The sequence below is a fragment of the Hemibagrus wyckioides genome, linkage group LG23 (assembly GCF_019097595.1).
Source record: "Hemibagrus wyckioides isolate EC202008001 linkage group LG23, SWU_Hwy_1.0, whole genome shotgun sequence".
In the NCBI taxonomy this organism is placed as follows: Eukaryota; Metazoa; Chordata; class Actinopteri; order Siluriformes; family Bagridae; genus Hemibagrus; species Hemibagrus wyckioides.
Window position 1 is genome coordinate 10,530,900 of NC_080732.1, and position 144,179 is coordinate 10,675,078.

At 39.1% G+C, this 144,179-nt stretch overlaps 3 protein-coding genes, 4 non-coding genes and 3 pseudogenes across 13 annotated transcripts in view; 5 read left to right on the top strand and 5 right to left on the bottom strand.

Moving 5' to 3' along the window:
* Nucleotides 1-24,617: 24,617 nt before the first annotated feature.
* Nucleotides 24,618-24,731, bottom strand: LOC131344675 (U5 spliceosomal RNA). The gene has a single exon (XR_009203360.1). It is a non-coding gene; the product is annotated as a U5 spliceosomal RNA (small nuclear RNA).
* Nucleotides 24,732-25,211: 480 nt separating this feature from the next.
* Nucleotides 25,212-25,326, bottom strand: LOC131344673 (U5 spliceosomal RNA). Its single transcript, XR_009203358.1, has one exon. It is a non-coding gene; the product is annotated as a U5 spliceosomal RNA (small nuclear RNA).
* Nucleotides 25,327-26,332: 1,006 nt separating this feature from the next.
* LOC131344680 (U2 spliceosomal RNA) lies at nt 26,333-26,544 on the top strand (annotated as a pseudogene).
* A 222-nt stretch (nt 26,545-26,766) lies between these two features.
* Nucleotides 26,767-26,881, top strand: LOC131344674 (U5 spliceosomal RNA). Its single transcript, XR_009203359.1, has one exon. It is a non-coding gene; the product is annotated as a U5 spliceosomal RNA (small nuclear RNA).
* Nucleotides 26,882-28,430: 1,549 nt separating this feature from the next.
* LOC131344676 (U5 spliceosomal RNA) lies at nt 28,431-28,550 on the bottom strand. Its single transcript, XR_009203361.1, has one exon. It is a non-coding gene; the product is annotated as a U5 spliceosomal RNA (small nuclear RNA).
* Nucleotides 28,551-28,823: 273 nt separating this feature from the next.
* LOC131344672 (U2 spliceosomal RNA) lies at nt 28,824-28,988 on the bottom strand (annotated as a pseudogene).
* A 1,958-nt stretch (nt 28,989-30,946) lies between these two features.
* LOC131343948 (uncharacterized) lies at nt 30,947-32,575 on the top strand (annotated as a pseudogene).
* Nucleotides 32,576-41,125: 8,550 nt separating this feature from the next.
* cdh19 (cadherin 19, type 2) lies at nt 41,126-86,166 on the bottom strand. Of its 4 annotated transcripts, XM_058376822.1 has the most exons (13): nt 85,963-86,164; nt 83,927-83,975; nt 67,232-67,581; nt 54,494-54,788; nt 53,374-53,493; nt 53,038-53,205; nt 49,489-49,676; nt 47,847-48,100; nt 45,547-45,683; nt 45,217-45,335; nt 44,606-44,723; nt 44,198-44,437; nt 41,128-43,124 (listed from the first exon to the last, which is right to left on the bottom strand). In XM_058376822.1, exons 3-13 carry the CDS (start codon nt 67,433-67,435, stop codon nt 42,625-42,627), a joined length of 2,343 nt encoding a protein of 780 aa, XP_058232805.1. In that variant the 5' UTR covers nt 67,436-67,581; nt 83,927-83,975; nt 85,963-86,164; the 3' UTR covers nt 41,128-42,624. The 4 variants fall into 4 exon arrangements, with proteins under 4 accessions (XP_058232806.1, XP_058232807.1, XP_058232805.1 ...); XM_058376823.1 differs by lacking the exon at nt 83,927-83,975 and having other exon boundaries at nt 41,126-43,124; nt 53,038-53,137; nt 53,354-53,493; nt 85,963-86,166; XM_058376821.1 differs by lacking the exon at nt 83,927-83,975.
* Nucleotides 86,167-101,459: 15,293 nt separating this feature from the next.
* On the top strand, nt 101,460-113,159 carry LOC131344089 (ADP-ribosyl cyclase/cyclic ADP-ribose hydrolase 1). Of its 2 annotated transcripts, XM_058376049.1 has the most exons (10): nt 101,460-101,556; nt 102,284-102,340; nt 103,161-103,284; nt 103,385-103,511; nt 104,023-104,161; nt 104,292-104,374; nt 104,725-104,798; nt 106,348-106,440; nt 106,808-106,890; nt 111,675-113,159. In XM_058376049.1, exons 2-10 carry the CDS (start codon nt 102,331-102,333, stop codon nt 111,704-111,706), a joined length of 765 nt encoding a protein of 254 aa, XP_058232032.1. In that variant the 5' UTR covers nt 101,460-101,556; nt 102,284-102,330; the 3' UTR covers nt 111,707-113,159. The 2 variants fall into 2 exon arrangements, with proteins under 2 accessions (XP_058232032.1, XP_058232034.1); XM_058376051.1 differs by lacking the exon at nt 101,460-101,556 and having other exon boundaries at nt 102,196-102,340.
* A 27,489-nt stretch (nt 113,160-140,648) lies between these two features.
* The window catches only part of mppe1 (metallophosphoesterase 1), a 40,485-nt gene continuing 36,954 nt past the window's right edge, over nt 140,649-144,179 (top strand). For 2 of the 3 annotated variants that reach the window (XM_058377059.1, XM_058377061.1), the window contains exon 1: nt 140,649-141,087. In XM_058377059.1, the coding sequence (XP_058233042.1) occupies nt 140,864-141,087 (224 nt within the window). In that variant the 5' untranslated portion in view covers nt 140,649-140,863. The remainder of the gene's footprint in view (nt 141,088-144,179) is intronic. The other variant, XM_058377060.1, reaches the window with a different exon arrangement.

Consider the following 144,179-nt stretch of genomic DNA (forward strand, 5'->3'; position numbering starts at 1 on the left):
CTTTTCAAGAAATATCACTGTTTTCATGTATCTCATGAATTTTTGTACGTTGATGAAAAAAGTCATATTTCATATCAGAGTTCATATTATTTATGACTTTCCTATGTTTCTTATGAATTTTGTCATTTTATAGTAAACAATCACATTTCATATCATAGTCGACCCCAAACATGTGAAAAAAGTCAAAGAAAACTTCCCCATTCAGCTGCACACATACGATTGTCTGAAAAACCGCTTTCCCTTGCTCGTAGAGCGCTGAGAGTTGCGGAATCGCATTATCAGCGCCAGAGAAGCACAATGCAGAGAGCACACTGCACCGAGGCAGGAAACGAGCCAGTTCGATGAAAAATGATGACAGTTGATTTTGTTATGTGAATTTTCAAGAAATATCACCGTTTTCATGTTTCTAATCAATTTTTGCACTCTGATGAAAAAAATCATATTTCATATCAAAAATCATATTTTTCATGACTTTCCTACGTTTCTTATGAATTTTGTAATTTTATAGTAAACAATCACATTTCATATCATAGTCGACCCCAAACGTGAAAAAAGTCAAAGAAAACTGCGCCTATCAGCTGCATACATACGTTTGTCTGAAAAACCGCTTTCCCTTGCTCGTAGAGCGCTGAGACTTGCGGAATCGCATTTTAATCGCCAGAGAAGCACAATGGAGAGAGTACACTGCGCCGAGGCAGGAAACGAGCCAGTTCGATGAAAAATGATGAAAGTTGATTTTGTTAAGTGAATTTTCAAGAAATATCACTGTTTTCATGTTTCTAATCAATTTTTGCACTTTGATGAAAAAAATCATATTTCATATCAAAGTTCATATTTTTTATGACTTTCCTATGTTTCTTATGAATTTTGTCATTTTATAGTAAACAATCACATTTCATATCATAGTCGACCCCAAACATGTGAAAAAAGTCAAAGAAAACTGCCCCATTCAGCTGCACACATACTTTTCGCTGAAAAACCGCTTTCCCTTGCTCGTAGAGCGCTGAGACTTGCGGAATCGCATTTTCAGCGCCAGAGAAGCACAATGCAGAGAGCACACTGCACCGAGGCAGGAAACGAGCCAGTTCGATGAAAAATGATGAAAGTTGATTTTGTTATGTGAATTTTCAAGAAATATCACTGTTTTCATGTTTCTAATCAATTTTTGCACTCTGATGAAAAAAATCATATTTCATATCAAAAATCATATTTTTTATGACTTTCCTATGTTTCTTATGAATTTTGTCATTTTATAGTAAACAATCACATTTCATATCATAGTCGAACCCAAACATGTGAAAAAAGTCAAATAAAACTTCCCCATTCAGCTGCACACCCACGATTGTCTGAAAAACCGCTTTCCCTTGCTCGTAGAGCGCTGAGAGTTGCGGAATCGCATTTTCAGCGCCAGAGAAGCACAATGCAGAGAGCACACTGCACCGAGGCAGGAAACGAGCCAGTTCGATGAAAAATGATGAAAGTTGATTTTGTTATGTGAATTTTCAAGAAATATCACTGTTTTCATGTTTCTAATCAATTTTTGCACTCTGATGAAAAAAATCATATTTCATATCATTCATATTTTTTATGACTTTCCTATGTTTCTTATGAATTTTGTCATTTTATAGTAAACAATCACATTTCATATCATAGTCGACCCCAAACGTGAAAAAAGTCAAAGAAAACTTCCCCATTCAGCTGCACACATACGATTGTCTGAAAAACCGCTTTCCCTTGCTCGTAGAGCGCTGAGAGTTGCGGAATCGCATTTTCAGCGCCAGAGAAGCACAATGCAGAGAGCACACTGCACCGAGGCAGGAAACGAGCCAGTTCGATGAAAAATGATGACAGTTGATTTTGTTATGTGAATTTTCAAGAAATATCACTGTTTTCATGTTTCTAATCAATTTTTGCACTCTGATGAAAAAAATCATATTTCATATCAAAGTTCATATTTTTTATGACTTTCCTATGTTTCTTATGAATTTTGTCATTTTATAGTAAACAATCACATTTCATATCATAGTCGACCCCAAACATGTGAAAAAAGTCAAAGAAAACTTCCCCATTCAGCTGCACACATACGATTGTCTGAAAAACCGCTTTCCCTTGCTCGTAGAGCGCTGAGACTTGCGGAATCGCATTTTAATCGCCAGAGAAGCACAATGGAGAGAGTACACTGCGCCGAGGCAGGAAACGAGCCAGTTCGATGAAAAATGATGAAAGTTGATTTTGTTAAGTGAATTTTCAAGAAATATCACTGTTTTCATGTTTCTAATCAATTTTTGCACTTTGATGAAAAAAATCATATTTCATATCAAAGTTCATATTTTTTATGACTTTCCTATGTTTCTTATGAATTTTGTCATTTTATAGTAAACAATCACATTTCATATCATAGTCGACCCCAAACATGTGAAAAAAGTCAAAGAAAACTGCCCCATTCAGCTGCACACATACTTTTCGCTGAAAAACCGCTTTCCCTTGCTCGTAGAGCGCTGAGAGTTGCGGAATCGCATTTTCAGCGCCAGAGAAGCACAATGCAGAGAGCACACTGCACAGAGGCAGGAAACGAGCCAGTTCGATGAAAAATGATGAAAGTTGATTTTGTTATGTGAATTTTCAAGAAATATCACTGTTTTCATGTTTCTAATCAATTTTTGCACTCTGATGAAAAAAATCATATTTCATATCAAAAATCATATTTTTTATGACTTTCCTATGTTTCTTATGAATTTTGTCATTTTATAGTAAACAATCACATTTCATATCATAGTCGAACCCAAACATGTGAAAAAAGTCAAATAAAACTTCCCCATTCAGGTGCACACATACGATTGTCTGAAAAACCGCTTTCCCTTGCTCGTAGAGCGCTGAGACTTGCGGAATCGCATTTTCAGCGCCAGAGAAGCACAATGCAGAGAGCACACTGCGCGAAGGCAGGAAACGAGCCAGTTCGATGAAAAATAATGAAAGTTGATTTTGTTAAGTGAATTTTCAAGAAATATCACTGTTTTCATGTTTCTAATCAATTTTTGCACTTTGATGAAAAAAAACATATTTCATATCAAAGTTCATATTTTTTATGACTTTCCTATGTTTCTTATGAATTTTGTCATTTTATAGTAAACAATCACATTTCATATCATAGTCGACCCCAAACATGTGAAAAAAGTCAAAGAAAACTTCCCCATTCAGCTGCACACATACGATTGTCTGAAAAACCGCTTTCCCTTGCTCGTAGAGCGCTGAGAGTTGCGGAATCGCATTTTCAGCGCCAGAGAAGCACAATGCAGAGAGCACACTGCGCGAAGGCAGGAAACGAGCCAGTTCGATGAAAAATAATGAAAGTTGATTTTGTTAAGTGAATTTTCAAGAAATATCACTGTTTTCATGTTTCTAATCAATTTTTGCACTTTGATGAAAAAAATCATATTTCATATCAAAGTTCATATTTTTTATGACTTTCCTATGTTTCTTATGAATTTTGTCATTTTATAGTAAACAATCACATTTCATATCATAGTCGAACCCAAACATGTGAAAAAAGTCAAATAAAACTTCCCCATTCAGCTGCACACCCACGATTGTCTGAAAAACCGCTTTCCCTTGCTCGTAGAGCGCTGAGAGTTGCGGAATCGCATTTTCAGCGCCAGAGAAGCACAATGCAGAGAGCACACTGCACCGAGGCAGGAAACGAGCCACTTCGATGAAAAATGATGAAAGTTGATTTTGTTAAGTGACTTTTCAAGAAATATCACTGTTTTCATGTATCTCATGAATTTTTGTACGTTGATGAAAAAAGTCATATTTCATATCTGAGTTCATATTATTTATGACTTTCCTATGTTTCTTATGAATTTTGTCATTTTATAGTAAACAATCACATTTCATATCATAGTCGACCCCATACATGTGAAAAAAGTCAAAGAAAACTTCCCCATTCAGCTGCACACATACGATTGTCTGAAAAACCGCTTTCCCTTGCTCGTAGAGCGCTGAGACTTGCGGAATCGCATTTTCAGCGCCAGAGAAGCACAATGCAGAGAGCACACTGCTCCGAGACAGGAAACGAGCCAGTTCGATGAAAAAATGATGAAAGTTGATTTTGTTATGTGAATTTTCAAGAAATATCACTGTTTTCATGTTTCTAATCAATTTTTGCACTCTGACGAAAGAAATCATATTTCATATCAAAAATCATATTATTTATGATTTTCCTATGTTTCTTATGAATTTTGTCATTTTATAGTAAACAATCACATTTCATATCATAGTCGACCCCAAACATGTGACAAAAGTCAAAGAAAACTTCCCCATTCAGCTGCACACCCACGATTGTCTGAAAAACCGCTTTCCCTTGCTCGTAGAGCGCTGAGAGTTGCGGAATCGCATTTTCAGCGGCAGAGAAGCACAATGCAGAGAGCACACTGCGCCGAGGCAGGAAACGAGCCAGTTCGATGAAAAATGATGAAAGTTGATTTTGTTATGTGAATTTTCAAGAAATATCACTGTTTTCATGTTTCTAATCAATTTTTGCACTCTGATGAAAAAAATCATATTTCATATCAAAAATCATATTTTTTATGACTTTCCTATGTTTCTTATGAATTTTGTCATTTTATAGTAAACAATCACATTTCATATCATAGTCGACCCCAAACATGTGAAAAAAGTCAAATAAAACTTCCCCATTCAGCTGCACACCCACGATTGTCTGAAAAACCGCTTTCCCTTGCTCGTAGAGCGCTGAGACTTGCGGAATCGCATTTTCAGCGCCAGAGAAGCACAATGCAGAGAGCACACTGCGCCGAGGCAGGAAACGAGCCAGTTCGATGAAAAATGATGAAAGTTGATTTTGTTAAGTGAATTTTCAAGAAATATCACTGTTTTCATGTTTCTAATCAATTTTTGCACTCTGATGAAAAAAATCATATTTCATATCAAAAATCATATTTTTTATGACTTTCCTATGTTTCTTATGAATTTTGTCATTTTATAGTAAACAATCACATTTCATATCATAGTCGACCCCAAACATGTGAAAAAAGTCAAAGAAAACTGCCCCATTCAGCTGCACACATACTTTTCGCTGAAAAACCGCTTTCCCTTGCTCGTAGAGCGCTGAGAGTTGCGGAATCGCATTTTCAGCGCCAGAGAAGCACAATGCAGAGAGCACACTGCACCGAGGCAGGAAACGAGCCAGTTCGATGAAAAATGATGAAAGTTGATTTTGTTATGTGAATTTTCAAGAAATATCACTGTTTTCATGTTTCTAATCAATTTTTGCACTCTGATGAAAAAAATCATATTTCATATCAAAAATCATATTTTTTATGACTTTCCTATGTTTCTTATGAATTTTGTCATTTTATAGTAAACAATCACATTTCATATCATAGTCGACCCCAAACATGTGAAAAAAGTCAAAGAAAACTTCCCCATTCAGCTGCACACATACGATTGTCTGAAAAACCGCTTTCCCTTGCTCGTAGAGCGCTGAGACTTGCGGAATCGCATTTTCAGCGCCAGAGAAGCACAATGCAGAGAGCACACTGCACCGAGGCAGGAAACGAGCCAGTTCGATGAAAAATGATGAAAGTTGATTTTGTTATGTGAATTTTCAAGAAATATCACTGTTTTCATGTTTCTAATCAATTTTTGCACTTTGATGAAAAAAATCATATTTCATATCAAAGTTCATATTTTTTATGACTTTCCTATGTTTCTTATGAATTTTGTCATTTTATAGTAAACAATCACATTTCATATCATAGTCGACCCCAAACATGTGAAAAAAGTCAAAGAAAACTGCCCCATTCAGCTGCACACATACTTTTCGCTGAAAAACCGCTTTCCCTTGCTCGTAGAGCGCTGAGAGTTGCGGAATCGCATTTTCAGCGCCAGAGAAGCACAATGCAGAGAGCACACTGCACCGAGGCAGGAAACGAGCCAGTTCGATGAAAAATGATGAAAGTTGATTTTGTTATGTGAATTTTCAAGAAATATCACTGTTTTCATGTTTCTAATCAATTTTTGCACTCTGATGAAAAAAATCATATTTCATATCAAAAATCATATTATTTATGACTTTCCTATGTTTCTTATGAATTTTGTCATTTTATAGTAAACAATCACATTTCATATCATAGTCGAACCCAAACATGTGAAAAAAGTCAAATAAAACTTCCCCATTCAGCTGCACACCCACGATTGTCTGAAAAACCGCTTTCCCTTGCTCGTAGAGCGCTGAGAGTTGCGGAATCGCATTTTCAGCGCCAGAGAAGCACAATGCAGAGAGCACACTGCACCGAGGCAGGAAACGAGCCAGTTCGATGAAAAATGATGAAAGTTGATTTTGTTATGTGAATTTTCAAGAAATATCACTGTTTTCATGTTTCTAATCAATTTTTGCACTCTGATGAAAAAAATCATATTTCATATCAAAAATCATATTTTTTATGACTTTCCTATGTTTCTTATGAATTTTGTCATTTTATAGTAAACAATCACATTTCATATCATAGTCGACCCCAAACGTGAAAAAAGTCAAAGAAAACTTCCCCATTCAGCTGCACACATACGATTGTCTGAAAAACCGCTTTCCCTTGCTCGTAGAGCGCTGAGACTTGCGGAATCGCATTTTCAGCGCCAGAGAAGCACAATGCAGAGAGCACACTGCACCGAGGCAGGAAACGAGCCAGTTCGATGAAAAATGATGAAAGTTGATTTTGTTATGTGAATTTTCAAGAAATATCACTGTTTTCATGTTTCTAATCAATTTTTGCACTCTGATGAAAAAAATCATATTTCATATCAAAAATCATATTTTTTATGACTTTCCTATGTTTCTTATGAATTTTGTCATTTTATAGTAAACAATCACATTTCATATCATAGTCGACCCCAAACGTGAAAAAAGTCAAAGAAAACTTCCCCATTCAGCTGCACACATACGATTGTCTGAAAAACCGCTTTCCCTTGCTCGTAGAGCGCTGAGACTTGCGGAATCGCATTTTCAGCGCCAGAGAAGCACAATGCAGAGAGCACACTGCACCGAGGCAGGAAACGAGCCAGTTCGATGAAAAATAATGAAAGTTGATTTTGTTAAGTGAATTTTCAAGAAATATCACTGTTTTCATGTTTCTAATCAATTTTTGCACTTTGATGAAAAAAATCATATTTCATATCAAAGTTCATATTTTTTATGACTTTCCTATGTTTCTTATGAATTTTGTCATTTTATAGTAAACAATCACATTTCATATCATAGTCGACCCCAAACATGTGAAAAAAGTCAAAGAAAACTTCCCCATTCAGCTGCACACATACGATTGTCTGAAAAACCGCTTTCCCTTGCTCGTAGAGCGCTGAGACTTGCGGAATCGCATTTTCAGCGCCAGAGAAGCACAATGCAGAGAGCACACTGCACCGAGGCAGGAAACGAGCCAGTTCGATGAAAAATGATGAAAGTTGATTTTGTTATGTGAATTTTCAAGAAATATCACTGTTTTCATGTTTCTAATCAATTTTTGCACTCTGATGAAAAAAATCATATTTCATATCAAAGTTCATATTTTTTATGACTTTCCTATGTTTCTTATGAATTTTGTCATTTTATAGTAAACAATCACATTTCATATCATAGTCGACCCCAAACATGTGAAAAAAGTCAAAGAAAACTTCCCCATTCAGCTGCACACATACGATTGTCTGAAAAACCGCTTTCCCTTGCTCGTAGAGCGCTGAGAGTTGCGGAATCGCATTTTCAGCGCCAGAGAAGCACAATGCAGAGAGCACACTGCACCGAGGCAGGAAACGAGCCAGTTCGATGAAAAATGATGAAAGTTGATTTTGTTAAGTGAATTTTCAAGAAATATCACTGTTTTCATGTTTCTAATCAATTTTTGCACTTTGATGAAAAAAATCATATTTCATATCAAAGTTCATATTTTTTATGACTTTCCTATGTTTCTTATGAATTTTGTCATTTTATAGTAAACAATCACATTTCATATCATAGTCGACCCCAAACATGTGAAAAAAGTCAAAGAAAACTTCCCCATTCAGCTGCACACATACGATTGTCTGAAAAACCGCTTTCCCTTGCTCGTAGAGCGCTGAGAGTTGCGGAATCGCATTTTCAGCGCCAGAGAAGCACAATGCAGAGAGCACACTGCACCGAGGCAGGAAACGAGCCAGTTCGATGAAAAATGATGAAAGTTGATTTTGTTATGTGAATTTTCAAGAAATATCACTGTTTTCATGTTTCTAATCAATTTTTGCACTCTGATGAAAAAAATCATATTTCATATCAAAAATCATATTTTTTATGACTTTCCTATGTTTCTTATGAATTTTGTCATTTTATAGTAAACAATCACATTTCATATCATAGTCGACCCCAAACGTGAAAAAAGTCAAAGAAAACTGCCCCATTCAGCTGCACACATACGATTGTCTGAAAAACCGCTTTCCCTTGCTCGTAGAGCGCTGAGAGTTGCGGAATCGCATTTTCAGCGCCAGAGAAGCACAATGCAGAGAGCACACTGCACCGAGGCAGGAAACGAGCCACTTCGATGAAAAATGATGAAAGTTGATTTTGTTAAGTGAATTTTCAAGAAATATCACTGTTTTCATGTTTCTAATCAATTTTTGCACTTTGATGAAAAAAGTCATATTTCATATCAAAGTTCATATTTTTTATGACTTTCCTATGTTTCTTATGAATTTTGTCATTTTATAGTAAACAATCACATTTCATATCATAGTCGACCCCAAACATGTGAAAAAAGTCAAAGAAAACTGCCCCATTCAGCTGCACACATACTTTTCGCTGAAAAACCGCTTTCCCTTGCTCGTAGAGCGCTGAGAGTTGCGGAATCGCATTTTCAGCGCCAGAGAAGCACAATGCAGAGAGCACACTGCACCGAGGCAGGAAACGAGCCAGTTCGATGAAAAATGATGAAAGTTGATTTTGTTATGTGAATTTTCAAGAAATATCACTGTTTTCATGTTTCTAATCAATTTTTGCACTCTGATGAAAAAAATCATATTTCATATCAAAAATCATATTTTTTATGACTTTCCTATGTTTCTTATGAATTTTGTCATTTTATAGTAAACAATCACATTTCATATCATAGTCGAACCCAAACATGTGAAAAAAGTCAAATAAAACTTCCCCATTCAGCTGCACACCCACGATTGTCTGAAAAACCGCTTTCCCTTGCTCGTAGAGCGCTGAGAGTTGCGGAATCGCATTTTCAGCGGCAGAGAAGCACAATGCAGAGAGCACACTGCGCCGAGGCAGGAAACGAGCCAGTTCGATGAAAAATGATGAAAGTTGATTTTGTTATGTGAATTTTCAAGAAATATCACTGTTTTCATGTTTCTAATCAATTTTTGCACTCTGATGAAAAAAATCATATTTCATATCAAAAATCATATTTTTTATGACTTTCCTATGTTTCTTATGAATTTTGTCATTTTATAGTAAACAATCACATTTCATATCATAGTCGACCCCATACATGTGAAAAAAGTCAAAGAAAACTGCCCCATTCAGCTGCACACCCACGATTGTCTGAAAAACCGCTTTCCCTTGCTCGTAGAGCGCTGAGAGTTGCGGAATCGCATTTTCAGCGCCAGAGAAGCACAATGCAGAGAGCACACTGCACCGAGGCAGGAAACGTGCCAGTTCGATGAAAAATGATGAAAGTTGATTTTGTTATGTGAATTTTCAAGAAATATCACTGTTTTCATGTTTCTAATTAATTTTTGCACTCTGATGAAAAAAATCATATTTCATATCAAAGTTCATATTTTTTATGACTTTCCTATGTTTCTTATGAATTTTGTCATTTTATAGTAAACAATCACATTTCATATCATAGTCGACCCCAAACGTGAAAAAAGTCAAAGAAAACTTCCCCATTCAGCTGCACACATACGATTGTCTGAAAAACCGCTTTCCCTTGCTCGTAGAGCGCTGAGAGTTGCGGAATCGCATTTTCAGCGCCAGAGAAGCACAATGCAGAGAGCACACTGCACCGAGGCAGGAAACGAGCCACTTCGATGAAAAATGATGAAAGTTGATTTTGTTAAGTGAATTTTCAAGAAATATCACTGTTTTCATGTTTCTAATCAATTTTTGCACTTTGATGAAAAAAGTCATATTTCATATCAAAGTTCATATTTTTTATGACTTTCCTATGTTTCTTATGAATTTTGTCATTTTATAGTAAACAATCACATTTCATATCATAGTCGACCCCAAACGTGAAAAAAGTCAAAGAAAACTGCGCCTATCAGCTGCATACATACGTTTGTCTGAAAAACCGCTTTCCCTTGCTCGTAGAGCGCTGAGACTTGCGGAATCGCATTTTCAGCGCCAGAGAAGCACAATGGAAAGAGTACACTGCGCCGAGGCAGGAAACGAGCCAGTTCGATGAAAAATGATGAAAGTTGATTTTGTTAAGTGAATTTTCAAGAAATATCACTGTTTTCATGTTTCTAATCAATTTTTGCACTCTGATGAAAAAAATCATATTTCATATCAAAGTTCATATTTTTATGACTTTCCTATGTTTCTTATGAATTTTGTCATTTTATAGTAAACAATCACATTTCATATCATAGTCGACCCCATACATGTGAAAAAAGTCAAAGAAAACTTCCCCATTCAGCTGCACACATACGATTGTCTGAAAAACCGCTTTCCCTTGCTCGTAGAGCGCTGAGAGTTGCGGAATCGCATTTTCAGCGCCAGAGAAGCACAATGCAGAGAGCACACTGCACCGAGGCAGGAAACGAGCCACTTCGATGAAAAATGATGAAAGTTGATTTTGTTAAGTGAATTTTCAAGAAATATCACTGTTTTCATGTTTCTAATCAATTTTTGCACTTTGATGAAAAAAGTCATATTTCATATCAAAGTTCATATTTTTTATGACTTTCCTATGTTTCTTATGAATTTTGTCATTTTATAGTAAACAATCACATTTCATATCATAGTCGACCCCAAACGTGAAAAAAGTCAAAGAAAACTGCGCCTATCAGCTGCATACATACGTTTGTCTGAAAAACCGCTTTCCCTTGCTCGTAGAGCGCTGAGACTTGCGGAATCGCATTTTCAGCGCCAGAGAAGCACAATGGAGAGAGTACACTGCGCCGAGGCAGGAAACGAGCCAGTTCGATGAAAAATGATGAAAGTTGATTTTGTTATGTGAATTTTCAAGAAATATCACTGTTTTCATGTTTCTAATCAATTTTTGCACTCTGATGAAAAAAATCATATTTCATATCAAAGTTCATATTTTTTATGACTTTCCTATGTTTCTTATGAATTTTGTCATTTTATAGTAAACAATCACATTTCATATCATAGTCGACCCCATACATGTGAAAAAAGTCAAAGAAAACTTCCCCATTCAGCTGCACACATACGATTGTCTGAAAAACCGCTTTCCCTTGCTCGTAGAGCGCTGAGACTTGCGGAATCGCATTTTCAGCGCCAGAGAAGCACAATGCAGAGAGCACACTGCACCGAGGCAGGAAACGAGCCAGTTCGATGAAAAATGATGAAAGTTGATTTTGTTATGTGAATTTTCAAGAAATATCACTGTTTTCATGTTTCTAATCAATTTTTGCACTCTGATGAAAAAAATCATATTTCATATCAAAAATCATATTTTTTATGACTTTCCTATGTTTCTTATGAATTTTGTCATTTTATAGTAAACAATCACATTTCATATCATAGTCGAACCCAAACATGTGAAAAAAGTCAAATAAAACTTCCCCATTCAGCTGCACACCCACGATTGTCTGAAAAACCGCTTTCCCTTGCTCGTAGAGCGCTGAGAGTTGCGGAATCGCATTTTCAGCGCCAGAGAAGCACAATGCAGAGAGCACACTGCACCGAGGCAGGAAACGAGCCACTTCGATGAAAAATGATGAAAGTTGATTTTGTTAAGTGACTTTTCAAGAAATATCACTGTTTTCATGTATCTCATGAATTTTTGTACGTTGATGAAAAAAGTCATATTTCATATCTGAGTTCATATTATTTATGACTTTCCTATGTTTCTTATGAATTTTGTCATTTTATAGTAAACAATCACATTTCATATCATAGTCGACCCCATACATGTGAAAAAAGTCAAAGAAAACTTCCCCATTCAGCTGCACACATACGATTGTCTGAAAAACCGCTTTCCCTTGCTCGTAGAGCGCTGAGACTTGCGGAATCGCATTTTCAGCGCCAGAGAAGCACAATGCAGAGAGCACACTGCGCGAAGGCAGGAAACGAGCCAGTTCGATGAAAAATAATGAAAGTTGATTTTGTTAAGTGAATTTTCAAGAAATATCACTGTTTTCATGTTTCTAATCAATTTTTGCACTTTGATGAAAAAAATCATATTTCATATCAAAGTTCATATTTTTTTATGACTTTCCTATGTTTCTTATGAATTTTGTCATTTTATAGTAAACAATCACATTTCATATCATAGTCGAACCCAAACATGTGAAAAAAGTCAAATAAAACTTCCCCATTCAGCTGCACACCCACGATTGTCTGAAAAACCGCTTTCCCTTGCTCGTAGAGCGCTGAGAGTTGCGGAATCGCATTTTCAGCGCCAGAGAAGCACAATGCAGAGAGCACACTGCACCGAGGCAGGAAACGTGCAAGTTCGATGAAAAATGATGAAAGTTGATTTTGTTATGTGAATTTTCAAGAAATATCACTGTTTTCATGTTTCTAATCAATTTTTGCACTCTGATGAAAAAAATCATATTTCATATCAAAGTTCATATTTTTTATGACTTTCCTATGTTTCTTATGAATTTTGTCATTTTATAGTAAACAATCACATTTCATATCATAGTCGACCCCAAACGTGAAAAAAGTCAAAGAAAACTGCCCCATTCAGCTGCACACATACTTTTCGCTGAAAAACCGCTTTCCCTTGCTCGTAGAGCGCTGAGAGTTGCGGAATCGCATTTTCAGCGCCAGAGAAGCACAATGCAGAGAGCACACTGCACCGAGGCAGGAAACGTGCCAGTTCGATGAAAAATGATGAAAGTTGATTTTGTTATGTGAATTTTCAAGAAATATCACTGTTTTCATGTTTCTAATCAATTTTTGCACTCTGATGAAAAAAATCATATTTCATATCAAAGTTCATATTTTTTATGACTTTCCTATGTTTCTTATGAATTTTGTCATTTTATAGTAAACAATCACATTTCATATCATAGTCGACCCCAAACGTGAAAAAAGTCAAAGAAAACTTCCCCATTCAGCTGCACACATACGATTGTCTGAAAAACCGCTTTCCCTTGCTCGTAGAGCGCTGAGAGTTGCGGAATCGCATTTTCAGCGCCAGAGAAGCACAATGCAGAGAGCACACTGCACCGAGACAGGAAACGAGCCAGTTCGATGAAAAATGATGACAGTTGATTTTGTTAAGTGAATTTTCAAGAAATATCACTGTTTTCATGTTTCTAATCAATTTTTGCACTTTGATGAAAAATCTTATTTCATATGAAAATACATTATTTTTATGATTTCCAGTGTTTAATATGAATTTTGTCATTATAAGGTAAACAATCACATTTCATATCATAGTCGACTCGAAACATGTGAAAAAAGTCAAAGAATATTGCCCCATTCAGCTGCAAACATGCGATTGCCTGAAAAACCGCTTTCCCTTGCTCGTAGAGCGCTGAGGCTTGCGGAATCGCATTTTCAGCGCCAGAGAAGCACAATGCAGAAAGCACATTGCGCCGAAGCAGGAAACGAGCCAGTTCGATGAAAAATGATGAAAGTTGACTTTGTTAAGTGAATTTTCATGGAGTATCACTTTTTCCATGTTTCTAACAAATTTTTGCACTTTGATGAAAAAAATCATATTTCATATCAAAATTCATATTTTTTATGACTTTCCTGTGTTTAATATGAATTTTGTCATTTTAAGGTAAACAATCACATTTCATATCATAGCAGAATCGAAACATGTGAAAAAAGTCAAAGAAAACTGCCCCATTCAGCCGCAAACATGCGATTGCCTGAAAAGCCGCTTTCCCTTGCTCGTAGAGCGCTGAGGCTTGCGGAATCGCATTTTCAGCGCCAGAGAAGCACAATGCAGAAAGCACACTGCGCCGAAGCAGGAAACGAGGCAGTTCGATGAAAAATGATGAAAGTTGACTTTGTTAAGTGAATTTTCATGGAGTATCACTTTCTCCATGTTTCTAACAAATTTTTGCACTTTGATGAAAAAAATCATATTTCATATCAAAATTCATATTTTTTATGACTTTCCTGTGTTTAATATGAATTTTGTCATTTTAAGGTAAACAATCACATTTCATATCATAGCAGAATCGAAACATGTGAAAAAAGTCAAAGAAAACTGCCCCATTCAGCCGCAAACATGCGATTGCCTGAAAAACCGCTTTCCCTTGCTCGTAGAGCGCTGAGACTTGCGGAATCGCGTTTTCAGCGCCAGAGAAGCACAATGCAGAGAGCACACTGCGCCGAAGCAGGAAACGAGGCAGTTCGATGAAAAATGATGAAAGTTGACTTTGTTAAGTGAATTTTCATGGAGTATCACTTTTTCCAAGTTTCTAACAAATTGTTGCACTTTGATGAAAAAATCATATTTCATATCAAAATTCATATTTTTTATGACTTTCCTGTGTTTAATATGAATTTTGTCATTTTAAGGTAAACATTCACATTTCATATCATAGTCGACTCGAAACATGTGAAAAAAGTCAAAGAATATTGCCCCATTAAGCTGCAAACATGCGATTGCCTGAAAAACCGCTTTCCCTTGCTCGTAGAGCGCTGAGACTTGCGGAATCGCGTTTTCAGCGCCAGAGAAGCACAATGCAGAGAGCACACTGCGCCGAAGCAGGAAATGAGCCAGTTCGATGAAAAATGATGAAAGTTGACTTTGTTAAGTGAATTTTCATGGAGTATCACTTTTTCCATGTTTCTAACAAATGTTTGCACTTTGATGAAAAAAATCATATTTCATATCAAAATTCATATTTTTTATGACTTTCCTGTGTTTAATATGAATTTTGTCATTTTAAGGTAAACATTCACATTTCATATCATAGTCGACCTGAAACATGTGAAAAAAGTCAAAGAATATTGCCCCATTCAGCCGCAAACATGCGATTGCCTGAAAAACCGCTTTCCCTTGCGTGTAGAGCGCTGAGGCTTGGCGGAATCGCATTTTCAGCGCCAGAGAAGCACAATGCAGAGAGCACACTGCGCCGAAGCAGGAAACGAGGCAGTTCGATGAAAAATGATGAAAGTTGACTTTGTTAAGTGAATTTTCATGGAGTATCACTTTTTCCATGTTTCTAACAAATTTTTGCACTTTGATGAAAAAAATCATATTTCATATCAAAATTCATATTTTTTATGACTTTCCTGTGTTTAATATGAATTTTGTCATTTTAAGGTAAACAATCACATTTCATATCATAGCAGAATCGAAACATGTGAAAAAAGTCAAAGAAAACTGCCCCATTCAGCCGCAAACATGCGATTGCCTGAAAAACCGCTTTCCCTTGCTCGTAGAGCGCTGAGGCTTACGGAATCGCATTTTCAGCGCCAGAGAAGCACTATGCAGAAAGCACACTGCGCCGAAGCAGGAAACGAGGCAGTTCGATGAAAAATGATGAAAGTTGACTTTGTTAAGTGAATTTTCATGGAGTATCACTTTCTCCATGTTTCTAACAAATTTTTGCACTTTGATGAAAAAAATCATATTTCATATCAAAATTCATATTTTTTATGACTTTCCTGTGTTTAATATGAATTTTGTCATTTTAAGGTAAACAATCACATTTCATATCATAGCAGAATCGAAACATGTGAAAAAAGTCAACGAAAACTGCCCCATTCAGCTGCAAACATGCGATTGCCTGAAAAACCGCTTTCCCTTGCTCGTAGAGCGCTGAGACTTGCGGAATCGCGTTTTCAGCGCCAGAGAAGCACAATGCAGAGAGCACACTGCGCCGAGGCAGGAAACGAGCCAGTTCGATGAAAAATGATGAAAGTTGACTTTGTTAAGTGAATTTTCATGGAGTATCACTTTTTCCAAGTTTCTAACAAATTTTTGCACTTTGATGAAAAAAATCATATTTCATATGAAAATACATTATTTTTATGATTTCCAGTGTTTAATATGAATTTTGTCATTATAAGGTAAACAATCACATTTCATATCATAGTCGACCTGAAACATGTGAAAAAAGTCAAAGAATATTGCCCCATTCAGCCGCAAACATGCCATTGCCTGAAAAACCGCTTTCCCTTGCGCGTAGAGCGCTGAGACTTGCGGAATCGCGTTTTCAGCGCCAGAGAAGCACAATGCAGAGAGCACACTGCGCCGAAGCAGGAAACGAGGCAGTTCGATGAAAAATGATGAAAGTTGACTTTGTTAAGTGAATTTTCATGGAGTATCACTTTTTCCATGTTTCAAACAAATTTTTGCACTTTGATGAAAATAATCATTTCATATCAAAATTCATATTTTTTATCACTTTCCTGTGTTTAATATGAATTTTGTCATTTTAAGGTAAACAATCACATTTCATATCATAGTCGACTCGAAACATGTGAAAAAAGTCAAAGAATATTGCCCCATTCAGCTGCAAACATGCGATTGCCTGAAAAACCGCTTTCCCTTGCTCGTAGAGCGCTGAGACTTGCGGAATCGCATTTTCAGCGCCAGAGAAGCACAATGCAGAGAGCACACTGCGCCGAAAGCAGGAAACGAGGCAGTTCGATGAAAAATGTTGAAAGTTGACTTTGTTAAGTGAATTTTCATGGAGTATCACTTTTTCCATGTTTCTAACAAATTTTTGCACTTTGATGAAAAAAATCATATTTCATATCAAAATTCATATTTTTTATGACTTTCCTGTGTTTAATATGAATTTTGTCATTTTAAGGTAAACAATCACATTTCATATCATAGCAGAATCGAAACGTGAAAAAAGTCAAAGAATATTGCCCCATTCAGCTGCAAACATGCGATTGCCTGAAAAACCGCTTTCCCTTGCTCGTAGAGCGCTGAGACTTGCGGAATCGCATTTTCAGCGCCAGAGAAGCACAATGCAGAGAGCACACTGCGCCGAGGCAGGAAACGAGCCAGTTCGATGAAAAATGATGAAAGTTGACTTTGTTAAGTGAATTTTCATGGAGTATCACTTTTTCCATGTTTCTTTTGAATTTGTGCACTTTGATGAAAAAAATCATATTTCATATCAAAATTCATATTTTTTATGACTTTCCAGTGTTTAATATGAATTTTGTCAATTTAAGGTAAACAATCACATTTCATATCATAGTCGACTCGAAACGTGAAAAAAGTCAAAGAATATTGCCCCATTCAGCTGCAAACATGCGATTGCCTGAAAAACCGCTTTCCCTTGCTCGTAGAGCGCTGAGACTTGCGGAATCGCATTTTCAGCGCCAGAGAAGCACAATGCAGAGAGCACACTGCGCCGAGGCAGGAAACAAGCCAGTTCGATGAAAAATGATGAAAGTTGACTTTGTTAAGGGAATTTTCATGGAGTATCACTTTTTCCAAGTTTCTAACAAATTTTTGCACTTTGATGAAAAAAATCTTATTTCATATGAAAATACATTATTTTTATGATTTCCAGTGTTTAATATGAATTTTGTCATTATAAGGTAAACAATCACATTTCATATCATAGTCGACTCGAAACATGTGAAAAAAGTCAAAGAATATTGCCCCATTCAGCTGCAAACATGCGATTGCCTGAAAAACCGCTTTCCCTTGCTCGTAGAGCGCTGAGGCTTGCGGAATCGCATTTTCAGCGCCAGAGAAGCACAATGCAGAGAGCACACTGCGCCGAAGCAGGAAACGAGCCAGTTCGATGAAAAATGATGAAAGTTGACTTTGTTAAGTGAATTTTCATGGAGTATCACTTTTTCCAGGTTTCTAACAAATTTTTGCACTTTGATGAAAAAAATCTTATTTCATATGAAAATACATTATTTTTATGATTTCCAGTGTTTAATATGAATTTTGTCATTATAAGGTAAACAATCACATTTTATATCATAGTCGACTCGAAACATGTGAAAAAAGTCAAAGAATATTGCCCCATTCAGCTGCAAACATGCGATTGCCTGAAAAACCGCTTTCCCTTGCTCGTAGAGCGCTGAGGCTTGCGGAATCGCATTTTCAGCGCCAGAGAAGCACAATGCAGAAAGCACATTGCGCCGAAGCAGGAAACGAGCCAGTTCGATGAAAAATGATGAAAGTTGACTTTGTTAAGTGAATTTTCATGGAGTATCACTTTTTCCATGTTTCTAACAAATTTTTGCACTTTGATGAAAAAAATCATATTTCATATCAAAATTCATATTTTTTATGACTTTCCTGTGTTTAATATGAATTTTGTCATTTTAAGGTAAACAATCACATTTCATATCATAGCAGAATCGAAACATGTGAAAAAAGTCAAAGAAAACTGCCCCATTCAGCCGCAAACATGCGATTGCCTGAAAAGCCGCTTTCCCTTGCTCGTAGAGCGCTGAGGCTTGCGGAATCGCATTTTCAGCGCCAGAGAAGCACAATGCAGAAAGCACACTGCGCCGAAGCAGGAAACGAGGCAGTTCGATGAAAAATGATGAAAGTTGACTTTGTTAAGTGAATTTTCATGGAGTATCACTTTCTCCATGTTTCTAACAAATTTTTGCACTTTGATGAAAAAAATCATATTTCATATCAAAATTCATATTTTTTATGACTTTCCTGTGTTTAATATGAATTTTGTCATTTTAAGGTAAACAATCACATTTCATATCATAGCAGAATCGAAACATGTGAAAAAAGTCAAAGAAAACTGCCCCATTCAGCCGCAAACATGCGATTGCCTGAAAAACCGCTTTCCCTTGCTCGTAGAGCGCTGAGACTTGCGGAATCGCGTTTTCAGCGCCAGAGAAGCACAATGCAGAGAGCACACTGCGCCGAAGCAGGAAACGAGGCAGTTCGATGAAAAATGATGAAAGTTGACTTTGTTAAGTGAATTTTCATGGAGTATCACTTTTTCCAAGTTTCTAACAAATTGTTGCACTTTGATGAAAAAATCATATTTCATATCAAAATTCATATTTTTTATGACTTTCCTGTGTTTAATATGAATTTTGTCATTTTAAGGTAAACATTCACATTTCATATCATAGTCGACTCGAAACATGTGAAAAAAGTCAAAGAATATTGCCCCATTAAGCTGCAAACATGCGATTGCCTGAAAAACCGCTTTCCCTTGCTCGTAGAGCGCTGAGACTTGCGGAATCGCGTTTTCAGCGCCAGAGAAGCACAATGCAGAGAGCACACTGCGCCGAAGCAGGAAATGAGCCAGTTCGATGAAAAATGATGAAAGTTGACTTTGTTAAGTGAATTTTCATGGAGTATCACTTTTTCCATGTTTCTAACAAATGTTTGCACTTTGATGAAAAAAATCATATTTCATATCAAAATTCATATTTTTTATGACTTTCCTGTGTTTAATATGAATTTTGTCATTTTAAGGTAAACATTCACATTTCATATCATAGTCGACCTGAAACATGTGAAAAAAGTCAAAGAATATTGCCCCATTCAGCCGCAAACATGCGATTGCCTGAAAAACCGCTTTCCCTTGCGTGTAGAGCGCTGAGGCTTGCGGAATCGCATTTTCAGCGCCAGAGAAGCACAATGCAGAGAGCACACTGCGCCGAAGCAGGAAACGAGGCAGTTCGATGAAAAATGATGAAAGTTGACTTTGTTAAGTGAATTTTCATGGAGTATCACTTTTTCCATGTTTCTAACAAATTTTTGCACTTTGATGAAAAAAATCATATTTCATATCAAAATTCATATTTTTTATGACTTTCCTGTGTTTAATATGAATTTTGTCATTTTAAGGTAAACAATCACATTTCATATCATAGCAGAATCGAAACATGTGAAAAAAGTCAAAGAAAACTGCCCCATTCAGCCGCAAACATGCGATTGCCTGAAAAACCGCTTTCCCTTGCTCGTAGAGCGCTGAGGCTTGCGGAATCGCATTTTCAGCGCCAGAGAAGCACAATGCAGAAAGCACACTGCGCCGAAGCAGGAAACGAGGCAGTTCGATGAAAAATGATGAAAGTTGACTTTGTTAAGTGAATTTTCATGGAGTATCACTTTCTCCATGTTTCTAACAAATTTTTGCACTTTGATGAAAAAAATCATATTTCATATCAAAATTCATATTTTTTATGACTTTCCTGTGTTTAATATGAATTTTGTCATTTTAAGGTAAACAATCACATTTCATATCATAGCAGAATCGAAACATGTGAAAAAAGTCAACGAAAACTGCCCCATTCAGCTGCAAACATGCGATTGCCTGAAAAACCGCTTTCCCTTGCTCGTAGAGCGCTGAGACTTGCGGAATCGCGTTTTCAGCGCCAGAGAAGCACAATGCAGAGAGCACACTGCGCCGAGGCAGGAAACGAGCCAGTTCGATGAAAAATGATGAAAGTTGACTTTGTTAAGTGAATTTTCATGGAGTATCACTTTTTCCAAGTTTCTAACAAATTTTTGCACTTTGATGAAAAAAATCATATTTCATATGAAAATACATTATTTTTATGATTTCCAGTGTTTAATATGAATTTTGTCATTATAAGGTAAACAATCACATTTCATATCATAGTCGACCTGAAACATGTGAAAAAAGTCAAAGAATATTGCCCCATTCAGCCGCAAACATGCCATTGCCTGAAAAACCGCTTTCCCTTGCGCGTAGAGCGCTGAGACTTGCGGAATCGCGTTTTCAGCGCCAGAGAAGCACAATGCAGAGAGCACACTGCGCCGAAGCAGGAAACGAGGCAGTTCGATGAAAAATGATGAAAGTTGACTTTGTTAAGTGAATTTTCATGGAGTATCACTTTTTCCATGTTTCAAACAAATTTTTGCACTTTGATGAAAATAATCATTTCATATCAAAATTCATATTTTTTATCACTTTCCTGTGTTTAATATGAATTTTGTCAATTTAAGGTAAACAATCACATTTCATATCATAGTCGACTCGAAACGTGAAAAAAGTCAAAGAATATTGCCCCATTCAGCTGCAAACATGCGATTGCCTGAAAAACCGCTTTCCCTTGCTCGTAGAGCGCTGAGACTTGCGGAATCGCATTTTCAGCGCCAGAGAAGCACAATGCAGAGAGCACACTGCGCCGAAAGCAGGAAACGAGGCAGTTCGATGAAAAATGTTGAAAGTTGACTTTGTTAAGTGAATTTTCATGGAGTATCACTTTTTCCATGTTTCTAACAAATTTTTGCACTTTGATGAAAAAAATCATATTTCATATCAAAATTCATATTTTTTATGACTTTCCTGTGTTTAATATGAATTTTGTCATTTTAAGGTAAACAATCACATTTCATATCATAGCAGAATCGAAACGTGAAAAAAGTCAAAGAATATTGCCCCATTCAGCTGCAAACATGCGATTGCCTGAAAAACCGCTTTCCCTTGCTCGTAGAGCGCTGAGACTTGCGGAATCGCATTTTCAGCGCCAGAGAAGCACAATGCAGAGAGCACACTGCGCCGAGGCAGGAAACGAGCCAGTTCGATGAAAAATGATGAAAGTTGACTTTGTTAAGTGAATTTTCATGGAGTATCACTTTTTCCATGTTTCTAACAAATTTTTGCACTTTGATGAAAAAAATCATATTTCATATCAAAATTCATATTTTTTATGACTTTCCAGTGTTTAATATGAATTTTGTCAATTTAAGGTAAACAATCACATTTCATATCATAGTCGACTCGAAACGTGAAAAAAGTCAAAGAATATTGCCCCATTCAGCTGCAAACATGCGATTGCCTGAAAAACCGCTTTCCCTTGCTCGTAGAGCGCTGAGACTTGCGGAATCGCATTTTCAGCGCCAGAGAAGCACAATGCAGAGAGCACACTGCGCCGAGGCAGGAAACAAGCCAGTTCGATGAAAAATGATGAAAGTTGACTTTGTTAAGTGAATTTTCATGGAGTATCACTTTTTCCATGTTTCTAACAAATTTTTGTACTTTGATTAAAAACATCATATTTCATATCAAAATTCATATTTTTTATGACTTTCCTGTGTTTAATATGAATTTTGTCATTTTAAGGTAAACAATCACATTTCATATCATAGCAGAATCGAAACATGTGAAAAAAGTCAAAGAAAACTGCCCCATTCAGCCGCAAACATGCGATTGCCTGAAAAACCGCTTTCCCTTGCTCGTAGAGCGCTGAGGCTTGCGGAATCGCATTTTCAGCGCCAGAGAAGCACAATGCAGAAAGCACACTGCGCCGAAGCAGGAAACGAGGCAGTTCGATGAAAAATGATGAAAGTTGACTTTGTTAAGTGAATTTTCATGGAGTATCACTTTTTCCATGTTTCTAACAAATTTTTGCACTTTGATGAAAAAAATCATATTTCATATCAAAATTCATATTTTTTATGACTTTCCTGTGTTTAATATGAATTTTGTCATTTTAAGGTAAACAATCACATTTCATATCATAGTCGACCGAAACATGTGAAAAAAGTCTAAGAAAACTGCCCCATTCAGCTGCAAACATGCGATTGCCTGAAAAACCGCTTTCCCTTGCTCGTAGAGCGCTGAGACTTGCGGAATCGCGTTTTCAGCGCCAGAGAAGCAAAATGCAGAGAGCACACTGCGCCGAGGCAGGAAACGAGCCAGTTCGATGAAAAATGATGAAAGTTGACTTTGTTAAGTGAATTTTCATGGAGTATCACTTTTTCCAAGTTTCTAACAAATTTTTGCACTTTGATGAAAAAAATCATATTTCATATGAAAATACATTATTTTTATGACTTTCCTGTGTTTAATATGAATTTTGTCATTTTAAGGTAAACAATCACATTTCATATCATAGTCGACCTGAAACATGTGAAAAAAGTCAAAGAATATTGCCCCATTCAGCCGCAAACATGCGATTGCCTGAACAACCGCTTTCCCTTGCGCGTAGAGCGCTGAGACTTGCGGAATCGCATTTTCAGCGCCAGAGAAGCACAATGCAGAGAGCACACTGCGCCGAAGCAGGAAACGAGCCAGTTCGATGAAAAATGATGAAAGTTGACTTTGTTAAGTGAATTTTCATGGAGTATCACTTTCTCCATGTTTCTAACAAATTTTTGCACTTTGATGAAAAAAATCATATTTCATATCAAAATTCATATTTTTTATGACTTTCCTGTGTTTAATATGAATTTTGTCATTTTAAGGTAAACAATCACATTTCATATCATAGTCGACTCGAAACATGTGAAAAAAGTCAAAGAATATTGCCCCATTCAGCTGCAAACATGCGATTGCCTGAAAAACCGCTTTCCCTTGCTCGTAGAGCGCTGAGACTTGCGGAATCGCGTTTTCAGCGCCAGAGAAGCACAATGCAGAGAGCACACTGCGCCGAGGCAGGAAACGAGCCAGTTCGATGAAAAATGATAAAAGTTGACTTTGTTAAGTGAATTTTCATGGAATATCACTGTTTCCATGTTTCTCATGGATTTTTGCACTTTGATGTAAAAAATCATATTTTATATCAAAATTCATGTTTTTTATGACATTCTAATTTTTTTTTTTATAAATTTTGGCATTTTAAAGTAAACAATCACATTTCATATCATAGTCGACCCCAACATGTGAAAAAAGTCAAAGAAAACTGCCCCATTCAGCTGCACACATGCGTTTGTTTGAAAAACTGCTTTCTCTTCCTCGTAGAGCGCTGACTCTTGCCGAATCGCATTTTCAGCGCCAGAGAAGCACAAACTAGAGAGCAAGCTGCATGTTGGCAGGAAACAAGCCATTTCAAGGAAAACTGCTGAAAGTAGACTTTGTTAAGTGAATTTTGAAGGAATATCACTGTTTCCATGTTTCTTATGAATATTTGCACTTTGATGAAAAAATTTATATTTCATATCAAAGTTCATATTTTTTATGAGTTTCCTGTTTCTTATGAATTTTGGGATTTTAAAGTAAACAATCACATTTCATATCATAGTCTTTCTTGTTTTTTTCATATCCTTTCCGTCACACTCGGCTTCTCAGTCAGGCTTAAAAGTTCAAAGTGAATACAGTCACAGCCCAAAGCCATACCAGAGATCACTTGATCTTAGCCAAAAGGTCGAGAAGCAGTAAACTTTTATCTCTTCTGCTTAACGGACAGCCTCACGCCAGAGAAACCAGAGCGAAAAAGGAAAAAAAGCACGTGAACCCAGACCAAGGCCAAAAAGCCAGACCAGTGAACATAACAGATCCTAGCTAAAAAGCCAGAGAAGCGATCCTATACAAACACCATTCGATCTATTCTCCTTCTCAAACCCAGTCAAAGCCCAAAACCAGACCAGAGAACACTTGATCTTGATCTTGAAGCCGAGAAGCAATAAACCTTTATCTCCTCTGCTTAACGGACAGCCTCAGGCCACACCTATACAGGCATGCATAAAGTCACATAAGCAAATAAGAGCCAACTCCTGGAAACTGCCCATTTAACAATGAAGCATACACAGCTTTGCCAGAGCTCATAAAAATACATCAAACTCATTGATGTTCCTTCCCACGGAATTCTTTAGTAAAAGGCTAAAGATTTATGCATGGCTTAAGAGAAAACATAGCTACAAAAAAAAAAAAAAAAAGGGCAAGCAGCACCAGGAAACCAGTGTCAGAGAAACACAATGCTCGATGAGGGTAAGGCCGGCCCCTTGTTTTTTTTTCTTTTATATCCTTTCCGTCACACTCGGCTTCTCAGTCAGGCTTAAAAGTTCAAAGTGAATACAGTCACAGCCCAAAGCCATACCAGAGAACACTTGATCTTAGCCAAAAGGCCAAAAAGCAATAAACTTGTTTTTCATTCTTTTTTTTTATATCCTTTCCGTCACACACACCTTCTCAAAGCCAGACTAAGAAGTGCAACGTGAATACAGTCACAGCCCAAAGGCAGACCAGAGATCACTTGATCTTAGCCAAAAGGTTGAGAAGCAATAAACTTTTATCTCTTCGGCTTAAGGGACAGCCTCAGGCCTCAGGCATGCATAAAGTCACATAAGCAAATAAGACCCAACTCCTGGAAAGTACCCATTTAACATTGAAGCATACACAGCTTTGCCAGAGCAAAGCTCATAAAAATACATCAAACTCATTGATGTTCCCCGACACGGAATTCTTTAGTAAAAGGCGAAAGATTTACGCGTGACTTAAGAGAAACCACAGCCAAAAAGGAAAAAAAGCACATGAACCCAGACCAAGGCCAAAAAGCCAGACCAGTGAACATAACAGATCCTAGCTAAAAAGCCAGAGACACGATCCTATACAAACACCATTCGATCTATTCTCCTTCTCAAACCCATTCAAAGCCCAAAACCAGACCAGAGAACACTTGATCTTAGCCAAAAAGCCAAAAAGTAATAAACTTTTATCTCCTCGGCTTAACAGACAGCCTCAGGCCACACCTATACAGGCATGCATAAAGTCACATAAGCAAATAAGAGCCAACTCCTGGAAACTACCCATTTAACAATGAAGCATACACAGCTTTGCCAGAGCTCATAAAAATACATCAAACTCATTGATGCTCCTTTCCACAAAACTCTTCAGTAAAAGGCGAAAGATTTATACACAGCTTAACAGAAACCAGCGCTATAAATAAAAAATGGCAAGCAACACCAGGACACCCTTGTCGGAGAAACACAATGCTCGATGAGGGTAAGGCCGGCCCCCTTTTTTTTTTTTTTCTTTCATATCCTTTCCGTCACACTCACCTTCTCAAAGACAGACTAAGAAGTTCAATGTGAATACAGTCACAGTCAAAGCCAGACCAGTGAACATAACAGATCCAAGCTAAAAAGCCTGAGAAGCGATCCTATACAAACACCATTCGATCTATTCTCCTTTTCAAACCCAGTCAAAGCCCAGAACCAGACCAGAGAACACTTGATCTTAGCCAAAAGGCCAAGAAGCAATAAACGTTTATCTCTTCTGCTTAACGGACAGCCTCAGGTCACAACTATACGGGCATGCATAAAGTCACATATCCAAATAAGACCCAAGTACTGGAAACTACCCATTTATCATTGAAGAATACACAGCTTTGACAGAGCAAAGCTCACAAAAATACATCAAACTCATTGATGTTGTGTCGGATCGCTTCTCCGGGTTTTTAGCTAGGATCTATTGTGTTCACTGGTCTGGCTTTTTGGCCTTGGTCTGGGATCACGTTACAATCCTTAGTCTGGCCTTGAGAAGGTGAATGGTTAGGTGTGGATATGGGTAGGATTTGGATTGGAAAAAAAAATCTGTTCTTATCAGTTTAATATCTCATACGATCTCTATATTAAACAGATTTTTTGAGCTGGGAGCCGTAAAAGGGGCTTGCTACGTCCGCTCCGCAGATCGGCCTGGTATTGCAGTACTTCCAGGCTTGGTGCACCGTTTTCTGATTTAAAATGAAGGAGAATCAATTACTGAATTACTGATTTACTTACTTACTTACTTCACTTACATCTTTACCTCCTTCTGCTCACCACTGTCAGTTGCTGCTCGTCAACCTTTCCCCACCCTTTCTCCACTTAACCAACCCAAGGGGCTGGCCTTACCCTCATCGAGCATTGTGTTCCTCCGACAAGGGTTTCCTGGTGCTAGTCAGCTATTTCTCCATAGCTCTAGTTTTTCTTAAATCAAGCATAAGTCTTTTGCTTTTTATTAAAGATTTCTATGGAGGGGAATATCAATGAGCTTGATATATTTTTATGAGCTTTGCTCTAGCAAAGCTGTGTATGCTTCAATGTTAAATGGGTAGTTTCCAGGAATTGGGTCTTATTTTTTTATGTGGCTATATCCATGCCTGTGTAGGTGTGGCTTGGGGCTGTCTGTTAAACAGAAGAGATAAAAGGTTATTGCTTCTTGGCCTTTTGGCTAAGATCAAGTAATCTCTCGTCTGGCTTTGGGCTGTGACTGTATTCACAGTGCACTTCTTAGTCTGCCTTTGAGAAGCCGAGTGTGACGGAAAGGATATGAAAAAAAAGAAAGACCCCAAAATTCATAGGAAACAGGAAAGTCATGAAAAATATGAATTTTGAAATGAAATGTAATTTTTTTCATCAAAATGCAAATATTCATAAGAAACATGGAAACAGTGATATTCCTTGAAAATTCACTTAACAAAGTCTACTTTCATCATTTTTCGTTGAAATGGCTTGTTTCCTGCAACCGTGCAGCTTGCTCTCTACTTTGTGTTTCTCTGGCGCTGAAAATGCGATTCCGCAAGTCTCAGCGCTCTACGAGGAAGGGAAAGCGGTTTTTCAAACAAACGCATGTGTGCAGTTGAATGGGGCAGTTTTCTTTGACTTTTTTCACACGTTTGGGGTCAACTATGATATGAAATGTGATTGTTTACATTAAAATGCCAAAATTCATAAACATCATGGGAAAGTCATGAAAAATATGAATTTTGATATGAAATATGATTTTTTACATGAAAGGTCAAAGATTCATAAAAAACATGGAAACAGTGACATTCCATGAAAATTCACTTAATAAAGTCAACTTTCATCATTTTACGTTGAAATGGCTCGTTTCCTGCTTCGGCGCAGTGTGCTCTCTGCATTGTGCTTCTCTGGCGCTGAAAATGCGATTCCGCAAGTCTCAGCGCTCTACGAGCAAGGGAAAGCGGTTTTTCAGACAAACGCATGTGTGCAGCTGAATGGGGCAGTTATCTTTGACTTTTTTCACGTTTGGGGTCGACTATGATATGAAATGTGATTGTTTACTTTAAAATGCCAAAATTTATAAGAAAAATAGGACTGTCATAAAAAACATGAATTTTGATACTAAATATGATTTTTTACATGAAAGTGCAAAAATTCATAAGAAACATGGAAAAAGTGATATTCCATGAAAATTCACTTTATATGAATATGAATTTTGGTATTTTTAGTCTTCTCAAGGCCAGACTAAGGATTGTACGTGAACCCAGACCAAGGCCAAAAAGCCAGACCAGTGAACATAACAGATCCTAGCTAAAAAGCCTGAGAAGCGATCCTATACAAACACCATTCGATCTATTCTCCTTCTCAAACCCAGTCAACGCCCAAAAGCAGACCAGAGAACACTTGACCTTAGCCAAAAGGCCAAGAAGCAATAAACTTGTTTTTCTTTCTTTTTTTTTATATCCTTTCCGTCACACTCACCTTCTCAAAGCCAGACTAAGAAGTGCAGTGTGAATACAGTCACAGCCCAAAGCCAGACCAGAGACCAGAAAGTCACATAAGCAAATAAGACCCAACTCCTGGAAACTACCCATTTAACATTGAAGCATACACAGCTTTGCCAGAGCAAAGCTCATAAAAATACATCAAACTCATTGAGCATCAAACTCTCTCCACGGAATGCTTTAGTAAAAGGCGAAAGATTTACGCGTGACTTAAGAGAAACCACAGCCAAAAAGGAAAAAAGGTACGCAGCACCAGGAAACCCTTGTCGGAGAATCACAATGCTCGATGAGGGTAAGGCCGACCCCTTGGGTTGGTTGAGTAGAGAAAGCATGGGGAAAGGTTGACAAGCAACAACTGACAGTGGTGAGCAGAAGGAGGTGAAGATAGGCTAGGGAACAGGGCGGGTTGAACAGGGCGGGTTGAATGCAGACATAATTTGGTAAGTCCGTAAGTAAGTAAGTCAATAATTCATTAATTGATTCTCCTTCATTTTACATCAGAAAACGGTCCACCAAGCCTGGAAGTACTGCATTACCAGGCTGATCCGTGGGGCGGACGTAGCAAGCCCCTTGTCCGGCTCCCAGCTCTAAAAATCTGTTTAATATAGAGAACGTATGAGATATTAAACTGATAAGAAGAGATTTTTATTTCCAATCCAAATCCTACCCATATCCATACCTAACCATTCACCTTCTCAAGGCCAGACTAAGGATTGTAACGTGAACCCAGACCAAGGCCAAAAAGCCAGACCAGTGAACACAGGAGCAGTGATCCTAGCTAAAAACCCTGAGAAGCAATCCGACACAACATCAATGAGTTTGATGTATTTTTGTGAGCTTTGCTCTGGCAAAGCTGTGTATTCTTCAGTGATAAATGGGTAGTTTCCAGTACTTGGGTGTTATTTGAATATGTTACTTTATGCATGCCCGTATAGGTGTGGCCTGAGGCTATCCGTTAAGCAGAGGCGATAAAAGTTTATTACTTCTTGGCCTTTTGGCTAAGATCAAGTGTTCTCTGGTCTGGTTTTTGGCTTTGTTTGGGTTTGAGAAGGAGAATAGATGGAATGGGGTTTGTGTAGGATCGCTACTCAGGCATTTTAACTAGGATCTATTGTGTTCTCTGGTCTGGCTTTGGGCTGTGACTGTATTCACATTGCACATCTTAGTCTGGCTTTGAGAAGGCGAGTGTGATGGAATGGATTTAAAAAAAAAAGAAAGAAAAACAAGTTTATTGCTTCTTGGCCTTTTGGCTAAGATCAAGTGTTCTCTGGTCTGGTTTTGGGCTTTGACTGGGTTTGAGAAGGAGAATAGATCGAATGGTGTTTGTATAGGATTGCTTCTCAGGCTTATTAGCTAGGATCTGTTATGTTCACTGGTCTGGCTTTTTGGCCTTGGTCTGGGTTCACGTTACAATCCTTAGTCTGGCCTTGAGAATACTAAAAATACCAAAATTCGTGTTTTTTTATTATTTTACTATGTTTCTTATTAATTTTGCCATTTTAAAGTAAACAATCACATTTCATATCATAGTTGACCCCAAACGTGTGAAAAAAGTCAAAAATGTACATTCTTTTACCTTTCAGGTTCTAATCTCAAGGAATACTGAATAAATATGATGACATTCTTACTGTATGATGTTATTGATATTTAATGTCATTCTAAAGGTTATGGTGCAATCGGTGAACAGGTCTAATTTCCAAATCAGTGTATACTATATTATTGGCAGTGTAGATAAGGATAGTAGATAATGTATTCCCTTACATTAGAATTCAAACCGCTTTTTTCAGTTGTACTTAATAGAAGTAGAATTACCATGGATTAATGACCAACTTTTGGTCTAGTACTTTACAGAGGGCCGTTAACTAGAGACTAAAAGGCCCATTTCAGCCCTACTGGGATAAGGTAATGCTGCAAGCATCAGTGTATAATCTGGAGCTTAGGGATATGTACTCAGATTTTCACGCATTTTCTTAACCATCACAAATGAGCTAAAATCCAAAATGCGTGAAAATCTGAGATCTGGAGAACTTATAATTAAGAAAGAAGGATAGAGAGATATAGAAATGTATGAACGATTGAAAGCAACGTTGTTGGAGTTAAGAGGACTAACACATGCAGAGTCAAACAAAATATTGGACATAAGCAAGTAGGGAAAGAGCCATTTGAAGTGTATGCAGACCAAATGTGGTTGTCTTACAAAGAACACTCAGATGTAGAAGATGTAGAGAGGGACCAGGAAGTTTTACTACAGCGTTTAAAAAATAGTGCAGGATACCACATTCAACAAGCATTGATTCATAGGGCAGAGGCACCTGAAAATGTTGGGCACTATGGGCCTCTAAAATAGAATCCAGACTAAAGCAAAACAAAAATTCCATAATGCATACAGACCACAGAGTTCTGTAATAGTTCTGTAAAGCGTGCTAATCGCACCATCAAAGAAAACATTGCTAAACAGATAATTCAGCACCAAAACAAGTGGATTGATGCATTGCCCACAGTTTGACTGTATTGTGAGCAACCCCATCTAAAGCTACAGGTGTTAACCCATACAAGCTTATAACTGGAAGGGTACTGAAACTGCTCATTGATCCAGAAATTTCTCCAGCAGGCTTGGGGCCTCTGATGCTTGCAACACAGCAGACTGTGCTGAAACAGCTTCACAAAAGGCTAAAAGTGTTGCAGGCTCAGGCTGTGCTGAGACAGCAACAGTCTGACCTGACTAATGATGCTCATTTCAATCCAACTTCTGAAACAAAATTTACAGAAGGAGACATGATAATGATACGTGTCTTTGTAAAGCAAAGTGGGTGGCACGGGCCCTAATGAGATTAAAGCTATCTGTAATAGCTGTGTGGCCGTGTCTATCAAGGGAAAATGAAGATGGTACCACATGTCCCAATGCAAACTATTCAAAGGTCCAGCAAATAATTAACTAATGTTTCTCTGTGCTCTTTCTCAGGCTGATCACAGCAATCCCATGGAGACCAGATGAAAGGAAGGTGTCCGGACACACTTGCATCAAACTAGGCCAAAGGGTGTCTCTTACACACACCCTGAAATGTGGGAGATGGGAGTAGAAATATTCAAGCAGGTTCCACACATCCCACAATAGTAAATATTTCTGGAGACACAACGGCATACCCGTCCTTTCACAATATAACAGTCTGGCCACTCGTTTTCAACACATCACCAATAGCAATGAAAATATCATCAAATCGGTTAGATCTGAAGCACAGGCACTTCTATTGGTCAGCCATACATTATTCAATCAAAGTCGTACCATCAAACGTGACTTAGCCTGCAGATCATATGCACAGGATTTATTTACTGCTGCAAGACAAGAAATTTTAGGCCTTCATCTTCTCAAGATACCTAGGCATGCTTTAAATGATCTTATAGAAATTTTAGATTTTCATAGATGGTATGCATCAGAAAAGATGTAAGATATTAAATACTCTGAATTACTGTCTACATTCATGTTATACACTGGGAATGAGTGCACCAGCTGCATTGGGTTTTTTGCCAATTTTCCTTTTATACACCCAGAGCAAGTATTTTTGAACTCCTCGACTATACGTTCTATAGGTGTAGTAGTGAAGGATCAGATCATTAAATGGGACCACCTAACAGGATATATGACTTTAAAAGGGGATTAGACCTTGTTGATCACTCTTCTCTTCCCTTCTCTTCCAATGATACTAAGCTTATCAGTGTTCATTCATTGCATGGTCATGCTGATGCAATTCAAGTATCACACACAGTGGTGTTTTGTCAGTGAAATGAATTCCTTCACCTATGTCGGTCTGACCTGCCCTGCAAATCATACCTTCTGCTTGGAGGTTACAGAATGGGTCAGTTAAATATCTTGGGGAGGATACCACTGGACACAGACGTTTCCCCATGGTGGGAAGACACTTTCTTTGAACATAGCACAAAAGCTCTAACGGACACAATATATTTGGTAGAACAAACTATACTACAGACTGAGTATCGTCTGAACCAGGCTCAGGTGGAAGCAAACCTGGCCATGGGAACTTGTCAAGTTCATCTACCCGCTCAGCCCAGTACATATACACCTGGTGAGACTGGGTGTTCCGTGGCTGTGTGATTTCCAGTGGACTTGTTATCATATTGTCTACACTTCTATGCTATAATTTCAGATTTATGCTTCACTCCTTACGAACATCTGCCAACACTGTTTTCATGCTTAGCCCCTTACAGGTGCCAGCCATTCAGAGACTGCTACAGTAAGATGTGTAAGTTTACACATAGTCTGTACTCCTGTTGGAGATATGTCCTTATGACCTTATTCGACCCCCTCGCAGGTCACAAGACAACAATCTGAACTATGTCCTTTACAACCCATTTGGTGTGAACCAAAACTAAAAGCCAGATGTGTCCTTACGACCTGTCCAAAACCAGGCCTTCTGTGGACTCATCGATTGTATGACCCTTCTTGGGTATATAAGGTGTATTGGCAAAAGACTCAGGGAAGCATCTGCATTCAGAACTTATTCAGCACACTATTATTATGTGACTCTATTGCCAGGTATGACTTTAACTCTGTAACTTGTATTTTTCATGCTATGCTGATCCTTTTAATTGTTACTATGCTTGGTATTTTTCTAATTGAATAGACTGACTTAAGTGGAACCTGCCTGGCAAAATAAAATTGTTAATTGTGACTTATTCTGAGCCTATGGAAAATCATTATCTTTAATCTTAGAATGTGAACTTAAATCAGAATGGAGAAATCTAGGTTTATGTTGAAATGGAGTAGCCTCGACTTAAACTTGAATGGAGAATACCTCGGTTTAAAGTTGAATTAGAACAAACTTTATGTTCAATCATTTCAATTTTCTATCTATGTAATAAATTAAGAATAGTCAACCCTCTAAATTTGTGATCAGCATCAGATTATACTTATATTAATTATTAAATGGAGTCAGATTATCAATATCACTGTTTCCATGTTTCTTATGAATTTTTGCACTTTAATGTAAAAAAAATCATATTTCATATCAAAATTCATATATTTTTTATTCACTGTTCCCATGTTTCTTGCATTTTTGCCTTTTAATGTAAATGTGGTGGCAAGTCTGCACTCTCACTCGAAATAATTAACAAACTACACACGGACACAAGGGTGCGAGTCAAAGCAAAGAGATAAGAAAGGAATTTTTATTTTGCCCCGGCCAAAGGCATCTTAAACACGGTGCAATGAGATTACACATCGGAGAGGCAAGGTCCGCTTTCACGGGTCCCCCTTACATTGGAATTTTAGGTGCATTCTAAACCAAATGTATACGTGACCAGCTGCACGAAACTCTTGTAGAATGGTACATCTTACTTCCATAAAAGGAGTGTAACGAAATCAGGGACCTCGAAATTGTGAGCAAAGCACAGAGACAGTCACTCGTGAATAAAATGCATTTAATGACACAAAAACACACAATACATACTAACTACGACACACATACATAAAAGACAGAATAAGGCCTATAGAGAGAGGATAAGGAGGCAAAGAGAGATAGAGAGTAAGGAAGGGAATACAGAGGAAATCGTTCGGAGAGAGTGAGAGAGAGAGAGAGAGAGAGAGAGAGAAGGAAATAGAGAAGAGATCAAATATGGCAAGTTTCAAATCGAGTTTTGATTACAACCGTGTGAGAATCTTCAAGGTAATTAGGATTCGCCTTAATAAAGGGGCTTCAGCTTAAAATTGCGGATCTAAAATAATTAGTAACTTTTACTTGCATTGGTTCGTTGATAAGAGTCCTGATGTAGTGGATCAAGGAGGTTCGGAGATTCGAAGTCCTCGGAGCAAGCACGAGATTCCGCTGGAGACGAAAAAGGTTTCGGTGGTGCAAACAAAAGTTCTTCGATTGAAGCTGCCGGCAAAGTCTCAGAAGAAAGTGGAAGTATTGTCCCGGAGAAAGATCGGAGTCGAGTCGGGCGACGATAGAAGAGATCGTGCCGGGAAGAAAAGGCGCACGGGCCCCCCCCCACCGCAGAGAGGAGAGGGGGTTGGCCTCCGCAGGGCCAAGCCAAGCAGAGCCGAGCCGAGCCGAGCCGAACTGAGCTGAGCTGAGCAGAGCAAAAAGCTGAGCAAAAATAGATGGGTGCTTAGGGTTTTTATTGATCCCTTGGTCGCGCCCAGTTTTTCAGAGTGACCAATCCAACACCTGAAACTTTTGGAGGGAAAGAGTTTCTTTGTCTCCGCTCGGTCATTCATTTGCATACTTTATGGTGAAGTCGGGGAATGGATAAAGTTTCAATTAAAGTATAGTAGGCTCATGTAATCGAATGACCACATGGCCTACACTATTGCTTATAAAAGTAAAAGCGGATCATTTTGATAATAGACACGAAAGAGACAGTATGAGAGGTGAGGAAACTGGGTATAGGCAATTAAACATATAATCTTATCTTATAAAACATGTTCTGTTTCATGAAAACACAGAACAACAGGTCATGAGTGGTAATACAACCATAAAAATATAAAGGCAAAAAGGGGAATACATATACACAGGTGTGTTAGGCATGGGTCAGGTGGGGGGGGGGGGGGGTCATCCCCCGGTCCAGGCACTGATTCGGTTTAGATTAGGGAATTCTTGTTGACTTTTAACGGCAGTAAATCTGCTAGGTGCAGAGTGATTTGCATGTTAAGGTCACAAGTTGATGGGGAGTTCCAGGGGTGTGAGGCTGGGCTATCAGTACTGATGGTCTGCAGAACTCCAACATTCATGGAGGCAGGATTCCTCCTTTGTCTCCAGTCTCGTTGGGGGGTCATTGGTTATCCAGAGCCATCAGACATCCCGGAGCCTGGCTCCCATGAGTTACAGCATGTCGGTTGAGTCAAAATGAAATAACTATAAGTGAAATAGGTCAGTTGTGAGCTACCTAATGGTTAATTGAGTTTTTGAGAAGGATGCAACTGACCCCATGAGCAAGTGAGCCGACCTGGAGACGCTACAGGAGCTATAGCATACACAAGATATACGATGTTCTTGCATTCCACAAGTAGAGTCACTCCTGGTACTGACAGCCACCTTGTTAACATCTTCCTCTCCACACACAGACACACACCAGAGTTCCTAAAGGGTTACTTGTTCATCTATGTTACTTGTTAAAATTTCCATAACATTTCCCTCCTTTTTGTCCTTAAGGACAAACTAAATATACAAAATATTAACATATTTACTTTAAGCATTTCACAGACAGTTTTAGACCAACATCAGACATCATCTTTTCTCTTGGCTTTCCAATGATGTCTTCATCAACTAAAACTTAAAAAATAGCTACTCTGCTTTTTCTTTAGAGAGGAGAAACCCCTCTAATTTTTTCTTCTTCTTTGAGTCAGGGAATCAGAATCAGAGAAAAGAAAAGCATAACATGGTCCCATCCAACGCTTAGCCTTCCAATTCTTCCTCCTGAAGTCTTTCACCACGATCCACTTGCCAGGCTGCAGGTCATGAAGGATGTCTGCATGTGGTTTAGGAAGGGCTTCCTTCACCTGCCTGTGAATATCAGATAACACAAGACAAATTTATGCAATAGTTCAACATTTGATCTTCACATTTGCCGATACTGTGTCTCTGGCTTCCTAGAAAACCCACTCCTGTGGTTAATGGCCTGCCAAAACCACCTTGGTTTTGGACACATCCCAATTGCCTCCAGCATTGTTTCACCTCACGATCACCCATACCCTGTAATTGAGTGAGATTTAGAGTAGGAGCAGACAATATAGTCATGATATTTGTATTTCAATTCTGTTCAGGTTGTTTTGCTGCTGCTTTTGCCGCTGCATCAGATTTGGTGTTACCTGTGGAAATAGAATCATTACAATGCATATGCGCTTCATATTTACACTACCAGTCAAAAGTTTGGACACATCTAATTCCATGGTCTTTCCTGATGTTTATTTCTTTCTACATTATAAAACAATGCTGAAATGCCAAAATACACAATAATGTCCTTTGAACAGTTGATATTGAGATATGTCTGCTACTGATGCTCTGTAAAGCCTTCATAACGGCTCTAATCTGAGGTGCTGTTAATTGGTGATTTCTGAGGCTGGTAACTCTAAATGAACTTCTCCTCTGCAGCAGAGGTAAGTTTTGGTCTTGTTTTACTGGGATGGTCTCCATGTGAGCCAGTTTCATCATGGTGCTTGATGGGTTTTGCAAATGCACTTGACAATACTGTTCTTGCAAGAACTATTCCAGAACACCTGACCTTCGTGTCTTAAAATAACAACTGACTGTTTTTTGTTGTCATTACATATGGATTACATAAATCCATGTGTGTTATTTCATATTTTTTAAATCTCCAGTATTGTTCTAGAATGTAGAAAATAAACCCCTAAACAAAAAAACATTGAATTAAAAGGTGTGTCTAAACTTTTGACTGGTAGTGTACATACTGCAATAGCTTTTGGAAGTAGGATTGCGTCCAGGAGGTGAGCTATCAGCTATCAGTAATGAGATGGAAGTTTTCCTGAAAGTAGTATTTCATTCTGAGTCACTACTGCTAACCCTACGCATTTTTGACCTGTTTCTGAGCCCCTGGATGCTGATCCATCCACAAATAGTTCCAGATCAGGGTTTCTTAGTGGAATCTCCTGTAAATCAAGTCTTGGACTACAAACTTCATTAATCACACTCACACAATCATGAGGCTCTCCATCCTGCTCTGTGGGAAGAAGAGTGGCAGGGTTAAGAGTTGTGCACCGTTTAACTGTGACATTTGGCATTTCTAAGAATACAGTGTTATACCTCAAGCATCGAGCGGCCATCATGTGTGCAGTTTCGACACTGCATGTGGTACCAACAAAGTTAACTCACGATATCTCGTGAGGCATTGACAGCTTTCTCTGCTGCAGCCACTACTCTAAGCCACATAGGAAGTAGTCCTGCTGCTACCGGATCTAGCTTTGCTGAGAAGTAAGCCACTGGTTGCAGCTATACCCCCATGCTCTTGAAGTAAAGCAGATGTCATGCACCCCCCCTTTTCATCCACAGTCTGTGTAAATGGTCCCATTGGGTCAGGAATGCCCTTTGTGGGTGTCGTCTGTAATGTCTCTTTCAGTCGTTCAAATGCAGCGTTTGCAGTCTCAGTCCATGTCACTTTGCTGTGTGCTTGCAGGCCTTGTCAGTGAGCAATAGCGCTCAGCGGTGCCTCTAATGCAGTATAATCAAGTATGAACATTCTACAGTATGAACACATACCCAAGTATGACATTAACTGTTTTTTAGTAACTGGTTTGGGAATTTTCCGTATAGCTTCCACTCTACTCGACTGGAGTCTTTTACCTTTTGCAGAAATTTAATGTCCTTGGAACTTCACTTCTTGTTGTACAAATTGCTGTTTTGAAAGGCTTGCTTTATGTCTTTCTTTAGCGAGGTGACAGAGCAATTTAATGGTGTCACACTACTCTTTAGTCGGTGCGGCCAAAAGGATGTCATCTACATACTGAAGCAACACAGATTTCTCAGTTAGCTGCAGTGTATCTAAACTGTTCTTTAATGCTTCATTATAGATTGTAGGTGACTCACAATAGCACTGACATAAGCGTGTGAAAGTTTAGGCTTTTCCATTAAAGGAAAATTCAAACCAAAATTGACAATCTGGATCTACAGGTAGCTAAAGAATGCGTTAGCTATATCGATAACAGAGAACCATGCACTGTCAACTGGAATTTGGGACAAGATAATTTATGGGATGGGAACATTAGGTGCTTGTTGGATCACAGCATCATTAACCACTTTCAGATCTTGTACAAATCTCCACTCCTCCGGCTCCCCTAGAGCTCTTATTTTCCTTTCTGGGAAGAGTGGTGTTTGCACAGGAGACGTCTCACATGGCACTATAACTCCAGATTTTAATGGAGAATTAAACACCAGTGTTATTCCTGCTATAGCTTCTGGTTTTAGGGGATATTGAGCCCTCTTAGGCCTAGAATCTGATTTTGGTGTAATGATCACTGGAGGGCAATTTTTAATCAGACCTACATCGTATTTTCCACTCGCCTACAATTCCTCGGGGACTTTTCGTAGTTGTACATCTGAAAGTTCCAATTTAGGTAGGGCCAAGTTGGTTTTGTACCATGGGTTGGGATCTATCCCGTCATCAGGAAGTATCACCACGCCTCTCTCAGCTCTAGCCAGCCAATTTAGTGCTGTGCTATATGCAGAGTTCCTAGAGGGTTACTTGTTCATCTATGTTACTTGATAAAAATTCCACTACAGTAAACAATCACATTTCATATCATAGTTGACCCCAAACATGTGAAAAAAGTCAAAGAAAACTGCCCCTTTTCAGCTGCACACATGCGTTTGTCTGAAAAACCGCTTTCCCTTGCTCATAGAGCACTGAGACTTGCGGAATCTCATTTTCAGCACCAGAGAAGCACAATGCAGAGAGCACACAGTGCTGTGGCAGGAAACGAGCCAGTTCGATGAAAAATGATGAAAGTTGACTTTGTTAACTGAATTTTGATGGAATATCACTGTTTCCATGTTCCTTATGAATTTTTGCACTTTAATGTAAAAAAATCATATTTATCAAAAATCATATTTTTCATTACTGTTCCCATGTTTTTTTTTTTATGAATTTTTGCACTTTATTGTAAAAAATCATATTTCATATCAAAGTTCATATTTATTATCACTGTTTCCATGTTTGTCATGATTGTTTGCATTTTAATGTAAATAATCATTTCTCATATCCTACTCCACCTCAAATATGTGAAAAATGTCAAAGAAATCTGCCCCATTCAGCTGCACACATGCGTTTGTCAGATAAACAAACGTAGAGCCCTGAGACTTGCGGAATCGCATTTTCAGAGCCAGAGAAGCACAATGCAAAGAGCACACTGCTGTGGCAGGAAACAAGCCTGTTCGATTAAAAATGTTGAAAACTGACTTTGTTAAGTGAATTTTGATGGAATGACAGGTTTTTGCATTTTAATGTAAACAATCACATTTTCTATCATTCACCCCAAAAGGTGAAAAAGTCAATGAAAATCTCCTTCAGCTTCACATAAGGCTTTTCTGTGTATGCTTTGAAATTTTGCATTATAAGATAAACAAACATGTTAAGTATCATAGTTGACATCAAACGTGAAAAAAGTATAGTAAATGAAAACAATCCCTTTCAGATGCACATATGCGTTTTTCTCTTTTTTCATGGTGTAGCAATTGAGAAAAATGCATATGCGTTTTTCTCAATTGCTACACCATGAAACCTGCGGAATCGCATTTTCAGCACCTGAACAGCATTACACTCTCATAGGAAACAAACCTCTTCAATGAAAAATTATAAAATATTTTTCGATCGAATTTCATGTCTTCCTGATTGGTTTTGAAATGTTACATTTTAATTTGAACAATCTTAGATTTTAAAATGAATAAATAATAATTGTATATATATATATATATATATATATATATATATATATATATATACATACACTATATTGCCAAAAGTATTCGCTCACCCATTCAAATAATCAGAATCAGGTGTTCCAATCACTTCCATGGCCACAGGTGTATAAAATCAAGCACCTAGGCATGCAGACTGTTTTTACAAACATTTGTGAAAGAATGGGTCGCTCTCAGGAGCTCAGTGAATTCCAGCGTGGAACTGTGATAGGATGCCACCTGTGCAACAAATCCAGTCGTGAAATTTCCTCGCTCCTAAATATTCCACAGTCAACTGTCAGCTGTATTATAAGAACGTGGAAGTGTTTGGGAATGACAGCAACTCAGCCACGAAGTGGTAGGCCACGTAAACTGACGGAGCGGGGTCAGCGGATGCTGAGGCGCATAGTGCGAAGAGGTCGCCAACTTTCTGCAGAGTCAATCGCTACAGACCTCCAAACTTCATGTGGCCTTCAGATTAGCTCAAGAACAGTGCACAGAGAGCTTCATGGAATGGGTTTCCATGGCCGAGCAGCTGCATCCAAGCCATACATCACCAAGTGCAATGCAAAGCGTCGGATGCAGTGGTGTAAAGCACGCCGCCACTGGACTCTAGAGCAGTGGAGACGCGTTCTCTGGAGTGACGAATCGCGCTTCTCCATCTGGCAATCTGATGGACGAGTCTGGGTTTGGCGGTTGCCAGGAGAACGGTACTTGTCTGACTGCATTGTGCCAAGTGTAAAGTTTGGTGGAGGGGGGATTATGGTGTGGGGTTGTTTTTCAGGAGCTGGGCTTGGCCCCTTAGTTCCAGTGAAAGGAACTCTGAATGCTTCAGCATACCAAGACATTTTGGACAATTCCATGCTCCCAACTTTGTGGGAACAGTTTGGAGCTGGCCCCTTCCTCTTCCAACATGACTGTGCACCAGTGCACAAAGCAAGGTCCATAAAGACATGGATGACAGAGTCTGGTGTGGAGGAACTTGACTGGCCTGCACAGAGTCCTGACCTCAACCCGATAGAACACCTTTGGGATGAATTAGAGCGGAGACTGAGAGCCAGGCCTTCTCGTCCAACATCAGTGTGTGATCTCACAAATGTGCTTCTGGAAGAATGGTCAAAAATTCCCATAAACACACTCCTAAACCTTGTGGACAGCCTTCCCAGAAGAGTTGAAGCTGTTATAGCTGCAAAGGGTGGACCGACGTCATACTGAACCCTATTGATTAGGAATGGGATGTCACTTAATTTCATATGCGAGTCAAGGCAGGTGAGCGAATACTTTTGGCAATATAGTGTATATATATATATATATATATATATATATATATATATATATATATATATATATAAATCTTTAGCTTGATACAATCACAATCTCAATAAACATGTTCAACATCTTTCCATATTCCTGATTTCACTAAACTGAGGGGGCTTACTGGATTTCTGTTCATGCCTATAGAGCATTAGTAATTTTATGACATATGCCGAACTTTTGCTTCAGAAGACATTTGATCATCAACTGGGGTTGTATGGATTAGTTACTCTTCACTTTGAAGGATTTTTAAAGCAATAGCTTTTTTGGATTTTTGTTCATCTGAAGATAGTAAATCATATACATCTTGGACAATTGCAATCAATGTTACCCAATTAGATTGAAATGACACAACAGAATGTAACATTTATTTTATTTATTAAATATCTCATTTTCTGTTATTTAAATGCACTATATTTTTCCCCACTATAAACCGATTGGAAACATGCCAAATAATATTTGTAAAGTAATTTTGTAAGGACACTTATGTGGACCTGGATGAACTGGTACAGCACACACTGAGGATTCTCATGAAAGGTGGTTTCATGGATGAACCTTCAGATCAGAGACTGGGACAATGCTGGAAGGCATAGAGGTTTGCCTAAAGGCTTGTGCTTTGCTATATGGCCTATTATACATAAATAATTTGAGTTTCCTTAAAGAACTCAGATATACATTTGAATTTTTTCTTTTTTTTTTCCTTATTTTTTTAAGTTTTTTTTTTTGAGCAGTGCAATGGCAAACTTTCTCTAAAGATTAATTCTCTGAAGAACAGGATTCTTTATTGAAATAAAAGATTTCATTGTTATTGTACTGACTATTACTTTCCAACAACTTCATTGGTTCACAGGTTCTTCATTGTTAGCCTGCACTCTCTTTTGTGAAAATTGTGAAATTTGTTCCATGTTCCAGAAGTAAATGTTGGAGAAATGTTAGTCTTTGATGAAGGATTGCAAAGGTTAAAAATAAAGAAATGGACTTGTTGTGCACTTCCTTTTATCAACTTTGCCACATACTTTTCAGACGTATTATTTTATATAATTTGATATGATTTTTGGTTTTCGGTCTATTTTACTTTGTGGAGAAGTATTGTAATCAAAACCAAACCAAACAAAACAAAACACAATTTTCTTATTAAGCTGTACTCAGTTTATTTGTATACCATAGTATTGCAAGCTTCATTCAAAAATAAAATGTTTATTTACTAATTAATATACTAATTGTATAGTTTGTTTAAGACACTGAATGTTTTGATGTAATGCAGACCAGTTTGCCTATATATTTATTCAATAGCTCTAGATCTAAATGTATAAAAGCTTAATTATTTAATTTACACAACTTGAATTTTACTGGTAAATCCATTTTTTTGATTAAAGGATGTTTGTACATTTATGTACACTTAACTCAAATATTTATGTACCTTAACAAACCTTTTCTTCTCAATTTTACATTAAATTGCTTTAAGTTGAATTTACCTAAAAAGTGTGATGCAAAAAATAGTGCATGTATATTTTTAAGTAAATCCAACACATAATTTTTACTGTTATACCTTTATTTTTCTTCAGTTCAGAATGATGTATCATAATCATTAGCACCTTGCCAGCGAGACAGTCTTAAAAACCCTGGGCCAGGGTCATATGGCCGATTTAAATAAGGGTCAAAGTTTGAGGACTCCAATGAACTAAGGGAGCCTGCGAGTGATCCAGTACCCTCAAAAACATAATAGTGCAAGCAGTCATAGGGAGGGACACAGGGGTCCTGGTCAGCCTCAGCCAGCCGATCTATCATAAATTGGTGGAAGACTTCATCCTCCGGACCAATAAGGTGAGAGTGACATAGAGATAGACGTACACTTGCTGCCATTTCCTCTCTACAAAATGTGCTCTTGCGGCAGTGTGGGTGTGGCCTTAGTGGCACTATCTGGTTGGGTGCATCCGGAATACCTTCACTCTCATCAAAATGTATGATTTTCTTTGAGTACTCCTCTGTGTCAAGCTCCTCCATGACAGGTTTCTGCTGTTGTACTATCTTGTGTTTCCACACAGCTACCATTAGTAATGCAAGCACTGCAAGTAAGAGAAAGAGACATTATGTCTACAATGTTGATGTTCTGTAAATGCTAATGCCATTTATTTGTATATTATAAATTAGATTTTGCATAGTAAAATGCAACATATGTCTTAGCCTTACAAATGTACACATTCTAGCAGCATTGACTATATTTAAGGCCTGGATATAGAGATATACATGGAAATTTATTACTGAATGACTATTTGATGCGGTGATGTTTTTAAGCATTAAAAATTATTTTAATGATAATCAGGAATAGTATTATAAAGCAAAACAAATGGAAACTTAGTAATTACTTAATTGCTTAGTTGCTTATAAACAATTTACAACACTTCTGATACTTAGTTAATAAAGAATATTTATTACTCAATTGCTACATTGTAACCTTGCAGTTTTGTAGGTTACTGTTGTCCAAACTAGGGATCATGAGGAAAACACATGTCTCACAGATAGTCTCATAGATTAACAGAGGAAATGTGCATGTTTAATTAGTTGAGTATTACTGTCCAAAACATTTAGTTCTTATTTTAAGAAGGGGTTTTTAACTATCTGACCTGCAGAGATTTGAAACTATATAAGAAAATTATTGTGTTATTATTGTGTTTATGTAAAATTAAATAATTTTAAAGGGTGAATAAGGTCACCAGCACCATACACATACCAATACTACTACTACTACTACTTATAATAATAATAATAATAATAATAATAATAATAATAATAATAATAATAATAATAATAATAATAATAATAATTATTATTATTATTATTATTATTATTCCTCTTCTTATTCTTCATATTATCTGTGTTAAATCCACACTAGTAATCCAGGACAAGGGAATGGATTAGCTTGTCAGACACAGATAATACTGTGTACATACCTGCTTGATGTAAAGCAGAGCTGAGTTATATCTTATGGTAACAGGCTCTCTGTCAAAAAAGGGTTCTGTGATTTATTTATTTATTTTTTTGTGTCTAATTCTGTTCTTTTATTCTATAGGGAAATAAAGTTACACATAAATTTTGTTTTTAGTCATATCTAATTCACATTGAAAATAATATATCTTACCTATTACTGTGATGAAGCAAATCGAGAGGCCTAGAAGGGCCTGCATAGATAGGGCCAGTGCTTCCATTCCACTAGATTCGCAGTGCCCTCTAGACTGGCATACACACACACTGATGGTGAAAGTGGCCGTGCTGGATAGAGGAGGAGAGCCACTGTCTGTTATGACCACAGGAAGTTGATAAAGTATACGATCATGACGTGTAAATGTGCTACGACGGGTCAAAATGCCTGCTGTGTTGTCTATAAAAAAAAGGGAGATTCATTTATAAAGAACATCAGACATCTCACTAATAAGCCTTAATTTATTTTATTTACAAGAAATACAATTCAAAATAAAACAATATTCACATTAGACATTACTTTACAAAAAGCATGAGCTGTATTTTGTTACTGTATGGTGTACTGCACCTTGGTTGTCCCTGATGGTGAAGTTGGGGTTAAGGATTTTATCTGGCATCATGGAAAAATAAAAATGATGACCTTCTGCTGGATCATCTGCATCCATAGCACTTATAACCTGGATGACCTTAATTAAAAAAACGAAACAAACATAACTTATTTAAAGAATTTTCAACAATTTTTCACATGGCCTGAAGCTGAATAGATGAACACTTCCCCTGTCTGCTACTGGGCACTTCTTTTTGCTGATAAACATTAATCCAATGTTATTCTGAAACAGTACTTCAGAAGTTCTGTGCTGGTGTATACTGTATGTGCCATATTGGACTTGCTGTTATGTATTCTTGCATATAAAAGTAGATTTGTGGAATGCTGGAGGATGGTAACAGTAAATTGGGAACTGCTTATTATATTCAGCTGACATAACACATAGGTAGGAGGGACAAGTTACAAGTTGGACATCAGTGGTGAAACAAAAAGAACAAAGGTGGTTCTAAAAAGGCAACAATAAAAGTCTAAAATCATAGTCAAAGCATTATAAAAATGCTGACATAGGGAGTTTGGAATTTCGAAAAAATTAGTTTATTTGTGTATATGTGCAGTGTGTATGCTAAGCATACTTCCCCTGCCTGTGTGCCCTCACACACATAAGGCTGGTAGTCCCTAGACAGAGTGGGTATGTTGTCATTGACATCTAGGACTTGAATGACCACAGAAACTGAGGAGAGTTGATTTTTATCTGAATAGAAAGAAAGAAAGAAAGAAAGAAAGAAAGAAAGAAAGAAAGAAAGAAAGAAAGAAAGAAAGAAAGAAAATTTAAATTTGTGTAATATATTTATAGCTTATTGTAAAATGTGGTGACTCACCCCAAATTAAGGAGAACCAAACAACAAGTACACAGCAAATGATCAGAAGAAAAGAACATATAGCAACATATATCACACACTCACTTGTTTCTTTAGCAATAATAGTAAGATTTTGCCATGCTGCAGTCTCTCTGTCCAGAGGTTTGACCAGAAACACTGTTCCATTATTGTTATCAATCCTAAAGACATTCTTCAGCTTAATGTTATTGGATATGGAAAACCTGACAGGAAAAATAACAGTGTTTTTCAGAGAAAGGATCTATACCCAACCCCCCCCCCCCCAATACTATTATGAGATCATAATAGTAAAATGAAATCATGGTGCAAAATTATAGATTTTGTGTCCTGATACAAGTGTTAAAGAACTTGGCATAATCTGTGAATCCCTATAAGATCTTTTTTAGATATTGTGCATCATGACCTAAACATTCCTGTACAGAAAACAGATATAAATACACTATATTGCCAAAAGTATTCGCTCACCCATCCAAATAATCAGAATCAGGTGTTCCAATCACTTCCATGGCCACAGGTGTATAAAATCAAGCATCTAGGCATGCAGACTGTTTTTACAAACATTTGTGAAAGAATGGGTCGCTCTCAGGAGCTCAGTGAATTCCAGCGTGGAACTGTGATAGGATGCCACCTGTGCAACAAATCCAGTCGTGAAATTTCCTCGCTCCTAAATATTCCACAGTCAACTGTCAGCTGTATTATAAGAACGTGGAAGTGTTTGGGAATGACAGCAACTCAGCCACGAAGTGGTAGGCCACGTAAACTGACGGAGCGGGGTCAGCGGATGCTGAGGCGCATAGTGCGAAGAGGTCGCCAACTTTCTGCAGAGTCAATCGCTACAGACCTCCAAACTTCATGTGGCCTTCAGATTAGCTCAAGAACAGTGCGCAGAGAGCTTCATGGAATGGGTTTCCATGGCCGAGCAGCTGCATCCAAGCCATACATCACCAAGTGCAATGCAAAGCGTCGGATGCAGTGGTGTAAAGCACGCCGCCACTGGACTCTAGAGCAGTGGAGACGCGTTCTCTGGAGTGACGAATCGCGCTTCTCCATCTGGCAATCTGATGGACGAGTCTGGGTTTGGCGGTTGCCAGGAGAACGGTACTTGTCTGACTGCATTGTGCCAAGTGTAAAGTTTGGTGGAGGGGGGATTATGGTGTGGGGTTGTTTTTCAGGAGCTGGGCTTGGCCCCTTAGTTCCAGTGAAAGGAACTCTGAATGCTTCAGCATACCAAGACATTTTGGACAATTCCATGCTCCCAACTTTGTGGGAACAGTTTGGAGCTGGCCCCTTCCTCTTCCAACATGACTGTGCACCAGTACACAAAGCAAGGTCCATAAAGACATGGATGACAGAGTCTGGTGTGGATGAACTTGACTGGCCTGCACAGAGTCCTGACCTCAACCCGATAGAACACCTTTGGGATGAATTAGAGCGGAGACTGAGAGCCAGGCCTTCTTGTCCAACATCAGTGTGTAACCTCACAAATGCGCTTCTGGAAGAATGGTCAAAAATTCCCATAAACACACTCCTAAACCTTGTGGACAGCCTTCCCAGAAGAGTTGAAGCTGTTATAGCTGCAAAGGGTGGACCGACGTCATATTGAACCCTATGGATTAGGAATGGGATGTCACTTAAGTTCATATGCGAGTCAAGGCAGGTGAGCGAATACTTTTGGCAACATAGTGTACATACAAAGTACAAAGTGTTTGAGTCATGATGTAAAGAAAAGTTTCTTAAAGAAATAGGATTAGGTTCTAATGACTGTCTCTTAGGCAGTCCTTAAAAAATATATAATTAAAAACTATTATATAATTTGGAAAATAAGGGGCACAGTAAAATATCCTGTTAGTGCAACTTCCCTGGCCCAACCAATAAAAATTTATTTAAATCATTTAACACAGCCAATTCCAATTTATATTAATTTGCAGAATATTCAAAAACTACTTGTGAGAATTTGTCTTAGGATTTCTGTCATATCATCACAACTGTAGTGTCTGATATTCAATATTTATCAAAAGTATGGAGAGATTTATGAACAATATACTGTAGATGCCAAATGATGATGGCGGAGCTTATTGTACTCAAGAATAACAGAGTGGTCTTATAACTCGGTATAACTAGCTATAACTTGGTATAACTTAGGTTAGGTCCCACATCCCACCCCCAAATAAAATAGCACTTATATCACCTGAAGGGGGCATTATAATCAATAAATTTAACTTTCATTATCTCAGCAACTGAAGTTAATTAATAATGCAATAAATTAATATATCTAAATAATCTATATATCTAAATAATAATCTAATATATCTAAAACAAAGACCCCAATCATGTGAAAAATCAAAAATAAATAATGGTTGGTTTACCTGATAGGGTTATTTGCAGCATCTGCATCTCTGGCACATACTGTGCCAACTAATGTACCAACAGGTGCATTCTCTAGAATTTTCCACTCATAGAATGGTGCAGAAAAGACAGGTGGTTCATCAACATCCATCACCAAGATTTTGAGCATTGTCCTGTCCCGAAATTCATTGATGCTTAGGAATCGTGTGTCCACAAAAGAATTTATGGCCTCTATGGCAATCACAAAGCGCCTCTTGCTCTCATAATCTAAAGGCTGATGAAAAATTATAGTGTTTAACTGTAAGACAAAATACCTAATGCAAGAACCTATGGTTAAATACATACTTTGTTAAGACCTTGTAATACAAAATTAGAAGCCTAAGTTAATCTCAATAAATTACCATACAACTATTAGTCTACAATTGGCAACACATTTTTCTTTTCTCAGTAGTGTTAAGTGACTTCTGCTGTTTCACTTTTAGAGGAAAACATTTTTCCAAATGGCAAAGTTAAGTTTGTAAAAGCTAAAAAGCACTGAAGTTGTTTTCAACTACTTCAACTTAAAATTTTATTAGTGGTATTATTCAACAAATCATATTCATGGCATTTTGTTTGGCAAAAATAATTGTCATCAGGCTACTGAGGTGGAAAGCAATGGATGCTCAAAGATGGGATAACTGAGGAGTCTACCAACCCCTGGTCCACCACTGTCATGGTGCCATAGTCCGATGTAAGTTTACGACTTTGCAACAACTTTGGGAAGCTCAACCAAGTATCAGAATTCGATAGCTACTCCCTTCCCTGGTGAAGCAGTCATGAAGAGCTGAGATCATGTCGACTCTCTATGTGACTATAGATATTGGCAAGTGGCCCTACCTGCTTCACAGCCAGGCTCTTTCTCCCTAACTTCTTAAGACCCCACCAAGAAGGGCCAGCTGGTCTGAGTGCATTTGAGCAGTCATTCCAAGGTCTCAAGAAGGCATTCATCAGTTTCCCTGTTCTTCAGAACCCCAACCTGAGCCTCCCCTTCATCATCAACTTTATCCTAGTGACTGACATGCCTTTTTGCAGTGGATAGCCAAGGCAAAGGACACCAACAGGTAACTCCCCATATTTTTTTGAAGGACTGCTCATTTCAGGTGGAGCACAGAGCAGGGCCCCAACAGCAATGCAGAGGGGGGTGTATGGTGGGTTGCTGGGCTGGTACTGTGACAGATGAGCCCACACTGCAGCCTGCATGACAGAGCAGTGGCAGAGACTCCTCACCAACAGTGAGAAGTAGAGAGAGTATTATAGGGTGTAGCATACACTCTTAGTAAGCAGTTATGTTGGCAGTATTAACTGACACATGTTACTCTCTTGTTGTTTAGATTAGGATGATGCATGATGGCATGCAGCAAACTATGTAATATAAAATATATAAAATATTCCACAGTTTGCTGCACGCCATGATCAGGTGTGTTCCTAAACTCAATAATCAGGTGTGTTTCTAAACTCAGTATATGGATTCTTAATATTGGCTTACTAAAATATTATATTATTATTAAAATATGTAGTGTTTTTGTTGATTTTTTCACCTGAGGTTAGTTAATGTGAACCGCCTAATAGTTATTAAGAAAAATAAAAATTTTTTTAAAAAATGATAAGGTAAATCGTACTTACTCTGGCCAGTATCACTATACCCTCCTCTGTGGTAGGGTCTGTCTGGATCCTGAAAGTGGCGCTTTCCTCCAGGTCATCTAGAGTGTAGTTCATCCTGGCATTTATGCCAAAATCAGCATCCTCTGCCATGACCCTACCAACTGTTGTGCCAACAGGTGCTGATTCCAGAATGGCAAATGTGTACAGGTCTGCCAGATTAAGAGGAGAATATGTGGTGATTGATTGCAAAAACATCTCTACAAGTAAAACCAATCGCCAACCAAGAATTGTAGAGAATAACAGTTTTGTTTGACTTCATAAAAATGTTGTTAAGCCACATATGAAGAAATGTTAACAGTCATTTATCTCTGCATATAAAATTAAAGTTTCATGTTCCACAAGGCTGCCCTTGGGCCAGTTATTTATTATTTTTAAACTGCATGCTGTCAAATATAATCAATCTTAAACGTATTAACAGCAGGGTGGCCCAGCTTATTTCAAGGGTCCTCAGTTCAGAAATCAACTCATATATACTGTCTGTACCAAGTTTGCATGTTCTCTTCATATCCACATGGGTTTTCTCCAATTTCTTTGGTTTCCTCTCACCTCCCAAATATACTGTGTGCCAGTATAATTATGGTACTATTAATTGCACCAACAGCTACCAAATGCTTCTGATAATTGGATATCTGTCTTTCATTTTGGTGTGTGTGAATTTTTGCACACTTTGCAGAATCCAGACACATTGGAGGGTTGATTAGCTTTAACTTTAGCTTTAAGTTTTGAATATAGGCCACATGATTTGGTGGTGCATGCACAACGCAAGGCTCAGCGTCTCCCCAGATTTCGTGATTTAGTAGTTATTTCTCTACTAGTTGCAAGTATATACACTATATTGCCCAAAGTTTTGGGACATCCCTCCAAATCATTGAATTCAGGTGTTGTTTTTCAGGGGTTGGGCTTGACCCATTAGGAACTTGACTGGTCTGCACAAAGTCCTGATTTCAACCCGATAGAACACCTTTGGGATGAATTAGAGTGGAGCCCTTTGCAGCTATAACAGCTTCAACTCTTGTTGGAAGGCTTTCCACAAGGTTTAGAAGTGTGTTTATGGGAATTTTTGACAATTCCTCTAGAAGTGTATTTGTAAAGTCAGGCACTGATGTTGGATGAGAAGGCCTGGCTCATAATCTACACTCTAACTAATCCCAAAGGTGTTCTATCGGGTTGAGGTCAGGACTCTCTGAAGTTCCTCCACACCTAACTCGCTCATCCATGACTTTATGGACCTTGCTTTGTGCACTGGTGCGCAGTCATGTTGGAACAGGAAGGGGCCATCCCCAAACTGTTCCCACAAAGTTGGGAGCATGAAATTGTCCAAAATTACTTGGTACGCTGAAGCATTAAGAGTTACTTTCACTGGAACTAAGAGGCCAAGCCCAACCCCTGAAAAATAACACCTGAATTCAGTGATTTTGAGGGGTGTCCTAAAACTTTTTGCAATATAGTGTATATCTCATACAGCCGACAAGCAGATGATAATTTCCCTCCGGATACTAATGCTAAGGCTGCTATGGAAAAACTGCATGCAGCTATCAGCAAACAACAGGCTGCACACCCCAGTGGAGCATTTATTGTTGCTGGGGACCACAACCACTCTAACTTATCTGTACTTCCCAATTTTTATCAGCATGTTTCCTGTGGTACTAGAGGGGACCACACACTGAACCATGTTTGCTGAGATACATTGTTGAACCTGTAACATTGCTGAGGTGTACAGGGACATTCCCCACCCAGACTTGGGGTCAGTCTGATCACCTCTCTTTGTTCATGCTACCCAAATACACACCACTCATCAAACATGTGAAACCATCATTGAAGATAGTGAAGGTATGGCCAGAGAGGGGCATTTCCTCACTACAGCAACAGCTAGAAGACACTGACTGGAGCATGTTTACCTCACATGCCACCTCAGGTGCACAGACAGACATCAACATTTATATCTGTATTGGACCATATCAACATGTGTATTGACAATGTCACCACTGTCAAACATGTGAAACACTTCCCTAAGGCATCCGGACCATTGGGTATCCATATCCTCTACCCTCATCCTAAACACCGGCTGAGCCCACTGCTCTACTCCCTTTTCACCCTTGACTGTGTTCTGTGGCATAACTCCAACATCTTCATCAAGTATGTAGATGATACCACAGTGGTTGGTTGGATCAGCAACAACGATGAGGGAGGAGATCCAAAGCCTGTCAGCAGGGTGTTCCATGAACAACCTCACCCTCAGTGCCACAAAGACCAAAGAGCTCTACATCAACTGGTCTGAAGTAGAGTGTGTCTCCAGCTTAAAATTCTGGGCATCCACATCTCCAAGGATCTGTCTTGGCATTAGAACAGCTGAACTCTGGTTAGGAAGGTGCAACAGCGTCTTTACTTCCTGAAAAGAATAATAAAATTTACCTATCCCCCAAGATCCTGACCAATTTTTACTGCTGCATTATTGAGAGCTCCATCACAGTGTGGAATGGCAGTTCCATAGTATGTGAAAGAAAATCTCTGCAAAGAGCTGTGAAAACTGCCCAATGCATCACTGGCACCCAACAACCTACTATTGAGTCTCTTCACCACAGCAGATGCACAGAGCACTCCTCCCACCCTAGTCACAAACTGTTCAACTTCCTTCCATCCAGGAGGAGATACAGGACCATCTGCACCAGAACCAGCAGTTTCAGGGCCAGTTTTATCCCCACAACCATAATTTGGTACCAATACACTACCACCACTAGGACACTCATGTCTCACTAACACTTCACCACCTTGTAGTTCTGCTCCACCCTGTACATTCTGCTACATTTTCTCTGTATAATATAATTATAATGTACATTTTGTAATTTTGTTAACCCCTAGTTTATCTATCTGTATATACGTTGTACATTGTATGTACAACAGTAACAGAGATAATATACAGTGTTATGTGATACATATATAGGTGGAGTTGAGAGATGCTGTTGGCTAATAACCAGACTAACATTGTTATTCTGTGCTCTTTTCCCTTCTAGAAAACCTGTGCCCTTTAAGGACAACGCTATTCACACTGACTATGCCTGATAACGCTGTTTCTCTTGGGTCCTGCCTCGTCTCTGGTCTGAGTTCCATCTTGGGCTGCACTGCCACAAAACACCCAGTGCTGCTCTTATACCTCTGCACTGCTCCTCCACAATCTGTCCTTTTAAGTTACATAGTTTTTTTAGTTACATAGTTCTCTCTTCCTTTTGTGTGAATAAACTCGCACAGTTTTCACTTAGTCCATTGTTCCGCATGTTTGTGCTTGCCCCTGCAGCTACATCATACTACAGGCTATTATTAGATTAATAATAATAACCTAAAAAATCTTACCTAATAATTAGGCCCTGGTGTTTTGCCAGTGCCAGTCTTTAACTAACCCAAATAAAAAAAATGTGCATCCTGACTCCAATGTTACAGGTACATGTCCAGTGTTTTATAAGCTGTGATCATAGTAAGCTGTCAGTTGGTAATAATGTATTGCTTTTTACTTACTATGTTGAAAGGTAGGCCCATTGTCATTCACATCAGTTAGGGTGATGGTCACTGTTGTTGTAGCACTGTAGCCTCCAGTATTTCCAAGCATGTCTTTCACCTGAATTACAACAAAGTACTTCTCACTTGCTTCTCTGTCAATGTTTGGCCAGGATGTCACTATTGTGCCTTGAAATTAGATAATCAGTTGAGAAAGTCTTTCAAGTCAAATGTAAAATTTTATAATTCAGTCTTTTAATTCAGGTAGTTTAAACAATTATAATCTGGACAAATATATTATGGATAAATACAGTATACGCTATGTAAAAAGTGTTACCTTATCTTTGCAGTAACTACCTGTCTTTGGCTCCACTGAGAAGTAGGGCTCTCCTTGCTGAATGGAATAGATGAGTTTAGCATTATTCCCAAACATGGGGTCATCTGCATCTATGGCTGTCACTTGAAGCACTGTAGTCCCTAATGAGAGAAAGAGATTGTATACACTCTCTCAGCAATTATGCTGAGGAGTATGACAGGTCATGGTTTTTTTTTAGTGACATACCTGACATAACTGTAAGATTAATATCCATGGACTGCCTTGGTACAGGTTTGTTTTATGAACATAATCCAAATAAACAAGTATTACACACAATTAAAATGTTTTGAGGTCTATCTGTTTTTTAGATATAATTAAGTTTGTATTAAATTCAAGTTACCAAACAGACTATAAGAACTCAATAACAAATATTATTTTGATCATCATAGATGTAATCATTTAAAAGGCCTCTTAAAAACTTTAATAGGGGGTAGAAGACAAATTGAAATGGAAACTGAATTATAAAGCAATAAAAAGAATATTAATGATAACAATATGCTGGTATAAATAAAGCATATTACATGAATTCAGAGGTAGCATATCTCACCAAAACATAAGCTCTCACCAAAATTGTTCAGAGCTGAGATCTGAAGGCAGTTGAAGCACTATTTTGGTTCTTAATGCATGTGATAAGGATAAGATATAGCTTTTTGTCTTACACAGTTGCAATGCAAAGCTTCCTAAAATTCCAGTTTGGAAAAATTGCATTTTTCTCTGTTGGTTCATACGGTGCCTCCAATAGCATTCTGTACCTTATAATTCTGTACTATGGCCCACAGACTAATTATAAGATATTTTGATCCTAATTTTTTTTAAATATTTGTATTACTTGTTAGTTTTTATATTTCTATTTTTCTTTAAATCTTATTTATCTTTCTCTTGGAGCAAGGACAGTCGAAAAAAGCATTAGCACTACATGTCGTACTGTGTATGATTTTGTACGTAACAAATAAAATTTGAATTTGAAAATTTGATACTAACTTGCTCATAGTTTTCATACTCCTTATTAGTAAATTGATAATTAGTTTGAGAAAGAATCTATATACAGTAAATGGTCAATTGGTTAATGAATTTTCAAAAATAAATAACATTATACTTTACCCATTGGACTCATTTCAGGGATACTGGAAGTGTAAGGTTCATTTATGAAATGAGGAGCATTGTCATTGACATCCTGGACTTTGATGATGAACTCTGACTCAGGCTCCACTGGCTGGCCAGTTCTACGGTCAATAGCTTCAGCGTGGAGCACATAGAATGCCTTCTTTTCCCTGTCCAAGCTCTTATGAACATGAATTTCACCAGTGAACTCATCAATGTAAAAGATCTCTCCTGCTCCCTCTCCAGAAAGGATATAGTGGATGGCAAAGTCTCCTGTGTCGTAGGTTGATTTTAGCTGAGTGAAAAAAACATTTTGTTTAAAAATATTTAAACAGTAACAAAATAACAGTAATTATAGTCAATGATATATAGATGTTATATTAGTAATAAAAGAAACAAATCAATACACACATGATTACTATTTAATCATACACTCTATACAACAGTTCCAAAGTCCAAAGTTCCAGTCTACTAACTAGCTTTGACAAACAGAGTTCTAAAAGAGGTATCAGTCACTTTGTGTGTCGGCAACACACAATACTCTTTCCAGCTGTGGTTTCTTTCTTTCTTATTTAGCCAAGTTGTGTATAAAATGCCAAATACTATGTTACAAATTTCTTGTTCAGAGCTGCTCTGTAAAAGCCATAACCCACTACAAATCATATTGTTGTACTTAATATCATCTTGGATGTGAATATCTTTCAGGCAATTATCTATTCCAATAATGTTGCAACAGAGCAATGCAAAAAATAACACATATATGGGCCAACAGCTTAAGATAATGTTGACATCAACCATTAGAAAAATGTGAGCCCAGTACAGAAAAAATACCCAGTGACTGTCAGTTCTGTGGATGGAAACACCTTGTTTATGAGAGAGGTCAGTGGAGATCAGCCAGATTGGTTTGAGAGAAATAGGTTTGTGTGGATGTAGAGGCATGGTCAAGCGCTGGTTTGTCAATGGAGATAAAAGCTAAGCAAAATGAGTGGTGAACTTAAGGTAGAAAATTCAGATGCATGCGGAATGAGTGGAACCTGCCAATAATCCTTCAGAAGATCCTGTTTTGTTATGAATTTAGCACTGCCTATCCAATCAACACAATCTTCCATCCTAGGCAGGGGGAAAGAATCTGCTTTAATTTAATTCACTTTTAATTCAATTTATTTATATAGTGCTTTTAACAATAGACATTGTCTCAAAGCAGCTTTACAGAATTTTAAAATTTAGTTACTATTATCTCTAACATTCATCCTGATTAAGCAAGCCTGAGGCAATAGTGGCAAGGAAAAACTCAGTGAGATGATATGAGGAAAAAACCTTGAGGGGAATCAGGCTCATCCTTAATTGGGTGACACTGGACAGTAAATTATGTAAATGTAAATGTATGTTCTACAACAGTTTATAGTCACATGGAATTGTGCAACCAAATTCTGACAAAACTAATTCCTTACTGCTGAAGCTTTCAAATGTTCACTGATGAAGACAGAGCAGAAAGCTGACCAATGCAACAACAGTCCACAGACAGCTGTTCCAGCTCCAAGTGGTTCTAACCACAGCAGTCCCCTCAGTCATGAGCTGTCCATGCAAACCATTAACCATTTGATCATTTGTGCAGAAATGATTTTATCAGTCTTAGAAACTAGTAGGCAGGGTGAATACCAGGGACTACAGCTAGGCACAGATAATCTCTTTTCGCTTTCATAGGCACATTTTGTGTTATTAATCCTGTAAGCATTTTGTTGAACAGGTGCATTATCACCAACATCAGTGTCAGGCTTAAGGACTGTACATGAAGGGATATCAGAAAAAATGTGATGAGAATTTTTGAATAAGACTTGTCACATCCTCTTGGGCCAGCTGTGAAAAATAAGCATGTTTGGCTTGAATATTTAACAACCATTCTGAAATTAGTAGACGAGCACAGGAAAAACAAACACTGCCTAGGTCGAGTCCATCCATCTCTGCAGAATACTCAGTATTCAGAATGTGGTACACCAGCAGATTTTGACTGCTTCAAAAGCAGCAGCTATGGTATAGGTAATGGTAATTCAACCAAAACTTCATCATCTGTTTGGAATTCACGCACCACTAATTTCTTATCAAACCATATCTTTATACGGGACTGTGAGGAAGCCAGAGAGCATTTGGCTAAGTCATTACCTTATGTGGGCACTCACAAAAGGCACTAACATAATTTAGGACACTCCTAGCTGCAGGTCTGTTAAGAGTGGTCCTTTAAAGGCCCATAAACAGAGTGGTAAAAAACTAATTCAGCTGGGCTGAATCCAAGTGTCTCTTGCACTATATCACGGATAGCAAATAATAGCAAGGGAGTCCCTTCATCCCAATTTGTTCCCTGATTTAAACAATAGATCTGGAGCATCTTTAACATCTTTAACATCTGATGGAAGCTTTCTAATGCACCTTGGGACTTGATGGTGAATTGTCTGTTACTTCATAACCTTTTGAAACAGCATAGACTTTGAACCTTGGTGTAACTGGGTGTATTTTGGCAAACCAAATGTGGTACAAACTTTAACAACATTTCTGATGATAGCACAAGACTTTATGCTATGCAGGGGTATGGCTTCAGGGTACATAGTAGCAGCACACATCAAGGTTAGTAAGTATGAATAACCATATTTGGTTTGAAGAAGGGGACCCACACAATATATCAAAATGGTTCACCCATTTTGTTGGTTGAAGAGGTACAGGGGGAATAACCTGATTATGCTTTCCTGCTACTTGGTATTTGTTAAAGATGTGGGGTAATATTCCTGTGACTGAGGTTGCACCCAGAGTGTGGGGGTGGGGGCTGAGAGAGGAAAAAAGTGTAATCTGATGGAGACAGGAAAAGGCGAGAATAAAGCAAAAAGGTTTGTGAGTTAGAGAGGGTGTTGTATGGGTTTTTATTATTCCCTAAGAAACAAAGCAGTACTGATGAAGGGCCAAATGAAAAATCAACTGAATAGTGCCTTCCCCATGACTCAGGTGCACTAATCAATTTTTATTCAGATATATGGTGCAAAAGTTAGAGCATGTAGAACAACATTTGAGACTCATAGTGGCAGATTCAAGCAACTGTACTGACTTTTGTTTGTGCTCGAAAAATATCCAGGAAAGATATTTTGAAAATATTCTTCACCTGTGCAGCTCTTATTCTATGAAATTACATTCTGATTTGCAGATGTACAAAATTTGTCTATGATATTTGTTATGTGAGTTTCTTAAATTGTGATTTTTAGAACAGGATTTGTGCACCTGCAACAAAGAATTTGGGAAGCTGTAACTGTTGTTATATTTGTGTGTGTGTGTGTGTGTTTGTGTGTGCATCATAGAGAGAAAGAGAGAGAGAGAGAGAGAGAGAGAGATCTACAAGTACGAATTCCGTTGTCATAGTTACTCAGTTGTTTTGCTTCAGTAATACCTCCATAGTTAGACACCAATAAGTTTGAGCACTTGAAAAATGTGTGGCTTTCAAATAAAAGGTGCCATAAGTTGATTAACATTTTAAGAGGAGACTGTATGACCCTGGTTAGGTGTATTCTGGGAGCCAGGGCACTGGACTTAGCAGGTAATCTTAGGGTCCTAGCAAATCAAACCCTACATTCTCAAAGGTAGTTTTCCATGAAGGAGCTAATGATATATGCCTTGGTCAGTCAGAGGTTACTAAGAGTAATACTGAAGAGGTGTATAAATTACTGAAGGCGATGTCCGATGCTGTAGTATGCTCTGGCCCCATCCCATTGTGCCGTGGTGATGTAGCAACCATAACCTGCTGTAAGCTACATCACCACGGCACAATGGGACTGGAGCTCTTTTGAGGGCAAGGCTGGCCAGGATGATGTCTATCCCACTTGGGAAAGTGCTGCTCTCATTTCTTGCAGCATAGCACAGTCTTAGAACAGGTCTAGTTAATCTTTGACAGGGCCACGGAGCAGACAAGCAGGCTACTGCAACCACCTGCTAGCTGCAATGAGTCGTCACCCAGGATTCACAACATAGATTCTGTGTCTGTTCTCTATGCTAAACAAAAATGTTTTTATCAGAAAATTTATTTCAGTAAATATTTCAGAGAATATTTCAGAGCCAGGGCCAGGGAGAAGACAAGCAATCTACTGCAACCACCTGCTAGCTGCAATGAGTCGTCACCCAGGATTCACAACATAGATTCTGTGTCTGTTCTCTATGCTAAACAAAAATGTTTTTATCAGAAAATTTATTTCAGTAACCTGATTGGCATAAAATTATATAATAGTGAATACACAGCAAGCAGTCCAACTGGTTATAGTTATATACCTTCAGGTCCATATTCTGAAATCTATCAGATATCTTAAACATAGGTTTTTGATGTAACCAAGCTATCACAAGCAAATTTCTGAAGTCACGCAACGTACCAGGGGAGATCACCGGAGGACACCGAGCTCTCCATGGATTATTATTGGCTCAAACGATTGACAATGTCACTGTTGGCAAACACATCTGAATTTACCCCAACCAAGACTTTAACCAACCCTTTTAAAAGCCTGCAACACTATTCTTCAGGTCCAAAGACATAGCCCTCTACAGTACAGCCAGAAGCAACCTTAAGAGCCATCAAGAGTGTGAAAGCTGAGTACAAAAGAGAGATAGAGGACCACTGCACATCAATGGAATCTATGTGGAAAGGGTTCCAGCCTTCAGATTCCTGGGCATGAACATTGCTGAGGATATTTCCTGGACTACAAACATCTCAACAGCAGTTAAAAGAGCATAGCAGAGACTCTACTTTTTAAGGTTCCTTAAAAAATAAACACCTGCAGCTGCTAGTGTCCATCTATCGCTGCTCCATCTCTGAGTGTAGTAATGTACTGCATCTACAGATGGTACACCAGCAGCACAGAGGTGGACGAGAAAGCCCTCCAGAGGGTGATCAACTTAGCACATAAAATCATCGCCTGCTGCCTCAAAAGGGCAGCAAACATCCTAAAGGTCCCTTGTCACCCTGGACATCACGTAATTCAACTGCTGCCCTCTAGCAAATGGTTCAGGTCCATCACTTGAGACTTGATTTAAGAACAGCTTCAACCCCAGCACCATATGGGAGCTGAATGCTGCATTTTTATATTCACAAAACTTATTAATTTGCACTCTCTGTATACCTCAGTATGTGTCCATTCACATATACTCAGTTTGTTTACATTCTGCTTCACTTGACTGCAGTTTTTTTTATTTCATTATTTCATTTGTAAATGGATGTATAGTTTGCACCACTGCAAGCACTGCTGTAATTTTGCTATACTCAGTATAGTGACAATAAAAGAATCTTGAATCTTGAACTTAGAAACTACACTGACCTAATAGTTCCTCAAAAACTGTTGGTTGCGCAATTTTTCATGATCGGACAAAAGACATTATCAACATTTACATTATTTACCATCTAGTGTCACCCAAATGATAATGGTTTTATTCCTCAATTTTAGGGCGTTTTTCCTCGCCACTGTCACCTCAGGCTTGCTCATTAGGGATAAATGTTAGGAATAAATAGTAACTTAACTTTAAACTTTTTTCTATATTTCTGTACTTCTGTAAAGCTGCTTTGAGACAATGTCCAATGTTAAAAATGCTATACAAACAAATTGAATTTAATTAATAGGAGCTACCTGTAGAGCTTTCTATTACAAAGTCACACAGTTATAGAACAGACTTCCAGTGTTTGGGACACATTTATAGTCTCACTGTTTATGTATAGGCTGAAAACATATTTGTTTAGTTAAACCTTTTGGTAATGTTTTAATTTTAGGTAGAAGTTCAGATCTGGAGGGTTCATGGACATAGATTAGAGTGTTTTAGAAAACCCCAAACTGCCAATATTCCCTCACCCCTTTTTTGTACATGGGATACTGCCACTACTATCAAATATTTACATGCAAGTATGTAAAGCCTGGTTTAAAGCCAACAACCTGAATCGACAAAACTAAAGAGATGGTTGTTGACTTTAGGAGAGCACATAGTGGCCATTCTCCGCTGTACATGGGCGGATCCTCTGTGGAGATCAAATTCTTTTGTGTTTGGCGGAGAACTTCACCTGGTCACTTAACACCATCACCAAGAAAGCCCAGCTGTCTCTACTTCCATCTCCCTCCCCCCATCCTGACCATGTTCTACAGAGGGACCATCGAGAGCATCATGAGCAGCTGCATCACTGCCTGGTTTTGGAATTGCACTCGGATCGTAAGACCCTACAGCGGATAGTGAGGACAGCTGAGAAGATCATTGGAGTCTCTCTCCCCTCTATCACGGACATTTACGCCACACATTGCATCCACAAAGCCAACAGCATTGTGAATGACCACACACACCCCTCACACACACTCTTCACCCTCCTGCAATCGACTGTGTAACAGTTTCTTTCCTCAAGCCATCAGGGTCCTCATCACCCAGAACTGATCTGTATCAACTCTCTCTCTCTCTCTTTCTCACACACACACCTATGTGAACTGACTCATACTATAAATGTTTACATTTTATTTGCACTAATTCAACCGCTGATACTGCCATTTTTGCACACCTCATACTGTCATGTTGCTATATATATATATATATATATATATATATATATATATATATACTGTATATATATATATATATATATATATATATACACTATATTGCCAAAAGTATTCATATATATATATAATGTATAAAATATATATATTATATATATATACATATATAATGCTGCAGAAACCAGAAGTGCAAATAGTAGATATTGTGCAAATGAACAAGTGCAGATAAATATGTAAATATTTACATCAATAAATAAGGCTGTCAGAGCCTTATTTAGAGAGGTATGTGCAAGTTGTATTTATAGCAGATAAAGTGTAAAGTATAATTATAAATTGTACAAAAATGTGTGCATTATGTACATTGTATGTACAACAGTAACAGATAATATACAGTGTTTATACAGATAGTATATAATATATATAAATATAGTATATATACATGTATATTAATAGATAGACAGATAGATAAACTAGGTGTAATCTATGAAGTGGACAATATGTACATTAATTATGTTACACAGAGAAAATATTACATTATAACAGAATGTACAGGGTGGAGCAGAACTGCAAGGTGGTAAGTGCAGTAAGACATGAGTGTCCAAGTGGTGTAGTGTAGAGTTCAGTAGATTCATGATTGAAGGAAAAAAACTGGCCCTAAACCTGCTGGTTCTGGTGCGGATGGACCTGTATCTCCTCCTGGATGGAAGGAGGTTGAACAGTTTGTGACTCTGGTATTCTACCAGGAATGTAATTGCATTTGCATTTCCTTTAGATGGTATGAATGCCTTGTTGTGTCATGTCTTATTCACTGGAGGTCTGGTCAAACTTGGAATAACCTCTTGGTAGACAAATTGGGATGGTATACCAGGCAGTGTCTTGTAGGCGGGTTACGAAAAAAAAGCGAAAAAAAGAAGAAAAAAAAATTAATTCCAAATTCTAAGTGAATTCCAAACAACTGGATTTGATGTAATTTTGCTGATTACCAAAAAAAGCTGAGAAGTGATAACAGAATATAAATCATATTTAGTTAGAGAGGTTTCGACATGGACACAGAGGGTAATCTTTGGGTAAGTGGAGGTTATTCCAGTATAAAATCTTACTAATATTACACGCCCAGAAATAATGCTGAAAATTAGGAAGAGAAAGGCCATCTTTTGACTTTTGACCTTTTGGAGTTTTACTTATGGAACAATTGAAGAATAGTTTTCTTAAGATGTGTTGGTTGTTGGTCAGAAATACCCAAAGAAAAAGGTATCCAAGTTTTTAAAGATCTAGTGATCAAAATTTAAATTTGTTGAAAAAATAAAGTAGTTTAGGCAAAGTTACCATTTTAAAAAGGCTAACACGTCCCACTAGGGACAAAGGGAGTGTGGAACATCTTGTCTTGTCTTACTTAATATAAAGAAAAATTTTAATCCTAAGTGGGAAATACCTTCAAAAGCCTCTAGAGCATGAAACCATATTGCCAGTGATTCTATAGCTAATAGAAATATAAGATATTACCTGGTCATGAATAAAGTCTTTAAAGGCCACCCACAATGCTTTCAAACCCATATCAGGAGTTTGATTAAGTTCAAAGTACAAATCAATTTGAGATGTCCTGTAGTAATTTATTATGAAGCAAGAGAAAAAGTGGATCCTAGAAAAATTATTATGGACATGGGAAAAGTAGGAAAAGGCTTTATTTTGATGATTCTTAAATCTGCAGGGATTTTAAAGACCCAGTGATGAATAATTAAGTACTACACTGGCTGATTTAGTCAATTTGGACATTTTTAGTAGAGGATCAGGATGGTCCCTTTAGCATTCCAATAAATAAATCTTAGCCTCCTGTCTTTAGACAGTATTGTTAAGTCACAATATGTATTAATCCCTCCAATAAATAAAAAAGACATCCTGAGAACACCATATTCCATATGGTATTCTGTAGCGAACAGTGCACTTACTACATCTAAACTCCAAATTCTATATGTTAAACTCCCCAGAACAACAGATGACCAAAACAAAACATATAAAATCTCTATACCTGTAGAGATTGACTTCTTTCAAGGATAGAAAATAATCAGTCTAATGAACTGTGACTGACTGTTTGTATGGAGACCTCAACATGATGGCACTTATAGTAAAATAAATAAAGTCCTTCTTGTTGCCTCATCTTGTAAACTCAGTATTGTTGCCTTATGAAACAAAAGCATACAAGATTTCCTGTTTACATCCTGCATTCTGACGAAAGATCTTGCTGGAAAGAGTAATGATGGCCCCATTCCCAATTTGTAGATCTCTGCCATGACATGTTGAAATTGGGCTCTTTGTTCTGCAACCTTTGGTGCATAATCTTCAAATACTGGAGCCGAGTTGCCCTAGTATTTTAGGTTCCCTCTCCTAATCCTTCTGTTGGTATCGATAAAGCCAAATAATGACCTCTCTTGGTTTTTCTCCTGTCGGTGGCTTGGCTCTGTGGGCTCTGTCAATTTTTGGTGGATTTGGAAAAATATCCTCACCAAAAACATCCAAAATCATTTAAGGACAAGGACCTTCAATCAGCTCTGGTAAGCGGACTATTCTGATGTTGTTTCGGTGACTGTGCATGTTGACTTATGTTGTTTCGACTGTTTAGAAGCCTTGACAGAGACAAAAACAACTCTAGTATGTTCCTTACCAAATCTGAATAAAATAAAAGCAAGAGTACCAAGTAGAAGGGGAATACAGAAATAGATAAAAATATTACACTGTAGTGGGAGAAAAAGACACATGTCTAACGCTGATGACCGTCTGACATTTTTTTTTGATTGTACATCATTTTAAGAGTTAGTGTCATTTTAATAGTGATGAAGTAACCAGATGCTTTTCTTCAACATTGGGTTCTGTGGAATCTATGAAATGTGGTAAGATCACAGGGGAACCTTTCTGTGCCTACGGGAAAGAACAATGGTCCACCTGGGTTAGTCACTCCCATCTCTTGGACTGAACTTATTAGAATTTTGGGTGAGGAGCCTACTCTTGAGTCTGGCCAGAGGCAAAAATCAAGAAGTTTGTCACATATTTTGTTGGACTACGAGTGCATTCTTTTGTCAGATTTACTCTAACACTAATTGACATTTGGCAGGTGCAAACCAGCAGTAATTAACTGGCTTCTCAGTGTCTGTGAGTGAGGGTATATGCCTTTTTTATGGACCTGGTGGTCAAACAATGAGAATATTTTCTCATCTCTGCTTATGCTCCTACAGCCAATACATGCTTTCCCCTGTAGCAGTGCTTGTTGCATTTATAATTTTTGAAATCTAGGTGTAATAATAGCTCTATACGAGCTGTGTAATACCTGTAGTATAGCAACATTTTTGTTGGTCACTCAAACGGATAATTAGTTCCCTTTTAACGAAACTCAACTTATGGCTTAACACTCCGGAAATGTCTATGCGAGTCTGATGCTTATGTGAAAAAAGGCCAATTTTATTGGCCAATGTGAGACCATAAATGTTACTGAATCCCCAGCTTTTTTGTTTTTAGTAAGTCATTTGTCTGAGTGAATTGTCTGTCTGTTGTAAAAAAAAAATACAATGTATCACTAGTGCTATGGCAAGCAAGATGTATGCCACCATGCCCCTGCTTATTTATGGGGACAACTTGCATGATATTTTGCTTTGCTTGTAGTCAATCACTTAGGGTTTGATTGCCTGGAATCCAGCAATGCAGACATAGGTCAGGCTGGCTGGTTCAGGCTGGTTCAATCCAGAGGGGACCTCAAGGTGGTACAGGAACTCCACAGAGCCACCCATTTAGCCCTCTGTGCAACTAAGCACTAGCCTGCAATATTGGCAATTCCTTGGTGGCTACGGTCATCATGAAGAGGCATCTGTGGATCAATTTCACAGCCAGCACTTCTTAGTACCCAAGAAGGACAGGGGGATGCAACCAATTTTAGATCAACACAGCTTGAACTGTACTTCGTGGACATACAAGTTCAAGATGCTAACACGCAAACATATCATCTCCCAAATTTGATCCAATGAATGTTTTGTCACAATAGATCTAAACTTCCACATCGATATTTCACCAGAACACAGGAAGTCTAGCTCTATCACCATGCATTTTCACAAAGTGAGAACGGACTCCTCTGTAACTCCAGGACATCCATATACTGATTTACATTGATGATTGGTTTATCCTACCTCATTTGGAAGAGTTGGAGCATGACACAAAGATGTCATGCTTGCCCACATCAAGTGTCTGGGGCTGAGGATGAACCTCAAGAAGAGTTTGCTATTTCCCTCTCAGAGAACAGCTTTTTTAGGGGTAGTATGAGATCCGACCACAATGTTGTCTCTTCCACATGTAGATTTTGTTCTTCCTGCTATGAGCAGTGTCAGGCTAGGCTCAGAGGCTGTTGGGTCTCATGGCAGCAGCAGCCAACATTGTTCCGTTGGGTGTACTGCATTTGAGACCAGTTCATGCTCAGCAGAGGTTTTCACCCTCTGAATCACCAGTCCAGGGTCATGAAGGTTATGCTCTGAAGGCTTGTACCTTTTATTTGTGGAAAATTATAGTTGGTCCACTTTGGTCCAACTCTTGAGCCATGCTGCCATCGCAAAACACTTTCAACAGACACCTCTCTCATCGGCTGGGGTGCAGTTCTTAATCGCTGCCAGGCCCGCCAAGACCCATGGACCCTCATCTTTAATGACCCATAAACTGCCTGGAAATGAGGCTGGTGTTTCTGGCTTTGAAGCAATTTCTCCAACAGCTGAAGGACTACCATATGTTGCAGAGCTCCTGATGCATCAATCTGGAACCATGCCTGAAAGTCAGAGAGGGTGATATTTCTGGCGAGGAACAGGAAGGAGTAAAGAACATAGCAAGGTCCAAGGGAGAGCAAGACCATGGAGAGGCCCAAAGGGGGGGAGCAAGGAACATGGAAAGACATATGAGGGAGTAAGGGACATGGCAGTGAAGCTAGAGGGCTCTGAGTTATGTCTGCAGTTGAACTGAAAAGCCAAGTGTGCTTCAGCCAAGCACAAGGCTGTGTGACAGCCAAGCACAAAGCTGTGCAACAACACCAGCCAAGCAGATTCCCCCATAGGAACAGATGTGGAGTGATGTCATGAGGCACCAAAGAAGCAAAGGAACTTGAACTCTCTTGCTGGGTCTGTGACTGGCTAAGTCTTCCTGATAGCTTTTATAGCTTTGCTCCCTGGATTTCTAGGAGTTTGTCTGGACCAAGTCTGACTATTATTAGTGGCTCCATGCTGGCCAGCCTGAGTATAGTTCTTGGACATAGTGTCCCTCCTGGATAGCACTCCTTTGGAGATTCCTATCCAGAGATCTGTCCTAGATAGTCATATCTCTCATAGATACTAGTCTCCCAGCTGAGGTTGTTAAGCCAAGTCTGACTACCAGAGTTCACTCCACAAGGAAACTGTATGACCTAAAATAGAAGCTATTTCATTTCTGGTGCGAACAATGCCACTTGAACCCAGTCAACTGCCAAATCCTCCTCCAAGAATGCATTTCAGCAGGGTTAGTCCCTGCTACCCTAAATGTGTATGTGGGCACTATTTCCATTAGCCACATACATATTATTGGAGCATCTGTGGGGAGGCATCCCCTGATTTCTCGGTTTTTGCACAGGGGTGGACAGCTGAGGCCTATCTGCAGGCCATGAGTTCCCTCTTGGGACCTTTCAGTGGGCCTGGGAGGGTTAGTTGAGGCTGCTTTTGAGCCCTGAGGGTCAGCCTCATAGAGGTTTCTGACACTAAAAGTGGCTCTTCTTCTACTAGCTCACCCCAAAGAGAAGGAGATCTGATGTAAAAAATTACATTTCAAGGTGCCTTCTGTGACCAGCTAGTTGGTCATTTTGCAAGACTTCTTTCCTCCGAATGTGTCTCCAGAGAAAGTACAGCTTAATCTACTATACCCAGTCTGGGCTCTCAGGATGTATGTCCACTGTTTAGGCTAGTGTTCAAAATAAAATTTTTGGTTTGCTTTGGTGGTCACAACAAATGTCATGAAGTCACCAAGCAGCATGCCTAGCATGTGAGCTTGGCTAATGTTGATCATGCCTAACATTATACTTCAGACAATTAGAATCTGGGGATTGTGTGACGTTGATGCCTTATTATGGTCTCATAATAACAGACAAAGTAGAAACATAGGAAAATTTATAGCATACAGCAATCAATATTCTTTGTTTTACCTGTCCAATTATTTTTGGAGTTGGATCTTCTTCTTCAACTAACAGTTGGTTCCAGATCCAGCCACGTTTGACTCTGAATCCACGGAGACCTTCAGTGAGTTGGCAGTCACTTAGTCCTTGTCGAGACAGTCTTAGCTTAGTTCCCACATACCCAGGTATGAAGGTGATCATGATGATCAAAAGAAAAACAGAACAGCCACTCATTGGTTGGCTTCTTCCGGTTACTCCCTCTCTCTTTTCCAGATGATGTGGTCAGAAGTCTGGGGTCAATTAGAACATTAGAATACTGAAACCATTTGTCATGGGACTTCTATAAGAGAGTATTGAGATGTAGAATGTGCCATGGTATCCTGTGGTTTGAAGACAATGAATAAATTGATTGTTAGAGAATAGCTATCCAAATTGGACCGATCATATGGTAAATAAAATATGCTATGTAGAAAATTATTACAGCTGCTAATAAACATGAGAGAACAGGTTCACTTGATTAACCAGCAGATTGTTAAAGGTCTTTTTTTTAAAAGCAGGAGCTAACAATATACAGTAAGCCTTAACAGTAACAGTGCTAATGAGAATAATATTGGAGCTGTGTGTAAAATGGCAAAGGTTATGTCTAGTACAGTATTATGCCCTGGCCCTCTCACAATGAGATGTGGTGATGTATTATACATAAGTTTATTTTTACTGAACTGCTATATATCCAGTAGTGCTCCAGAGGCAATTTGGGTAAGGCTAGCCTTTTAGGGCAGCATGGTGACCATCCCACTTGGGAAGGTGCTGCTCTCATTGCTTGCAGCATAGTGTTAGAACACTGTCTTATTGTTAATGAAACTACTACTGATCAAGAAATTAATATTTTATGTTTAACAGAAACATGGATGAAACTAAATGAGTATGTAGCATTAAATGAAGCTTGTCCTCCTGAGTACAATTACATACATCGTCATCCTCTAGGTAAGAAAGTAAAGATATTTATAATAATATTCTAATAATCACACCAAAACATGAATATGAATTTAAAATTCAAATTCATAATTTTATTAAGAATCTCTTAAAGTTTTGATTTGGATCCATTTGTATCCATTTGACCCCACTGAAGTTGACCAGGCAGTCAAAAATATATGACATCAAACTACAATAGGTTCCCTGAGAAGGGAACAAGATGCTGCGTCTTGGCTATGGGAACACCTCTTTGTGGAAGCTGTGTCTGAAGCTCTGGGTAAAAACATGCCAATCTATTTTTTCAAGGAGGTCATGTGATGAAGCAAAGTGCACCAGCAAGACCGTAAATGGGCATCTACATTACATCTGTCATGGCCGGGATCCTCGCCCTAGGCGGGGCTTGAACCCAGGCCATGCATGGTGCGCGTGCCCATGCTAGTACGTGGCTGAACGCAGACCCAGACACAGGATTCAGCAAAGCGCTGCTTTTATTCACATGAAGACACGACATGGGGAAACAGACGGAAGACAAGACATGGCGTGGTTAACGGAAAATAAGAAAGACTAAGACTGACAGGAGCATAGACGGACTGGAACCACAGAACGAATAACAGTAAACAATCACGGACAAAGACCGGCACAAAAGAATACCTATTTATAGGGCTAGACATTAGGGTAAACTGGGTACAGGTGAGACAATCAGGTGAGAGAACAATAGGACAGGTAATTACAAGACACACGAACAAGCAGGCTTCTCAGGTTCACCTGCCAGTGCCTTCCTCAGGCCTGGCAGGGAACAGTCCAGCAGTTCCTGACAACATCACTCCAGCTTCTAATTGTCTGGAGGAAGCACAAGTGGATGCTTAGAATGTGGCAAGCAACACAGCTCCATTCTCAGAGAACCAAGTTACCATAACCTAGTGTAGTTTCCTTTTGAGGGACCTGGATGCTGCATCATGGCTTAATGCTATGGGATTATCAATACCACTACAGCCACACACCGGAGATGTCTTTCCTGCAGGTCTGTGAGAGTGGCATGGGCAACTACAGCAGCAGAACACCTGCTAGCCCCGTAGGACGTGGGATCCCGTGGGGTCTAAGTCCAAAATGTGATAAAAGTATACAGAGAGGACCAGTTTGCCACTGCAAAGATATCAACAAGAGGAAGAAATCTAACCAAGGCACTGGATGAGGCAATACTTCTAGTAGAATGAGCCCTAATAGACAGTCTCAGTCTGTAAGGTTGGGTAATCACATATGCTCAATCCTGAACACCGGCGTCCCACAAGGCGGTGTGCTGAGCCCACTGTTCTACTCCCTGTTCACCCATGACTGTGTTCCGCAGCATTACTACAACATCTTCATCAACAATGAATCGGCCTACAGGGAGGAGATCCAAAGCCTGTCATCACCCTCAATGCCATGATCTCTCTATCTATCTATCTATCTATCTATCTATCTATCTATCTATCTATCTATCTATCTATCTATCTATCTATCTATCTATCTATCTATCTATCTATCGCTAGCTCTGGAAAAAATAAGAGACCATTGCCTAATCTCCAGATTTGAACCCTATTGAAAACTTCTGGAATGTCATCAAGAGGAAGATGGATGGTCACAAACCATCAAGCAAAGCTGAGCTGTTTGCTTTTTTGCAAAAAGAGTGGTATAAATTTACCCAACACCAATGTGAAAAACTGGTGGAGAGCATGTCAAAACGCATGCAAATCGGGGTTATTCCACCAAATACTGATTTCTTAATGTTTACAAATTATTTGCATTTTGTTTTATTTGAGTTATTAAAGCTCTGCAAATACTGCATGATCTTGGGTTATTTTGATGTGTTGTCATTTCCTTTAAATATACACTCTAAATAACAATATTTATATTTTGAATTTAGGAAAATTGTCAGCAGTTCACAAAAAATGAAACAAAACTGTTCATCTCACCAATACATGCACCTCTAAGAAAAAAACATAAGAAACTGATTATTTTGCAGTGGTCTCTTTTTTTTCCAGAGCTCTATCTATCTATCTATCTATCTATCTATCTATCTATCTATCTATCTATCTATCTATCTATCTATCTATCTATCTATCTATCTATCTATCTAGCTATCTATCTATCTATCTATCTATCTATCTATCTATCTATCTACCTGGGAAATAGCTTCCTCTACTCTATGTGTTAGGCATTGCTTTGAGATTGCCTTTATTGCCACATGCTTGAGTGATGTGCATAGGTGCTGAGAGCCTGAACAGAGCACATTAGGTGCAGTCTCTTCTGCTCTGGCAACTCATGGGGCAGAAGACAGAAGATTCGCAAACTGATCAGGCAACCGGAGGTCCCTTCTGACAGGAATCTCCAAAGGATCCCCGTCCTGGATGAAAATCAGGTCCACAAACCAGACCAGAGCAGGTCAGCATGCAGCCATCAACAGAAGGTGAACTCGGTCCTAGTGCACTCTGACTAGGGCTTTCAGGATCAGAACAACCAGAGAAAAGGCATACAGATGAAGTCTCGTCCATGTCTGTAACATGTGTCAAGAGTGGGACCCAAGATACGAAATTAGGGTCTCTTCCAAATAAGAAGGGTACAAAGTGCATGACATGTAACCCTTATGACCCTCAGAGAGTGACTGAGTGGAACCACCTGCTCCTGAGCTAGAACTGTAACAGCCTCATGTATCGAAGACCCAAAGGGATAATGTTGGCTGCTGCTGCCATGAGACCCAATAACCTCTTTGCCTGAGTAGCAAAGAGGTGTTGGCCTAGCCGAATGTTTCTCACAAGAACAAAGAATGGAATTTACCCGAGCAGGAGACAAGCATGCCTGCATCAGGGTCAAATTCCAAATCACCCCAGAAAGGTGGCACTCTGAGAGAGAGAAACACACTCTTCTCTGTGTTTAGTCTATATTACTAAATACCATAGCAACCCCCAAACAACAACCTACCAACCTCCTGGTCTCATATAGAAAATTTCTAGACACACCATACACTGTAAAAAATGAAAAGTTGACTTAACTTAAAATTTCAAGGCAACTTGCTGCACAGCTTTTTTGAGTTTACTCAACTTTGGACCAAGTTGTTCACTCAACCCAAATCACTGAGTAAAGTCACATGTCTCTTTTTTGTTCAGCTAACAGTTTAGTTGTTCACTCAACCCAAATCACTGAGTAAAGTCACATGTCTCTTTTTTGTTCAGCTAACAGTTTAGTTGTTCACTCAACCCAAATCACTGAGTAAAGTCACATGTCTCAGTTTGTTCAGCTAACAGTTTAGTTGTTCACTCAACCCAAATCACTGAGTAAAGTCACATGTCTCTTTTTTGTTCAGCTAACAGTTTAGTTGTTCACTCAACCCAAATCACTGAGTAAAGTCACATGTCTCAGTTTGTTCAGCTAACAGTTTAGTTGTTCACTCAACCCAAATCACTGAGTAAAGTCACATGTCTCGGTTTGTTCAGCTAACAGTTTAGTTGTTCACTCAACCCAAATCACTGAGTAAAGTCACATGTCTCGGTTTGTTCAGCTAACAGTTTAGTTGTTCACTCAACCCAAATCACTGAGTAAAGTCACATGTCTCGGTTTGTTCAGCTAACAGTTTAGTTGTTCACTCAACCCAAATCACTGAGTAAAGTCACATGTCTCTTTTTTGTTCAGCTAACAGTTTGTTAGTTAAAAATACTTGTAATTCTTTTCTAATGTGTCTCAATAAATTATGTTATGTGAACTTTTTTCTGTGAGTTTTATGGACAAAAGATGTTTTGTTGTAGTTAGCATTTACACAATGTTACAAAATAAAACTATAAGATAGAGACAGATAGATAGATACTTTATTCATCCCAAAGGGAAATTCACAGCTTCCAGTAGTATCCACAAACACAAGTAATAGATAAAATAGGAAGGAATATAACAAAAATAATAAAAAACCCAAATTAGGGTACAAAAATATAACAAAAAATATATCAAATAACTAAATATTACACAATTTAACAAAATATAGCAGAAAAATACTAAAGACAGAGATTTAAGGAATAAATATGGAGAATGAGATGAAAAAACGAGATGAGTAATGTGCAAAACAAGTGTTTAAGGTTACAGACCTAGTTGATGTGCAAAAATTGTTTATGTGCAAAAACTGCGTGTTTATGAGTCCTGTGCAAATTGAGAGTTTATTGAGAGTTCTGTATAAACTGGAGTGTATTATGTGTAGTGTGTGGTTTATTGTACAGTCCAGGCTTCAAGTTTTGTTTGTTTATTATATTGAATGTTGAAAGAAATACAAACAAGGTAAAATAATAGCCATACTTACTAACAGAAAAAAATGACAGTCAGTAAAATAAAAATAAAAAAAATCCTGGATTAATGTCAAAATCAATAAAAAACAAACTGAAGATAAATGAAGATTCACTTTTAACCTTTTAACATGTATAGGCTTTGACTCTATTCCTTAGAATGCTTAAAACATGAAAACACCAATAAACATAAAATAACTGCAACTTTAAAACATAGCAGTTCAACACTGGATGGTCTGCCCACCTTTCAACAATGTAACATTGCCAAGAATGTCAACATGTTCCTTACAAAATACACTGCAATCAGCATTACAATTTTCAAACAAACAATAAACTAAAAAAATAGTACGAATACAAATGAAATTCAAATAAAACAATAAAGAATGTGAAAAGATGAAAAATAAACACACAATCAACAACAAAACAAATTAAATAAAAAGGACATTGTAAGACATTATATTCACTTTTCAACAACTCAACATTAAGATGCTAATGTCTGTTTAACTTCAAAGATGCTCACACAAGATTTCAACGTTCACAAAAAGAGTTTAGTTTTCAGGGACTGTACTCTTGCAGAGTAGTGAGTGCCCATTTCCATAAACACCTTCTCAATTACCTCAAAAGTATATTTGAGTTCTTTTGGGTATTCAAAATCCAAGGCAAAGATAAGGCCAAACAGGTAAGAAACAGCAGATTGTAGGTCTGAAATGTCTTTCAGAACAACTGCCTCCTCCAAAACAACAGCAAAGTTTGTAAAAGTAGGCAGTGCGCTAGGGGCAACATCATCCTCAGTTATAGCAAGAATTCCCATTTTCATCCCTCTGGTCTGTCTGTCTGCTGGAGATGTGTCCTAATGAAACAACAAATACATCATTATCAGCTGATTTCAATTTTGTATCTTTTTTTTCTGAAAAACACAACTAATTATATGAAACAACCAAATATAATAGTTTTAGTGTGGATGGTTTATGAAGTTTTCTTTTTATTATTTCATGGAAAACATTTTGCTTATCTTGCATGTGGATAAGATGTGCATGCAAATGCAATGTACATACTCAACTGTTCTTTTGTCAGTTAATAAAAGTTTTGAATCCTATTGACCTACATTGTATGAACAAAACACCTAACATACTTCGTATCTTTGTATTCTATAGTGGTTGGACTGTACCATGAGTTTGAGAAAATATATATGATAAAAGGTTGCATATTCTTTTCATATTGTCTTTTGTCGCATTGCATCTCTTGCGTGCGATGTAGACGAAGTTAATCTAACAAGTCCACTTTATCATGCTTATATTTTGAGTTAAGTCTATATGACAAATCGCACATTATTTCCGATAACTGTGATAAATATAGCCAGGATTGCAAAACATGAAGTTAGATTTGCAAGATATAAAACCGGGATTGCGACACCACGATGAAGTTAGCTTGATATTCAGATATTAGACAGACATTCGGAAGCGGTATTTTAGGGACCGTTGACAAATTTCTTTACGAATAAAATGTGGTATTGTTACTTACCTGGCTACGTGCCCCAGTTATTCTAATTTCTTCTTTAATAAACATATGCCATGTGTCATTGCATACAGCTTTTGTTATTTAGTATTAATTATGTATCATGTGAAGTAATTTGTAATTATTATTATTATTATTTTTAATTAAAAAAAAATCACTATTCCTTTCAATAGCTTCTAGGTCATGTGACCCTATGACCCAAACCTAGTACCAACATAATCTACTTGGTCATCCCTACAAGGTACACCACTTGTTATCCCAAAATGTGCTTTCATTGATTTTTTTTTATTTGTTTATTTTCTTCATTTGTTTAATTAATTTCTTATTTAAAAAACAAGTATTTTTTTCTCAAGATTAAACAGTGTTTTAGTGTTATTGCCCAGTGCACTCTGTCTTAATTATTATAAGATAGATAGATAGATAGATAGATAGATAGATAGATAGATAGATAGATAGATAGATAGATAGATAGATAGATAGATAGATAGAGACAGACAGACAGACAGATAGAGACAGACAGACAGACAGACAGACAGACAGGCAGACAGATAGAAAAAAATATGGAAATGCTGCTTGTGTGTTTAAGAAGACCACTGGGTAATAACACTAAAAAACTTTGTTTAATCGTGAGAAAAAAAATACTTGTTTATTTAAATAAGAAATGAATTAAACAAATGAAGAAAATAAACAAATAAATAAAAATCAATGAAGACATATTTTGGGATACAAAGAGGTGTACCCTGTGGAGGTGTCCAAGTAGATCATTTTGGTACTAGTTTTGGGTCACAGGATCACATGACCTAGAAGCTACTGAAGAAATAGTTTTTTTTTAAATTAAAAAATAAATTAATAATAAAAAATGTATTCACATGATACATAATTAATATTATCTATTAATTAAATTCTTATTTATAAATAAACAAAATCTGTTTGCAAAGCCGCATGCCATATGTATATTTAAGAAGAAATTAGAATAACTGGGGCAGGTAGTCAGTTAAGTAACAAGTACCACATTTCAGTCGTACAGAAATTTGTCGACGGTCCCTAAACTACCGCTTCCAAATGTCTGTCTAATGTCTGAATATCAAGCTAACTTCACCGCGGTGATTGCGACATATTTTCTCCTTGATGAGAACATTCATGCAAACTTGCTTTAAAATAATAAGCTTGCCCAGTGACACTACATTACTTAATTATGATTTTAGTTTCAAAACCAGGTCAAAACACACAATTGTACATTTTACTGGCATTAAAAACTTATATAGATATATTTGCATGTTGCAAACAATGCTTAATGATCACACTTATGTTTTACAAACATTTTAACAATCTAATAAATATAATAAAATGAATAAAGATACTTACTTTAAACGATGAAGTGTCGTGATCTCGTGCTGCACGTTTCACTGACGTTCAAAATGGCGCTATCATGTTATAGCGCGCATGCTCCAACCACCAAACCACCATGTGTGCTTGTAAACTTGCATGTGCATATCCAGTCAACAGTTCAAATTAAGTTGGTCAGACAATTTTTGAACCAATGTATTTCCACTTGTTAAGTCAACTTTTTTTAGTTTTATTGTCCAGTTAACTAATAGATAATAGTTATTAAAACTTTTTGCAAGTTGGATTTTTTTACAGTGTATCAACTTTCTGGAACCTCATAACTGCCATGATACCAACCAATTAACAACCAAGCAACCAGCTTAGTTTTCTAATGAATGACTAATCATATAGAAACCTCCTAGAAACACAGTGATACATAGCAACCACATGGAACCCCATAACGGTCATTTAACATCACCAATGGGAACCATATTGAAACCTTATTTAAATGCCATGCAACTTAGGAAACAGCTGATTTTATTCCAGCTGATTATTTTGTTCCAACCAACTAGTTACAACTTTGCAACTAACAGGGATAATATTAAGAACCTGTAGAAACATCTAAAATAGCCACCCAAAAAACACCTTAGTGAGCAGATGAGTTAGGTACAATCTTGCAACTAACTGGGATCATATTGAAATCGACTAGAACAACCATAGTAACCACCTGGGATCCCCTACCATCCCATACCTAGCAACACTCTAGCAACTAGCTAAGTACAGGTGTTGGACAATGAAACTGAAACGCCTGGTTTTAGACCACAGTAATTCATTAGTATGGTGTAGGGCCTCCTTTTGCGGCCAATACAGCATCAATTCGTCTTGGGAATGACAGATACAAGTCCTGCACAGTGGCCAGAGGGATTTTGAGCCATTCTTCTTGCAGAATAGTGGCCAGGTCACTACGTGATGCTGGTGGAGGAAAACGTTTCCTGACTCGCTCCTCCAAAACACCCCAAAGTGGCTCAATAATATTTAGATCTGGTGACTGTGCAGGCCATGGGAGATCAACTTCACTTTCATGTTCATCAAACCACTCTGTCACCAGTCTTGCTGTGTGTATTGGTGCATTATCATCCTGATACACGGCACTGCCTTCAGGATACAATGTTTGAACCATTGGGTGCACATGGTCCTCCAGAATGGTTCGGTAGTCTTTGGCAGTGACGCGCCCATCTAGCACAAGTATTGGGCCTAGGGAATGCCATGATATTGCAGCCCAAACCATCATTGATCCACCACCATGCTTCACTCTGGGCATGCAACAGTCTGGGTGGTACCGCCAACACTAAATTGGCCAGTGTTTCAGTTTCATTGTCCAACCCCTGTATGTTTAGTAACCAGTTATCTATGTAGCGTCTCCAGGTCGGCTCACTTGCTCATGGGGTCCATTGCATCCTTCTCAAAAACTCAATTAACTATTACACAGCTCACAACTGAGCTATCACTACTTATAGTCGTTTCATTATACCTCAACCGACATGCTGTAACTCATGGGAGCCAGGCTCCGGGATTTCTGATGGCTCTGGATAACCAATGACCCCCCCAACGAGACTGGAGACAAAGGAGGAATTCTGCCTCCATGAATGTTGGAGTTCTGGAGACCATCAGTATTGATAGCCCAGCCTCACACCTCTGGAACTTCCCATCAACTTGTGACCTTAACATGCGAATCACCCTGCGCCTAGCAGTTTTACTGCTGTTAAAAGTCAACAAGAATTCCCTAATCTAAACCAAATCAATGCCTTGACCGGGGGATGACCAAAGTTCTGACTGAAGACACACACACACACACACACATACATACACACACACATCCACACATCCACACACACACACACACACACACCCAAAGCGTCTGGAAACGCTCATCCTGACCCCCACACACACATCAAGTTCCTTGATTCAAGTTTCAATAAAACAATGGTAAAACCCTACCTGACCCATGCCTAACACACCTGTATATGTATTCCCCTTTTGCCTTTATATTTTTATTGTTGTATTACCACTCATGACCTGCTGTTCTGAGTTTTTCATGAAACAGAACCATGTTTTATAAGATAAGAATGTATGTTTTAATTGCTTATACCCAGTTTCCTTTCCTCTCATACTGTTTCTTTCATGTCTACTATCAAAATGATCCACTTTTACTTTTATAAGCAATAGTGTATGCCATATGGTCATCCAAGTACATAATATGAGCCTTCGATACTTTAACTGAATCTTTATCCATTCCTGACTTCATCATAAAGTATGCAAATGAGTGACGGAGCGGAGACAAAGAAACGTTTCCCTCCAAAAGTTTCAGGTGTTGGATTGGTCACTCTGAAAAACTGGGCGCGACCAAGGGATCAATAAAAACCCTAAGCACCCATCTATCGTAGCTTTTTAGCTTTTTGGCTTTTTTAGCTTTGGCTTTTTGCTCAGCTTTTTGCTCTGCTCAGCTCGGCTTGGCCCACGGGGCGGTGGGGGGGCCCCCGTGCGCCTTTTCTTCCCGGCACGACCTCTTCTATCGTCGCCCGAGTCGACGCCGATCTTTCTTCGGGACAAGACTTTCACTTTCTCTTGAGACTTTGCCGGCAGCTTCAATCGAAGAACTTTGCACCACCGAAACCTTTTTCGTTTCAACAGAATCTCTCGCTTACTCCGAGGACTTTGAATCTCCGAACCTCCTTGATCCACTACATCAGGAAGCTTATCAACAAACCAATGCAAGTAAAAGTTATTAATTATTTTAGATCCGCAATTTTAAGCCAAAGCCCCTTTATTAAGGCGAATCCTAATTACCCTGACGATTCTCACACGTGGTAATCAAAACTCGATCTGAAACTTGCCATATTTGATCTCTTCTCTGTTTCCTTATCTCTTTCTCTCTCTCACTCTCCCTCTCGTTCTGATTTCCTCCGTATTCTCTTCCTTAATCTCAATCTCTCTCTGCCTACTTATCCCCTCTCTATAATCCTTACCCTGTCTTTTATGTATGTGTGTCGTAGTTAGTAAGTGTTGTGTGTTTTTGTTTTATTAAACGCATTTTATTCACGAGTGATTGTCTCCATGCTTTGCTCACAATTTCGGGGTCCCTCAACATTGCTCTTGCTACGTGCTAAATTACAACTAGTACTTTATAAAGTAGTTATTCTTTCTTGGCCAGGAAGATAACTTTCCCTGGAATTAATGCATAATTATTCTGTCTGTTCGCTGGACGAACAAATCAAATAATTGTGTTATTGATTCTCTGACAGTTAGTTCTAAAACCCCAATTTGAATATTTATAATTAATTATAACCAGTTATAATTACACTTAAATATTTAAATTTTGAGCTAGATTCGCTACATCTACAACCTTAATATCAACTTGTATAATACAAAAACCTCCCAGAACCAAGGATCAAATAGTGTAAAGCTCTTATTATTCCTTACACTGCACCACACTCCCTCCGATAGCACTGGTCGACTGCTCCACCATCTCTCAGGGTACAATGTAGGTATACATTTAGACTCTTCTCTGTTCTGGCACTGAGATGGTGGATTTAACTTTTCCTAGATGTCTGCACAGCTGACTCACTGTCCGTTTTCAAAGGACGGATGAAGATCTACCTCTTTCTGAAATACTTAAACGAGCTCTCATTTTCAATGTTTGTTTCTGTTGTGGTATGTTGTAAAAAAAATCCTCCCAATACAGATATGTTCCTCCCAACAAAGTTTTTAGGTTGATGACTAAGGCTGTGACCAGCGTTAATGTATTCATTGACAGAGACTTCAAAGCACTTTTGTACTCATTTGTAGCCGTCTGTCAAATGCCAAAATGTAAATGTAAATGGGACCACTAGCTTTCAGGTGTTTCCTTAGCGCAAACTGCAACCTTGCAACTAACTTGCATCAAATTGAGCCCTTATAGAAACACCATTTCAACCATCTAGGACCCTATAACAGCCACATAGCAATGTCCTAGCATTCTGCTCAATTTCTTTAAATAACTTGGATCAAATTGAAACCTCATAGACTCATTATAACAACTTCCTGGGATCTAGCAAAATTCTACAAAACTAAATGGTGAAATATGGATGTAAGAATGATCTAGCAGCACTCTACCAACTAAATGATATAGGCTAGCAATATTTCTAACATTGTTGTGATGGCAGAGCACCAAATGACAGCACAAATTCAATACCCCTCAGATTGTGGATCGCAAAAAAGCACATGGCTGCAAGGTAGAGTGGCAGGAACACAAACAGCTGGCAGCCAATGAGTATGGTAGCAAATGCTAACCATCTAGTAGAAGCAGGCACAGTATAAAAGGGCAAAGCAAAGGCAGTCATATGATTAAGTATTCTCAGAGAGAATCTCCTATGCATGCTTCTGTCTCTGCCTGCTATGTCCTGTAAAAGCCCCTGTGCCCTGCCTGGAAGTCTCCTTTGCTGACAGCATAAATCGCGTCCACTTAACTTTGAGTAGCTACAATTGCCTTTAGCATTTTCAGCGTTACTTGTGTAACTCTTCATAGCAACCAAGTAGCAACACCATAGCAACTGTAATCATAGAAACATTTTACCACTTTAACAATATAACTTTTTAACATTTTAAACTTATGTAGTAAAAATTATGCAGTTCCTATACTATATTTTTTATTCACACAATTAACTATTACACATCTTAACATTTTGGAATTAATGATAAAACACCGTAATATTGTTTCACACATTTTGGATGTAGAGCAGGCTCTGTCAAACCAACATCTAAGGTCATACATGATGTTAAGCCATCTAATTATGTTCTTTTTTCTTATTTTCTCCAACCAAACTAGACCCTCTAAGGCCTCCCCAGAGGCCCTCTTCAACTCTGGGAGCACTATGACCCTTGCTTGCATGACCCTCCCACTGAACCACTAGGCTGGTGTGAATGTTTTTGGACCCTTGTGGTCCTTCGCTTCATGACTTGACTGTTCATACACCTGGCCTATGCTCACCTACTCGAAGACCATGTTGAAAAAGAAAAAGCTTTTTCCAAGCACACCCGGGAAAAGCTGTGTGGCATATTCCTCTGGCCCACGATGGACTCAGAGGTCCAGGCCTTCTGTCAGCAGTGCCCCCAGTAACAGCACACCACTCCAAGAAAGCCGGGCCTGCATCCCTCATCCTGCCCATTTGTGATCTTGAAAGGGTAGTAGACTACTGCCTGGTTAACACCCAATTTTACCACATCTACCTACTATAAAGATTGATTGAGCTGGCCTCAGTGGTGTCTGCATTTGCTGTTTTCCCCAGAAGAACCATGGAGCGTATTTTGATCCAGAAAAGGATCAATATCACTCTGGACTAGCACCAAGACTTGATGTGGACCATTTTGCACCCCTAGACTGATGCACCTGGTCGACCATGAGATCAAAACCCCTCCTGGTTGTAGTGTTCCCTTTAAATTAGGAAAACTAAAAGAAAGCATTCAATACAGGTTTTATATCTCAACTCACTCCTTTACTCTTCTTTGTTTCTTTACTTATGTGCAACATCTGAACAACCTACAATGCCATCTACTTGATATAACATATTCCCCCCTTTGTATGAAAGAAATGCTATCACAGCACTTCTTCAGCAAGTAATAATCACATACAACACCATTTTATAACTACAGAAATTCTTTTTCTTTTCTTTTTTTTCTAAATTAACACTGTTTTGCCTTTAACATGAACTTAGGCAAGCCCTTTTTTACTCAAGTGACATAGTCCTTGAACCATATTGGGCTCTTCTTCATCCTAACACTTCTTGGGCATGTACTTGAATCCGTTAGAGAGTTCTCAAATAACTCCCCTTGGCCTTCCCAGCATACTTGGAAAAATGGATTGCATTCCAATGTCTCCCATCACTGAGAAGGAAAGTATGAATCCTTTTGCCTTGCACATTTAAGCATTTATTTGAGCAATTGGGCACTTTAGCAGTCACTTGAATTGCATGCACTGAAGTACTATACATATCAGTGGTGTTGTCAAATGCGATATGATAGTTCAGTGATCTGATTAAATCTATACCCATAACTGCATTATGAGTGACTGTAGCAGTCATAAAACCCAGTACAGACAAGGGCTGTTTGGAATAAGTGACCAGTTGTGCTTTAGGCAGTAACAATGGGGTAAATGAGAAACGATCTTCGTACAAAGATTGTGGAAGAATTGACATGCTTGAACCCAGTTTCACTCTGCGTGCACAACCATGTGCTGTAAATATGCCAACTTCACAGTAAAGTCTCTATCATTAGCTTATTGTAAGTGGTTACATGATCCACATCGATAGCAATGTTGATTTGGTTTTAGTGCTTTGGGATCTTTGTGTTTCTTGAATTGTTCGGTGTGTGCTTTGTGACGTTTCCAATTTTTTAAAATTTACCGAAACAGCCAGAGGTGGGTAGAGTATTCAAAATCTGTACTCAAGTAAAAGTACAAGTACATATAGAAATATTTACTCAAGTAAACATAACAATCTTAATAGTTACTTGAGTAAGAGTAAAAAAGTATCCAATGAAAAAAACTACTCAAGTAGCTGGTTACTAGTTACTTCTGATCTGATTGATATGAAGCGAAAATCCAGAATTTTCAAACTACTTGGGAAGCTTTCACACACCTCTCCTTGAAAGTCTCTTTGTTTTGCTTATATAAAACATAGGTTGAAGTAAAGTAGCCTATCTCAGTCCAGTGAAGGCCACGTCTCAGCCCAGTGATGGGCAACATTAACATTACATGACCTGTCATTTGCAATAAAGTCTCAAACACACCCAGGTGTTTTTCTAACAGTCAACTCTGTCTTTATTTTCACATTCACAACACATACTTGTCAGCATCTGCATTTAAACAAGCTAACAGAGAACAAAAGAGAATGTGTGTGTGCAGAGTGTGTGTGTGTGTGTTTATGTTTGTGCATGAACTTCTTTGTGTGTTTGCCCTTCAGTATGTGAGTGTTTATTTTGTCATATGTTCTTTCTTGAACAATCAGTTTTACAGAATTTTACTGTGGACTGATCCTCGTTTTCTTGACTTGATTAGTTCTGCATAAACCTTAAGCTTGTTTGGTGAATCCTCTGATGGAATAATAATATATGCATTTTATAAGTACATGCATTCTTTAGGTAGGAATAAAATACAATCCCGTTTTTATTGTGTATGTATGTTCTACACTTTGTTGAGGTGTCCGTATTTGTGTATAAATGCATGACGTCACCGTATGCTGTTCAATTGATGCAGTGTTGTGGAAAAATGGGTGTGAAATTGTGCAGACATTTAGAATGAACACCTGTGTTGTTTGTAGGGTTCACAAGACATTGGTCATTGCTTGCATGAGCAGGCATATGAAGAAAACTTTCGGACAGTGTGAGAAATCTGGTATTAAAATAAGGTCAATGTGCCCATAGTTACCAAATGAGCATTAACAGGGTTCAAATAGACATAACTGTGACACTTACTGCTCCGTGTTTTTTCAGGTTGGAGCTGGAATTCTTGTACACTGCGATGTCAGTTGGTTTTGGTGAACACAGCATGCATCGCATTATAAAACTATTCTTTTTGACATCTTGGAGTGAAAACGGACTGAACTTAAGGTCATGGGTGAGCTGCCTCCGATATCTCGCACACAAGTCTTCCTCTGCTTCAGCCATCATCTTCCTCTAAACGCGCTAAACGTAAGCGGGAGATCCGTAGCAGCCTCTCGCGAAACAGCCTCTCCAACGTCTCGCAAGACTTGCGAACAAGCCATATAAACTAATTATTTTAAAATCTCATATTAATTATTAACATTTGACAGTAATGGAAGAATGCAGCCAAATGTAGCGAAGTAAAAGTAAAATATTTTCACTAAAAATGTACTTGAGTAAGAGTAAAGGTACACATATTTAAATATACTCTAAGTACAAGTTACCCAAAAAATTTACTCAAGTAAATGCAACGAAGTAAATGTAATTCGTTACTACCCACCTCTGCATAGAGCAGACTCAACTTGACACGGTAAATTTACAACTTTTTGAACAGAGTGAGCTCATCTTCTAGCAATAACATGTCTCACTGCATCATCAAATGTTATACCTGTGTCTGGTAATCTGAAGAAAAGTCTTTGACCTTGAGTGCCCAGAGAGTGTAGCAAAGTTGCATGACACCTTGCATCCGATTTCCCCAAAGTTTTTATTGCTACCAAGTACTTTGAGAAAATCTTTTGCCACATATCAAAATGAATTGGTGGCTCGCCCACGTTTTGTAGGAATGGTGCTGGGGCAGGAACAGTCGCCATCCTGATTGCCAATATGTAGTGTTCCCTTAAACTTAGCTAAACTAAAAGAAAGCATACAGACACTGGATACAGATTTAACTCACTCCTTTACACTTTTCTCTTTCTTTACTTATGTGCTTCATCTGAACAACCTACAATGTCATCTACTGGATACAACACCAGTGTGGTGGTGAGACAGCAGCCCTATCACGTCCTAGAAGCCCCTTCTGAATACTAGTAGATGTTTTCCTGAGAGCCCATCACCAGCCTATGCAAAATACTACCTGGGGCTGACAAAGGCACAGTACCTGGGGTACTCCATTGGCTGGGGCCTGTTGAAGCCACAGAAGAAAAGTCCTGCAACAAAGAAAATGGTTTGTGACTTTGTGGGGCTGGAAGGGTACTAAACTTCTCTCTAGTCTCGCATCCGCACCCTCTCAGACCTCACCAGGAAGGGCCAACCGGACATGGTGCAGTGGACCAAGAAGACAGAGTGAGCATTTCAAGAAGGCACTTAACAGTACCCCAGTCCATCTAAACCCTGACTTCAGCCTTCTTTTCATCGTTCACACTGATGGTTCAGAGACAGGACTGGGGGCTTTCCTGTCGCAAACCTTTGAAGGGAAGGAGCACATGGTATTCTACATCAGAAATATGTTGAGTCCAGGCCACACAAGAGCCACCTCTCTAAACCTGCAGTGCCCCCTGTGCTCCTGAGGTTTCCTGCCTCGTCGCAGCTCAGCAAAAATATTCACTTCCAAATTGAATGAGACCATTTAAGTTTTGTGAGGATGAAGTTTAACCCTGGCATATACCTGCATTAACTGTTTTTCAAATTTATTAGATCATCAAAAAAAGTTATTATTTTCCTAAATTTGAAAAGATTCCCAAGGAATCACTGCTGTTGTGCCTACATCAAGCCTATGTGTTTCCCTTCATGTGTCTGAGTAGTGAGTAGAATACGGCACGCTCACCCAAGTCTTGGTGTTTCTCTGACTTATGGTCTTTACTCTCCATACCATTTTATTGGAGATTATTATTATTATTATTATTATTATTATTATTATTATTATTATTATATGAAATTATTATTATATTATATTAAAAAACAAAGTACTTTGTACAAAGTACTACCCAACATTAAAACAATAGAGTTTAACCTACTAACATATTGTTTACAAATGTCAGCATATTTTTATATTAATAGTTTGTAGGTGGTTATACTAGTAACCAGGATAATTATAGCAGCATTTTAACTTTGTAACACATTAACCTTCAAATGTTTCAATGTTTTTAACATTTAACCCTTTATAAACCTTTAACCTTTTAACCTTTACACGCTAAATTGTTACACATTTTTTTTAAATCAATGAAAACAAAACCTTGTAATATCTTTAATATCTTATGATAATCATGATTGTAGTATGTTTAACAAACTTTGTCAAGCTTTGATGGTGACCACTGTCTGCGATTTGCACTTCAACAAAAGAAAAAATCTTCAGAATATCAAGTCCCTAATTTTATTACACAATATTGCAATTTTTCCTAATGTTACAACCAAAATATTATTATTATTATTACTATTATTATTATTATTATTGGCTCATCTACAGTTGGCTCATCTACAGTTTTAACTATGAAAACATATACAACACTTATAGCATAATTGACACAATGAAAAGAAATATAACAGCACTGGGCATATATATATATATATATATATATATATATATATATATATCTACCTACAGGATCTACATGTACAGGTACATCCATGTTTCTATAAAGACACTTTATTACAACTATGTCTATTATTAAATGAAGAATCGTCATTGTTATATTAAATACCTTATACTGTGTGTTATATATGAAACTAAGGTATGAACTTACTGGAGTATAAATTCATACTCTCATGCATATGCATTTGAGAGAGTGAATTCAGTAAATTTTTTCCTTTGTTACTCAAGAAATGATTACATATTCAATTTGGTGTACTATTGGCAATTAGACTGGTAATTGCATCAGTTCATTTAGTTTGTCTCTCAAAATATCCAACATATGATTTATGAATGGAAAATGTTCTATTCACATGTACAAAACATCCAGAAATTTAATGATGTTGAGGAATTGCTTGTGCCTTTCCTCCACTTAATTTAACCATTAATTCAAATATTACAGAAGTACTTTACATTCACATTAATGTAAGGTTCTCATTTACTGAATAGTAACACAATGGTTTAGCTCATGATACATTATTTACTTTATTTAATTTAATCTGAAGACCAGGCCATAAATGGTTTGTACTTTTTCTTTTTGTAAAAACAAATTAATAAAATCAACATACCTGCAGAGGTGTTTTTCTTCTTCTGACTCAATTTTATCAGCTTGCCTAGAACCGGTAGAGAAAGAGCTTGACAAAATGTATAGTACGACTGAAGGCCAATGGCCATTTTGCTCACAATAACCAACTCTTTCTTTCTCCTCTCATTTTTGCCACACCAAACCACCATTCATTTCTCAATAGCTTTTCAAGAAGAACAGTGGTGGTATTGTCAGCTGTCCCCCGCACTTTGCCTCCCACCCAAATGAGCTACACTGGTAACACACAAGCAATTATTTCCATGCAAACATGCTCAGGCTGCAACACAATTGAATTACTATCCTTTTTTTTTTTTTACATAATTTTTTTCGTCATATCCTCACAGTATGTACCCCTGCTTAACAATTGGGTATTTATTAGAGTTTTACTGCCCATATACAGATAATACCAATAGTAAAAGGGAATCATTCTATTTATGACATAGACTGAAGCAAATGGCCTTCGGGCACGCCCAGTCTCCAGCATAAAAAGCAAAGAGATGGAATCACTTTGTACCCCTGTGTCTTCAACTCATTAATGTTTTTGTACAACAGAAATAAATGCTCTCTTGGATTAGACCTATTGTGATCATTTTGATAGAGCTGAACCAATAATCATTTATACAAACCTAACAGTAACAACATGTTATTTGTAATACATATGCAATGTTTTACATGTAATATCCAGTTCTTTCTGGATGATCTGGTAAGAGGACTAAAAATTCAGGAGACTAAGAACCAGGTATAATCAAAGAGGTTATACAAAGAGAAAAAGACAGCCTAGACACACCATAGTCCAAACCAGGGCCGGAGACATTTTCAGCCTGGGAGACTAAAGCTAAAGACCAGCCCACCCCCTACCCCCATCCAACTCCCTCCCACCGTGGTGGAATCTGGATAAATGAAGTGACAGATCTTATCTTACTATCTTGTTATATTTATTTTTGAAATGTTTCTATAACAAAAAAAATGAATAATGTAAATATGGCCATTAATTTGAATAACAAAAATACTGAGTTTTCTGCTAAAAAGAGTTGAACTGTTATAAAAAATAAAATGATGGTTTGCATTCAAACAAAAATGAAGTATTGTAGTAAGAAATATACTTTTTGCACTATTGTTTTTATACCCACATCAATTTAATAAATAAAATAAAATAAATAAAATTTCTTCTTCCAAACATACAACTAGAACAATAAAAAAAAAAATCAAATTCGAATGCCTGTTTAACCTCATCTGCACTTGTGCTCTTTATATTTTGGCAGGGAGAAATACAGGGTGGAACCAATTACTTTAATTGGTTTTGAGAGCTCAGGTCAAAGGTCAATAATTAATAAATAAATAAACTAGAATGTTGCATTTCCAGAAGAAAATGTGTGTTATTGCGAAAAGCAAAGTGCTATGTTGCTTAAACTATTGCAATACATTGTCAAATAATATATACAAGCTACAATCACAGTTAAAAAAAGTTGAAGGTAGTTTATGTGGCTGTAGAGTAAAAATTGAAGCTGTAGGAACAGTTTAAAGACGATGCATCCTTAAAAAACTCTTCTCTCACTCTAGCTCACGACACACACACACAGTAGTGGTCTGAAGTCCATGAAAAATACATTTAAAAATGAATATAAAATAAACTATAATACTTATCAGCATGAAAATAATAGCACACTTAAGCACAACATGAGCAACATTTTAGCACTGGAAGCATGTTTTTAGCTTATATATATATATATATAATGTATTATATATATATATAAGTTGAGAATATATATATATATATATATATATATATATATATATATATATATATATATATATATATATATATATATATACACACACACACACACACACACACATATATATATATATATACACTCTAGCAAGTAAGCTCAACTGCAGCTTGTAACGTTATTGAGATCAGTGGTACTAACATTTTACATGCACAGTACCTACCTCCTAGCTTCTGTAAATTATAGTTACAGTTAAAATATGAAGTCTAAATGAACTAGTGTGTGCACCATGCTTAAATGTCCGTACGAAAACCAGGAAGTGTAGCTAAAGTTAAAGGTGGTTTGTGGTTATAAGAGTTAGAATTCAAGCTGTAGGACCAGTTTAAAGATGATATGACCTTAAAAAAGAAAAACCTCTAGCTGACGTCACAGCTAGCCATATGGAAACCAGGAATTCAATTAAATTAAATTCAATTTTATTTGTACAGTGCTTTTAACAAAGAGCATTGTCTCAAAGCAGCTTTACATAAGAAACAACATAAGAAAACAACAAACATATAAACAGACAAACAGTCCTAACTGTTATCCCAAGTGAGCAAGCCTGAGTTGACTGAGGCGACTCTGGCAAGGAAAAACTTCCTTAGATGGTATGAGGAAGAAACCTTGAGAGGACCCAGACTCAAAAGGGAACCCATCCTCATTTGGGTGACAGCGGAGAGTGTGATTATATTGTGCATTTATGTGTAGTCAATTGTGTGATGCCGATACAGCATGTGTAGAATGTTATGTAAATTAATAAGGAGGTTGATGTCATCCACATAAGGTTGACAGTGTTGCTTTGAATACCCCAATCCTCACAAAGAAAAACCTGGCTGGAGCTGGTCCATCTCCGGATGCCACTGGAGCCGGCACAGTCTCTGTATGCCTCGGGATGGGTAGAAGAAGGGAAACAATGGAACAGAATTAGCGTAGCTGCTGTTCATAATATTAGCAGCACTAGATGATAATGTGCATTTAATCGGATGTACTGGAGCATAAGGTTATGGGATGTGTTAAATGTATGCCAGGCTAAAGAGATAAGTCTACGTTTAAACTGAGAGACTGTGTATGAGCCCCGAACACTGTCAGGAAGGCCATTCCAAAGTTTAGGAGCTAAATACGAAAATGCTCTACCCCCTTTTGTGGACTTTGATATTCTGGGAACTACCAGAAGTCCAGAGTTTTGTGATCTTAAAGAGGGTGGTGGATTGTAACGTGTTAGAAGACTGGCTAGATACGTGGGAGCTAAACCATTTAGAGCCTTGAAGTAGTGCTAATTTATAGTCAATTCTAAGTTTAACAGGTAGCCAGTGCAGGGATGATAATATTGGGGTTATATGATCATATTTTCTTAATCTGGTAAGAACTCTGGCGGCTGCATTCTGGACTAACTGTAGCTTGTTTATTGAAGATGCGGGACAACCACCTAGCAATGCATTACAATAGTCCAGTCTGGAGGTCATGAATGCATGAACTAACTTTTCTGCATCAGATACAGATAAAATGTTCCTAAGCTTGGCAATATTTCTAAGATGGAAGAAGGCTGTTTTTGTAATATTGGAAATATGATTTTCAAAGGACAAGTTGCTGTCTAATATTATGCCCAGGTCTTTCACTGTTGAGCTAGTAGTAATGGTACATCCTTCTAAATGCAAGCTGAATTGCGAGAGCTTCTGTGTACTGGTTTTTGGACCAATAAGTAATATCTCTGTCTTATCAGAATTTAGTAATAGAAAATTATTGGTCATCCAATCGTTAATATCTTTAACACACTCAATTAATCTAGACAAATTAGATATTTCATCTGGTTTTGATGAGATATACAGTATAACTGGGTGTCATCGGCATAACAATGGAAACTAATCCCATGCCTTCTAATGATGTTACCCAATGGAAGCATGTATACCGAGAAAAGCAGAGGTCCTAAAACTGATCCTTGTGGGACCCCATATTTCACTGGCACTACACTGGACAGTTCTCCATTTAAATCTACAAAGTGGTATCGATCAGACAGGTAGGATCTAAACCATTTTAATGCCTGTCCCTGCATACCTATGTGATTTTGTAAGCGATCTACGAGAATGTTATGATCTATAGTGTCGAATGCAGCAATAAGATCAAGCAGGACTAAAATAGGGAGATGCAGCCTTGGTCCGAAGCTAAAAGCAAGTCATTTGTGATTTTAACTAGTGCAGTTTCTGTACTATGATGGGGCCTGAAACCTGACTGAAATTCTTCAAGGATATTGTTTTCCTGTAGGAAGGAGCATAATTGAGCTGACACCACTTTTTCTAGTATTTTTTATATAAACGGAAGGTTTGAAATAGGTCTGTAATTTTATATTTCATTAGGGTCTAGTTTCGGTTTCTTAAGAAGAGGCTTAATAACTGCTAAATTGAGAGATTTTGGGACATGACCTAGATATAACGAGGAGTTAATAATATTGAGAAGAGGCTCTCCAGCTGCATGTATCACTTCTTTCAGCAATCTAGTTGGAAGTAAAGTCCGTGAAAAATGCATTTAAAAATTAATATAAAATAAACTATAATATTAATCAGCATGAAAAGTAATAGTACACTTACGCACAACATGAGCAACATTTTATTGTTGGAACCATTTTTCTAGCTATTACCTTTTAAAACTAGTAGCGAGTCCAGTAACCGTAATAATAATAATAATAATAATAATAATAATAATAATAATAATAATAATAATAATAAATAGTGACGATAACACGAGTGTGATTGCGTAACTAATAATAAATAGCCTTTATTTGTCACCTACACAATACTGCACAGTGAAGTTCTTGGGGTCAGAGCCCAATTAATGATATGTAATTATCAAGTAATTATCAAAAAAGTCAAAGGTTAATGACTGATAAGTGTTTAATGATTACCATATATTGGTCATATAATCACCAAACTTAAAAAGATGTGGAAGGCTAAAGTGTTTACTTTAATTTTTTTTAGGTTTTGACAGCCACACACACACACACACACACACACACCAACTCCAGAAGTAAAATCACCCACTCAAATTTAAACCATTAGAGTCTCTAAAAACAATTAGCATTTTAAGCACACACACACACACACAGGCACACATACACATGCACACACAGAAACACACACACACACACACACACACACACACACACACACACACACACAGACAGACACACACACACACATACACACACGGACTCCGGAAGTAAAAACCCCCACTCATCTTTAAACATGGTGGCCAACAGAGTGGCCAAGTGCCTTGCTGGCTAAAATGGTGTGGAGGGCTAACGTCTTTACTTAATTTGGTTTTGACAGCCCCCCCACACACTCACAGACACACACAGACCCACACACACACAGACCCCAGAAGAAACCCCCCCCCACTCATCTTTAAACATGGTGGCCAACAGAGTGGCCAACAAAGTGCTACATTTGAATAGCCCCATACACAGACACACGCATGCACACACACACACACACACACCAACTTCAGAAGGAAACCACCCACTCAAACCATTAGAGTCTCTGATAGCAATTAGCATTTTAAGGACACACACACACACACACAAAATAAAAAAAATATATAAATCAACTTATCAATTAAATATCACTTATCAATGTAACCGTTTTTTAGTTCTTTAAGAAAAATTTTAAGCATTAAATTTGAATTATACCAGTTCAATGAGAATCTAGATTCACTGATACTAATTATCATGCTAGTTTCTGAGTTATGTTTTTTTCAACTACCTTTAATAAAATGGACATGGACAAGGATTTTGTCACATGTATGTAATAACATATTTTTCCCTGTTTGTTTTATGTATTGTTGTATGTACATTTAAAAAAACAACACAGTTTTTATGCTGATGGTATCCTAAGTCTGTGACCTATTGAACTAGGAACTATGTTACAGAAGCTCATTAAGGGTGAGTAAAGATGATTGATACCATGATCTCTAATCTCTATTTAGTGGAAAAGATATCGCTATTTCATGTCCACTCATTCTGGAGAGGTGGAAAAACCTCCTGACACAAATGCACACATAATGCCTCTTCCCGTTCAGCGGAAGGAACTCTCACCTGAAGTCTAGACTTCTGGGTTTATTTAAACACGCTCATGCCATCATAGCCTTGTATTTCTGATTCTATTTTGCCTTTGTGTATGTAGGAAACTACAGACTGCCTCAACCCAGATTCCACTCCACAGTACACATCTGAAGGAGCTCATTTCCAAAAAGGCTTACATATCATATAGAAATAGTTTATTGGTATAGTATTTTTAAAGCAGCCTTACCAAACATTTAGAATACTTAATCCAACCAATTATTAGTATGGGAGCGGCAGCTACATCAAGGTCCAGCATTGAACAAAGAGTATACGTGACCATGATTACCATTTAGTATTGCCCGACCATTTGGGTAATAACACCTATAACAATATCTATCCAAGTTGTATGTGACTGTGATTACCATTTAAGGACATCTGGCTAGACGACAGAATCACCCGGCCATTTGGGGGATAGTCAGTTCTTACAATAATTTACATTTAAAGTGAAACTTATTTAAATTACACAGGGGAAACACTGTATAAAATGTTTGAGCAGGATTTGTCCTGTGTTCTTTTTGAATCCGATGAACCCAAAGTACTTTATGAATTTTGTCACTGTGACGCTGCAATAAATTTCTTCATTAAGATCTTTGACGCCTTCATCGTTTTATTTTTCTTACACGTATGACCTGTTCTCGCTTATTAGATTTCCGCTGTTTTGGATTTGCTCTTTTTGATTAGACTGCCTTGCTGACCTGATTTTCCTGCCTGTTTACCTGCTTTTGTCTGATGATTTGGGTACTTCTGTTTGGATTACTAAAGTGGTTTTATTTCTGTACAAGTGATTAACGGATATTATCCTTCACTGAAGCTTGGGTACTTAAGTATTTAACTACTTAACTTATAATTTGACAGTACTATGTTTGTTTCAATGGATCCATTATCTCTACACCCTCTTCTGGTTCCTCTATCTTCCTCATCACTGGGAATTCCCCTGCATACAATGTTAGCTTACTATTTACTAGGAATGGATACAAGAACATGTTAGTGAACACAGAACCAGGAATATAGTAAAGGTAATACAAATAATTAGTACATCATTGTGGTAGCATATCACTCTAGCCTGGACTTTTCAACATTTTCCTGCATCAGTATCCCCTCTACCTGTCTCATGAGATCAGTTACATCAGTGAGATTCCCTTTGTTTGGAATATAAGTGCAACAGGTCTCAATAAACATGACATGCATGTCCCTTTTGTTTATGATGTCTAAGCTAGTATTGTCAGAGTTACAGCCTGCACTTTGCACATACTGTACATTGTCTTTAATCATTACATATGATATTCTCTCTCTCTCTCTCTCTCTCTCTCTCTCTCTCTCACACACACACCCACACACACACACAAATTTTTATATTTCTATAAAGGTCCTTTGAGACAATGTCCATTGTTAAAAGTGCCAAAATTGAATTTGAATAGAGAGGCTTGTTGGAGGTCAGAGGAGAGGTTACTAGCACCTCACACTGTGCCTGTTCTCTGAGTCTCTGTGTGCTCAAGTACCACATTCAGAGACCTTCCAGATGCTTTGGCTGAGATGCATCCAAGGGTTTCAGTCGATAGCAAGAATTGCATGGTCCTTGATCCCTTGGCTCAGCCCGCTTTCTCCTGTGTACCTTTCACTTAGACCCAGTCATTCACAAAGAACCTGTGAAACTTGAGAACCTGCCCAAGCCAGATAGATAGATAGACAGATAGATAGATAGATAGATAGATAGATAGATAGATACTTTATTAAAGTATCTATCTATCTATCTATCTATCTATCTATCTATCTAAAATATTTACATTCCTGGCGCTAATTTTCTGTGCAGCACAAATGCTTAAAGTAGATCATTTTTATGCATCCAAAACTGTATTAAAGCAGGGTAGGAAGTAATGATCTGTAATCCTTACTTCTGTAACCCAAATGTATGGGACAATAGATAGTAAGACAATAGATACAATACTTATTTGGTACACAGGATGCAAGATTGTCACAATCTGACAAACATAAAAAAGTAACTTTGAAATAAAGAACATTTTTCATTGTCTTCCATCTATCCATTCAATCCTATCTCTCCATGTATCCTAGCTATCCTCCTCATCTGTCCTCTGATATTAAAACGACCGAGTTATGATACTGAGTCTAACATTAAACTAGCATCTAGAGTCTGCTTGTCATTCATTGCTGACAGAAAATGCGCGGTTTAAAGTGAACTCGTTTTCATGGTAAGAATGTTCTAATCTACATTAAATATTTAGCTAGTTAACAGTCTAAAGTTACCGAGCAACAATACTGTATGTTAACATTAGCCCAGTTAACGTTAGGCTAACATCAACGGGTGTAGACAGAAAATATGATTATCCTGACCTGAGCTAATTTACTGAATCAACCAACTCACATCTCCTTTCTTTCTTTTCATCCATGATGACATTAAAGTCATCTGTTGCTGCTTCTGGCGTTTTATCGCTGACTGTGCCAATACTGTGATACCTGTTCATTACACCTTTTAGTGAGCTAGTTTTAGAGTGTGCACTTACGGACGCGGATGTGCGTATCGACACAGGCAGACTCTCTGTGTCCTGCTCAGTCCTGCTCCTCCGTGGCGATGACGTTATGCGGTTAAAATATCATAACAAACCAATTTAAAGGGGGGGGGGGATATAGATAACACTGAATATTGCACATTTCTTCTGTATAAATACTAATAGAGTTTTGCTATTCAATCGCTGCCTCTGCATGATATTTTGGCAAAACGCTTCCCTCATCAGCAGCAGCACAGCTCAGGCTTCTTCTCTGAGTGAACCCGAATATTCTAAATGTTAGCATTTTAACATAACATTGCAGATGAAACAGCAATGAAAGTGACAATTGTGGGCTGCCAATGTTGGAAAACCAATGTTTTCCAAGATACCTATTCAATTTCCCACAAAATAGGCCATGTTGTTTGTTATAAGCCAACCCCCTTTGCAGCTTTATCTACAGCAGCATTACCTTTTGTTTTAAAATCAGGTTCAGTCCAGTGAGCACCACATTTCACAGTTGCTAACTGCAAAAGTATCATAGATGGCTGATAATAATACTTGAATTTCATTCTGATTTGCTATAAGCTTGTTTTCAACCATGTGGAATATGTGTGGGATACATTGTAAGTTCACACAGAATTGCTGTAGAATTTCCCCTTGCCAATCTACATGCAGCTGCTGCTATTTTCTGTGATCTGTGATGAAGATGGTTGAAGACATTGTACAGATATGACCACTTCAATCCTATTGATATATCTGGAGCAACCACTGCATATCTTTCATTGCAATCCAGAAATAAAGAGCTGTCTACAAATTCAAATTCAAATTTTATTGGTCACACACATAATCGTACACAGTATAATATGCAGTGAAATGCTTACACGACTGTTATGACCCTAGGAAAAGGAATAAGGACAGAACAAAGACAAGATAAAAAATATAAAAATAAAATACAAAAAATACGAAATATAAAAAATAAGAATACGAATTATACTAAAATATGAAATATAAAAATATAAAAACAAGTTCACAGTGGCAAAAAAAAGAACACTTAATCATTTTTGAACAGTGGGTTTCAAGACAAGACAGGTTAAAATTTGTCAGTGGTTACAATGCAGTCATGTGAGGCATTATATGTTCAGCAGGGTTGGTAGAAACTTTCCAGTCTATTGGTAGCTAAGGTGTTTTCAACAGTAATTCATAGCCTGTCTACCTGGCATTGGTAATTACAAATGATGGTTTTCCACTTCTGCAATGCATAAAGGTTTAAACATACCATATTCTGGCCATTTGACCATCACCCATTTAGTTTACAGAAATATTTTCTACAGCTTCTCCTATTTTTCTCCTACTACCTGTCCAGATGGTATCCACTGGTCGAACTAACAAGTATTTTGAAATCCAGATTTCAGCTATAAGTGGGAAGGATTGTTGTGCACTAGGATGAGTTAATTCACTGTCCTTGTCCACTATGTTAACCCAATTCATATTTGCTGCTGATATCCAAGCAGAAAGGGGTTATCTGACCCTAACTCCATCCCACACTGTGCTAAAAATTTTGTGCTGATTAGGCACCCCTGCCTATGGACAGTGAAGCCATTTTACAGTGCCAACTGCTCACTGTTGTCTTCTAATGGTATCAGTTTGTTGCTTATCCTCCAGAAGTCACTGTGTTGCAATCCAGTATGTTCTGTGCAGACTACTTTGTCACAATCCTCTAGATTTTAGCCGATTTTGGCTGGTTCGGCAAATTTGTCCTAGGGAATTCTTCCTATCTCACATAAGTTCAAGGATAAGCAAGGAAACCAGACTTCTTAAAATCAGCAAGAATTTTATCAAGGTTCCTTCAAAGGTTAAACCTAATTAATAAAGGAGATCAATCTTGAGACTGAGTATTGAATAGCTGCTAATAGCGCATGATCCTATAAACCCCAAAGAAGGACACTCCCTCCCTTTTTGCATCAAATTTAGATGTTTATGTGCCATATTTAGACACCACATTGACTTTTCTAAAGTACACAAAATAATGAACAAACCTGTTGGACTAAGGAAGCAACTGGGCTCCACTCACTGTTTGACTCCTTGATTACTCCCATGTCAACTATAGTTTTTATTTAATCTCCAACAACAAACACTTGTGTTTGACTAAATGATAGGGTGGCTGCATACAACCACACCATGAGGAGTCTAAATGTGTTTTTTTATGTCATGCATGTGACTAGGAAGAAGTAAAAACACTGAGATGGTAAGAGATGATCACCAATGAGCATCCTGCAACCTAGGGGCAAAGATATGTTACACTAGGACTGTGAGGGCTTCTTGTACCCAGTAGGCAAAAGCTTTGCTTGGTGACTGGTCTACCTCTTTACAACTGTGGCCCCCAAAGAACACAAAGACTTGAGAGGCCATACAGCACAGGCCAGAGTGGTGGTCATTTCCCCAAAGGGCCTGAGCCATGCACAGCATGTGTAGCCTTTTCATAGGGCAGATGACATAAGATAACCAGCTGACTGGACTCCACAGGCACCTACAGAATATAACCTGATATAGGGTGCAACAATAGCTTTAACCCTGAGTGAGTGCAGAGTTAGCTTTGGAGTCCAAAACATAGCCTTTAGAGTCAGAGGCGAGAGACAGGGGAATTCTCATCTCATGCTCTGCTTTCTGCAAGCCCTGTGATCAAAGCCAATGTGTTGCTCTTGCTGATGCAGGGCCCAAGCCATGGGGAGTAGGTTTGTCTGTGTGAGCGGAGCTTCTTAAGAGAAAAAACTATCAACAAACAACGCAAAGAGGCACTTACCTGTTTTTTTGTAGTTGAATGTAGGTACTCTAACCTTTCCTACACGTTCTTTTCCTGCGGCTTGAGTAGCCATCTGCCGATGTGGTACCTCAGGTGCAATGTTTGTTTAGGAATTCCCATCTGGCTTAAGAGGAGCTCTTTTGCAGTATTATGGAAGGTGGACTTCCAGAGTAGGACCACCTCAGGTGGCGTAGTCTATCACTAGTATCTTCTCATGTCCCTATACTTATGTGTTCAAATGGGACGGTGATTATTGGAAGTGGGATTAGAGGTGCCAGAGCTGGTTTCTGCAAAGCCGTACACTGGTACTGGGGGCATTGCTGGCAGAAGGTCCGGATCTTTGCATCTATTGTGGTCCAGAGGAACCAGTCTTTCAGCTTGTCTGCAGTATTCCAGAGAACGTCGTCAGGCACATCTTAGTTGGATCTTCTGTTCACAGGCTGTCTGCAAAGAGGAAAAGCACAGATTAACCATATGCGTTAAGCCAGCTAAAAGCCCCCATCTCTCTCCGCCACATGTTCTGCTCCTCGTCAGGCTTTTTCCTCTTCTAGTGGAGGGTGAGTGAAGACAGTGGTAATTTCATATATCTATAGGTAGTTCATGTGGGGCCATTTTTGTGCAAAGGTCTTAGATTCAGCATAACTGATAAAAGAACTAAAACCAAAAATACATATTTAAAAATAGGGCTGAAAGGCTGTACATATAATAAATGCTGTAAAGTATAATAAACTGTCAGAGGTTGTAAGGGATGAATCAGGAGAGTCGGGTTGCTGTGCCCACACAGACCGAGGCTTTATTGAACATAAAACAAGAAAACAAACTGAAAAGGCGTTTAAAGCCTAGAAACTAGCAACTGCAGGAGAAACTAAGGACAACTAGTGAAAGAGCATAATCACGAACGTGCACTCTGAAAATAGTCTTCAATACTCGCCACCGTCTCTGACGAGTATGGCCTTTAAATAGTCTATGGGCAATTGTCAGCAGGTGCGCCGGCGGCGCTCAGGTGATTGGTGTGTGGTGACATCACAGAGTCCTGCAGATCCGTGACATAAACACACAATATAAAATAAAAATGCAATTAAATAAAATATACAATAAGATGTAAACTTAGTAAGAATATTGCACATTAAGCAGTTCTGTATAGGCAGATGGTAAGTAGTGTGAGTAAGGAAAAAACTATGGTATAACAAAAATGTGTACATATAAACAGCTTATGAAGCAGCAAGTAAATGTAGCAGCAAGTCTCTATATATGACAGGGAACGTGTGAACTTGCAGATATGAGGTTGACATATTCTTTCCTTTCTGTCCTCTGTAAGACTTGGAAAAGGGGACTACATTTGAGTAGATCTCAGTCTACTCAGTAGATCTCAATCTGTCGCCCCTGTCTGTCTATGTTCTTGGTGAAGGGTTCAATCAGTTTCCACTGTGTTCTGTCTATACTAAGCATTTTGCCATTGTTTGTTTAACCTGGTTCTTGACTCCCCTTCACTGTTTTTGATCTTGTCTGGTCCCTGATATCCTGTTTGTAGATTGGCATGCCATATGACCTTGAAGTTGCATTGCTGTCCCTAAAAAATTAATACTAGTACTAGTAGTAGTAGTACTACTACTACTACTACAATTAGGGCCCAAGCACTAGTAGTGTTTTCATTAGGATAATTAGGGCCAAAGCACTAGTAGTGCGGGGCCTCCTGGTGGTCCAGTAGCAGGATCCCGCCATCTCATTGCCGCGGCCCGGGTTCGATTCCCGGGCAGGGCGCCACCCCAGCCGCTGAAGAGTTGACTCTCAGTTCCAGTCCCAAGCCTGGATAAAAATGGGAGGGTTGCGACAGGAAGGGCATCCGGCATAAAACCTGTGCCAAATCACCCAGGTCGATTGACCTGCTACAAAAACAGTGGACCCTGCAAGTGTGCGGGATAAACGCTAAGGGGGAAAAAAAAAAGCACTAGTAGTGCGGAGGGCCCTCTTGTTCTTCTAAGGATTATTATTAGGGCCCAAGCACTAGTAGTGCAGAGGGCCCTATTGTTCTTCTAAGAATTGTTATTCTTTTTTTTTTCAAACATCCGGGCCCTTTTGGGGGTCTTAACATGCTCAAAAACTCATGAAAATCAGCAGACAGGTTGGAGTCTGTGGCCATTAGGAGGCCACTGTGGCTCGGCCCTGGGCATGACACACACCCATCACAGCGCCCCCTGGAAAATCTTGCTGCACAGCTGATACACATGTATAACAACTTTCGCATTGCATGTCATTGAGTCTAATCCACAGGAGGTCAGTTATTTTGAGTTGTTTGCAAAACGCACCCAATGGAATTCCACTCATATCTTAAAAGTGGAAAGTCCTAAAGTTTCAAAACATTTTACATAGAAAGAATGACTGATTTTAAGTAAGTTTGCTTAGTTTCATGATTTTGTGATGCTCAAAAGGCTCACATCAAATTTTTACATTTCTCAGTCCATTAACTAGACATGGTTTTAACCTGACTCCTGCAGTACTAAACTATGTCCACTAGATGAAGCTCTTTCCCCTTTATTTATTTTTTTAACTATGGCTTCATGTTCACAATTTATATATACAGTCAGCCAAAAAATGTATATACACTTAAGGAAAAGAAAAATAGTATGATGTATATTATATTAGATTAATATTAATATATTATCATATTATTATCATAATATCATTATACATATAAATATATAATGCATCGCAATAAATTTTGTAATAAAATATTTATACAAATTCTTCTTTTCTGGGTGACTCTCTCTTTCTCTCTCTCTCTCTCTCTCTCTCTCTCTCTCTCTCTCTGTCTCACAAAAGTGAGTATACCCCTCACATTTCATTAAAGACATTATTGTCTAAATAACTGGCAATGAATCTAGCACGGCCTTAATCCTCCTGGGCATGGAATTCACCAGAGCTGCACATGTTGTTGCTGGGATCCTCTTCCACGCCTCCATAATGATATCATGGAGCTGCTGGATGTTAGACACATGGCGCTTCTCCACCTTCCACAGATCAAAGGTGCTCAATAGGGTTCTTGTGCTCAAGTAGGTCTGGAGACATACTTCCTTCTGGGATGATGGCCATGCAAACCAACTTGTTGCAGTGTGTGGTGTATGGTATGAGCACTGAAAAGCTGATCCCCCTGCTTCTGCAACTTCTAAAGCAATGCTGGCAGGACTTATGCATCTTTTCAAAGCCAGCTTCTGCACCTGACACACAGCACGAGGACTCGACTTCTTTGATCGACCCTTTCGAGGCCTGTTCCGAGTGGAATCTCATCTTGGAAAACCTCTATATAACCCTGGCCACTGTACTGTAACTCAATTTTAGGGTGTTACCAAACTTCTTGTAGCTTAACCTGTCTTTGTGGAGAGTAACAATTCTAATTCTTAAATCCTCTGAGAGTTCTTTAAAATGAGGTGCCATGTTGATCATCCAATGGTCAGTATGAGTGAAATGTACTCAAAGCACCAAATATTAAATGCTCTCATATAAGATACACACATTTGTATGGTCCTATCAAGCTGACAAACACCTGAACATGACGAATAGGACATGTGACTTTGCATGGTTAAATGATGTACAGCTGTTATCAGTTAGGGTGTACTCAATTTTGTTGCCAGCTATTTAGACAATAATGTCTGTATGTTGAGTTATTTTCATAGGACAGTAAATCTATACTGCTATACAAGCTGCATGTTGACTACTCTAAAATATATCAAATATATAAAATGTAAAAGTTTCAGTTCTATAGTATTGTCCTTTGAGAAGATATACTAAAATATTTGCTGAAATTAGAGGGGTGTACCCAAATTGTCACTTTTGTCCTTTTGGTATTTCCCCTTTAAATGCATGTACCCACTGTGCCCACTGTGTCTGGTGCGCCTGGGTGGTGATGGCGCCATTGCTTGGGCCCAATCATTGTTGCTTACAACTGTATTTATTATTATTATTATTATTATTATTATTACTATTATTTTTGGTTTGTTGAGATGCATTTAAATACATTTTTTTTTAAATTATTCTTATTTTATTTTTTCCACATATATTTTAATATTAATAATAGGGAAAACCTTTAATTTAAAAAATAGGAATATAGTATACTAATTGTCTCACTAATATTATTAATTAAGAAAATTGGACAACGCAAGAAGTAATTAGCCTTGAAAATGCAGCCTTTATCTTTATTCATTTTTCCTGATGCAAATTCAATGCTTATAAGAAACCACATAAACCCCTCCCTTTTGTGAAGATGCCACCCACTGTAATTAAAGTCATGGGATTCTGTGTGACATTTTCAGGCCCTTACAGGCCCATTCAGGGTCTATGTTCCAGCATAAATAAAAATGAATGTTGTTTGAAGACTTTTCCCAGTTTTACAATGAAGGTATGCATGCATGGTTTTCTTTGATTTGCCTTCAAGGCTTGCTATATTGATTCTGATGACTAAGAGGCTTCTATTGTGAATGGTTTATAGTTTCATAGATCATACAATTTCATAGTGCATATCATATTTGGAAATAATTTTCTTATGAATATTTTAAATACCTGACTAAAAGTTTAATTGTTTTCTTAATCTATGTCTAAATGCCTTTGTATATTGCATACTGTCTTTGTGATTATGGAGACTCATTCATGCAAATGCATATGGTACTGGCTTTATATCTCCCCAAAGGCATAGTTTGCAATTTCTGATGATCTAGATATTAGGTATGTATTACACAAAGAGAATGTTACATTTAACATGTAGAATCAAAGTAGAATAATCTTTTTTCAAGCATCCCAGGAATTTACTTCATAAGAAAATTTCTTAATGAAATAAGATTAAAAAATACATATTACTTTAGAACTGTCTGATGAATACATTTAATCTGTAGTGTAGATTATACCTGTAAGCATTTTTCAGTGAGGATTTTATAAACAATGTTACGTGATAAGAAATGAATATGTAATCTTTTAGTGTGACCAAATTGTTTTGCATAGATTGGAGAATATTTTCATGATTGTTAATTGTTTTAAGAGCACAGAGAGTTTGAATAAACATGTCATACTGATTAAAGAAATTATAGAATATTGAAGAAAAATGATTTGCTAATTTTCTTTTCCCCTCACAGGTGTAACTTACACTTTTGTCCGTAAAGGAAGGTAGAAAATAGACAATATGATTTCAGGTAGGTACACCTGTGATGACCAGAAACATAAACAACCGGGCTTTAGTTTGAACAGGCACTTTGAGTCTTATCCTATTTTAATAATGAAAAACATTAATTTGAAGAAACTGTTTGCTTTGGCCAGACAGAAATTTTGGTGAACTTAGCTTTTGGATTTATTTTAACAATAAAAATTTGTTAAATGCTTCATGTTTTGTCCTAGATCAGACATGGACTCTTGTTTATAAGCTTAACTAACATTATTTAAAACTAATATTCCAATTAGCAGCTAAGAAATGTGGAAACTGAACCATCATAGATGAGAATGGAGAATGGAGTTTGAAAATTTTTGTGATAGCTACGGTATTATAGACAAATGTCATCACTACCTACATCACATAAAAACAGTAAAGCAGAGTGTGCCGTGCAGACTGACAAAGCCTTGTGACAGGTTCACTGACTTGAAAGTGGATATCGCCACAATATTCAGAACTTTTGAACAGCATCCAGCTATCACACTAGGTGTGCAATGAACCCTGAGCTGAGCAGCCAGAACCAGTAGAGGGGGATGCACCATGTCCAGACACTCCTGAACTGCCTCCCTCTGAAGATGTGATTGTCAGATTTCCACAAACATATAGTGTAATTTGTATGAATTACTGCACTTATATATTGGTTATTAAATTTACATGTGGCTGCCCTTATTCAGAAGACTTAAAGGTGGTAGATTTTGCAGAAAATACAAAAAGATCCAAAAAATCAAGACAAATACAACTAAGCATTTAATTACAATTCAAAGGATGCGAATATAAAGGACCATATTCCTTTGCCTTATTTGTAGAACTGGTCATCATTGTAATCCTTATTGGTGATATAAACACAGGCCCTGGGACTACACTGAACATAAACCATATTGTGATTGGACGATGTTATGAGTACATTACTCTGGTAAACCCTAGTACTAGGTGAGTTCTTTCATATGCACTCTCTTTTATCTGAAGTGTGAATATATATATATATATATATATATATATATATATAATTTGTGTGTGTATGTGCATACAGATATAAATGCGAAGAGATATGGTATGAATTTGAGAAAGCAGTGGTCCAGAGAACACCATGCAGTGTGACAGTGAAAGATTATGACACAATGTTTCATGCTGCACCTCAGACTCTTCCCTGTGACAAAGTAAGAATTTCCATTAGAAATGCCAAATCTTGTGTAGAGAGAATTGTCACAACTGTTTCATAATCTCCTGAAGAGCCTCATTACCTGACCTACTGTCAAACCCATATGACCTTTCACATTTATCTGATTACTAATTCTACTCTTTTCTGTGGTTACTGACGTTTATGAAAATTATGTCTACCATCCTTGGTCCTGCTTCATATTTCAGAGCGTTGCCAAGCATTTTCCAATACATGGATTAGCTAACTCAGTTCCTACTGCATTCAGTCTGAGCCATCACTGGTGTATGGTAACAACATGTCATGTATTATGAACTAAACATTAATATACTGAATTCACTCTGTCCAGTCAATGTATAAATTAAACAAAGGGACAGACAACATAACTGTAAGTTTAGTGGGGCTTTTAGCTTGGTTACAGGAAACACAGCATGAGCCCCATGGTGCATTACACACATAAATTTCACCCATATTCTAAAATGACTGCATTACCCATGTTCAACATCTAAAAGCTGCTGTTGTGGAGCAAGACACGAGAGCTGATGCAGAGCTACCTAGCTGTACAAGGACGTTTTTGGACGTTGGAAGATACACTGGTGGGATTCATGTTCAAGGACCTCATCTGGTGTGGTCAAAAGGAAAGAGAAAGAGGTATAGTAATAGAATGTGTTTGGATGATTAATGATTAATTAAAAATGTAATTGCAACAAATTGCAAACTTCCAACTTATGTATGTTACTTCTCTCCCTTTTTTTTTAACATAACCTCTCTTTTTCCAAAGGCTTTGATTTTCAGTCTTGTCCAGAATGGTCAAAGTGTGTGAGTCATCCTGTACACTCACTGTGGAAAGGAGCATCACAAAATGTAAATCTTTTAAAGTAACTTATTAGTCAATTAATCAATTCAATGTGGTTGAAGGATAGTGCCAAAGTGGATAGTTTACATATGTTCACTACAAACAACAAAAAAATCCCCCTGTACAGATCCCTCAATTTTCTCACCAACCTTGGCTAACCATGTTTTAATGCACCTCTCTTTGCGCGCAACGGCATTATCATGCTGGAACAGGTTTTGGCTAGGCCTCTTCATTCCTGTGAAGTGAACGTGACTCCCAGTGTCTGCAAACTTTAGGAAATATAAGTATATGTGTATTCTGATTCACTTTAGTCACCCTGTTTGTGTAACTGAATGGCTGCCTTATTTATTTTTTACAGTTTGCTGCAGCAGCCTGTGGAAATATTACAGTGCTTTTAAATGGATCTATTGAAAATGCATTCAACAGGAACAGGTCAGAAATAGACAGACATACAAAGCTGTTAATTTGTTTACACAAATCTAAGTCACACAGTCTTAGTCATTGGCAGTTTTATTGCTGAGATTATGTTACTTATTTTGAAACAAGACTGTATATAGCCAGTAATACACTATATTGCCAAAAGTTTTGAGACGTCTGCCTTTACATGCACATGAACTTTAATGACTTCCCATTCTTAATCCGTAGGGTTTAATATGGAGTTGGTCCACCCTTTGCAGCTGCATCTCTCCTGGGAAGGCTTTCCACAAGGTTTAGGAGTGTGTTTAAAGGAATTTTTGACCATTCCTCTAGAAGTGCATTTGTGAGGTCACAGGTCACTGTGGATGAGAAGGCCTGGCTCACAATCCCTGCTCTAATTCATCACAAAGATGTTCTATGTGGTTGAGGTCAGGTCTCTGTGCAGGCCAGTCAAGTTCCTCCACACCAAACTCAGTCATCCATGTCTTTATGGACCTTGCTTTGAGCACTGTTGCGCAGTCATGTCGAAACAGGAAGGGACCATCCCCAAACTGTTCCCACAAAGTTGGGAGCATGAAATTGTCCAAATTTTCTTGGTATGCTGAAGCATTAAGAATTCCTTTCACTGGAACTAAGGGGCCAAGCCCAAACTCTGAAGAATAACCTAACACCATAATCCCCCCTCCTCCAAACTTTACACTTAGCACAATGCAGTCAGACAAGTACCGTTCTCCTGGCAACCACCAACCACAGACTCATCCATTGGATTGCCAGACAGAAAAGTGTGATTTGCCACTCCAGAGAACATGTCTCCACTGCTCTATAGAGTCCAGTGGCGCTGTGCTTTAAACCACTGCATCCAAATGCTTTGCATTGCATGTGGTGATGTAAAGCTTGGATGCAGCTGCTCAGCCAATGAAGACCCATTCCATGAAGCTCTCTACACACTGTTCTTGAGCTAATCTAAAGGCCATACGAAGTTTGGAGGTCTGTAGCTATTGATTCTGCAGAAATTTGGCAACTTTTGCACACTGTGTGCCTCAGCAAGTGCTGGCCCTGCTCTGTGATTTTAAGTGGCCTACCACTTTGTGGCTGAGTTGCTGTTGCTCCCAATTGCTTCCACTTTGTTATAATACCACTAACAGTTAACCGTGGAATATTTAGTAGTGAGAAAATTTTCACGAATGGACTTATTGCACAGGTGGCAACCTATCACAGTACCTCACTTGAATTCAATGAGCTCCTAAGAACGACCCATTCTTTTGTAAAAGCGGTCTGCATGGCTAGATGTTTGATTTTATACACCTGTGGCTATTTAAGTGATTGGAACACCTGAATTTAATGATTTGGGGGGTATCCCAAAATATTTGGCAATATAGTGTGTATTGTATAAGGGGTTCCTCATAATCAGACGGTAAATAAAATGAATGAATGAATGAGATAAAACAGCAAGGCTAATTTTAACTGAAGAGGTTCTATTACATAAACCATGGTAGCAGTAAAAAATTCACTTCAGTTCTTGCTGTAATAACATTACTTGTTTTTGTGGTTTTATTTCCTCTAGCATGTTCGGGAGTGTAGAGCTGGACAATCTGAACCCCAGGATGGTGTCCCATGTCCACATTATTGTTGTTCCAAACTTAGAAGGCCCTTTTGTGTAAGAGTGAATGATAAAGTAGATTGAATATAAAGCAGTATAATCTATTTTCTTGCCCCATTTTCTTAGATCTCTCCTTGTCTTTGCGAAAAAGTGCACATAATTTTAATAAATAGTCAAATGAAAGCTCCAACAAGTCGACAAGTTATGTGTAGTAGGCTACATTTGATGACTTTCAGCAGTCCAGTTTTGCTTACTGTATTACTTTAGTTCAAGTTACACGTGATCACATGAGAAGTTCTTGAGAAGCAGGCTGCTCTGAATTAATGGTTTTAATTCTGAATTCCTTAAAATAACCTGAAAACTCAGTTGTGTGTTGAAGTCTGAAATCATATTTCTGGAGTTAACAAACTCTTTATGTTTCTAGAGAGTCCTGTTCCAAGGGATCCATTCTCACACTGGTAGGTGTCCTGCAAACCAGAGGTTTCCACTGGTCCTGCACAGACAGAGGTGAGTATTTATTTTGACAACTAACAATTATATCTATGATTGTTTCTGTGATTAACCAATCATAATAATAATACTTATATCTGAAACTTGTACTGCACCAAACCACACAGAGCATATTTTTAACAGAACCTCATATACAACACTAATGATACTTCATTGATTAAGAACCCATGAGTTCCTACCAAACTTGTTCCAAAAGCAACTTGTACCTTTAGATAAAAAGAGACCCTTATCTCTATAGTGCCACCTCCAGCATCAGCAATTTTATTTGATTGAACATACCATATATACAGAATGTGATGTACAGTCCTCTTCTAGTAGTATATTAAAATCCTAAATCCATACTAAATTAATCCTTCATTTAGTGGATTGCTAAATGTAATGTGATAAATTCAATTGACTGTACACTCACCATCCACTTTATTAGGAACACCTGTATGCCTGTACATTCACATACCTATATAATTAGGAAATAGTGTGGCAGCTGTACAAAATATAGGCCAATATTAAGCCTCCCAAAGATCCTAGAAAATGTAGTGCAGCAGTTATGCTCATATTTACTATTCATGGCCTCATGGTATCATTCAGGATCTGGCCATGAATTGTCATCATAGCACAGAGACAGCACTAATGATTAGGGTTGTGTACACTGTTGCTTGTCTTGCTTGACCATTGGGTAGAAGATATTGGATTTATGGAAACATACCTCTTTTGTCTTACTTGACTGATCATTATTTTGTAGAGGAAAATGGTGACTTCAAAAAGAACATATATAAAGAACCATTGGGCCTAAAAAGAACCTTATTACATAAGAAACATTATTTTAATATTAATAAAATTAAGTTTGGTGTTCTGTTCTTTTTATAAAGAACCATTGGGCCTAAAAACCTTTCATACTAGCTAACATTAATTTAATATTATTAAAATAAAGTTTGGTGTTCCATAAGGTTACTTTAGGCCCAATGGTTCCTTATATATGTCACCTCTGGTTAAAATTATTGTTAAACCTGGTATTAGCCTCCATTATTATGGCGATGACATATCTTTATGTTTGAGCAAAACCAGATGAAAAATGCCAGCTTAGTAAACTGTTTAAGGAATGTTTCAGTACATTAGACACTGGATGCTAACTTCATTCTGCTTAATTCTGCCAAGACAGACGTACCTGCACTAGGACCACAATCAGCTAAAAGTAAGCTGTCTGATTACATAGTAACTCTGGATGGGCTTTCAATTACAATAGGTGCATGAAAATGTGTTTTGACTTACGACTCCTAAACACTCCAAATGCCTCGATAATATTCAGAACTGGTGACTGTACATGCAATGGAAGATGTTAAACTTCACTTTGCACCCCAACTTCACGTCTCTTTACCTCCTCCTTGATAGCTGTGGTGTACGAGGCGGGTGACTCTAGGGCTGGAGGTGAAGACCTCTGCAAACCTGTCTAACAAATCCGTCAAGTCCTTGGTCTGAGGCGGAGTAAGATCTCTTTGTAGCAAGATATGCTCTTTGGGGTCTGGTACATAGGAAACAAAAACAGACACAGCAGGACCAGGCTCTATTAATTTTTCTGAAGGTTGACATGATATAGTGTCTGCTCACTTACCTATTTGTTGCAGGCGGTAGTTGATGGGTCCCACTCGCTCATCTATGGTGTAGGGGCCTTGCCAGCAGGCCAGGAACTTGCAGGTGGCATCAGGGAGGAGCAGAAGGACGCAATCTCTCACAGCAAACTCTCTAGGTTAAGCTGGGCGATTGTAGAGCCTTTGCTGGACTCGCTGCACCACCTCTAGGCTTTCTCTGACAATAGAATTGTCCCCTGCATCCCATGCCACACCCAACAGAACCTCTCTGGCCGGGTGGTGACCCTGGTCAATCATTCGTACTTGGCCTAAACAATGCTTTAGGCGGTCGTCCTTTTTTTGCTCTTTCCTAAAGGACCCCTCCCAATCCACATGTTGAAACACAATAGACACTGGATTAACTGGTGTGTTTCACCTTCATTCCTGGTTGCGGCTCAGCATCAGGGCCAAAAGCCTCTAAGCTCTATCCAGCATGGCAGTCACCTGGCAACTGTTGCATTTTACCATGGCGATGGGAGCCTTTGGAGTTCTGTGGAGAATACAGCCACTGAGCCAAGGCCTGGTATTTGTTGGGCCCACCAGATGGACCTAGTTCCATAGGCATTGGCTTGTCATTGGCTATAGGCCCTACAGTGGGGCATCCCCTGGGGGCCTTCTCTCTTCACCCGCTGATCCAGACAGCAAAAGTGGTGACTTCAAGTCCCTCCAGAGCGTGGCTCTCATTGCTCTGCCCTGCCAATCTCTAGTGTGGCAAGCACATGCTTGAGTGTCTACACTTTTTCACAAGGGGACTTGTGGGAAAGGTAGAGAGCTGGCTGATATGATGACGAGAAGGAAGGTGGATATACTGTGTGTACAGGAGACCAGGTGGAAGGGTATCAAGGCTCATAGAACAGGAGCAGGACTCAAGCTGTTTTATTATGGTGTGGCTAGTAAGAGAAATGGGGTAGGTGTGGTCCTGAAGGAGGAGTTTGTGAGGAATGTTCTGGAGGTGAAGAGAGTATCAGATAGGGTGATGAGTCTGAAGTTAGAGACTGAAGGGGTGATGTTGAATGTTGTTAGTGGTTATGCCCCACAGGTAGGTTGTGAGTTAGAGGAGAAAGAGAGATTCTGAAGTGAATTAGATGAGGTGGTAGAGACTATTCCCACGGGTGAGAGAGTGGTGATAGGAGCAGATTTTAATGGACATGTTGGTGAGGGGAACACAGGTGATGAGGAGGTGATGGGCAAGTTTGGAGTTAAGGAAAGGAACCTTGAAGGACAGATGGTAGTGGACTTTGCTAAAAGGATGGACATGGCTGTGGCTAACACTTATTTTCAGAAGAGGGAGGATCATAGAGTGACTTACAAGAGTGGAGGTAGGAGCACACATCCTATAGACTACATCCTATGTAGAAGAGGCAGTCTGAAAGAGATTAGTGACTGTAAAGTGGTAATGGGAGAGAGTGTAGCCAGACAGCATAGGATGGTGGTGTGTAGGATGACTGATGGTCTGTAAGAAGAGGTCAAAGATAGAGATAGAGAAGAAAACCAAGTGGTGGAAACTGAAAAAGGAGGAATTTAGACAGAAGTTGAGCTTCTGGGTGGTCAGGTAGTGCTGCCAGATGACTAGGAAACTACAGCAGAAGTGATCAGGGAGACAGGAAGAAAGGTGCTGGTTGTGTCTTCTGGAAGGAGGAAAGAAGATAAGGAGACTTGGTGGTGGAATGAGGAAGTTCAGGATAGTATTCAGAGGAAGAGGTTAGCCAAGAAGAAGTTGGACATGGAGAGGACTGAAGAGAATAGATGGAATACAAGGAGTTACAGTGCAGAGTGAAGAGGGAGGTGTCTAAGGCCAAGCAGAGGGCATATGATGAGTTGTACACTAGGTTAGACACTAGAGACGGAGAGAAGGATTTGTACAGGTTAGCTAGGCAGAGGGATCGAGATGGAAAGGTGCTCACAAGTGAGGAGAGTGTACAGAGGAGATGGAAGGAGTACTTTGAAGAGCTGATGAATGAGGAAAATCAGAGGGAAAAAAGAGTAGAAGAGGTGAACTCTGTGAAACAGAAAGTAGATAAGATTAGAGAGAGTTGCACTGTGTGTTTGTAGACTTGGAGAAAGCGTATGACAGGGTGCCAAGAGAAGAGCTGTGGTACTGTATGAGGAAGTCAGGAGTAGCAGAGAAGTATGTCAGAGTGGTGCAGGACATGTATGAGAGGAGCAGGACAGTGGTGAGGTGTGCTGTAGGGCAGCCAGAGGAGTTCAAAGTGGAGATGGGAGTGCATCAGGGATCGGCTCTGAGCCCCTTCCTGTTTGCTATGGTGATGGACCAGTTGACAGAGGAGGTCAGACAGGAGTCTCCTTGGACAATGATGTTTGCAGATGACATTGTGATCTGTAGTGAGAGCAGGGAGCAGGTGGAGGAAAACCTGGAGAGGTGGAGGTTTGTGCTGGAGAGAAGAGGAATGAAAGTCAGTTGTAGTAAGACTGAGTACATGTGTGTGAATGAAAGAGAGGGAAGTGGAACAATAAAATTACAGGGTGAAGAGGTGAAGAAGGTACAGGAGTTTAGGTACTTGGGGTCAACAGTCCAGAGTAATGGAGAGTGTGGGAGAGAGGTAAAGAAGCGAGTGCAGGCAGGTTGGAATGGCTGGAGAAAGGTGTCAGGAGTTCTGTGTGATAGAAAAATATCAGCGAGAATCAAGGGGAAGGTGTACAAGACAGTGGTGAGACCGGCCATGCTGTATGGTTTAGAGGCAGTGTCACTGAGGAAGAGACAGGAGGCAGAGCTGGAGGTAGCAGAGCTGAAGATGTTGAGGTTCTCTTTGGGAGTGACAAGGTTGGACAGGATTAGGAACAAGCACATCAGACGCTGGACGTTTGGGGGACAAAGTTAGGAAGGCCAGATTAAGATGGTTTGGACATGTTAGGAGGAGGGAGAGTGAGTATATTGGTAGGAGAATGTTAGACATAGAGTTGCCAGGAAGGAGGCAAAGAGGAAGGCCAAAGAGGAGGTATATGGATGTAATAAATGAGGATATGAAGCTAGTGGGTGCAAGTGTTGAGGATGCAGAAGATAGGGATAGGTGGAGAGAGATGATTCGCTGTGGCGACCTCTGAAGGGAAAAGCCGAAAGAAAAAGAAGAAGAAGAAGTAATTACACGTTGTTTCTTTTTTAGAACCCATTCATTCATTCCATGTTTCCTTTATCTACAGGAGCCCCTGCACTCATGCACTCCTCTCCATGATACCAGCCATACCTGTCTCTACAAGGTCACACATAAGTGATGGGCCAGGAGGGGTATGCACCCACTATTGACCAGATATGGAGGTTTTTTTTACACTCACACACTTTTTTAATCTATTGGCATGTTGCCTCCGCCCAAGTGAAATCTGCCAAGCAAGGACAAAACACCCATGCATTCCCACCCAAGGGGACCTAATCACACTGTGCACCACACTTAGCAATATGAAACACAAGACCTTTAAAAAAAAGAGTGGGGGTGGGGGTCAACACTCAGAATGAAGGAGCCAGTGCCCAGCAAATGGCATGATGATTCAACAAATTGGAGTGTCCAATTGCTAGGTCTATATGTGGTCCTGATATGTCAGACCAGAGACAAGGCATAAAAAGTACCCCATAGCAGGTGTCATGAGTGGTTCTAGGGTAGGTAGGCCAAACCACTAGGAACTGACCTAGTGGGATAGATAGATAGATAGATAGATAGATAGATAGATAGATAGATAGATAGATAGATAGATAGATAGATAGATAGATAGATAGATAGATAGATACTTACTTGATTCATCACAGTGGGAAATTTACAACAGCCTTTTAGTTCCCAAACTAGGAGCAACACCAAGGAAATGAAAAGAAAATAATAAAAGTAGGGATCAAAGCAAGGAAAGTTCTTAAAGACACAAAAAGTTTAGACTTATTTATTTTTAAACAGTTTTCTACTCTACATTCCTCTTGAGTGACCTAGCAATGCATCCCCCTGCTAATACATTTCCTCAGCACCACAAATTATATGTGAGACTGAGCATGTTTCTCTATCTCTTATCTGTATATTTTCTGTATTTCCTGCAATGACCACTTAACAGTAAAACATATATTTTTATTCTTTTGAGATCAAAAACCTTTACTCCGTTCTTAATTTGGAGAAGCATCTTTTTCATATTTTATATAAGCATATTTTTTATTCTTTTGAGATCAAAAACTGTTACTCCATTCTTAATTTGGAGAAGCATCATGTAGCCTTACCACCATGAGCAGGCTATGCAAAAACTGCTTACCTTATAGGTGTCACCCACTTTGTACAGCTCTCATCTGCAGCAACCTGCTTTAAGCTTCGATTCTCCTTGCTCCTTTCTAATCATGCTGGGGTGAACAAATTAACGTTGTCAAATATTCTCAGGGTCTCAGGGTTCTGATGTCAAAAATAGACTTTTTATTAAACAAAACGTCAAGTCATTCTGCTGAATAACTGTTAATAACCTTGGGCCATCCTTTTATCTAGTTCTAACACAGTGATCTGAAGTCCTCTAAGGCATTGGAGCATTTCATATTAAATTCAGTGCGAAATGTTGTAACTTGCTAACTTTGCAAAGCGGAGCTTCGGTGTCACGGAAGCACAACAATGAATGAACTAGATATTTTGCAGCCCCTCGCGCATCTCATGTTTTATGTTCATATTTGTAACACACAATGTGTAAATTTAATTTGAAATTAAAATAAAAAGGTATTTAAAAATGTGGTGTTTTTATCTGATTAACACAGACACTGAATAACATTTGGTTAAATTTGCAAACATAGGTTTGTTTGTTTGATGAATTATGAATTGATAATTCTTCTTAGCTTATACATTGGTTATATTTGAATAAATATACACTATATATGATTGGTTACTGATTGTTATCGACTGTTTAAAATATTGCATAAAAATTACTACACAAATGTTATACTGAAATGAACTAGTAATGCAAGAAAGCCTTTCTTGTTATGGATTTGGAATACATAGACCAATATATATATATATATATATATATATATATATATATATATATATATATATATATATATATATATATATATATATTCATAACTTTGCTCCTGCCATGAATATAGACTCCTCAATACAGAGCTCAATGGGGAAAAATATCATGCTGGATATGTATATAGATTTGGACTTGGTAATGTGTTAGGAACAAAAGGATGCCAGATCGTTTGATGGAAATGAAAATTATCAACCTTCAGAGGGCTGAATTCAAAGAAACCCCGAAAATCAAAGTTAAAAAATGATGCAGCAGGCTAGTCCATTTTGCTGAAATTTTATTTTCAGCAATTCAAAATGGTACTCAATAGTTTGTAGGTGCTTGTATACATGACTGTCAGGGCACGCTCCTAATGAGACGATGGATGGTGTTGTTGTGAATTCACCGAAGCAGACCAGGGGACTCGGAAGTAGTGTTCAGCAGGAATGTTTTATTAGAGATCAGAACACACTGCGGTGGTACTGTAGTCACCAAGTCCAGTGAAAAGAAGCTTGCTTTACAGTTTTAAAGGCTTTGAGTGGGCAGGCCTTGAAGGTATGACAATACAAAAGCCTTGAGGTGATACTCAACATTGAAATCCTCGGAGTTGACCACCAACTGTGAGCTGGTTCAAAGTTCCTGAACCATTTGCTTTGATCCCCATTTGCTGGTGAAAGCTGGAATATGTAAATAATTATTCAAAGAGAAATGTATGTTACAGTAGATACTAGAGTGACCTCAAAATATGTTTTCCTACAATCCCCGCTTTGAGAGTTCTAAATAACTCTCACAATTTAGAAACGTAGCAGTTTATCAGCTTGTTGTTAGTTTACACTCTGGTAATAGGCTTTAGGATTTAAGGGTAGTAGTTCTAGACCTGAGCTATTGCTATGCCTTTGTGATGAGTATTAGTAGTCTGTTGTATGCAACCTATTATGACCTGGAAGCATAAAGGTAGAATTAGTATAATTCTACCTTTATGTGTGACTGGCCAAACAGGCTTTCGAACCATTAGGAATTTTCCATGGTCAAATTATACAGTTTTATGGATATAGTGCTAATATCCTTTCGCAGTTTGTCCAGGTCCTTGATTTGGTCAACCAGACCTGTGCAACATTCAGGTCCAACAACTGTGCAGGCATCACCTTGTGAAGCAAGAATGTAATCTAGTGCTGCTCTGCAGTATCATCATTTTGTGTGAGGCCAGAGTATTGGAAATGCTGCCAATAGCGAGAGCTGTGTCATTAGCGAGCTGCTGAATTGATTTAGACAAGTCTCTCACCTGGTCGAGAGCCTGCACAACCCCATAACTTGGAATCAGAGCTCCAAGTGTCCTTAACCACCAAGTTTGAGCAAAAGTAAGACCTTGGATGCAATCACTCTCATGTTCCCCGAAGGGAGCTGCATCCTGTAAATGTGGGATGAGGTGATCTCGGGGTAGAACTGCTAGAGTAATATTGCTCAAATAATTACTAGAAATATCTTTAATAACATACTCGCTACCTTGCTGTTGAGAAACATTTGTTTTCTGCCACACTTTCCACTTTTCCATTGTCTCAAAGCAGCTTTACAAAAGAAGATAAACAGAGAAAGGAGAGGGGAAAAAAATAAAATAAAAATAAATAACTAAATAACTAGAAATAAAAATAAATTATTAAATTAAATTATTAAACTATTTTTTCCTTATTTTATTTTATCCCTAATGAGCAAGCCTGTGGCATTGGAGGCAAGGAAACACTCCCTGAGATGATATGAGGAAGAAACCTTTAGAGGAACCAGGCTCAGAAGGGAACCCATCCTCATTTGGGTGACACTAAACCGTAAATAATGTAACTGTAACTGATTAATGTCCTGAGGTTATTATAGACACTAATTCTTTGTTGTCACAAGCTGACATATGTAATGGCAGATCTGTGATGGTGTGAAAGTCCCCAAGTGGCTCTGTCCATGGCTGTCTCCTGGGTCACAGGCTGTCCACACAGAACCATCCATAGCATCAGTGAGCACCACCAAGCGACGAGACTCCAACCAGGGGTAGAGGCAGTGGTCACACTGGAAACTGGCAATCACTGGGAGCTCAGGAGTGGGGTGTATAGCTTGACAGAGAAAGACAGAGAGAGAAAGATATTAAGTATGATTCTGATCATGTGATGTTTACAGACAATGTAGATTATGTGTGCATAGAATGAGTGCAGGCAGGGACTCCAGCAAGACTAGCTATGACAGCATAACTAAAAGGGAGGGCCAGAAGGTGACAAACATGAAGGCTTCCTGGGACATAAAGCATCCAACCACTTCACAGTCAGCAAACCTGAGCAACTTGTGAGGGTGGTAAGATGACAGCATCCAAACATCCCAGTACACCAAACACTCTATGCCCATGAACCTTCCAGATCTGCTATACATTAGAAAGAAAACTAATGTAAGAAAACTATACATTAAAAGCTTGACTAAACAAATGTGTCTTCAGCCTAGACTTAAACATTGAGACTGTGTCTGAATCCCAAACACTAATTGGAAGGCTGTTCCATTACTGTGGGGCTTTGAAAGAAAAAGCTCTGCCCCCTGCTGTAACCTTTGCTATTTGAGGTACTACCAAATAACCCACACCCTTTGATCGGAGTAGGCGATCATAAAAGACTAAAAGATCGCTCAGGTACTGCGGTGTGAGACCATTTAGTGCTTTATAGGTCAGTATAGGCTATTATAATCAATGTGAAATTTGACTGGGAGCAAATGTAGTATGGCTAAAATAGGAGTGATGTGTTCATATCTTCTGGTTCTAGTTTGGACTCTAGCTGCTGAGTTTTGGACTAACTGGAGCTTGTTTATGCTCCTCCTGGAACATCCAGACACTAAGGCATTACAGTAATCCAACATAGAGGTAACAAAAGCATGAACTAGTTTTTCTGCATCATGAAGTGATATCATATTTCTTATCTTGGCAATATTTCTGAGATGAAAGAAGGCTACCCTAGTGATATTATCTACGTAAGCTTCAAATGAAAGACCAGAGTCAATAATCACACCAATATGTTTTAAAAAATCTTATATTTACTGTGTCCCCTTCCCATACCCCAGTACTTGCATTTCATTGACCAGTTAGCACTACTCCCATAGTGAGTATTTGAGGGTTATGTTTAGTGTGGTTGCTCAGGATGAGGTTTGGGATCAGTGTGGATTTTTCTGTAATGGCTGGTAGTGCATAGACTACAGTGCATCTCCCACTAAACTTTGTTGGAAGCTTGCTATACAGTGAAGTACCACATAACTAGAATGTGCCTACCAGAGGGGGAATCCTGCAAAACTGATTTACAGAAAATAGTTTAAACCATGCTTTTGTTTGTCTAATACATGCTTCTAACTTATGTTCACCTTGCCATGGTGGTGGTATATTTGCTGATTGGGTTGGGGTATCCATTGCCATTGGCTAGTAAATTTTTAATTTTACTCTCCAGACCTTTTACATGACATGCATGAATTGCAACTGAACAAAATAATAATAATAAATGAAACAAAACATACTTTAGCTGTCTAATTTTTTTTGGATTTAATCTACCATTTCTTAGCAAATAGCTTTCTCTTGCCACTTGACTTCAGCCACCTCTCCACAGCTGATGAATCATACTGCTGAAGCTCTGGGCCTTCTGTTGAAATGAGGATCAGGTCTGAAAGGCGTGAGGATGTGAGACTGCTGCGGACATCTGATTTTATTCTCTTTTGGGCACTGAAGGCTCTTTCGCAGTTGGCAGAGCTGAAACATTCAGTGAGGACCTTCAGCTGCTTGTGTCAGGAATGCATGGATAGGACCCAAATGCGAGATGCAACAGGGGCAGTGAAGAGTCTTTAATGTATAGTGGAAAACAAACACAGGAACGCAGCCAGTTCATACAAAAACCAAACACCCAAAAAAATACACAGCCACAAAACATAGAGAAAATAGGAACTCCAAAAACAGTTCAATACGTAATATGCACAGAAAAATAAATAGTCCTTACAGGGAAATCCTAAACACAAAATCCAAGTGGGGTAATCCAAAAACAGGAAGCACAGCAAAGTAATCACACAGAAAAGGCCAGGCAAACGAGCCAACGAGCAGTCATGAGTCTGGATACGTGGAATGTAGGATGAATGCGCAGGACCCTGGGGAGCTTGAGTCATACCACCACAGGATTGAGCACCTTGGAAATAGGGAACGGGCCGACAAAGTGTGGAGCAAGCTTCCGGCAGGTGACCTTCAGGGGCAGGTCCCTGGTAGACAGCCAGACCCACTGGCCAACCCGGTAAGGAGGTGCTGGGCGGCGCTTGTGTTTGGCCCACTGAGCATAGCTCCTAGAGGTCTTGAGCAAAGTTGCACAAGCATTCCTCCAGATGCGTCGACACCGTCTGACCAGGGCCAGGGTGGAGGGAACCGAGGCCTCCAGTTCCTGGGTGGAGAACAGTGGCGGTTGATAACCATAAGTGGCTTGGAAGGGCGAGAGGCCAGTGGCAGCTGAGGGTAGGGAGTTGTGGGCATATTCAACCCACACCAAGTTGGCTGACCAGGACCCCGGTTTTGACCAGGACCACAGTGTGCAGCTAGGTGCAAACAGAGCATAGACAAGACAGTGCAAAAGACAATAAATACAAGAAAGACAACACAAAAATAACACAGGACACTTAGCGCCGAAAAAGAAAGAAAAGAACATGTGTAATGGAATGTAAGTGAAATAAAATAAGATAAAATTAAATGATGTAAAAAAATATTGTGCAAAAATATTGTGCAAAAGTACAACAGCAGCGGTTGAGGTAGTGCAAATAGAAATAAACATAAATATAACTATAGCAGCGGATGACAGGTAGAGGTAGTGCAATAAGTAATGAACGATATAAATTATGTGTGTGCGTGTGTGTGCGTCCACACAGTCAAGAGAAAGAATGTGTGTGTATATGTGTGTGAGAGAGACAGAGAGTTGTATACAGTTCAGTTCTGAGTGAGTGTGTGTGTATGAGAGAGTGTAGAACAGTTCAGTCCTGGTTGTTGAGGAGCCTGATGGCTTGAGGAAAGAAACTGTTACACAGTCTGGTTGTGAGGGCCTGAATGCTCCAGTACCTCTTTCCAGATGGCAGGAGGGTGAAGAGTGTGTGTGAGGGGTGTTTGGGGTCATCCACAATGCTGTTAGCTTTGCGGATGCAGCGTACAGTGTAAATGTCCGTGATAGAGTCCGCTGAATGGTCTTGCGATCCGAGATGGTGTAGTTCCCAAACCAGGCAGTGATGCAGCTGTTCAGGATGCTCTCGATGGTCCCTCTGTAGAACACAGTCAGGATGGGGGAAGGGAGATGGGCTTTCCTCAGCCTCCTCAGAATTTAGAGGCGCTGCTGGGCTTTCTTGGTGATGGAGCTGGTGTTGAGTGACCAGGTGAAGTTCTCCGCCAGATGGACACCAAGGAATTTGGTGCTCTTGACGATCTCCACCGAGGATCCGTCGATAAACAGCGGAGAATGATCACTCTGTGCTGAAGTCAACAACAATCTCTTTGGTCTTGTCGACATTCAGGGAGAGATTGTTGGCTCTGCACCAGGCTGTTAGATGTTGCACCTCCTCTCTGTATGCTGACTCGTCGTTCTTGCTGATGAGACCCACCATGGTCGTGTCATCGGTGCACTTGACGATGTGGTTGGAGCTGTGCATTGCTGCACAGTTGTGAGTCAGCAGAGTGAACAGCAGTGGACTGAGCACACAGCCCTGAGGAGCTCCAGTGCTCAGAGTGGTGATGCTGGAGATACTGTTCCCGATCCGGACTGACTGAGGTCTCCTAGTCAGGAAATCCAGGATCCAGTTGCAGAGAGAGGTGTTCAGGCCCAGCAGACTCAGCTTCTCAATCAGCTGCTGAGGGATGATTGTGTTGAATGCTGAACTGAAATCTATGAACAGCATTCGAACGTAGGAGTCCTTACAGTCCAGGTGTATGAGGGCCAGATGGAGGATTGTGGTGATGGCGTTGTCCATGGAGTGGTTAGGATGATATGCAAACTGCAAGGGGTCTAGCGAGGGTGGTAGCTGTGACTTGATGTGCCACATGACGATCCTCTCGAAGCATTTCATCACGATTTGTGTGAGTGCGATGGGACGATAGTCATTGAGGCAGGAAACTGTAGACTTCTTTGGCACAGGGACGATTGTCATTGTCTTGAGGCACATTGGGATGAAGGAGCTGCTCAGCGAGATGTTGAAGATGTCAGTGAAGACATCTGCTAGCTGCTCTGCACACTCTCTGAGAACTCTTCCAGGAATGTTGTCTGGTCCAGCAGACTTCCGTGGGTTAACTCTGCATAGAGTTCTCTTCACGTCAGCCGTGGTGAGACAGAGCACCTGGTCATTAGGAGGAGGGATGGTCTTCCTCGCTGTTGTGTTGTTCTGTGCCTCAAACCGAGCATAGAAGTCGTTCAGCGCATCTGGAAGGGAGGCATCACTGTCACAGGCAGGTGAAGTTGTCCTGTAGTTGGTGATCGCCTGAATGCCCTGCCACATGCGCCGGGAGTCTCTGCTGTTCTGGAAGTGGCCGTGGATTCTCTGGGCGTGTGCACGCGTGGTTTTCCACTCATCTCCCTCTCTGATGTGAACAAGATGGTAGGCATTTCACAGATCCAGCTTGGTAAACACGGAGGCCCCCTGGAGGAGTTCAAAGGCAGAGGACATGAGTGGAAGGGGGTAGCGGTTCTTGACCGTGATGGCGTTCAGGCCCCGGTAATCAATGCAGGGGTGGAGTGACTTGTCCTTCTTCTCGACGAAGAAAAACCCGGCTCCAGCTAGGGATGAGGATGGACGGATAATACCAGCAGGAAGGGACTCATGGATGTACGTGTTCATGGCTTCCATCTCGGCTGCCGTCAGGTGGTAAAAACGGCCTCGTGGAGGTAAGGCGCCAGGCAGGAGATCGATGGCGCAGTCATAAGGGCAGTGCGGAGGTAACGTGGAGGCTCTAGCCTTGCTGAAAACCATCCCCAACTCGTGGTAGTCTATGGGAACTGAACTGAGGTCTGGAAGGGGCTCATCGATGAGCGGAACTGGGACCGGAGTAGCAGGACTGAGACAATGCGCGTAACAGTGTGTACCCCAGTCCAGCACCCGCCCACTGGTCCAGTCGATGTGAGGGTTGTGCTTCCGGAGCCAAGGGAACCCGAACATAACTGGAGCGTGAGGTGATGGGATTACTAGGAAGGATAGCCATTCCTGATGGAGCTCAGCAACCACCACACGTAAGGGCTTGGTGTGGCGGTGTGCGTGGTGGAGGACATGTCCATCCAGGGCCCTGACCTGGAGTGCTGAGGGTAGTGGTTCAGTCTCGACACCCAGTTGGCATGCCAGGTCTTCATCGAGGAACTCTGAATCAGCCCCAGAATCCACAAACACGGCTAACTCATGGACCTGGTCGTTAATAGTGATGCTGGCCTTCAGCAATGGTTTGGAGGAGGCTGGGGCAGAACGGTCCGCCGCTGACTCCTCCTTCAATGGCGAGCCCTGCCTTTTGCTGGGCAGGAGGCGGCGATATGTCCGGCTTCTCCACAGTAAAGGCGAAGTCCATTTACTCTATGCCTCTCCTTCTCCGTGGGGGACAAGTGACAACGACCAATCTCCATGGGCTGGGAGGAGGCTGGGAGGGTGCAGGCTGTCATCCATGGTGGTGACCCCTGGGAAGAGGGGTGGCGAGGGTTCCTCTCAGCTCGTCTCTCCCGAATGTGGGAGGCCGGGGTGATCAGCTCGTCCAGCTCTGATGGCAGTTCGCGGGCAGCGAGCTCGTCCTTGATCTCGGCAGAGAGCCCGCGGTAGAAGGCGTCGTACAGGGCTGTGGCGTTCTACCCACTATCGATGGCAGCCATGCGGAAATCTACAGCAAACTCCATGACTGAGCGGTTGCCCTGGCTCATCTCGAACAACACCTGCATGGCATCTTGTTGGGGAATGGTGGTGTCGAAAACCTTGCGTAGCTTCCCTGAGAAGGCGTCATAGGAGGTACAGATCATGGACTGCCGCTCCCACTCTGTGGTTGCCCACAGCTTGGCTTTACCAGAAAGCAGAGAGATGACATAGACCACCTTAGAGCGCTCTGAGGGAAACGAAGAGGGCTGCAGTTCAAACACCACCGCACTCTGCATCAGGAACGATCGACAGACTCCAGGCTCCCGGGTGAAGCGCTCTGGATGAGGCAGGTGAGGTTCTCGAGGTGGGGCCAGCGCAGGTACAGGCACTGCAGGGGTTGGAGGTGCTGGAACCGCCGGGGTGGAAGGTGAAGACGACTGGTATACATGGCGGATCAGTTCTTGGGTGGCTGTGGCCAGGTCCTGGATCCGGCGCTCGTGCTCTTAAGAGGTCTGTGATAGGTTGATCAGGAGTTGCTGCATGTTCGCGATGTCTGCTGGGTCCATAGCTGGCCAGATGATACTGTCAGGAATGCACAGATAGGACCCAAATGCAAGACACAACAGGGGCAGTGAAGAGTCTTTAATGTATAGTAGAAAACAAACACAGGAACTCAGCCAGTTCATACAAAAACCAAACACACAAAAAATACGCAGCCACAAAACAGAGAGAAAATAGGAACTCCAAAAACAGTTCAATAAGTAATATGCACAGAAAAATAAATAGTCCTTACAGGGAAATCCTAAACACAAAATCCAAGTGGGGTAATCCAAAAACAGGAAGCACAGCAAAGTAATCACACAGAAAAGGCCAGGCAAAAATCTGAGCAGGATAATCCAACAACAGTGGAAATGAACAGTCCAACAAACCAGCTGGAAATGGCAAGGGGAAAAAAGCCAAGCATAAAGGCAGGACGACTCGCAGCAATGCAGAGAGATCATCTGGCGAGGAAGGCATGAAGACAGCGTGTTTATATAGTGCTGAAGGGGGGTGAACCTGGAAGAACTCCATCCATGAAGACCGCAAATGGCGCGAAGTCGCGAGCCCGGAAGTGCACACCACGATGTCACAAACCTGGAAGTACGTGCCGCGATGGGTGAAACGGACGCACGTGCTGACAGCTTGTTGCCATACAATAGTTCAAATTGTTTTCTGTCATCAGGCCGCTTGAAGTCAATGCACTGAAAAGGTGTGGTATGAGCACCAGGAGTTTGCTTTTTCCAGACACTGGGTAAGGAAAGTTTCCAGCATACCAAGTGGGAGAGGGTTGGTTTTCATGTAGTCAAGACTAGTCAAACAGCTCTCAACCACAGCAACAGCACTTGGTAGGATGAGGTCTGCCTTCTGTAGAGTCTGACTTAAGGTTGCTATCTCCTGCAGCTCATCAGCCAGGAAATGACAAAATGCAACAAACTGCAGATCCTTCAGGGTATTGAAAACCTTTTCCCCTATACCAGCATCCATATAAATGGCAACAGCTGCATACTGCCTAGCTTGGCTCACAAGATCATCTTCTCCTCTTATCATCTTCACTGGCTTTGGTTTGTAGAACCTAGATTCAAGTTCTTCACAAACTGTCTTAAGTTCTCTGTGGCTCTTTGGGTCGAAATGGTAGGTTTTACAAATCAAGTGCAAGGTGTCATTTACACAACTCACTAAGCTCACCTCTATCAAAACCCCAAGAAGTGCCAGCTCCAGTCTGTGAGCCATACAGTGAATGTCTATCAGTTTTAGATTGTCCACTCTCAGTTTTGCAACAACACCAGCTGTATGGCCCATGTTCACATTTGCACAAAATAAGGTGTTAATAAAGTAATAAGGTGTCATATTGACTGGAGTCCAATCAATATGACACCTTATTACTTTATTAACACCTTATTACTTTTTTAAAATAGTGCAACAGTCTATTGAGATTTTGAAAGGCCTTCTAGTTTCTTTCCATTAGCAATAACATTAGCAGTAATTAACAGTAATTTTACATGTGATAAGTGCATGTTATTTTGCACACTGATGGAGAAGATAGCGTTTTTGTAGCGTAGCACATAGTCTCAGAATAGGCCTAGTTAACTGGTGACAATCTGCAGCCATGGCCACAGAGAAGACAAGCAGACTAAACCAACCGTCTGTTAGCTGCAATGAGTTGTCATCTAGGGTTCACAATATTGAGACTGCATCTGTTTCCTGAGCTAAACAAAAATGTAGAAACACAAAAAGAAATAAATTACTTAACATACATCTCAATTAGTCATTAGCTATTGTAGCGTCTCCAGGTCGGCTCACTTGCTCATGGGGTCAGTTGCATCCTTCCCAAAAACTCAATTAACCATTACGCAGCTCACAACTGACCTATTTCGCTTATAGTTATTTCATTTTGACTCAAATGACATGCTATAACTCATGGGAGCCAGGCTCCAGGATCTCTGATGGCTCTGGATAATCAATGACCCCCCCAACGAGACCTGAGACAAAGGAGGAATCCTGCCTCCATGAATGTTGGAGTTCTGCGATCATCAATACTGATAGCCCAGCCTCACACCCCTGGAACTCCCCATCAACTTGTGACCTTAACATGCAAATCACCCTGCACCTAGAAGTTTTACTGCCGTTAAAAGTCAACAAGAATTCCCTAATCTAAACTGAATCAATGGCTTGACCGGGGGATGACCAAAGTTCTGACTGAAGACACACACACACATACACACACACACACACAGACACCCACACACACACACACACATAAACACATACACACACACCCACCCAAAGCGGCTGGAAAAGCTCATCCTGGCCCCCACACACACAGACATAAGGAGAGTTCCTTTATTCAAGTTTCAATAAAACAATAGTAAAACCCTACCTGACCCATGCCTAACACACCTGTATATATGTATTCCCCTTTTGCCTTTATATTTTTATGGTTGTATTACCACTCATGACCTGTTGTTCTGTGTTTTCATGAAACAGAACATGTTTTATAAGATAAGATTATATGTTTATTGCCTATACCCAGTTTCCTCTCCTCTCATACTGTCTCTTTCGTGTCTATTATCAAAAAATCCTCTTTTACTTTTATAAGCAATAGTGTATGCCATATGGTCATTCAATTACATGACATGAGCCCACTATACTTTAATTGAAACTTTATCCATTCCCCGACTTCACCATAAAGTATGCAAATGAGTGACCGAGTGGAGACAAAGAAACTCTTTCCCTCCAAAAGTTTCAGGTGTTGGATTGGTCACTCTGAAAAACTGGGCGCGACCAAGGGATCAATAAAAACCCTAAGCACCCATCTATCGTGGCTCAGTTTCTGCTCTGCTCAGCTTGGTTCGGCTCGGCTCAGCTCGGCTCGGCCCCGCGGGGGCCTACCCCCTCTCCGCTCTGCTAAATTCGTTACACCATCACATTTTAACTATAAGATGGTAAAAATTGTAAATTATAAATAATATATTCAGGTAGGATTGTGGCTTATATTTACATTGATTTCGAATGTTTAAAAAGTGTAATTAATATTATATTAAAATAAATAAATAATTAATTAATTAAAATAAATTAAATATAAAATTATATAATAAATAAATAAAATCTAAAATTATAAAATAAAATTTTATAAATATTATTGAGGATTTAAATGTTTTGTTCAGTTTCAGCATGTATGCCATTAGATTTATTCGCTTACACTGATCAGCCATAACATTATGGCGACCTGCCTAATATTGTGTTGGTCCAGCTTTTGCTGCCAAAACAGCCCTGACCTATCGAGGCATCCCTGAAGATCCCTGAAGGTGTGCTGTGGTATCTGGCACAAGATGTTAGCAGCAGATCCTTTAAGTCCTGTAAGGTGGATCCTCCATGGATCGGACTTGTTTGTCCATCACATCCCAAAGATGCTTGATTGGATTGAGATCTGGGGAATTTAGAGACCAGGTCAAAACCTCAAACTCGTTGTTGTGCCCATTCCTGAACCATCTTAAGCTTTCTGATTACAGAGTAAATCTGGATGGTCTTTCGGTTTCATCTTGTCCAGCGGTTAAAGACATGGGTGGGATTATTGACTCTGGTCTTACGTTTTAAGCTCATGTAGACGATATCACTAGGGTAGCCTTCTTTCATCTCAGAAATATTGCTAAGATAAGAAATGATGTCACTTCAAAATAGTTCATGCTTTTGTTACCTCTAGGTTGGATTAATGTAATACCTACTGTCTGGATGTTCCAGTAGGAGCATAAACAAGCTCCAGTTAGTCAGAATGCACCAGCTAGAGTCCTAACTAGAACCAGAAGATATGAACACATCACACTAGTCTTATCCACACTGCACTGGCTCCCAGTCAATTTCGCATTGATTATAAAATACTATTACTGACCTATAAAGCACTAAATGGACTCAGAACACAGTACCTGAGTGAACTTTTGGTTATTTATGATCCCCCATGCCTACTTCGATCAAAAGGTGCAGGTTATTTGGTAGCACCTCAAGCAGCAAAGGCTATGGCAGGGGGCAGAGCTTTTTCTTACAAAGCCCCACAGTTATGCCTTCCAATTAGTGTTTGGGATTCAGACCCAGTCCAGGCTGAAGACACATTTGTTTATTCAAGCTTTCAATGTATTTTCTTAGGCAGATCTGGAAGGTTCATGGGCATAGAATTTTTGGTGTACTGTAAACCCAAATGTTGAAAGTAATTAAATAGATTAAGTAAACTTTATTTTTAAAAAGAAATTCTACTGACTTAACTATTTTGAGTTTCTGTGACATTTTACTCCTTTTGAGTAAATTAAACTGATAATTTTTGATTAACTTAAACTATTTTTCTGATTAAGTAAGCACCTCTTGAAAGCATAATTTCATTTATTTCTATTGTTTCAAGATTAGAGCGTGCCTCTGATCTTGGTAGTGTTAGTGCATGTGGTCAAGGCCACATAGGCAAGTCCCCCAAGGGAGTGCTTAAAATTATTTAAATTTTTTATGATTTTGTTGGAGTTCACACAACAGATCAATAATCTTTGATCCACACTCTGAAACAGAAGGTGGCGGTAATGCACCTAGTGTACTAAAACTAAAAAAGAAGAAGTGCGGCAAGCGTTTGTGGGATCGTGGGATTCAGGCACTAAATGCCTGCAGTATAAGGTGGATCTGTGCTTTTACATTTCTGCGGGAAACGGCATCACTGGTCTCAATGTAAGTGTTATATATTAATATTACTTCACATTTCTTTTGTTTGTCAGGCATTTGTTGATATTTTGAGATTTGTCATGTACTGTTGATGTTAACCAGATAATTGCTAGCTAACCTTAGTTAGCCAAAGCAGTTCAGGTCGGAGATTTATAGAAATGCTTGAATTATTTGCACAAATAATGTTAATTTGTAAAATGTATACTTAAAGATGTGGTTGTGTAAACTTTTGATGCTAAAGGAGGATTGTTACCTTTTGGTTTAGCTGCGTTCAAATATTTGTTGAAACTTGAAAAAGTAGCTAAACATTGGTGCCTTAACAAACAGTTTAAGGTTAACATTATTGCGCCTTGAAAACCAGGAATTAGCACTCTTGCACTGCAGCTGAAGTTACAGCACTGTATTGTAGCTAAATGAAGGGGTATGTTGTTTTGAATGGACTGTTAGCTAACTTTATTAACTAACGTTAGTAAAAACGAACTTGTTTAAATTTGATTTTTTTTCTTTAAAATGACACCCTTATTGCACAGCTAAGACATAGATTATAATAGTGTCGTATTTCTAACTTCAGGTAAACCGATAACAGTTGGAAGCTTAGTGAAGAGTTGGGAGAGGAAAACTGCCATGATTAATTGTTAGGTAAGTGAAATGAGCTGTTTTAAAACCTAGGCCTATTTTTGGCCCTTCTTCTCAAAAACAAAACAAAACACATGACCAAATTAAGGCTACCATATCTCAGCACTTACACTGTGAATTTTAAATAATTCTGCTTTTAAAATAAGTTAATACATGTGAGATTAATACAGAAGTGTTAGAACAATTATAAATACATTACAAGGTCAGATAAGAGAAGATGAAACACAACAAAACTGAAAAAAAAAAACAAGTTCTGCCTGAAAAATCTTACTATTTCAGACAGTACTGTATATCTCTAAATTTTGATTATCAATAAGCTATAGAGTTGCAGGAGTCCAACATCTTATCATGAACTGGTCCAAGATTGATTTATTAAATGTGGAATAGAGAGATTTTAGAGATGATTTTTGTAGAAGTATGTCTAGGCGGATTTTCAAAATAAGCTTTTTGGGCACATTTTGGGTATATCTGTGCCTTTTGAGCTTTCTCTGCTACCAAACTAAATATAAATATTTATTTATTTGTCAGTATGTTAATTCCATAGAAATATCACTGTTTTTTATTTATATTTATCAAATATTGGCACATTATATACACTATATTGCCAAAAGTATTCGCTCACCTGCCTTGACTCACATATGAACTTAAGTGACATCCCATTCCTAATCCATAGGGTTCAATATGACGTCGGTCCACCCTTTGCAGCTATAACAGCTTCAACTCTTCTGGGAAGGCTGTCCACAAGGTTTAGGAGTGTGTTTATGGGAATTTTTGACCATTCTTCCAGAAGCACATTTGTGAGGTCACACACTGATGTTGGACGAGAAGGCCTGGCTCTCAGTCTCCGCTCTAATTCATCCCAAAGGTGTTCTATCGGGTTGAGGTCAGGACTCTGTGCAGGCCAGTCAAGTTCATCCACACCAGACTCTGTCATCCATGTCTTTATGGACCTTGCTTTGTGCACTGGTGCACAGTCATGTTGGAAGAGGAAGGGGCCAGCTCCAAACTGTTCCCACAAAGTTGGGAGCATGCAACTGTCCAAAATGTCTTGGTATGCTGAAGCATTCAGAGTTCCTTTCACTGGTACTAAGGGGCCAAGCCCAGCTCCTGAAAAACAACCCCACACCATAATCCCCCCTCCACCAAACTTTACACTTGGCACAATGCAGTCAGACAAGTACCGTTCTCCTGGCAACCGCCAAACCCAGACTCGTCCATCAGATTGCCAGATGGAGAAGCGCGATTCGTTACTCCAGAGAATGCGTCTCCACTGCTCTAGAGTCCAGTGGCGGCGTGCTTTACACCACTGCATCCGACGCTTTGCATTGCACTTGGTGATGTATGGCTTGGATGCAGCTGCTCGGCCATGGAAACCCATGAAGCTCTCTGCGCACTGTTCTTGAGCTAATCTGAAGGCCACATGAAGTTTGGAGGTCTGTAGCGATTGATTCTTATAATACAGCTGACAGTTGACTGTGGAATATTTAGGAGCGAGGAAATTTCACGACTGGATTTGTTGCACAGGTGGCATCCTATCACAGTTCCATGCTGGCATTCACTGAGCTCCTGAGAGTGACCCATTCTTTCACAAATGTTTGTAAAAACAGTCTGCATGCCTAGGTGCTTGATTTTATACACCTGTGGCCATGGAAGTGATTGGAACACCTGATTCTGATTATTTGGATGGGTGAGCGAATACTTTTGGCAATATAGTGTATCATCAAGTTTGCCGATGACACGATTGTGGTGGGTCTCATCAGTAAGAATGACGAGTCAGCATATAGAGAGAAGTTGCAACAACTAGCAGCCTGGTGTAAAGTCAATAACCTGTCTCTGAATGTTGACAAGACTAAAGAGATGGTTGTTGACTTCAGGAGAGCAAAGAGTGACCATTCTCCACTGAACATCGTCCATCGTGGAGATCGTCAAGAGCACCAAATTCCTTGGTGTTCACCTGGCGGAGGACCTCACCTGGTCACTCAACACCAGCTCCATCACCAGGAAAGCCCAGCAGTGCCTTTACTTCCTGCAAAGGCTGAGGAAGGCTCATCTTCCACCTCCCATCCTGACCACCTTCTTCAGAGGGACCATCGAGAGCGTCCTGAGCAGCTGCATCACTGCCTGGTTTGGGAATTGCACTGTCTCAGACCGCAAGACCCTTCAGCGGATAGTGAAGACAGCTGGGAAGATCATCAGAGTCTCTCTTCTCTCTATCACAGACATTTACTCCACACGCTGCATTCGCAAAGCTAACAGCATTGTGGATGATCCCACACACCCCTCACACACACTCTTCACCCTTCTGCCATCCGGTAAGAGGTACCGAAGCATTCGGACCCGCACAACCAGACTGTTAAACAGTTTCTTCCCTCAGGCAATCAGGCATCTCAACAGAGAACTGAGCTGAACTGGACACATACACACACAAACACACAAGTGTACAACCAAGATCTGATCTCAGAGGAGAACTGAACTGTGCTGGACACGGACACACACACACATACATAACACACACGCACAAAAAAAAAAAAAAAAAACTGAACTGTGCTGGACATAGTCAGACACACACACACTAAATTGTCCTGTTTGCATGCACATGCCACTTTACATTTATATAATTTATATATTTATATTAATCTTATTTACATGTGTCGCTTTAATATCTGCAATCACTGTATACACTGTTCTTTGTACATTGTCTTGTTTATTGCACAAAGTCGGTCTATATGTTGTTTGTCTGCACTGTCTTGTTTTGTCTTGTGTTGTCTTCCTGTGCACTTCTGTTATATGTCTAGTTCTTAAAGACTGCACCTTAAGTATAGTTTAATTTAAGTATAATTTTTTAGTTTAATTTTAATTTTTAAATTATAGTTTAATTTTTTATCTCTATATTTAATTCTATGTCTGTCTGCATCACTGTACTTTGTCTGTGTTATGTGTAGCACCTCTGGTCTAGGAGGAACGTTGTTTCACTTCACTGTGTACTGCATCTGCTATATATGGTTGAAGTGACAATAAAGCTTCTTTGACTTTGACTTTGAACAGCAGTGGACTGAGCACACAGCCCTGAGGAGCTCCAGTGCTCAGTGTGGTGGTGCTGGAAATGCTGTTCCCGATCCGGACTGACTGGGGTCTCCCAGTCAGGAAATCCAGGATCCAGTTGCAGAGAGAGGTGTTCAGGCCCAGCAGGCTCAGCTTCTCAATCAGCTGCTGAGGGATGATTGTGTTGAATGCTGAACTGAAGTCTATGAACAGCATTCATACATATGTGTCCTTACAGTCCAGGTGTGTGAGGGCAAGATGGAGGGTTGTAGTGATGGCATCGTCCTTGGAATGGTTAGGATGATAAGCAAACTGCAAAGGGTCCAGTGAGGGTGGTAGCTCTGTTTTGATGTGCCTCATGATGAGCCTCTCAAAGCATTTCATCACGATTGGTGTGAGTGCGACGGGACGATAGTCATTGAGGCAGGAAACCGTAGACTTCTTTGGCACAGGGACGATGGTCATTGTCTTGATGCACGTTGGGATGAAGGAGCTGCTCAGTGAGATGTTCTAAGACGCAGCAGTCTCTGAACTCACGTTGTGTAGTTTGCTGGAGTCAGATGTAGTCCAATTTATTGTCCAGTGAGCAGACGTTGGACAAGATGATGGAGGAGAATGCCGGCCGGCTAGGGTTTGTTGTTAGCCTAGCACGGACACCCATCCATTTTCCGCGCTTCCGCTTCCTGGAACACCGCTTGTGACGTCCTCTCTCCCGGCCACCGGCATCAGGCGACACCGAGGACTGAAGGCCTGGTCTTCACAGCAAGCTGAGGTCACGAAGTTTGCAGAGTACATCATCATGCAGGTTAGTGATTGCATGATTTCTGAGATGTAATATAGTCTGGCGGCCGTATACATGAACACCACTGTCTTTGGTGTCCATGCACCTTGAAATTCGGGCTAAAACAAAAATAAAGCACCATTTTGGTTCCAATGTGGCTGCTGCGTGCTACTGCCATCTTGAAAAGATGACAAAGGAACAGGGAGTAACATGGCTTTTTAAAACACTGGTCATCATTCAGTGGATAATTTATGTCACATGGGACAGACAATTTATCACAGGTGATTCTCAGTTGTGATTTACCACAGGTGAATCAAAATGTATTTCCATACTGATTTACAGTAAAGGGTGCCAATACCAGTGTCACAGCAAGCTTTAAGTTTTTAAAAAAAAATGTCCTATTGGTTTTTTTTTTTAATTAATTTTTTAATTCCTATTGTTGTTTTTTTTCTCTTTTGTATCAAACACATGTTCTCTGTAAAAAAAAAAAAAAAGCTGTTTCACTTGATTAACTTTTTCAGGAGATATTCCACATTATCTACATAACCATCAAGGGTGCCAATAATGGTGAGCAGGACTGTATATATATATACACTATATTGCCAAAAGTATTCGCTCACCCATCCAAATAATCAGAATCAGGTGTTCCAATCACTTCCATGGCCACAGGTGTATAAAATCAAGCACCTAGGCATGCAGACTGTTTTTACAAACATTTGTGAAAGAATGGGTCGCTCTCAGGAGCTCAGTGAATTCCAGCGTGGAACTGTGATAGGATGCCACCTGTGCAACAAATCCAGTCGTGAAATTTCCTCGCTCCTAAATATTCCACAGTCAACTGTCAGCTGTATTATAAGAATGTGGAAGTGTTTGGGAACGACAGCAACTCAGCCACGAAGTGGTAGGCCACGTAAACTGATGGAGCGGGGTCAGCGGATGCTGAGGCGCATAGTGCGAAGAGGTCGCCAACTTTCTGCAGAGTCAATCGCTACAGACCTCCAAACTTCATGTGGCCTTCAGATTAGCTCAAGAACAGTGCGCAGAGAGCTTCATGGAATGGGTTTCCATGGCCGAGCAGCTGCATCCAAGCCATACATCACTAAGTGCAATGCAAAGCGTCGGATGCAGTGGTGTAAAGCATGCCGCCACTGGACTCTAGAGCAGTGGAGACGCGTTCTCTGGAGTAACGAATCGCGCTTCTCCATCTGGCAATCCGATGGACGAGTCTGGGTTTGGCAGTTGCCAGGAGAACGGTACTTGTCTGACTGCATTGTGCCAAGTGTAAAGTTTGGTGGATGGGGGATTATGGTGTGGGGTTGTTTTTCAGGAGCTGGGCTTGGCCCCTTAGTTCCAGTGAAAGGAACTCTGAATGCTTCAGCATACCAAGACATTTTGGACAATTCCATGCTCCCAACTTTGTGGGAACAGTTTGGAGCTGGCCCCTTCCTCTTCCAACATGACTGTGCACCAGTGCACAAAGCAAGGTCCATAATGGATGACAGAGTCTGGTGTGGATGAACTTGACTGGCCTGCACAGAGTCCTGACCTCAACCCGATAGAACACCTTTGGGATGAATTAGAGCGGAGACTGAGAGCCAGGCCTTCTCTTCCAACATCAGTGTGTGACCTCACAAATGCACTTCTGGAAGAATGGTCAAAAATTCCCATAAACACACTCCTAAACCTTGTGGACAGCCTTCCCAGAAGAGTTGAAGCTGTTATAGCTGCAAAGGGTGGACCGACGTTAAGTTCATATGCGAGTCAACGCAGGTGAGCAAATACTTTTGGCAATATAGTGTATGATTAGAGCTGTGCATTGCTACACAGTCATGAGTCAGCAGAGTGAACAGCAGTGGGCTGAGCACACAGCCAGTGTTCAGAGTGGTGGTGCTGGAGATGCTGTTCCCGATCCGGACTGACTGAGGTCTCCCAGTCAGGAAATCCAGGATCCAATTGCAGAGGGAGGTGTTGATGCCCAGCAGACTCAGCTTCTCGATCAGGTGCTGAGGAATGATTGTGTTGAATGCTGAACTGAAGTCAGTGAACAGCATTCGTAGGTAAATGTCTTTATTGTCCAGGTGTGTGAGGGCCAGATGGAGGGTTGTGTTGATGGCATCATCTGTGGAGCGATTTGGACAATACGCAAACTGTATGGGGTCAAGTGAAGGTGGCAGCAGGTTCTTGATGTGCCTCATGACGAGCCTCTCGAAGCACTTCATGATGATGGGTGTGAATGCAACGGGATGGTAGTCATTGAGACAGGACACTGGAGACTTCTTCGGCATGGGGATGATGGTGGTAGACTTTAGGCACATTGGGACGATGGCGCTGCTCAGGGAAATGTTGAAGATGTCAGTGAAGACATCCGCTAGCTGTTCTGCACACTCCCTGAGCACTCTGCCAGGAATGTTGTCTTGTCCAGCAGCTTTCCGTGGGTTAACTCTGCATAGAGTTTTCCTCATGTCAGCCGTGGTGAGACAGAGTACCTCGTCCTCTGAAGAAGGGATGGTCTTCCTCGCTGTCACATCGTTATGTGCCTCAAACTGAGTGTAGAAGCTGTTCAGCACATCTGGAAGGGAGGCATCACTGTCACAGGCAGGTGGAACTGGCCTGTAGTTGGTGATGGACTGGATGCCTTGCCACATGCACCGAGTGTCGCTGCCTCTCTAATGGCTCGAGACAGTTTAGCCCGTGCTGTTCTTAGGGCATCCTTGTCTCCAGCTCTGAAGGCAGCTGCTGATTCACAACTCATGACTGTGCAACAATGCACAGATCCAACCACACCATCAAGTTCACCGATGACACAACCGTGGTGGGTCTCATCAGCAAGAACGACGAGTTGGCTTACAGAGAGGAGGTGGAGCAGCTACCAGCATGGTGTAGAGCCAACAGCCTGTCTCTGAACGTCGACAAGATTAAAGAGATGGTTGTTGACTTCCGGAGAGCACCGAGTAACCATTCTCCGCTGTCCATCGACAGATCCTCTGTGGAGATCGTCAAGAGCACCAAATTCCTTGGTGTTCATCTGGCAGAGAACTTCACCTGGTCACTCAACACCAGCTCCATCACCAAGAAAGCCCAGCAGCGCCTCTACTTCCTGAGGAGGCTGAGGAAAGCCCATCTCCCTCCCCCCATCCTGACTGTGTTCTACAGAGGGACCATCGAGAGCGTCCTGAGCAGCTGCATCACTGCCTGGTTTGGGAATTGCACCGTCTCGGATCGCAAGACCCTTCAGGGAACTCTTCGAAGGTTGGTGTGAATGGTGGAAAAAACACTACGTCTAACATACAAAGACCTGAAGGCCAACCACAATCCTTCTGGGAAAATGTTCTGTGGACAGATGAAACAAAAATAGAGCATTTTGGCAATGCGCACCAACAGTTTGTTTACAGATGATGCAATAAAGCTTAAGGAAAAAGAAATAAGGAAAATAGGAAAATAGGAAAAGAACATTGTACCAGCAGTTAAGCATGGTGGAGGATCCATAATGCTGTGGGGCTGCTTTGCTGCGTCTGGTACTGGAGGTCTTGACCGTATCACAGGAATCATGAAATCAATGAATTACCAAGAGATTTTGGAGCGAAATGTCCTACCTAGTGTAAGAAAACTTTGTTTGAGTTGAAGATCATGGGTCCTCCAGCAAGACAAAGACCCAAAGCACACATCCAAAAGCATGCAGGAATGGTTGAAAAGGAAAAAATGGACTGTTTTAAAATGGCCAGCAATGAGTCCTGATCCCCCATTGAGAATCTTTGGGCTGAGCTGAAATCTGCCATTGGAAAAAAGAACCCTGCAAACATTCAAGAGCTTGAACAAATTACAAAGGAAGAGTGGGAGAAAATAACAGCAGAGAAATGCAAGAAGCTTATAGTTGACTACAAGAAACGTTTGGAGGCTGTCATTGCTGTGAAAGGGTGTGCAACCAAATATTAAGGAAGGGTGCCTTTATTGCTGCCCTTGCTGTTTTTTCCTGTTTCTTCTTGGAAATTACTACATGCCAGTTGAAAAACAGTGTTCTTTGTTTAATTACTTTGGTACATTGTCATTTATCCCTGAAGACATTGCACAGGTTATGCATAAAATGAAGGGGTGCCAGTAATGGTGAGCAGGACTGTATATACATACATCACTGTTTTAGCTCAAAGTGGTGGTGTTTGCTGGTACAGAGCCACTTCATTTATTTGGAGAACAGTCCAGTTGAAGCTCTCATTGGCACCATAGGGAAGGAGCTGATGGTCAAACTTGGAGAATCTATTACATTTGAATCAAGGAGTAATACAGTGTATAGGTAAAAATCACAATATTATTTCAACATAGTTTGATTAATCTTGAACTAATTAATAGCTTGACTGCCATCTTCCTAGACTGATGACCTTCAGGAAGAAGGCTTCCAAAACTGGGAAGACAGCAGATACTCTGGCTGAAGTTTTTAAAATCCATGATGAGCAGGTGAAGAGATTATTATACACTTCATGGGTTAAACCTTTGTAATGTTGGAAAGGTTCACTGATTCAAATTATGCTGTGAACTGGCTATTTGTGAATATATGTTAAATGTTAAAATCAGGTTTGTTTACTAAACTTCAGTCAGCAGTATTTACAATTCTATTTTCATTATTATAGGAATTACAAGACATTCACACCAGGCATACCACTGTTCTCCATGCCCTTCCGGTGTATGTGTGTGAGGAAGTCTCCGGATTTTTTAGAACCTGCACAGTAAGTCTCCTTGAAAAAAATAACACCACCACTCTATTTTAAGTGAACAGTTCATCAAAATACAAATAAACAAATTCTTGAGTTTAGTATATGTCTTGTGGGAGTAATTTTTTTAATATTTTAAGAATGTTTAAGGTGTATTTGAATACATTCTTGTTTGTGTTGATATAAAATAATAAGACTCAGAGGACAGCATTATTGGGTTATCGGGCACCACCTCAATTTATTGATCACCTCTATTTACAGGTTTAACAATGTAGAGTTTAACACGACATGCGGGACGAGAGGTTTGGGTACGCTTATTAACTCTGTACCGAGATTGCACAGCCTGTGTAGAGTGAGTAATGGTGGGGGTAATATCAGTCTGGCAGGCCTTGTCGGCAGTAGGTGAACAGTAGTTGGACAGAAGCTTCAATCCTGGTAGCCAGCTATAGGTGTATTGGTACCTCGAGAGGAATGGAGATCGGCCCTGAGCAGAAGTGCAGCGCGTCGTAGGGAGTCAAGGGTTGCAGGAGATAGAGATAGAGCTAGGAATAATAGGGAAGAAAGTGCAAATTAAAACTACAGCAGGTGCAGAAGTGAAAGAAGGAAAAAAGAACAAATAAATTAAAACTAAGCAACAAAAAAGGCAGAGGCCCCAAAACTTGCCCATGCTGTCTTCAGAGGTCACAAAGAACTGCTAAATGAAAACAAGCCGGAAAGCTCCACTGATAAGAGCACAGATGTCCATTATTTTTATATGACTAACCTTGAAAGTCCAATTATAATGGAACATGAAAAAGTTAAAAAGTAAAAGATAATGGTGTCCAAAAAGAACCTGATATTCCAAAAAAGAAAACAGGTGGGACTTTCTCAGTGAAGAGGGTTTGGTTTGAAAATTATGAAAAGATAAGAGAAAAGAATAAAAAGACTATGTTTTGTGTTGATTATTTCAGAGGTTGTTGGGATGTTCATTTGAACATCTTTTGTTTCACCTCTTGTGGGAAATTTCTGAAACTTATCCTTGTCTTATACCTAATCATTAAGTACGTTTGATTTTAATCAGTAAGGGACGGTTAATGCTAATTTTAATTCTAATTTTAATAATTTTGGATACTTTCTTTTAATCCTTAAGATAGATCCAAGTCAGGTTTAATCATTAAGACCTGAACAAAGAGATTAGATAAATTGTTTAATCATAGATAATGATTAAGGATAAATTAGTTAATAATTAGATTCATTCAGTTATGTTTAAATATATGATGATTCTGGTAATCAGTACTTACTTTCATTGTTAATCACTGATATGTTGCCTATCTAATTAGCGTCTCTAATTTATTGATTATTTGATAACAATCATAGTTATTTGATTATTTGGTTATCTAATAATTCTTTCACTGTTAAGCATCTGCCATAATCATTAGTCAGCAGGTAAGCTTAGGATAAATAGATAAAATTAGCATAAACCTAAATGTAGAAGTTATAGGACCAAAAAAATATATAAAATCATAAAAATAGACATGAGCAAAACTGGCTGAATCATCATTAGTGGATTATTATTCTCGAACTTTCTGGCTTTGGCGTAAACATCACAAGGACATAGGCTAGCACATCGTACCATATCACGGTGTTGGCTCCACTGAGACCGAAAAAACATGTTGACGAAGTTCAGAATCCTTGGGCTTAAGGGTGAGAACACCATAACAGTCTTATTTGACCTAATTCTGACTAGAGTGTTTATTTTAGGAAAATTAAAGTTAAAACTACCCGTATATAATGTACAGGTGTTATATCACGTCTTATTATCTTATGAAAATAAAAAAAGCAGCTTACCTTAGCAAGTGGAAAATTGGTAAAACTCCATGTGGCATAAGTAAGAACTAAACACTAGGCACTGAGACGGGAGGGGGTTTGGAAAAGATTTTATTGAAGCGCCAGCAAAATATTATTGAAGTGGCTGATGTTAATGTAAACATAGGGACACAACACACCGAATAAGTGTAATGGAAAAGCACAGACTTTAGTAGAGAGGATTTAGGAATTTAAATTAAATTAAATTAAATTAAAGTAAACTGACTATTCCTAGCCTAAATAAATCAATAATAAACAAACTCAACGTAAACCAACCTAAACTGCACGCAGAGCTATTTTGCCCTTTTATTTTTACTTTATTAGCAGTATTACTTGGGTAACCTGATGTAGATTAAAGATGCTCGCGGCCTAAATAGTGGGAATACATAGAATGGGGTAAATGTAAATGTGATAATAAAAATAGTGGTAAGGTCCTTACATTTCTAATAAATGTCAGCCAGTTACCTTCAACTACACAAGAACAACCACAACGAATACATGGAACAGGTGGGTGAATGTTAAATTAAAGGTGTAAGGGGTATAATGACATAAATGTGTTTTTTTGGGCTAAATAAGGTTTAATAGAAGTTAGATAGAACAATAATATGTGTCAATATTAAAACTTGTGACCCATAGAATGTATGAAGGCCACAGAAAGGTGGGGCTATTTTTCAGCAAATTTTTTTCTGCAAATTTCTAATTGGAACTATTCAACTATTGGATTATATTGGTAATTGGAGAAGGCTCTAGGACCACCCTGTGGTGTCCACCTGGAGGGAGGCTCCGGGTTCCGACACTCTTCATGTGTAGCCTGTTCACAACCAACTCTCAAATTATAGTTGTAACTCAGGGCAGAGACACACCAACAAAGGCCTGTCGCTGCATCGCCTCATGTTGCATTTGCCTGGGCCAAAAACTGTACACACTGCAAAAACGACAGTCGACGGCAAATGTCTGTGTACATTCTGCACCTGCATGAGAGGAACTCTCCATACCGACAGGCGGATATAGTCTGTATTTTTCACTCAAAGACAGAAAGTGAAAGACCATGGACTGCGGACAAGCTGTAAACTTAGCAGCGTTTGCTTAGAACTGTCGCTCACCACAGACAATTTTCTTTTCTTCATTCCAGATGGCCATGTTGTTGTGGGAATATTCCCTTATTTACATGGTCATATGAGATGAAGATGAAAAATGAGAAGAGACTTCTGTGAGTGCCCTCTTCACACCGTTTTCTCTTATCGTGCACTGATTCACTATGCTGAACAGCCAATCAGAGGCGTTCTCTCTCACAATAACTTACAAACATAACTCCAATATTTAGTCAAAAATTACCCTCATATGCAAAACATCTTGTTGGATAGCAGCAGTCTAAAGTATTTTGGATGCTAATTTTCCAAATATAGGTGCTGTAGGAGAAAGTAGATCTTGTGATCTAGAAATCCTGAAAAGTAATAGTTGGGCACTATTATCTTCAAATAACAATGGCAAATTCTTTCTCACACCCAGTGAGTATGAATTAGGAGCTAGATAGAAAATATTTGCTGGTGTTTTTAGTTAGGTCACTGCCTAATGAAGGTTCTACCTGAAGGTTACCTGAAACTTTACTCAATATAGGTAAACTTTATTCACAGAGGGAACAAAGTAATGAACAGTTTTCTCTTTGCTTTTTCTATGCTCCTTAATAAAGGTACTGTATAGTGTTAAACTACCCTTGTATTACTTTGGGTAATACAGCCCAGCACCTGCCTGGCTATCTGACCTCACCAAAACTTGAAATATGATAGTACATAACAGCATAATGGTTTGTAGATTCCTCTAGTTCATGACTAGCATGTACTTAATTTTGCACTGGACCCACAGTACCTAACTAATCAGGAGAGAAGATTTTTTAAAAAAGACAAATGTTTTTTTTTAATCAATTAAATTTAGCTATGCATTACACCTTAGCTATCCCATGGGACTGACCAACACTTTTGAATTCATTCATAAACTTTTACTAGGTCTGTAATATGGTAGACTGTCGCCCAAGTTGCACACTCTCAAGAATGACTTGATAAATGTGTAGAAAGTCATCTAACAGAGGGGTGTGAGTGGGGCATTATTACTGGTTCTAAGTGATTTTCCTTCTGTGTGTTTGAAATTGGCAAGGGCAAGAAAACACTGCACAATAGCAGACATTTACTCAAGCTGTTGAAGTTTGTTGTACTCTAAGTAACTGAGACAGTCAGCTGCCACAAAATTTACGAATTTATGAATTTGAATCACAAAAGTTGTGAGCAAAATAATTTTGAGTTTATTAAGTCAAATTGTTCGACTTAAGTGTAATTAAAAATAATGACATAAGAGAACAAATAAATCAAGTTCCATTAACTTAAAATTGTGTTCTTGTACTTATTAAGTTCTGTTAAATTAGTCCAATAGGAGATGTGAATGAAAATTTTGAGTCATATTAAATGAAAATATTTGAGTTGACTTAGTGAGCAATTTAATTTAACTGCAATCAAAAGGAAGATGTAGTATGAAATCAACATTTTTAATTTCTTAAGACATTAATCAATTTAATTTAAGTTCATCAACTTAAAAGTTTTAAGGCAATCAGTTGCCTTAATTTTTTTGAGTTATGTTAAGTTATCGGGGTTTACAGTGCAGAAGCAATAACACGTGTGCATAACACAGAAACATGTGACGTTGAGAAAAAAATGGAATTTGAACCATCACCTTCGTACATTGCGAGAGTAAACTGCATATTTACCGGGTACCGGGGTATTCGCTGACAACAAAAAAAGCGAGCCTGCGACCGTGCACAGATGCTCATTAAACTAATACGTTACTAATACGTAAACAGTGAAGCAGCGTCTGCAGCCTACTGAGCCTATTAAGTGTGTTAGACTTATGCGTGATCAACAATCTGAGGGGGCAAGTTTGAATGGGCATGACGCCTCCGTATGTATTCAAGTACGTGCATACACTGCATTTATGTAAGCCACCGCTTGGGGTTCTCTGTCCTCACAAGAACTATCGGTAAAACTGACGTAATGATGGACCGCCTCTATCATTACGCCTGCAGTACGTGTTGACAAGGGAGGGATGTCCGAGCAGGTTCATAGCTAAAAACAAAGCACACGCGCAGAATGCAGATAGACGTATGTCTGTATACGGATAAGCATCCTGTATAAGCTCATCATAGCACTAAGATCTCGTTAAACAGCGGGCTCGCTTTGCCTTCTGCTCTTTGTGCCTTCTTTTTGTGCAACTTAGAGTTGTTTTTTTGTGTCGTAGCCGGAAGAATGCATGGAGCGCGAGCTAGAAGTAAATGCAGTCTGATGGTATGGATCGTTGTTACGCTTAGTTGCGCATTTATATTCTGTGAATATGTTGTTTACTTCCCTGTTATTGTGCGATGCTCATGGCCAGAGATAGCGGAGAAACGGGACCCTCTTCGCGTTCTGTTCTTATCTGATCCTCATTTGCTCGGAGCCATCAGGGGACACTGGTTCGACAAACTGAGGAGGTGAGTTTGCATTTGCTGTCAATTGTATAGGTCGCATAGGTTCTGCTCCAGGTGAATTTGACCCGTATGTACTGAATGCCAAAATACATTTAATTGAAGGTTTCAAAATAGGCGAAAGTGACAACACATGGCGGAATTTTCACACGTCTCACAACGTCTCTAGAGAATAAGGTGCAACAGCGCCTATTTATTCCGATAACACTGAAAAAGGCCCACATGCGCTCCAATATTCTGATGAACTTTTCCCGCACTACCATTGAGAGCATCATCACAAACTGTATCACAGTCTGATATGGCAACTGCACTGCAACAGCCCGAAAATCCTTTCAGCGGGTAGTGAAACCTCCCAGCGAGTCACTGGTACTCAGCGACAGCAATGACAAGAAACTGTCTAAAAGTAGTTGGAGGCTAATTACCTCCTTATCTGCTCTGCAAACTTGCTGTTGATGGGTGTAACCAACAGAGGGGTTCTCCATCATCCCTGTCTCCTCAAATTTTTTCTTCACTTAGATAAATATTTGTAGTGTCACATAACAGCCATGGATAGCTCCTAGCCTATGGAGCCAATTCAATGCCACATATATTCGCAAAAATATTTATGTATTGCAAAAGAAAATAAAGTTTTGCAAACGAAAAAATTAAATTTGTGAGGAAAAAAATAAAGAGTTGCAAAATATAAATGACACGGAGCACAAGCAATGATTTTGCAACACTTATTTTCCATGGCCAATATATGTGGCATTGAATTGACTCCATACTAGCCACACTTCTTATTGACTTGACCCTCATTACTTTGTGTCCTTCACAAAACAGCAGCAGGTACACCTCTGGCAATTTTGCTTGGCCTGTTTCTTATATTGCAGTGAAATTGTGTGAATACATGGCTAACTGCAAGGAATAGCATAGTTTCTTTGCGGGCCATGTCTAACATAGCGTTACAACATGCCCCCTGTACTGTAGTTTCAGACTTCTCGACTACATGACTACTCAATTCTGCAGGCTATATAAGCATTTAGAAACTATGTAGGATAATAAGGATTATAAATTAAAATTGTCCTAAAATTAGCTTGTTTTAAATTAACAGTAAACAAAGAGCTGAAAATTAATGACTGAAATTTTACTGATGCTGTGGTAAAATGATTATTGTTTAAAGTCACTTAAGAGCAAGCAGGAAGTATGGACTGGAAACATGGCAGACTAAAAGGCATACTAGAAATGAATTTCATAGTGAGACTTATTTATGATGACGAAATCATACACAGTACGACATGTAGTGAAATGCTTTTTACGACTGTCTTGCATTTGAAGAAAGAATCTCATGTGTGGGGTAAGTCTAGAAAGTCCAGGAACTAGGTGTTCTTTAGTTGAATTTTGTGTAAGCTTTTGTTTTCTAGTTTTCATTTTATGTTGCTAGTTTGTTTATATTTGTAACTCTCAGGAATTCTGTTGAATTTTGATATTTGGTTTTACAAATATTAAAATCCTTTGCACTCAATGTTATATATATTTGTGTCCAAAATTATTTGGATAGTCACAGTGTATTTTGTAATTTTGCCTCAGTACCCCACCACAATGAATGTGTTTTTCCATTTTCACAGGCTCATGGGTAATTGGGCTAACATTCCTTTTCTTTGCCTTAAGAAGCTCTTGGGTTACTTTCTTAGTATAATTTGGGTCATTATCTGTCTGTTCTGTGAAGCGTTTTCCTATCATCCCCTATCAGCAGTCACTTCATAAATAAACATAAGTGACCCAGTTCCATCGGTAGCCATGCATGTCCATTCATTACACATGTACATTTGTGGCATTTGGCAGATGCCCTTATCCAGAGCGACTTACAATTACCTCATTCATACAGCTGAGCAGTTGAGGGTTACAGGCCTTGCACAAGGGCCCAGCATTGGCAGCTTAGTGGACCTGGAATTAGAGCTCTCAATCTTTCAATCTGTAGTCCAATGCCTTCACCAATGTGCTACATTTTAACAATGTTTGACAAAGGATGTGGTGTGCTTTGGATCATTCTTTTCTTTTCTGTATACCCTTCTCTTCCCATTATTCTAGTAGAAGTTAATCTTGGTTTCTTCTGAATCTTTATTTTAGGCTTTATTTTAGATGCTTATTAACAAGGTCTAATTTGGCCTTTCTTGAGAGTTAATAGTTGTTTGCAACTTGAGGTATATCCTCTGTATTTACATTCATAAAGGTGTCATAATTGTAGACTTTGACAGTGATATGCCTACCTCTTCAAAAGCTGTGTGAAGTATTCTGTGTCCATCTACTTCCACTAGTTGTCTTCCGTGCTCATTTGGGCATTCTGGTGTTGCATTCGTTCTTTTTAAAAATGTACCAAATGTTGTTTTGGTTACTCAGATATATTCTGAATACATTTTGGCATGCTCTGCCCTGGGCTGACTGTGGCCCTGGGCTGACCATTTGTTTATGATCTCATTTATGACCTAGACTTTGATTTGGCCTGGACATTCTTTCTCTTCTGTTATGATAAACATGTGCTGAACCCAGACACTTTGTAACAAACTTGTCAAACCATCAGTAACTGCATTAACCACCAGGTCTGTTTTTTCTGAGGTCTATTGTTTATCAATTTTGCATGTAGATAAGACAGAATACCACAGGTTTCGTCTGTAGTATAAACAGTTCCTGTTGATCTCAGTATACTTTGAAGAGTTTTGCTATTTAATCACAGTCTCTACAAGTCCTTCAAAGTTTATGCTGTTTATCTGATGTCTGGTGGTTTTTTTTGTGGAAATCACAGGAGTGCAGAATAATTAAAGCCCATTTGGCACCAATAACCTGCTATGTTTAAAGAGATCACAATATTCCCCGTTCTGGTGTTTTATGTGAACACTAACTGACATCAACATTAACTAGCTCTTGACCTATATCTGCATGATTTTGTGAACTGTGCTGCTGCCACATGATTGCTGATTAGATACCTGTCCAAATGAGCAGATATAAAAGTGTTCCTGTTAAAGTCACCACTGATTGTGAGAGACACATTTTACACATGACCAAATCTGCTAAGCTTTACACAGTCAGCTTTGTAGGTAGGACCTTTCTATGGCCTTGACAAT

What these genes read in the sequence shown, in the direction of transcription:
- cdh19 (XM_058376821.1), bottom strand. Translation starts at nt 67,435, where the DNA reads ATGAGTGGCTGTTCTGTTTTTCTTTTGATCATCATGATCACCTTCATA. An exon ending in GCTGCAAATAACCCTATCAG is followed by an intron (nt 45,684 to 47,846) that starts GTAAACCAACCA and finishes TTTTCCTGTCAG; the next exon opens with GTTTTCCATATCCAATAACA. An exon ending in CACCATCAGGGACAACCAAG is followed by an intron (nt 44,438 to 44,605) that starts GTGCAGTACACC and finishes TTTTTTTTATAG; the next exon opens with ACAACACAGCAGGCATTTTG.
- LOC131344089 (XM_058376049.1), top strand. An exon ending in AGACTCTTCCCTGTGACAAA is followed by an intron (nt 103,512 to 104,022) that starts GTAAGAATTTCC and finishes AACATCTAAAAG; the next exon opens with CTGCTGTTGTGGAGCAAGAC. An exon ending in AATGCATTCAACAGGAACAG is followed by an intron (nt 104,799 to 106,347) that starts GTCAGAAATAGA and finishes TATTTCCTCTAG; the next exon opens with CATGTTCGGGAGTGTAGAGC.